Source organism: Durio zibethinus, chromosome 10 (assembly GCF_047325235.1).
Source record: "Durio zibethinus cultivar Kanyao isolate XHJ-2024 chromosome 10, ASM4732523v1, whole genome shotgun sequence".
Classification (NCBI taxonomy): Eukaryota; Viridiplantae; Streptophyta; class Magnoliopsida; order Malvales; family Malvaceae; genus Durio; species Durio zibethinus.
Genome location: NC_143171.1, coordinates 10,581,042 through 10,699,367, shown reverse-complemented (window position 1 = coordinate 10,699,367; position 118,326 = coordinate 10,581,042). Strand labels below are relative to the sequence as shown.

The window sequence follows — 118,326 nt, the reverse complement described above, 5'->3', positions numbered from 1 at the left end:
TGGAATACATTTTTGAGAAAGAATTCTGAGTTAAAGTTTAAAGTTGTTTGAATAATCATTATTCTTGATGTTAATATCCCATTTAAACAGACACAATGTTTTTACTTTTGTTAACCTTTGATTTATTTTTTACTAGACTTCCGTTTGATAATGAATATCCAATTTTATTGTTATTTACCAAATGTATATTCCCTGAATGAATTGAGAAAATGTATCATATTTATCATCAATTAAAATGATAATAAATAAGTGAATGATAACGTCCATAAAAAAATTTTCCATTCCTTTAAAGGCAATCTAGATGGCTGAAATAAAAAAAGCCTAAGAAAATGATTGGAAAAAGGTAAATGAGGTGACCCAATGATGAATACAGTGATGGATTGATCGATATAATGTGTGAGTTAGGACTAGATGGGGAAGATAACGTGGATCAATTAACAGAATTTGTTATGAGATTATTAGTATTAAGAAGCTAAGAAGGAATGGTGGAGTCTTAAGAATCTTGTTGTCGCAATTGAAACTTAATGGCATTAATTTAGTGACATCTACACATACATTACATTTATGTTGTACGTATATAATTTGATGAATATTTGAATCGTTTAGATTTGCATTTGCATTATAGTTAGGGCATGCATTTGTATCATGTAGAGAATATTTGAATCATAGTATAATATTTGCATTATTGTTTAAGACATGCATTTGTATCATTTAGTGAGATTTAGATTGTTGCATTTGCAACATTTAAAAGGCATTTGCATTATTATAATGACATTTGTCGCACACAAAAAAATTGAGTTTGATTAGGGAAAATTTTTTTACTTTTGATCCACGAATAAGGAAAATACTTCTTGATGAGATTTTTTTTTTTTTTACAAGGAAAACTTTCCAAACCTTTAAAGTTATAGAGAATTTATTTAAAAGAGCTTTTCAAAGGAGAATCTTTGAAATTTTGTATGCAACACCCTAAATATTTTTCGAATGAGAATTTTTAAAATTTTGAATTTGAAGCCATAAAGTTTTTAAAAAGAACTTTTGAAACTTTGGATGTAAATTTCTAAAATTTTTTTATTGTGAATCTTTGAAACTTTGGATGTGTAACCTTAAATTTTTTCAAATGAGAATCTTTGAAAATTTGGTTGTGAAATATTAAAATTTTTTAATGTGAATTTTTAAAACTTCGATATGAATCTCTAAGTTTTTCAAAGGAAAATCTTTAACTTTTTTTGTGTGAATCTCTAAAATTTTCAAGTGAGAATTTTTTAATTTTGGAGGTAAGTCTTGAAATTTTTTATGTAAATCTATAAAATTTTCAAATATAAAACTTTAAAGTTTGCATGTGAATCACTAATAAAATTTTTTTGAATGAATGCAAAATTTGAATCTTTTATGTGAACTATAGTTTACGAATCATTACAATGATGAATATGAAATTCTTGCAAATTTTTGAGTTCTTGTGAACCTAAAATTATGAGAATCTTGCATATTTGAAATTCTTGCATCCTTGTGAACTTGAAATTCTTGCAAATCTAAAAACTTTGCAAATCTTTTCATTTTTGTGAATATGAAAGTCTTGCAAAACTTTGAATCCTTGTAAATTTAAAAATCTTGCGAATCTTGTGAATCTTTGAATTCTTGTGAATCTGAATTCTTTACGATCTAAAATGTAGACACCCCATTTAGTCTGGGGTTAATTTATATTTTAAGATTAGGCTTTTTGAGTTTTTTAATTTATTTTTGGTATTGTATTTAGTTTAGAGTTATTATTATTATTATTAAAAAAAAGGGAAATAATTGTTTTACTAAAACTTGAATAGGGTTTAATTCTAATCGGGTCATTGAATTGAAAGTGTTTTAATTGAAAAAGGACTGTCAAAAGGAATTGGTTTGAGAAGTGGATTTGGATTAAAAATCCAAGGTTAAAGTTGATTAAAAGATACAAATCAAGAAAGCTCATTTTCGTATTGTAATTGAGATTAAAGACCTATAAAAAGACTCCAGTAGGATTAATTAGAAACAATTAAGAATCAATTAAAAAAATCAAGAGAAAAAGAGTTTAAAAAAAGGCAAAAAAATTAAAAGTTTTTTTTTTATAGTCTTTTATTGTGTTTTGGTTTAGATAATTAGGATTTTCTCTTGAGAGTTCTATGTTGGGGAAAAGAGTTTAAAAGAAACACAAAAAAAAGGCATTCAACAAAAAGTTTTTAGAACAAAATTTTTAAAGGTTTCGCGTATATATGTTTTACGTTTTTATTTAACTTTTGTTTAAACTAGAAAAAAAGGTAATCTCCATAAGTGAGGGGTGCTAGTAAAGCCATAGGATATTTTATAGAGAAATAAGAAAGAAGACAAGATAATTTCAATTTTTTTTCTTTTTTATTTGTATATCTATTTGTGTTAGTTATTTCTCATTCTTCTTTTATGCATATCTAAAATAAATTTTATAATAAATTCAAGATTCCAACCAAACTGTTGGAGGATTTTCATGGGTATAAAAATTTAAATTAAGTTCTACCAAACGATTGAAGAATTTCATAATAAAAATAAATTGTCTTTAATCCTACCAAATGATTGGAGGATTCAAATCTCAAATTAAGTTCTACCAAACGATTGAAACACTTAATAAATTTTTGAAAAAAATAATTTTTCAATCCTATGAAATGATTAGAGGATTCAAATTTTTGTTAAATCTTACTAAACTATCAAAGGATTTAATAACCTTTATTTTTAAAATTTTCATAAAAAGATTTTCAACAAAAATCCTACAAAATGATTGGGGGATATGCATTGATATAAAATCCTAACAAACAATTAAAGGATTTTATTGTTTGATTTTTAAAAAATGATTTCTTAGAAAATATGTTAATAAATCTGATGATAAAGCCTTTTCAGTGTAGGACACGAGTCTCAATGAATACTCTTGAGGTGAAGAAATTGTCTTAAATCATTAATAAATGATTGGAGTAATTTTAAGATTAATTTTCAATAACTAAATTTACTTGGTAAAAATTCAAAAAAAATTTAAGGCTTTAGATAACATGAAATCAAACTGGTACCGTCCTTTGGGTGGGTGATGTAGGGGTGCTATAACCTTTTTCACATGTAACTGTACTCTAAAACCTAGTTCTGGTTTCGTAGACAATAATCTACCTTTTAAAGATACTTAAGTCAAGCTTGGGACTTCTCTTTAAAATGAGACAGATTTAGTTAGGTGGACAATCGTACCTAAACAGAAAAATATTATTGGTGACTCATTTTTTAGCAATAAGTCTACAGATCTATACGTTATGATAATTAAATGACTATACTGGAGATTATCGAGAATTAAGCTAGTAAATGAATTTATGCTATCATAGCCAAATGTTTTCCCTAATTTTTTTATTTATTTTTCAAGCTTTTAATATTTATTTTTCAAACTTTTAATATTCTATCATCCATTTACATGTTCATAACATGAGTTCCATACCCGGGCTCCATCATTTAGAAGGGAGTAAAGTACCTATACTTTCGTAAGATTTTATGTCTCCGTATAGGCTAGTGAAATACTCTCACTCAAATTGAATGCTTTCCATTTATAGCCTATGATGGGTGAGGATTGAAGTATCTTACTAGTTTATGATAGACAATGATGTGAGAATAATTTGAGAACGTTTAGATTTAACCCAAACTACATGCAGTAAAACATAAAAAGTCAACTTTAGGTTAAAGCCATATCTACCCATCATAAGAATGTAACCCTAGTAAGGACATATAAGTGAACTTTTTTAGCTTTATTTTATCTCTTATTTATTGTTAAGTTATTGTATGTTGTGTTTTGTATTTTAATCTAGCATCATTAACATATTGTATTTTAATCATGCATCACTAACATATATATACGTCCATGTATCATAATATGACAAACATCCGTATATGCATTCATTTACCCATTTGTACATTATTGTTCATATAATCATGTGTTTATGTATCATAATTTATTATGTCAAGCATTTAATGCATTCATTCATTCATGCATATAGGATTATTAAACAAGTTAGGTTAATTTTGGAAACTTTGGCATAAACATTTAGTAATATGTGCATGCTAATTATGGTACATAAGTTTCAAATATAGCTCCACCGTCCAAGAATCCCACTCACCACCAATACAACAAAAGAGTTTGAGCTAGATAGATGGAGCTGAAAAACTCTAATCATTTTGACAAGATAAAGCAAGCTCAAGAAGAGCTCAGGGGGGAGTTGAATAAAATTTTAGAAGCTCTAAACAAATTGAACAAAAAAAAGGTCATGGAAGAAAATGCCAACCTGCAAGAACATCTATCATAAGATGTCATTGATCTTCTTAGTTATGGCTTATATCAGGCCCAGTCTGCAAAGGGTATTCCATCATAGTAGTTTACATTCCCTGCAGGGTATATATACCCAATAATGCCATATACATCAAATCAGGGGCATTACCAAAGTTTTGTGAATCTCATCTTTACTGAAAAGGCAATAGAGCCAATTTAAGTTCCCAACTTTAAAGATCCTAAAAAAAAAGAAAAACTGACACTGAAGGTGGTTGAGTCTCTGGATATTAGTAAAAACCTTTTGCCTGACCACATGGGGCATGGGGCATAACTTTAACAATGATAATGATAGTTAGAGTTGTCTAGAGCTACTTGTCATTTTAGGATTTCTTTTAGAATAATGCAAAGATTTCTTTTATGTATTAGGATTTTTTTTATCATTTTAATAAAATGGCAAACATGATGTATTTTCATGACATTTTCTTTTTTAGGTCAATATTATTATATGCTTTTATCTTTCTATATCTTCTCTTATAGCCATTCTCATATTTCAAATAGTGAATGTTCAAATAATAATGATTATAATATAAGATTTAATTTTGGAAACTCGTTCATATTGATAAATTTGATCTATGAAGATTATTTAAGCAAGTTATGTTAAGAGAGTTTAAAAGCAAGTTGTGAAGATTATTTGACAATTCATTGAAAAGCAAAATAGAAACGTTTCATAAGCATGTGGTCTTTTATGGTAATCTATCCACGAGACAAGTCTATGTTTAACAAATGGTTTTCAAAGAAAGTATTCATATTTGAGATGAGAAATGGCCATCTTTCTTTCACATTTCGTGAAAATGAAATTTGTCCATTTGCTACTTTTTTTGAGCCTATTATAATTTTTAAAAAAAAGAAAATGAGAAAAGAAATTTTGGAAAGATTTGTTTGCAAAAAAAAATGAGAAAAGAAAATATCAAAAAAGGTCTAAAAGATGCAGGTTGAAAAAAAAAACCCCTTCATTAAAAAAAAGTCGAATGCCATAAATAATCTAAGGGATAAAATAAAAAAAAAACTCTTTATGAATAAATTTTTATTGAAAAGAAATTAAGGAAGAATAAATAATGTGAAAAACAAAAGGATAGAAAAAAAATGAAAAGAAAAAAGAAATGTGAAGAAATGAGGCAACCAATGTGCTTCAAATGATAAAATAATCCATTAGTTCATAACCCTTCAAACACATGTTTTGAGCCTATTTAATCTTTTCTTTCATAACCCTTCACCTTAGCCTTCGTTACATCTCTTAAAAATCCATTTTAACAAGATATGATGCTTGAATTGAAGAATCAGATATTGAACTAAGGCATGCATGTGATAGGATAATAAGACCATGATTTGTTCTAGTATTTTAGGATTGGTTTGAAATTAGATGGGGATGTAAATAATGAATGAAGTGAAAAGAGATGAAAAGAAAAAAGAATATTGAGAAATTGAGAAAAAGAAATGAGAAATGAGAAATGGGAAAGACATGAAAAAAGAAAAATAAGAAAAAAGGAAGACTCAAATTGAAAACCTGAAAGGGCAATTTTAGTAGAAAATGTTTTAGTTACAAAGATCAATGTCATATAAAGATTCTACTGAATTAAGGCAAGGTTTGATAAGCTTAATGATTTGGGAATTCAATGGAATGAGTTTTTGAAAAAGAATTCTAAATTAGAATTCAAAATTGTCTAAATATTTATTATTTGGATGTTGCTATGTCACCCAAACAATTATAGTGATTTGCTTGTTTTCATTGTCATAATGTCTAGGTTGAGAGAATCTACTCATTAGACGCAAAAACTATAGAGTCACCACCAATCTTTTTGACCTAGGTGTGATTGGTCACCTATATGAATCTATCATTTCTAAGGTTGTCCTAAGTATAAACTAAAGATCCCTAAAATGAATAGATTTTAGTCTACATCATCAGAATTAAAGTTCAAGAGTCGGTTACATGCATGGATGGTATTAGCACCCTTTTACCCCCAAAATTGGTACCAAATTAATTATGTGTTATCTTACCTAAACCTTAATCAAGTATGGTTTTATCATGTAAACCAAAATCAATTCCAATCTTTTTATTTATTTACAAAACATAGCAATACAAAAATTGTATCAAAATCAAATCATGCGGTCATGCAAATATCATGCGAATATATTATAAATCATATCAAATATCATGTAATAATATAATGCCTAAATCATGCCAAAATATTTATGCAAGAATGTCATGCAAATATATTAATTATCATGCAATAATAATAATCATATAAATATATAATATTATGCAAATATATTAATTATTATGCAATAATATAAAATACCATGTAAATATATTAATAACCTTTCATGCAAATATATAATCATGAAATCAAATATAGTCACATAAATATATTAGTAATTATGTATAATCATGCAATTATGCACACAATAAATATAGAAACATGCAATTAAATATCATTCAAATATAATATTAATCATGCAATAACATATAATATCATATCATTCAATAAATATAAAATCATGCACTAATAATAAATAAATAAATAATTATGCAAATAAATATATTAATGATCATGCAATCACACAAATAAATAAATTAATAATCACACAATTAACAATATAAATCATGCAAATACACATACAATTAAATATATAATTATGTAAATAAAAATATATAAACCATGCAAATAATAATATATAAACCACACAAATAAACACTTAATTAAATATATAATCAAGCAAATAAAAATATATAAACTATGCAATCAAACATGCAATTAAATATATAATCATGCAAATAAAAATATATGAACTATGTAATCAAACAAATAATATATCATACTAATTATGATAGCATGCAAATATAATAGACATACAAAATAAATATGAATTACATTAATTAATATTAAAATTAATAGAAAAATCAAATCAAACAAAAAATCAAATCAAACAAAAAAATAAAATCTAACCAAACAGAAAATAAATCAAACCAAATAGAAAATAAAATTCAAATAAAAACCAAAATCAAAAAAGAAAAAAAAAACCTATGGTCCGGATTGGGTCAAAGCCAGGTCAGCACGTACATCTCAGAAAGTTGGAGCACGAGTCAGGGTTTGCTAAAATGACAACGTTTAATGTTGGTATAAAAGCAAAAAATTATCCTGTTTCCTTAGACCCACTGGCTTCTTCTCTTACAAGTTTAAGAACGCTCTACCTTTTCTCTAGGTTGTTCCCTAAAAAATTAAACCAATGCAAAATCCAGTAGAATCCCCAGAAACTGGCACCAGAAACTCAACTGGAGTTGGGAAATTCAAAGAAAACCCAGAACAACGATAAATTTTAGAATTTGAATGCCATGAAATCCCTTTGGCTGCAGTAAGTCCACTAGAAAATTTAAATTTCATCTAAAACTTCAAGCCTAAACCTAAAAAACCCAAAGATATTTTCAGAAAGAATGCCTTAAACCCAAAAATTTTAATTTAATTCCAGAAAACCAAGAATCTTAGAAATATAAGATTAAACCTAAGATTAAACTATAATTCCCAAATAATCAAATTAGAAATCTTAAAAACCAAAACCCAAAAACCTGAGCACGAATCCTAAAAAAACAAAAACGCATAAACTTTGATTACTTTGATTATTAGTGTTATTTCGTTCCTTCTACTTTTGTTTTTCTAATCACTCCCTGTTATCCCCTTTTAATTGCCTTTGTCCCTCCGATTCACAAATTGGGGCCACTTTTATAGAGATTTCACCATTTTTTGTTTAGAAACCAAGAAATCCACCTAAATCTAGGAAGATTTATTGGATTTAATTTATTGTAATCTTTACTTTTTCCATTCAATTGGGAATCAAATTTTCCTAAATTAATTAAGTTTCACAAAATTTAAATCCAAACAAATCATATGTTTTGATTTGATTTTTCAAAATTTTTTTAGGTAAATTTTGTTTCATTTCCAGAAATTAAAACTCAAAGTCAAAAATCAAATCTAAAATTAAAAATTAAAAATCAAAACCAATTTTTTTCTTTTTTTTTATTTTATTTCCCTTTTTTTTGTTTTGACTTTTTTTTTTACTAAAATTGGAATTAAAATTAAGAACAAAAACCAAAATTAAAGATTAAAATTAAAATTAAAATTAAAAGCCAAATCAAAATCAAAATCAAGATTAAAATCAGATTAAAAATTTTAGGCTTTTAATCATTGGATTAAAATTCACATTTTGTAATAAGGTCCAATTACACGTCGAACCCATTTTATTACTGAAAAATTTCTCAAACAAAATGGGGTGTCTACAGTTACCCCCTTTTTTTGCACTTTTTATGAAATAGGAATTGTACAAAGACAAAGAACATCCATTTTGTTCGGGTCAAGAATATATAAAAAAAAAAAAATTGCAAAGGCTCATCTTTGACAGAGGTTTGAAACTTTTTTTTTAAATAAAATGCTCCCCTATAACTGAGGCTTTGAAACTTTTGAACATAAAATGCCCCTACAACTAAGGCTTTGAAGCTTTTGAAAAATAAAATGTTTCACCATAACTGAGGCTTTGAAACTTTGAAAAAATAAAATGCTCCCCCACAACTGAGGCTTTGGAACTTTTGAAAATAAAATACTCCTTACTTTGGAACTTTAGAAAATAAAATGCTATCATTCTTGCCTTTGAAAAAGCTCTTCCCTGACAGAGGCATTGAAACATAAAAAAAACTCTTACCTTAAATTGAGTTTATATATCTCATCTGAACCATCATTGATTGCCTTCCAATGTCTCTTTCAAAACATTTCAACATTAGCTTCCCTTTCTACCTTCCAAATGTATGCAATGAATGTAAACAATGAATGAAAATATCTTTTAAGATTCACTTCAATTTCATGATTCATCCTTAATTATCTTGTCTTTTTGAAACATGCATGTTACATAGAATAAATGCAATGTTCTTAGTGTAATGCATGCGAAAAATGTAATCTATGCCATGCAATTCATTTATCTTTTCAATTGTGGTAAATTAGAAAGTTCTCAAAGCTTTTGATTTATCTTCTTACTTTTTTTAACTTTTTAACACTTGTGGCTTTCAACACGAATTATTATGCCTTATCAAATAATCTCATCCATTTCATCATCCAAATTCAAAGATTTCTTATCAACATGGGTTATCATGCACGATCCTCATGCACAAAAATAATCTCATCCATTTTATCCTTCAAATACAAGCAGGGTCTTTTAAGAATTTTATTTTGAATTATTGGGAATTGACATTTTTTTGGCCTTCTTGTTACCTTTACTATTCTCTTCCCTTTTCTAAAGCAATGTGGAGATCTTATACGTTTTTTTTTCATTTAATCATCATTATTACAATATCACCACAAACACAATGCAATCATGTATTTTTTTCAATCAAAATGGAGAGAATAACCTAATGTTAAAGGTCAAAAAGATATTTATTAAAGGATACGGATTAGGAAAACCAAAGACAATAATCAATAAATCAATAATTTAAGAAAAAAAAGGATAATGGTCAATCAATAATTGAATGGGTGATAAAATATCCAAACAATGAATGTTCCGACAATCCTAAGCAAATAATCCAAAATTTTTCTCCTAAAGCCTATTCCATCAAAGTTCTTAATCATAACGAGCTTTATCAAACCAAATTTACCCCTTTATGGTGAGATATTCATGATGTTGTTCCTTCCTTACATCTAAGCCGCCTTTTCAAATTTTCAACTTAGATACCCCCTTTGACTCAAACTACCTTTTTTGGGTTTTCATCTTGAGTCCTCTTTTTTTTTTTAGTTATTTTTTTTAGCAAAATATTTTTTCACAGCATGTTTGGCAATTCATCCCCATCCATTTTAATTAAAACTAATACACCACCAGAAAAAGCTTCTGCACCACATATGGCCCCTCCCAATTTGGTGTTCATTTTCCTTTATTATTAAGCTGGTTTAGGAGGATTTTTTTTAAAACCAATTTTCTTCTCGAAATTGTCGAAGGTGAACCTTTTGTTCATGTGCTTGCATTATCCTTTTTTGATACAATTGATCATGGCATAAGGCTGTCATTTTTTTTCTTTTCAATCAGGTTTAGTTGCTCATAACGATTCTTGATCCATTCTACTTCTTCTAATTTCATCTCTATTAGAACTCTTAAGGAAGGAATCTCTACTTCAATTGCAATACTACTTCCATACCATAAACCAGTGAGAATGGAATAGCTCCAGTGGACATTTGCACTGAGGTTCTATAAGCTTGTAAGGCAAAAGGTAGCTTATCATGTCAATCCTTGTAAGTATTAATCATCTTTTCTAGGATTCTTTTGATGTCTTATTAGCAACCTTTACTGCCCTATTCATCTTTGGTCGATAAGGTAAGAAATTATAATGCTTGATTTTGAATTAAACACACGCTTCTTTCATCATTTTGTTATTCAAATTCTTGGCATTGTCAAAGATAATCTTTTCTGAAAGCCTATATTGACATTTATCTCTTTTTTCAAGAACTTGCATACCACTACCTTTGTGATACTTGCGTATAAAGCTGTTTCCACCCACTTGGTGAAATAATATATCATCACAAAAATAAATCTATGTCTATTTGAAGCCTTTAGAGTAATAGATCCAATCATATCCATGCCTCACATTAAGAAAAGCCATGGTGGTGACAAAATATGCAAGGTTATTGGTAGGGCATTAATCTTATCTACATAGATCTAACATTTGTGGCACTTCTTCACATAACTGATGCAATCATCCTCCATCAATAGCTAATAATACCCTACCTTTATTATTTGTTTGACTATTATATGACCATTAGCATGGGCCCTATAAACTGTATCATATATTTCTTCAAGAACTCTTTTAGCTTCAATGGCATTTGCACATCTTAAGAGCACTTGGTCTCGACTTTTTTTATAAAGTACTTCTCCATCAAGAAAGAACCCTATTTCCATTCTTTAAATAATTTTTTTTATCATTTTTTGTTACATGTTTCAGATACTGTTAACATTTTAAATACTGTATGATGTCATGATACCAAGGTTACTCATCAACTTCTTTTTTAATGTTTGAATAATATACTGGTAAGTCTTTTACTTCTAGCTTGATAGGTTGGATTTCAAAACTCTCATTTACTTTTATCATAGTAGCCAGCATAGCTAGAGTATTAGCGATTTGATTTTTTTTCTCTAAACAAGGGTTCAAATTGGATACTCTCAAATTGCTTGATCAACTTAGAAATGTATTTTTGGTAGTGAACTAGCTTGACAACTTTTGTTTCCCATTCTTCTCATAACTGATAAATCACCAAGTAAAATACTCATATAATTCTATGACTTTAATTTTCTTTTCAATTGTTGCCTATAGCCTTATTACACATGCTATGTTATTAGTGCAACTAAAATTTAATCTAGTAGTGATTGAGTAATAATGGTCATCTAAAGATATCAAAATAACCCTAATCCCATGTTTAAAAGCATTTAAAGCCTAATCAAAGAACATCTTTCATGGCTTTTTTATGGATATCTCTTCTTTAATAACCATTTAGTCTTCATCAAAAAAATTAAGCTTCATAGGTTCATAATCATTAGAAACTTGGTCTGTCAAGAGCTCAACTAATGCACTTCTTTTTATCAATTTTTAAGTCATATAAACAATGCATATTTTGAAAGTCTAACTTGCTATCTAGCTAGTTTCCCAAATAGCGAAGGCTTCTAAAAAAAAATACTTTAAAGGATTTAATTTTGCAATAAGCTATGTTGTATGATATAACATATATTATCAGAGCCTTTAAGTCGTCCAGGCTAATGTATAACATATTTTTTCCAAAGGTGAGTATCTTGACTCATAATCAGTGAATTTCTCACTCAAATAGTAGATAGCTTGTTCTTTCTTGTGTGATTCATCATGTTGCCCCCAATACACTTCCCATAAAATTTTCATTCCTTGTTAGATATAACATTAAGAGTTTTCTAAGGACTAGTGGTACCAATACTAGTAGGCTTGATAAGAATTTTTTTACTCTTTCGAAAGCCATTTGACATACGTTATTCCACTCACTTGGATTGTTTTTGCAAACCAATTTGAAAATGAGATCACATTTCAAGGTAAGTTGAAAGATAAAATAAGCAATGTAACTTAATCTCTCAAAAAAGCCTTTCACTTACTTTTACATTTAAGGAAAAGATAGATTTTGAATAGCTTGTACTTTATCTAGATCCACATATATCCCTCTTTCACTGATTATGAATCTAAAAAAATTCTTAGATTTTACCTTAAATGTGCATTTAGCTGGATTGAGCTTGAGTTGAAACTTTTTTAATCCTTCAAATAATTTTTTAAGATTGGTAACATGATCCTCTTTTTCACGAGATTTGACAATCATATCATCGACTTATACTTCAATCTCTTTATACATCATGTCATGGAAGAAAGTTACCATTACCCTTTGATATAGGGCTCCAACATTCTTGAATCCAAAAAACATTACTTTGTAATAGAAAATTTCTCACATTGTTATGAACGTGGCTTTCTTTATATCCTCAAGGGCCATCTTAATCTAGTTATAGCCTGAGAAAACATTCATGAATGAGTACATAGAGTGCTTGACAGTGTTATTTACAAGTGTATCAATATGAGGTAGAAAAAAATTATTTTTGGGGCTTACTCAATTTAAATCTCGATAATCTATACATATTCTAACTTTATCATTTTTTTTTTAACTGAGACAATGTTAGCCACCCATTTAGGTTATTTGGCTACCTTAAGAAAACTAACATCATATTACTTTTTAACCTCTTCTTTAATTTTTAACAACATTTTTTACTTCATACGTCTTAGCTTGTACTATATTGCTTACATTTAGACTTCAAAGGCAGCTTGTGTTCTACTATATCAGTGTTAAACCCTGACATATCTTTATAGGGCTATGCAAACACGTCCATATACTCATAAAGTAGATCTATTAGCTCTTCTTATCATTTGATGACAAGATTGTGCCAATTTTAACTTTTTTCTTATTTTTTTCTTCCCTCAAATTAACCATTTTTAGAGCTTTTTGATATGGTTTAATTGGTTTATTCTCTTGTTCCATTAATCTTATTAATTCATAAGGCAAAGTATAATCATCTAAAGCTTCTTTATTATCAAGTTTATCAATATGAATAGAATTTTCAAAGTTAAATTTTGAATCATTGTCATGAATATCTTCACATTCATTATTTGAAAACCTAAAACATGGGTGCATTGGAAAAATATGGGTAAGTGTTTATGCAAAAGGATGAAAGAATTGAAAGATGAATTGTAATGATAATGCATTATGCAAATCATTTTATTGAAATAATAATGAGTAAATTAGCCCATACATAAAAGATACCCCTAATGCTTGGGCTTAAGCAGTTAAGGTTTGACTCACTACATTATTTTTTTAGATGTTTAAGGATAAGAGGTAACTTTGTCATATTCTAATTTTTCACATCATTGTCTAATAGGGTAAAATACACAAATGGCTTCTCTTCTTGATCCTTAGCAACTTCATCATTCAGCTTCATAATAGACAACTCAGAAAAGATCTTCTTTAGATTTTATGCTATATCCTCATCAATAGCTTAAGAGAACTCAGGATACATATATCCTTCAAAATGAAAGGTATCATAAAGGTAAGGAATAACTAACTTTTTATCTTAGGGTTCATATCCCTTGAGATCAGTTATTCTCTTTTCATTTTTAACATTTGCTATTTTTTTCTTGTCTGTTTTTGTTGGCTTATATCCCAGACCACTTCTATCCTTGTTATCTTATATTAATAGAGGTTATTTTATCCCTTGCAGATTATTCCCTAACCTTTGCTCAAGATGTCAACACTTTTCAATTACTTGTCTAATCATCATGCCAGTGCTTGCAAATAGTTGAAGGGTAAAAAGTTTAGGTCTTTTCCCCACATATATTGCATTGACTATTTCAAAGAATCTAAATGAGCACTTCAATGCTTCATCATCTGCTTCTATGTATGGAGTAGATGTAGATTATGTTACAAGAAAATCTTCTTCCCCATAAATACAAACCAAATATCTATAAACAATGAATTTAAATTTTGGATCCAGAAAAAAAAGGAACAGCACATGTCATGTGAATCTATGATCTTCCTAATAGGCAACTATAAACTGAAAAGATATCCATCACTTGGAATTTGATATTAAAGGTATAAAGACCAATCAATAATAGTATCTCAGTGTCTTCAAACACTTCTTTTCATGAACCATCTAAAGCCCTTACTACCACGTGGCTAGCTTTCATATAAGATGTGTCAATTGGGAGCTCGACCAAAGTATTAGTAAGCATTATATTTATTAAAGAGCCATTATCAATCAAGATCTTGGCAATGGTATGACTATTGCACTTTGTAATGATGTGAAGGGCCTTTATGCTTTCTCGTCTTTCAAGGAGTATTTCATCATCATTGAAAGCTATGTAATTTGAACACACCATATTTCCAGCAATGTTGCCAACTTCTTCCACAAATATGTTATGGGAAACATAAGCTTGGTTTAAAACTTTCGACAAAGCATTCCTATGAGATTCTAAGAAAAAAGTAATGAAAGAAACGAAATCCTTACAAGCATCTTGTTCAATTGTTCCACCATGTTATATTCACTATGCTTGATTAAATTTAGGAATTTGCAAGCTTCTTTTTCAATGATTGATTTTTGGCACCCCTATCAGGAATTTTAATAAAGTTATTTTGGTTACCTTTTTTATCTTTTTTAGCTTTCTCTTTTTTAATCTTATCCACTAATTTAGGTGAATAACATCATCTACTTCTAATCATGCCTCTTACTTCAATTATATTCGTAGAGTTAGTTATAGTTTGATTATCATTTGATTATTAAGTTACCATCTCACAATTGTATTTCTATGGGATTGCTTTGTTACTATGATATGGAAAAAGACTTGAAACCTTGATTATCAAAATCAACTTTAAAGTAGGTTGCTCTTGATTTTGAATCGACTTATAGTAGATTGTGAGAGGTTTGACCCAAGCTTTGTAAGGTCCTTCTTCCCCTACTATATTCATCATGTCTTCTTTAACTTTTTCATAGAACTTGATTTAAGAGAGGCATCTATCATCCTTTGTAGCTTTTGGCGGAAAGCATCATAATGCTAGATAAAGTACCCCAAAGTCCTTTTATGATATTTGCAAGATTGGTTCAAATCTATTTTGTCACAATAATTTTTGTGACTTAAGAGTTCTGGACAAACCATGTTTACCTTAATCAGAGCTTCAAAAACTTGTTCCAATAGAGTTTTGACACATTTCTCTTAACATAGCAAGTTTTATCACCATTTACAGCATTAATGGTTCCAGCATAGGTTGGTAGAGGTTTCTATTGATATTGGTCCTTCAGAGATATCGAATTTTAACACACCTTGATTAATGAGATGTTACACCTTATATTTCAAAACAGGGTAATTTTTAGTTGAATGACCTATGTTTTTAGCATGATAGTCACATCTGGCAGTAGCATCGTAACATTTAGGGTAAAGGGCTTCAATGGTGCTACATGGTGAGGTACTATAAGGTGACCTTCTACCAACTAAAAAAATAGTTCAGTATAGGTCATAAAAATGGGATCAATCTGAGTTTTTTCTTAGGTAGCTCGAGGCACCTTTAAATAACTGGCTTGTGCATTCGACTAGGCAGTGGGAAAAGAGGGAAGGCTACGTATGGAGGTTATGGGTTGGAAACTAGGTTGATAAGTAGGTGATGCTGGATGGTAAAGATAGGTGTTTGGTAAAATGTTATGGGTGGAATGGTAAGGGTCTTGGTATATAAGGTATAAAGGATATTAAGAGTACCATTAATGTCAGCCTTCTTTTTTTTAGGTGTAACTCTTTTCTTTGCATTAGATGTTTCACCCCCTTCTAGTTTTATATTTTGAATAGTATTTTCAATGATTTCCCTAGATATTATCATATCAGTAAACTTTTTGGTGGTGTTACCAATCATTCTCTCATAATAGGAAGCTTTGAGAATATTGATCAATATAATTATGGTTTCTTTTTCAATTAATGAGGGTTGAACTTGGGCAACCATATCCTTTCACTTTTGAAGATATTCTTTGAAACTCTTACTCACCCGATCTCCATGCTTTAGAAAGACATACAATCTAGTGCCATGTTTATAATATGCTTATATTATGCTACGAAAATCCTTGCAAGTTATCTTCATCCATAAACATAAGATCTATCCAGATGCATATATCACCTAGCTACTAAACTAGTAAGACTATCTTAAAAAACATGGATGAGTAATTTTTCATCATCGGCATAAGCAACTATTTTACGATAATACATCTTGATATATATATAATAGGGCATTTGGTCCCATCATAATTTTTAAACTCGAGCACTTTAAATTTTGGTGGAATCACCATATTAGAGACCAGGCAAAGTCTAGTAGCATCCATTAACTCATAAAAATTAGTCCCTTTGATAGCTCTAAGCCTTTCTCCAATAATATCCATCTTTTCAATTTCAATTTTTTTTTTAATTTCAACAGGGTCGATCTTTAACTTTTCTTGCTTTTTGGGATCATCAAAATTTGGAACTTGTGTAGAATCAAGTATCTTGATGTCAAGAGTATGGGTAAGGGGAGCAAAAGTAACCGTTATTGGCATGTCAGTTTGCACATAGGGATAATTTGCAGTGAATGGCATTTAATGTTGGGTCCTTTGAGATGCCTATGCTGAACATAGGTCAAAGTGAGAGGAATATAATGGATCAACCTCATTTTGTATCACCACCTTTTCTACTTTTTCCCCTTGTTCATATTTTTCAATAATTCAATAATAGTTTCCAACTACCCTTTTAATTCTTATTGTGACTTTTCTAGCTTCTAGAGGCGAAAAGTGTTTTCTTTTTCCATGATCTTTACTTGATATCTAGTATTGTAACACCTCAGATTGTTTAAAAATTAAGCTACCCTTGAACCTTGATTTACCACAATTTTTAAAGAAATTAGGATGACTTATTATCATGCACTTTGAAAAGATATTTATGTATGAATGCATGGACATATGAATGTAATAAAAAGGATTTACCACATAACAATTGTTAACAAATAAATTTTTTATTGAATTGAAAGTTATTCCCAACCAAATCCAATATTACATCCATGAAAAGTCTAAAATTTATTATGGAAAAAAATTCTTAATTTATCGATATTGACCTTGCACTTCATTAAGGAAAGCTAGCAGCTATTGGCCATGTGTTCCCACTGGTGGAAACTTTGTCTTCCATTCTTTAACTTTTTTTACCATGTCCTTGGCTTTAGATGTAGTTACAGTGATTTGATCAAGCAAGCATTCCAATTGGTTATGTTTTCTCATGTATGTTTCCTTGGCTTATTCATGTTCTTCATTCACAACACCCATTTGTGTTCCAATTTTGACCACTAGCCCATTGAGCATTTAGATGTGCTTTTGTGTTTAAGTGAGTGCTTCATTTTTTTCTTGCATCTTTGCTTGCAAATTATCCATTTTCTTTCAAAAGTCAAGCTAACTCATGATTGGTGGATAACTATATGATGTTGAGATCAGAAACAAGATTTTCCATTCATTTTTTTCTTGTCTGAGTGCTTAAATCTTTTGGCCCATTCTTCTTTTGAACTCTCTTTTTAGCCTTTTGTTTTCAAGCTCCAATTTATTTTTTTTCAATTTGGAGCTTTATTTTAGTGGTTTCTACTATCAATAGGGGATCAAGAGGTGATGATTTCATTGAGCCATTTAGAGTTATTTCTTTAGGGATTTTAATGTTTTTACCTCGCCTAATATGCCACACAAAGTACTAAAAGGTAACCCCATTTGAGCGTCTCCTCCTATCTTCCCTTTAAGGCAAATTCCAAGCTTGCAAGGCTTTGGCTATCTTTATATAAGTACCAATTTCAACATATGAGAACTCCATTTTATTAAGTCCAAAACTAGCTGGGATAAACTGTTCATAGCCATATTGTCTTTGCACCATGGTGGGAAAATAACTCATTAGACCCTAAAGGCCTAAGAAAGAAACCCAAGGCTCATCTTCATAGCCATATAACATTGGTTCATAAGGCATCTAAAGAGCTTTTCATATCACATCTTGGCTAGTGGGCTTACATAGAAATAAGATCCATGCTTCTTTGGATTTTTGTATAGGTCATTCATTATCATAGAATTCCTTAACGGGAATGCTTGTAATGAAATAGGGCTTGCTAAATTTACCACCATTATTTTTTATATAACTTTTCATCCAAATTGTTAACAATTGAGCATATCCAGTAAAACGACCCTCTCCATTTTGGCAATAATGATTTAAAGATCTAATGCTCTTAGCCAAAATTATAGGAATATGGTTGATTTAATAACCAAGTTGATCAAAGAAATTCAACACTACAACATCAATATAACCCATTACTTTTGGCAATACCATCATCCCATATAAAGCCAATGCCATCAAATCCATTCCTCTTTCAGTGCCCAAATATTTGTATATAAAGTTACAAACAATAGACTAAGGAATACCAATACTTTCACCTTTTCCTTTTACCCAATTATCAATAATTTGGACATCTACGGCCATTATTTGAGCAAGCTTTTTGTGGTAACTAGTCTTTTTAAGATAACACATAACTAACTAATGGCTTGACTCTCTAATATTTCTAGTGGAGTCCCCAAACTGTCATAATGTGTAGGTTGGGATAACCTACTCATTAGGCACAAAAACTATGGACTCACCACCAATATTTTTTACCTAGGTATGATTGGCCACCTATGTAAATCTAACCTTTCTAAGGCTATTCTAAGTGTAAACTAAGGTTCCTTAAAAGGAATAAGTTCTAGTTTACATCATCAGAACTAAGGTTCATGAGTTGGTTACATGTAGGGAAAGTATTAGTAACCCTTTATGCTCAAAATTGGTACCAAATTAATTATATGTTATCTTACATAAGCCTTAATCAAAGATGGTTTATCATGCAAACTAAAATCAATTCCAATCCTTTTATTTATTTACAAAACATAGTGATACAAAAATTCTATCAAAATTAAATCATGCAATCATGCAAATATCATGTCAAATATCATGTGAATATATTATAAATCATACCAAATATCATGTAATAATATCATGCCTAGCGCATGCTAAAATATTCATGCAAGAATGCCATGCAAATATATTAATCATCATACAATAATAATAATAATCATATAAATATATAATATTATGCAAATATATTAATTATCATGCAATAATATAAAACATCATGCAAATATTAATAACCATTCATGCAAATATATAATCATAAAATCAAATATAGTCACACAAATATATTAGTACAATTATGCAATTATGCACACAATAAATATGGAAACATGCAATTAAATATCAGTCAAATATAATATTAATTATGCAATAACATATAATATCATATCATGCAATAATAAATAACTATTCAAATAAATAAATTAATAATCATACAATCACACAAATAAATAAATTAATAATTATACAATTAAATACATAAACATGCAATTAACAATGTAAATCATGCAAATAAAAATATATAAACCATGCAAATAAATATGCAATTAAATATATAACCATGCAAATAATAATATATAAACCATGCAATCAAACATACAATTAAATATATAATCACACAAATAAAAATTTATAAGCCATGCAATCAAACAAATAATATATCATACTAATTATAATAGCATGCAAATATAATAGACATACAAAATAAATATGAATTACATTAATTAATATTAAAATTAATAGAAAAATAAAATCCAACAAAAAATCAAATCAAATAGAAAAATAAAATCAAAACAAAGAGAATAAATCAAACCAAATAGAAAATAAAATAAAATAAAATAGAAAATAAAAGTCAAATAAAAACCAAAACAAAATATAATAAAAAAGGAAAAACTTGCAATCCCGATCCAGTCAAAGTCGGGTCAGCACACAGATCTGAAAGGGTTGGTGCATAAGTCAAGGTTTGTTAAAACAATGTTGTTTAATGTTGGTATAAAAGCTAAAAATTATCATATTTCCTCAAACCCTCATGGCTTCTTCTCTCACTAGCCTTAGAACGCTTTGTCTTTTCTCTAGGCTATTCTTTAAAAAATTCAAACCAATCAAGATCCAGTAAAATCCCTAGAAATCGAAGTTGAAAAACTCAAATGGCATTGAGCAATTCAAAGAAAACCCAGAACAACCATAAATCCCAAAATTTGACTGCCATGAAATCCCTCCAGCTATCATAAGTCTATTAGAAAATTTAAATTTCACCTGAAACTTCAAGCCTGAATTTAGAAAACCTAGAGATTTTTCCAAAAAGAATGCCCTAAACCTAGAAATGTTAATTTAATTCCAGAAACCAAGAATCTTAGAAATCTAAGATTAAACACAAGATCAAACTATAATTCCCAAACAATCAAATTAGAAATCTTAAATACCAAAATTCAAAAACCTAAACACAAATCCTAGAAAAATAAAAACTCAGAAACTTTGATTGTTTTGATTATCAGTGTTCTTCCATTCCTTCTACTTCTATTTTTCTAATCACTCCCTATTATCCCCTTTTAATTGCCTCTATCCCCCCAATTCGTGGATTGAGACCATTTTTAAAAAAGAATTCATCTTTTTTTGTTTAGAAACCAAGAAATCCTTCTAAATCTAGGAAATTTCCTAGATTTAATTTATTGTAATCTTTCCTTTTTCCATTCAATTGGGAATTAAGTCTTCCTAAATTAATTAAGTTTCATAAAATCATAATACAAACAAATCACACGTTCTGATTTCATTTTTTTGAATTTTTTTTAGCGAATTTTGTTTCCTTTCCAAAAAATTAAAACTCAAAGTAAAAAATCAAAACTAAAATTAAAAATCAAAACTCAAAACCAATTTTATTCTTTCTTTTTTTTTCAAAATTTTTTTTGTTTTAACTCTTTTTTTTTACTAAAATTAGAATTAAAATTAAGAACAAAAACCATAATTAAAGATTAAAATTAAAATCAAAATCAAAATCAAGATTAAAATTAGATTAAAAATTTTAGGCTTTTAATCATTGGGTCAAAATTCACTTTTTGTATTAAAGTCCAATTACACGATCGAAGCCTATTTTATTATAAAAAAATTTATCAGATAAAATGAGGCATCAACATTCATCTTTGATTTGTTCTTAACTAGATTTTTTTTATTCCTTTCAATAATAAATACCCATTTTTTTCTAATTTTTCTTATTCTTTACCAACTTTTGCATCCCTAGAACAACTGAGATGTATAATTGCATTATATTTGTCATGAAATTGAAATGATGATAAATAAATGAATGATAATGTTCATAAAATATTCTTGCATTCATTTGAAAAGAAATCCAAGATGATAAAAAGATGAAGAAAATGAAATGAGAAACATGAAAAAAGCTTAAAAAAATGTTTTGTAAATATGGTGTCTAAATGATGAAAATAGGGATGGATCAATTAATGGAGTTTGTAAGTTTTGAGCAAATGATGGAAATGGTAATGGATCAATTGATGGAAATTCTGAGTTAATTCTGAAATCATTAGTATTAAAAAATTGAGAAGCAAATTATGAATGATGAGATTAAAAAGAGATCACGGGGTAGTTATGATCACCTAAGAGATTGAAAAAGAAAGAATTGTGAACTTGAAGAATGAAGACACTGGAATGATCTTAAAAACCTTTTTTGCCATAATAAGAGTTACATTCATGCATTGCATTCATAAACATTACATGCATGTAATTTGTTTGGTAAGAAGTTATGATCTTGGATCTTGAAATGGTGGGAATGTGAAATATTTTTACTTGATGATAAGTTTTTTCAAATATGAGATTAATCCTCAATGGAGGATAATTTTTGAATATAAGATTTTTATTCCTAATGAGAAGTTTTTGGAAAAATGAGTAAGGTAGTAATCCTCGATTAAGGAAATATTTTGCAAAGATGAAGCTTTTTTATGAGATTTTGATCCTTGTATGAAAAAAATTTTACGACGATAAAGTTTGAAACCTTTGATAAAGAAAATGATTTTGACAAAAATTAGTAAACCTTGATTAAGGAGCTTTTCCAGTCTTTAAAGTTTCATAGCTTCTATTTAGATAAGTTTTTTCATCACAAGATGAGAATCTCTGATACAAATTCTTGAGACATTGAATTCTAAATTTGAATTTTTCAAATGTGAACCTTTGAATCCTTGATGTGAATCTCAAAAAATTATGTAAATCTATTGAACCTTTCGATGAGAATCTTGAATCTTTGATTTGAATATTTGAATGAACCCTAAATCTCTTTCAAACAAGAATCCCTTTTTATATTTTTCAAAGTTGTTGAGTCTATGTTGAGATGAGTCATTTATATTTTTCAAGAGTTATTAAGCCTCTATTGAGATGAGTTTTTTATATTTATAAAAGTTGTTAAGCCTCTATTTAAAAAAGCATTTTATTTTTTAAAAGTTGTTGAACCTCTATTGAGATGAGTTTTTTTTATATTTTCAAAAGTTGTTGAGCCTTTGTTGAGATGAGCTTTTTATATTTTTTTTTCAAAGTTGTCGGTTCTCTAATAAGATGAGCTTCTTTTTCAAAGTTGTTAAGCCTTTGTCCATGGGGTTTTATTAGGATGAGATTTTAAAACTATAAAAAAAATCTTTTTAAATGCTAATATTTGACAATAACCTTTAACAAAAGTTTTTCGAATCTGAACCTTTGAATCTTAGATGTGAATCTCTAAGATTTTCGAATAAGAACCTTAATCTTGGATGTGAATCTCTAAGATTTTCAAATATGAATCTTTGAATCTTTGAAATCACTTGCGAATCTTGAATCACTTACAAATCTTTGAAATCTTTGTGAATCTTGAATCACTTGCGAATATTTGAAATCACTTACGAATTTTTGAAATCTTTACGAATCTTTAAATTTTTGTGAATTTTGAATTTTTGTGAATCTTTAAATCTTTTGTGAATCTTGAATTTTTAAGAATTTTGAATCTTTTGCTAACCATGAACTTTTGTGAATATTTGAATTCAGTTTATTTGTGAATCTTTGAACTTTTGGAAGAACCTTGAATGTTTTGCAAGCCTTTTAAATTCAAATTGAGAATCTTTGAATTTAATTACGAACTACTGAACTTTAAGTTGAGAATTCTTGAATTTCAAATTATGAATGTTTAAATTTTTAGTTGCAAACTTTTTAATTTCAGTTGCAAATTGTGAAACTTTACTGTAGATGAGAATTGCTAGATTTTTTCATTGTATCAAATCTAGATGTAATGGGTATCTATATCTTTGCACAATTCTTATTTCACAAAAAAATCGACGAAGAGGAGTAACCCCCATTTGGTTTGGGGTTAATTTATATTTTAAAATTAGGCTTTGAATTTTTTTATTTATTCTTGGTATTATATTTATTTTAGAGTTATTATTATTATTATTATTATTTTGAAAAAAAGGAAAGAATTGTTTTGTTGAAACTTGAAAAGGGTTTAATTCTAATCAAGTTATTGAATTGAAAGTATTTTAATTGAAAAAAAAAAACTGCAAAAGGGAATTGGTTTGAGACATAGATTTGGATTAAAAATCCAAAACTGAAGTTGATTAAGAGATTCAAACTAAGAAAACTCATTTTTTTTTATTGTAATTAGGATTAGAAGCCTATAAAAAGACCTCATTAGGATCAATTAGAAACAATTAAGAATCAATCAAAAAAAATCAAGTGAGAAAAAGAATAAAAAAAAGAAAAAAAATTAAGAGTTTTTTTTTTATATAGTCTTTTCTGGTGTTTTAGGTTTAGATAATTAGGATTTTCTCTTGGAAGTTCTATGTTGGGGAAAAGAGTTGAGAAAAAAATACAAAAGGGAGGCATTCAACAAAAAATTTTTACAACAAAATTTTTGAGGGTTTCGGGTATATATGTTTTAGGTTTCTGTTTGATTTTTGTTTAAACCAAAAAAAAAAAAGGTAATCACCACAGGCGAGGGGTGCTAGTAAAGCCATAGATTGTTTTGTAGAGAAACAAGAAAGAAGACAAGATAATTTTTTTTTCTTTATTAGTATATCTATTTATGTTACTTTGTTGTTTCTCTTTCTTCATTTATGCATATTTAAAATAAATTTTTATAATAAATTCATTATTCTTACCAATCTATTGGAGGATGTTCCTAGATTTAAAAAATTTAAATTAAGTTATACTAAATGATTGAAAATTTTCATAATGAAAATAAATTGTATTTAATCCTACTAAATGATTAGAGGATTCAAATCTCGAATTAAGTTTTACTAAACGATTGAAGCACTTAATAAATTTTTAATAAAATAATTTTTCATTCCTACCAAAAGATTGGAAATTCAAATTTCTGTTAAATCTTATCAAACTATTGAAAGATTTAATGACCTTTATTTTTAAAAGGTTCATAAAAAAATTTTCACCAAAAATCCCACCAAACAATTGAAGGATATGCATTGATATAAAATCCTACCAAACAATTGGTGGATTTTATTGCTTGATTTCCAAAAAATGATTTTTTAGAAAATATGTCAATGAATCTGACGACAGAGCCTTTTTAGAGTAGAACACGAGTCTCCACGAATACTCATGAGGTAAAAAAATTACCTTGCATCACTACCAAAGGGTTGGTGTAATTTTAAGATCAATTTCCAATAATTAAATCTACTTGATAAAAATTCAAAAATATTTTAAGGCTTTGGATAACACAAAATCAAACTGGTACCATCATTTGAGTGGGTGATGTTGGGGTGCTATAATCTTTCTCACACGTAACCGTACTCTCGAATCTAAACAAGAATCTACCTTTTAAAGATACCTACGTCAAGCTTGGAACTTCTTTTTAAAATAGGATAGATTTAGTTAGGTGGCAATTGCACCTAAACAAAAAAATATTGGTGGCGACTCCTTTTCTAGCGATAGGTCTATAAATCTATACGTTATGATATAGAGCCTCTGTGAAACTTAGAATCTTTACGAATCTAGAACCTTCATGAAACTTGAATCCTTTGCAAATTTTGAAACCTTTACAAATCTTGGAATCTTTGAGAATCTTGAATCATTTACAAACTTTTAGAGTCTAGGCAAAACTTGAAACTTTAGTGAATCTTGAGATTTAGCAAAATTTAGAACCTTTGTGAATATTGAATTTTTTTGAATTTTGAAATCTTTACAAATTTTTTTTTTACGAAACTTGGAGTCTTGGAATCTTTTAATTTCTATTATGGAACCTTGCGAATTTTGAAGTTTTAAAATGAACCCTTGAATTTTCAAATTGTGAATCTTTGGATGTCAAGCTAAAATTTTTGAATTTTTTATTTTTCTGAACCTAAGCAAAACGGACATGTTTTGACATTTCCTATTTAAAGTTTATAAAGTTGTTTAGCCTTTGTATAAAGGAGCCTATTTCTTAATTTAAAGTTGTTTAGCCTTCACATAGAGGAGCCCATTTCCTTATTCTTTTTTTTTAAGTTGCATGCCTCTGTTTAGAAGATCCTTGAGTTGAATTGGACACAATAGGTATTTATATCTTTGCGTAATTCCTATTTCATAGAAAATACACAAAAAGAAGCAACTGTAAACACCATATTTTGTCTAAGAGTTTCTCTAAAATTAAAATAGGTATTTGATAACAAATTGGGCCTAATTAAGAAACTTTGGACCCAATAGAAAATATTTTGATTTTATTGTATTTTTGGTTTAATTTTTTTTCAAAAAGTCAAAAAAAAAAGTCATAGTTAAAAAAAAAAAAAGGAAAGTTTGAACAAAAACGGGTGAAGATTATTTTGGGAGATTCTTGGGACTTAATCACAGAATCAATTCACAAGAAAATAAAATTAAATCAAATCAAATCACATTAAAATACAAATTTGGTTGAGTTTTTTTTTTTCTAGATTAAAAAAGGTTGAATCCTTATAAAGAGGCATACACAGAAAGTGAATAAAAGAAAAGGTAGAAAAAAAGTAAAACAATCAAAGGGTTCTGGGTTTTTGGTGTCTTGAAATCAATTTTGGAAGTTTAATTTCTTAGGGTTTGATTTTAGGTCTTGTTGGAATTTTTTTAGATTAATTTGTTTTTGGGTGTGGTTCTATTATGGAATTTGAGTTTTGAAGAACTTGGATCTTGATTTTCTAAATTTCGATTTGGTCGTTAAAGTGAAATTTTAAATTTGGGTCTTGGTTTAATTTTGGATTTTGAGGTGTTCTGGGTTTAGTTTGATTTTTTTGGTGGGTTTCACGATGATCAGAGAATTTTGACGATGGTTTCTAGGTTATTTCTTCATTGGTTTGAATATTTTGACTGCTGTTTGAAGTTTTCAATGCCGAAATTTAGAATTTAGTTGGCCGATTAAGTTTTTTGTTTGAAAGTCTAAAGAAAAGGTGGAGAGAATTCCTTTTAGAGCGAAAAAAGAGAAAAACCTTTTGAAAAAAAGACCAATTTTTTTGTTTTTATACACCAGTGAAATGACGCCATTTTGGATAAGCTCTAACCCACATGTGAACTCGACTACCCGTGTGTTGACCTGTATTCCAAACCCTATTCGATCCGATCCCAATTTTTTTTTTTTTTGTTTATTTTCTGCTATGAAATTTTTTTGTTTGACTTTTATTTTCTTATTTTATTTTTTTGTTTTGTTTTTTATATAATATTTTTATATTTGCATTTTAATATTTATTATGATTTTTTGAATTAATTTGGTAAGAAAAGAAAGAGAAAAAATAGTTTATTTTTGCATGATGTTTTTATGATTTTTTTTTTGTACTTATTTTTGTGTGAGTTTAATATATTTGCATGATTTTTTTGTTATATCTAATTGCATGTTTTCATATTTATTGTATGATCTATTAAATATATTTTACATAATTGCATGATTATATTTAATTTATGATAATTAATATTATTGCATAATAGTTTATTATTAGTGCATGATATATTATATTATTATTACATGATAATTTTTGTTTATTTTAATTGATTTTTTTCTTTCAAATTTAAAAAAAGGGTTTTCAAAAAAAAATATTTTTTAATCTTACCAAACTATTGGAAAATTTAAATATTGAATCAAGTCTTACCAAACTATTAGAGGACTTAATGAATTTTCTTGAAAAAATATTTTTTAAAATCCTACAAACATATTAGAGAATAATTTTTGACAAAAAATCTTATCAACATATTAGAAGATACTTCTAAAAATAAATTATTTTCATAAAAAAATAAAATTTCAATCCTACCAACATATTGGAGGATAATTTTCGACAAAAAATCTTACTAATATATTGAAAGATATTTTTAATAATAAAATTAAGTCTTACCAAACTATTAGAGGACTTAATGAATTTTCTTAAAAAAATATTTTTTAAAATCCTACAAACATATTAGAGAATAATTTTTGACAGAAAATCTTATCAACATATTAGAAGATACTTTTAAAAATAAATTATTTTCATAAACAAATAAAATTTCAATCCTACCAACATATTAGAGGATAATTTTCGACAAAAAATCTTACTAATATATTGAAAGATATTTCTGATAATAGACCATGTTTATAGAAATTCATAACCATAAGCAAAATTAAATGAATTCGATAATGGAACTTCTTCAATACGAAACACTAGTCTCCATAAATACTCATGAGATAAGAAAATTATCTTAAATTACTACCAAATTATTAGAGTAATTTTATAATCAATTTTCAATAATTAATTATTTGATAAAATTATAAAAATATTTTAAGATTTGATAACTTAAAATCAAACTACTACTACTACTATTATTATTATTATTATTATTATTATTGCTACTATAAAAGATGCAAAAGAAAATGAGTTTTTCTTAATTATTGCGTAAAAAGAGAAAATTTTTGCTTTATCACAAGTTGCCACAATGTTCAAAGAAAAGTTTTTAATTAATTAAAGAATTTTTAAATGATAAATTATTTATTATCATGTGAAATAATGATGTCAATAATTAATTTTATAATTCATTAAATATTTCATTTGACAATTAAAAAAAATACACTTGATCTAATCAATCAAAACTAAATATTCATAATGTGACTAATCAAAATTTATCTAAAGTCCCTTTAATTTATCTCTTAATGAAATTAAAATTTTTTATATAAATTTAAATTTTGACCAATCAAATTTCAAAGATTTATGAATCATTCAATCAAATTTCACTCATAATTCAATAGTCTTTATCTTTAATTAAACTGTAATTATTTAGAGATAAAATCAAAGATGTTGAATTCTTTTGAAACTCTCTCACCTAGCATCACCGATACTATAAATAGAGAGCTCATCATACCATTTGACAATTCTCTAGGGAAAGTTAAAAGTTTGCTGGTAAAGAGAATGCCAACGCTCTTATAGCTCTAAGAATGAAGATCTGAAGATTAAAAAGATAATTGTTGGAGAATGAACATCTAAAGATAAAAAAAATAATTCTTGAAGAATGAAGATCTAAAAAATCAAAGTCTTCAAAGCTCATACAAACTCAAGATGGAAGATTTAGAGAACAAAGTCTCTAAAATTTCAATAAACAAATCCAAGAAGAAAGATTTGAAGATCAAAACCCCAATATCCAAAAACTCTTAGATGGGAACGGAGTCCTTAGAAGGGAGCCAAATCTAAGAATTTTTAGATGGGAATTAAGTCCTTCGACAGGAACTAAGATCAAAGAATCTCTAAATGGGGATTAAATCCTTGACAAGGACTAAGATTAAAGAAGAACAAAATCTCTAGAATTTTGACGAACAAATTCAAAAAGGAAGATTTGAAGCTCAAAGCCTCAATATCCAAAAATCCTTAGATAGGAACCAAGTCCCTAGATGGGAGCCAAGATCCAAGAATCTTTAGATGGGAACCAAGTCTTTCAATGGGAACCAAGATCAAAGAATCTCTAAATAAGAATCAAGTCTCTCGATAAGAACTAAAAATGAAAGAATCTCTAGATGGGAACCAAAATCCAAGAATCCCTAGATGAGAACCAAGATTCAAGAATCACTCAACGGAAACCGAGATCCAAGAATGGGGAGCAAATTCAAAGATCTTAAGAAAATTGTAAAACTTGAGTCCATACTTCTTCAATTCAAGAATAAGTTTCAAAAACCCTTGAATAAAGTCCAAACTTCTTCGATTCAAGAACAAGTTTCAAATACCTTTAAATAAAGTCCAAAATTTCTTCAATTCAAGAATAAATTATAAAAAATCTTTAAAGTTTGTATTTCTTCAATTTAAGAACAAGTCATTAAAGATCCTTGAAGCGAAGTCCAAATCTCTCTAATTCAAAAACAAGTCATAAAGAAACTTAAAATGAAGTTCATATTCCTTCCGTTCAAGAGCAAGTCATCAAGATCCTTGAAGTGAATCATATTTATTCAATACAAGATCAAATCTTTCAAACCCTTAAAGTGAATTTCTATTGAAAAAAGGAATCAAATGATTTTATTTTTCTTTTTGGTTTTAAGAATATACAAAGATTGTACTTTACAAATCTAATAAATAAAATTATTATTTATTTCTAATTTTTTCTAATCTTATTTTTAATGCGAAATTTGTGTGTACAAGCTACAAGTGATATTATTTCATTGAACAATATATTGTTTTGCAAAGCAGGAAGCATGAAAGCAAAATCCTCTTACCTTAGTCTCCAATCTTGATAAAACAAAACAATGCTACTATTTTTTTTTTTTTGTTTCCAAAATAATTGAAGCGATGAATTCAAATATATGTATAGATTAGTAAAATGATGGATAGAAATAAAAGAAGTATAGAGTTGGGGATGAGAAGCTTTGGATAAATGAGAAAGGGAAGCAGGTGAGAGCTAAAACAAGTTGTTCAAGAAACAGAGAAATTGAAGACAACACTCCACCAACCCTCGGAAACTCTACCCTTTATTATTACCCAAATTGTCAAATCCAGTTGCCCTTCCTTCAACCCACATCTTCATCTTACATGTACATGCGCAATCGTCGTCCATGCTTCATTTATTCTTTCTTAACAAAGTATACAAGTAGTTTAATAAAAAAAAATAAAAATAAAAAACCCAATTATACAAGTAGTAGTTTGTAAACAAACAAATAAAGTAGCAAGTCTTTTAATAAGCTCATGTGTTTGTTTTTGGTACTTTTTTATATATACGATTAATTCTAAATACGATATAAAAAATTACGAAATTAATATGATTTATATGAATAATAATATAATAATTTTATATTTTATATAAAACAAAAAAAAAATGATAGGAACTGTCATATCTATTTATTAATGATATGGTAAGTACTTTTAGTAGTAGCAAAAATCAATTAGCAAAGCGAAGAAAGAGACGGTGAAACCGTAATTTAGTGGGAGTGTTTGTTGTAGGTTTAGAAAGGCCAATTTTGAATGTAAAAAAAGGCAAAAGAGAAAAAGGTTGGGTGGGGTGGGGAAGGCACAGCCGCTTCGTCGCATTGTTGTACTCAAAGCCACACAAATTAAGACGACTCTCTCTCTCTCTCTCTCTGCGCCTTCGCCCTTCCCCTGCCTTTTCTCCCCGAACTTAAGGTACTCAATCAAACCAACAAATCCTCTCCACCCCCCCCCCCCCCCCGCCTTCCCAAAAAAAAAAAATAGAAAAAGACAAATAAACTTCCGTTTTCTCATTAATTTTCTCAAAACAAACAGAGGTACCCCTCCCAAAAGAACAAAAAAGAAAAAAAAAAAAAAACAGTCTCCTTTGGAAAAGGGGCTTTGCAAGATTCAATGCAAAAACGTCATCGAAATCCAATCAAACAATAAACGACGAAAAGGGTGATCGAATCAGAGGTAAGAAGAGATGTCGCGTTCTTCATCATCAGGGTCGGAGAAAGATGACGAGGGAATCGACTCTTACAGGAAAGGAGGATATCATGCCGTCAGGATCGGCGATCCCTTTGCTGCTGGGCGTTACATCGCACAGAGGAAGCTGGGATGGGGTCAGTTCTCCACTGTATGGCTCGCTTACGATACTCAATCCTCTGTAAGTCCATTTGTTTCTCTGATTTCTTTACCATCATATTTATATACTAATATACATTCATACCCATCACTCATTGAATTGATGGGGTTTTCTTCAGCTTTGTGTATGATCTGGGTATTATTCATTTTGCACGATTTAATTTTGTTGATTCTGATTCTGACGCTTAATTGCTTAAGATCTTGGCTTTTTTATTCCATTTCGCCTTCTTTCGTATTCTTGTACTTATCACTTTTTCATACTTCCTCATGGATTCTTTCGGTTTAACCGTTACATATTCCGGGAACTATTCTGTTTTCGCTCTTTCCCTTTTAAGTAAGTTATATATATATATATATATATATATATATATATATATATATATAGTTATTCGTTTCACTTCTTTCTCTTTTCTGGGATCGGCGATTATATGAAATACTATAATCAGGGTGAATAAACCTTGAAATAAAAAAGAAAAAACTGATATGAATATAACATCATAATTTGTTTATACGTTGGCAAAACCTTTGCTCTTGATGAAATATTTACTTCCTTGACAATTGATCCTCATGTTTGAGGATACATTTGTTGCGTAATCATGGCACAACAACAATAACATTTAATATGAAAAAAAAATAAATATTTAAAAGGGCGTCCCTTTGTTCATGATAAAAGCCTTGTGGTTTCCAACTACTGAATTTTGTTATATTTGCAATTACTAAATCACCCAAAAAAGTAGTAATGCTTTTATTCTCTTATTTCTCCAGAATTGATTTTTCTGGAGTAGCATGCACGTTTGTAATATCTAACCTTTTTCTATATCAGAAATATGTTGCTCTAAAGATTCAGAAAAGTGCACAACAATTTGCTCAAGCTGCTCTTCATGAGATTGAAATTCTTTCATCTATTGCCGAATGTGAACACTCAAATTCCAAGTGTGTGGTGCGCCTGATTGATCACTTTAAGCACACTGGCCCCAACGGGCAACATATTTGCATGGTCCTTGAATTTCTTGGTGATAGCTTACTTCGATTAATCAGGTTTAACCGTTACAAAGGGATTGAATTGAATAAAGTTAGAGAGATATGCAAATGCATTTTGGTAGGTCTGGATTACTTGCATAGGGAACTTGGTATAGTCCACACTGACCTAAAACCTGAAAATATTCTTCTCTTTTCCACCATTGATCCTGCCAAGGATCCGGTTAGATCTGGTCTTACTCCAATTCTTGAAAGGCCTGAGGGAGGCACCCTAAATGGTGGATCTACCATGAACATCATTGAGAAAAAATTGAAAAGGAGGGCAAGAAGAGCAGTTGCGAATATATCTGTTAGAAGAGCTTCAATGGGAGGAGAAGCACCAAAATCTGCAAGATGTCTAGATGGGATTGATGTGAGGTGCAAGGTTGTGGACTTTGGAAATGCTTGTTGGGCTGACAAACAATTTGCAGAAGAAATTCAAACGAGGCAGTATAGAGCTCCTGAGGTCATACTTCGTTCTGGGTATTCCTTTTCCGTTGATATGTGGTCATTTGCTTGTACTGCCTTTGAGCTCGCTACTGGTGACATGATGTTTGCCCCTAAAAGTGGACAAGGATTTAGTGATGATGAGGTAGGCCTGTATATGCATCATGCTTTTGAAATGTTTTTAGAGCACATGCTGACTGCCTTATCCTTGTCCTATTTTTGCATGGTATGTGTTTAGAAATAGAGTAGAGAAAAGGCAAACAACAAAAAGAAGACATTCTTGACGTGTTATATTTTATTGACATAATGCCTGGTCAGGATCATTTTTGTTCTTCACCTATTTTATTTAGGCATTCTACATGCATTGCAGCAATGAGGGTAGAGTTTTTAACCTCCTTCCCCTCAGTTCCTTCCAGTGTCATTTGCTTTCTTTTCTCCTGGTTGTCATGCCAGAAAGGCAATAAAAAAGATGTGCTGAGTAGAACACAGGCCTGCATTATAATAATCCTGTTGTTATAAGGCAAATCAAATTAATTATTTATATGAAATGTTTTATGTTCTAAGAAAGTTGCTTCTTAATGAGATTTAATAATTGTCTTTGATTAGCATGAATATGCCAACTATTTTCTTTATTTATTTATGGGTTGTTATTCTAGGGACAATAACATGGTAAATCAAAAGAGAAAAGTACCACGGGGAATTAACTTTTTTTACTGGGTTGTTTCCAGGATCACCTTGCTCTTATGATGGAACTTCTTGGAAAGATGCCTCGAAAGGTAAAATTATTTCTGTATTATTGTCCTCTCTTATTTCTAAAATTATTTTGATGCACATTTCTTTTTTATGCTTCTGCGAGCAGATTGCCATTGGAGGAGCCCGATCAAAGGATTTTTTTGACAGGCATGGGGATCTGAAGAGGATTCGGAGGCTGAAGTTCTGGCCACTTGATCGATTGTTGGTGGATAAATACAAATTCTCCGAGAGTGATGCTCATGAATTTGCTGAGTTTCTTTGTCCTATTCTCGATTTTTCACCAGAGAAGCGACCAACTGCCCAGCAGTGTCTGCAGCACCCATGGCTCAGTCTCAGCAGCTCAGATCAGAATGAGATGCATGGTCAGCCTAACGTGGATGTTGGAATGAGCAACCTTCAGATCTAAGGTGGGCAAGTGAAGAAGGGATTAAAGATTGCGGCACAGCCGCACCATTTTCTTGCCCCTCCCTCCACCTGTACAAGTATTCATTATGTTGGTTATTTTTCTTTTTTTTTTATAATTGGTTTGTGACATTTTAAATAAGATTTATTTTTTGATTAATGATTAACGAAATGTAAAGTAATAACTATTGTGAGGAAATGACATGGGCAAAAGGAGTTCAACTGCGATGACAGAAGCAGGCGTTACTTGTCTTATATAGGGAATCTCTTCAAATTTTTTTCAGTTAATGCTTACAAATCATGACTGATAGTAACACCATAATCAAGTAACGGTGATCCTGCTATTCTGCAGGGAAGTTTGATTAGCTTTGAATCACGTGCAATAGTTGAATCCTTTTTCTACCATTTTATGTTGTCATCATGCCGTTTAGAAAGATATATCTGGCAGTGGCTGAATGCTTTGTGTTTTTGGCTAAGTGGTGATTCTTGTACTAGTCAAATATTACTTGCTACGTACTAGTCAAATATTACTTGCTACCTAATACAAATCAAGAGACTGAAATAAAAGTATCGGCCTCAGCCATTGGCTAGATATAGGTGCCAAGAGCTATAAGAATACTGGGCTGCTGGCTGCCTACTGTCGCCTATTAAACTTGTGAGTTGTGAGTGCTTTTCAACATCTCTTTTGCAGAGCTCCTGTTCCTCCATTGGTTTAGCTGTCACTGGCGTTGTATTTGAAATCAAGGTACAAATAAAATATTTCGATTACTGAATAGATTGGAGGCTGCCACTATCAATTTGTACGACAGTTGGACTAATGTATGCTGATGAGGGCTGCGGCTGCAACTAACTTCGGGGAATTCAAGCGAGGTATCATCACATTCATATTCCTCTGGACGGCTGCCAAGCTCCTTGGAGCATTGGGCCTGGTTTTTAAAACTTGATGCTCTCGCTTCTGTAATAAAGGTTTTTGTTTTAGGATGCATTATGCTTCGTTTAGGCTGCGATTATCCTCATCACGCATTTGATTTGGTCAAGTGGTAGGTGGGACTGGTCCCGCTCATTTAACATCAACCAATTAACGGATAACCAAGAAATCAAATGCCTTGCCTTCTTTTCTAACAATTTTGTGCTAAAACCATTCTTCTGCCATCTGTTCTGGCGGCTCTGGGTTAAAATTAAGATTAGATTTGGATTGCGAGTAAAAGTCACAAACAGCCCTTTTTCTTTTCGTTTTTGGGTCCCTCAGATTTGCAGTAAAGGTTCAAGAACAAGACAACCCTTTCCAGCAGGGCAATCTAGTTTCTTGCACCCTATAGTTAGTAACAATATCAACCGTTTCCTTGCTCTGAACTGCACATGATCACAGGTGGTTCCTAAATATGAAACGTGAATGACAGTTTTCAAGCTTGGGTTTTTGTCCGATTTACTTCATTTATTTATCAGTGAACGTGGATCCTGATGCTGCATGTTTAATCCTCTTTCACCAAAAAATTAAAATAAAAAACTTATGGCCATAAAAATATCTTCCATATCAGTCTATAGCACTTCAGAATAAGGGGAAGGGCATTGCTTTTAATGGAGTCCCTCTTGAATCTTCTCAATTGGTTGCCTTCTCTTATTAGTAACTACAGAATTTCGTGCCAAAGCCAAAATGAAAATTGTAGTTCAAATGATTTCAAAATTCAGTTTCTTGGTAGAAATTGATAATTTAAAGATGTTCTTCACTTTGGATCCAGAAAATTTGCAGAGAACCTCCTGAACGCTAATTGACACCATCACTGATCAAAATTTTTTTGCTGAAATAGTAAAAAAAATTTACTTGAATTTTATTTGTTGATATCATTTCTTTCCTGATTAGTGACAATCGACAAAAATTATGAAAATTATTCCTAGAAAATACAATACAATACAATACAAAAGTGACATTGCAAATCAACCAAATTGCTCCAGCTGGAAGCATGTGCATAGATGACATGTAAAATCTCGAAAATTTAGAATTTAGCCAGCCCCTTAAGTTTGATAACAAGGTGTATCTGCTCTTCTTGTATTGGGATGGAAAAGTGTACCAAGACGGAGGCAGAGTCTCCTCCCATGCAAACTCGCATATATCATGGAGTTTATGCAGCGTACTCGACTATTAACATACCTACACCGATAATTGAAGGGCTACTTCTTTTTCTCTACCTATAGAGAACTTTTAAGCAAATATCATTCTGCAACTTTGTTAAAACTTAAAACACTTGATAATCGCAGAATGGCCTGAAGCAGAGTATTATGAATGCCATTAACGACAAGGCACTTCTATCTCTGAATAAAACCAATCACAAAAAAGAAGCACGACATTGCTACAGTCCAGCAAGTGTTGAATAAAGGAGAATAAAATAATGAATCAACTGCTGAAAAAAAACAATACCAAAGGCATTAAAGTTTTAGTACATCTAGGATCACCCCAGAAAGCAGGATGAATATGCAAAAAATTAACAAGGAACCATCTAAATTTATTGCATTCCTTTTTATCTCAACTTCAAATATTGCTGTCATTTTATACAGCAAGCACTATTAGTAAAGTGTAGGGGCAAGCAATTGAACATTCAAATATACATTCTGTCAATTCAACTTCCTTACAAAACCAAAGATGTGCCAAAAGATAAATGAAATAAAGTCATTTCTGTAAAAAGAGAATTGCGAATCCTAACTCAGCTATTAGCTTCTATCATTGAAGCCACCTGCTATAAGAACAGAACTGAACATTATGATTGCATGACTTAGTTTTGTTTGATACATGCAGGGGCCTTGAAATCCTGGCATTTCCACATAGGCGTACCTTCAATTGAAATAGCATCATCAGCAGAGGACTCCAGAGAAAACAAGGGCTTAACAGCAGCCATTGGATTACCCATGTTCTTTTCCGTCAATGGAGAGCTCTTAGTAATCATCTCTTCCTTGGGATTCACTCGATCCCTATAGGAACAAATGCTTAAGGGCAACTTCTTTAGCTTCACTCTTCCCCTCTTTTTACCAGGAGAATACGCATCTTCACAAGCTTTTTCCTTTGAATTGCTTGAGTCCGCTCCACCACTATCCAATTCCGACTGCCCAGATTTTTTGTATTTGGCTCCCTTTGCCTCTGCTTTAACAGACTCCTTAATGGAATCATCAGAATCAATTTCGCCTTCTCTTGTACCTCCATTGCATATAGAAGAAGGGCTTCCTCCCAACACAATACCTGCGTTGGAAACCTTTGTTTTCTCAAGAGTTGCCAAGCTCTTAGGCCTTTTATGTTTATGACCTCTCCATTCAGATGTTGGTGAATTCTTTGAGATCCTTGGAGAACTGTTGATTGCCTGGTGCAATCTACGGGCTAACTCTTCATCCGTCCTAGAATTCTCAATCGGTTGGTGTTTTTTGTATAAAAGTTGAACTGGGACATGCTTCTTGAACTTATTCTTTTTTAGGTATCTATCCTTACTAACTGTGTCTTCAGAAAATGTTGCTACCATGTCCAAAGCACTCTTAGCTGCAGCAACAGCTTTAGCTGCAATTACAGCCTTCTCTTCTGCAGCAGCTCTGGCGGCCTCTGCAGCCTTAGCAGCAGCAATAGCCGCTACTCTCGAGCCCTCCAAAATCTCCTCAGGCGAAAGATTTGGGTTATTGTAATGGGAACTCAATAAATTATTAAGACGAGTATTAACATCACTTGAAGAAGTAGGAGGTGAGGTTGAAGGTGAAGGTGAAGGTGAAGGTGAAGGTGAAGGTGACGGAGGAGATGAGGAGGAAGAAACAACAGTTGGCTGATCTGAAGCACCATTTGCATTTGAAGCCTTTTTCTTAAATCCTGCTAGCAGGCGCTTCCGAGGAGGCAGAAGTACATCGGCATCCAAGTGATTGATGTCACAAATGTTAGCCTCCATTAAGTATTCCTTTTCCAATTTATTAAAATCTGAAACACCAATGCAGGAGTAATTCTCTACATGGATGGTGGCTGTAGATGAATAAGACACAACATTTATCTAAATGAAAAATTCTCTACATGGATAATCCAACCGCTCCAATTACATCCACTCTAAAACATCAATAATCATATATTCAGTGTTAAATGGTAAAAAAAAAAAAAAAAAAAAAAAACCAAAGGAAAGTCTAAATTCTAAGGCAAAATAATAAATAATAAAATCTCAGAAAACCAAGCAACTTCAGAAAAACGTATAGATTTGAGAAGTAGTATAAATTCAAGCGATTTTAATAGATGAATCGGAAATGAAAGATGTTTCATTCGTTGAAAATGAAAAAAAGAACGCAAATCTGGAAACCCTAACTACAGATTCTGTTGTATCATAATTTTCCGGTAAAACCAATGGATAGAAAGTCAAGAAAATGATGATCATGCAATGAAAATGAATACCCAAGTTGAAGAATTTGACGGAATAGATGGTATCATATCGGAAAACAATGAAAGCAACAAAGTTTAAGAGGAGAACGATGACAGCAATGGCAGAAAACATAAATTCGGGGATTGATAAGAGAGAATTATAGGAAAGCAAACGTAACGTGAAGCAATAATGCGAAGCAGAAGGTTTGATTGAATGAAAATATTTGATGTAATCTTGTAAATGAAAGCAGAGGGAATTAAAAAGGTTGGATTTTGATTCAATACCTGATCATTTATCCGGGCGTTGATTGGTGTGCCAGAGAAACAAAGAGTTTTCTTTTCCTTTTTTTGGATTGCAAAGGAAATTAGGGTTTTTTTTTTTTGGTTTTTTTTATATAGGTATATTTTTGTGTTGGTTTTGAAGATGTGAGAAAGAGAGAGATAAAGGGTGGGGTGGGGAAGAAATCCAGAGTTGTGGAAGGAAAAAGCGTAAATTTCACCTCCACCTCTGTGATTTGTAAATTTTTCACATGTTCTTTTGTAAATTTTTTTTTCCCATAGTTCACTTCTACTACTAAAAAATTTAACGAAATTAAAAAATAATTTTATAGTTTTATTAATTCTCTTTGATTTTTAATGTTGTTACTTCTATTAATAACAGAAATGAATCATAAAATTATAAGTGAAAAAAAATTTTCATAAAAAATATAAAGACAAAACTTATTCTTCTTATTGCTATTTTTGTATTTTGTCCTCTACTCAAATTATTTTCAAACAACCTCATAATATAAAAAATGATAAAAATCAAAATTAAAATTTTAAATTTATTAAATATTAATTTTTAAAATAATTATGTAAATTAATTAAATTAAATTTTTTATTTTATATTATTGCAAATCTGCTATCCTTAGACCTACTCATATTCCATGTTGATGCAGTGCTAACTACAGTGGACTTCATTATTCTTTAAACTCTTTTTCTTTTTTTTTTTTACCGCAGCAACTTAAAATTATTTATATATTCTCCAACAAATTAATTAGATTTATGAATGGATGGCATTGGCTGGCAAAACTTCAGATCTTCTATCCAAAGAAAAGATCATACCAATGTTGTAAAAAATGTCACGTAATTTGTTTCATGAATTTTTTTTTTTTATCATTGATTGCGACAAGTGAATTTTTTAGTATTATAAATTGCGTGTTACACGTGTAGCAGCCCACAACCAAAGTGAAAGCTCCGCATGACTGATCCGAGTCATTACCCGCTAACCAATTGCCACCTCAACCCCCACCCCGGTCCTTTGGCTTAACACTTAACAACTTCACACGTCCCCCGCACGTTAGCATTCTCCTGTTCTGTCCTGTCCCGTCCCACCTTTTCCCATGGCTGCCGAGGCTGAGAAAGATACCGGCGATTTCCTGAACCATAAACCCTAACGACTTTTTAATAACTTCTCAGCTCAGTTAAGTAATCAAAATCAAATTAATGTAGCTTCTCTATGTTTGTTTTTCTCCGCAATCAAACAGGTTTCTTTTTGTCTTTCGAAACCTTATTTTTCCTTTTAGGATTCCTGAGGCACTCTTCTTCTTCTTCTTGTTGAATTTAAAGCGGAAAATTTTATAAAAAGTAGTAGAAAAAATTTTTAGGATTGGATTTGATGCGTAAATTTGAGTAGTAATCTGTCACATAATTAGGTTAGGGTAGTAATGGGGAGCATAAAGCCCTTGCCAGAGACTGTTCGTAGTAGGGTGCGTTCTGCCATTATATTATTTGACCTCACTAGAGTTGTGGAGGAGCTCATTTTCAACAGCCTGGATGCTGCTGCTTCTAAGGTCTTCATTTTCCACAACTAACTACTCATAAACAATCCACAAGTCTTTTTTTTTTTTTTTTTTTTGCCCTAAAACAAGGACTCCGTGTTAAGAGTGCTGGTTTCTTTATTGTTTCAGGTATCAGTCTTTGTAAGCGTCGGGAGCAGCTATGTTAAAGTGGTGGATGATGGTAACACTATCATGCCTTTCTTTGCTAAAACTTTCAACCATATACCACATCCATCCACATTGCATGCCTTAATTTGCCTTGCTTATATGCTTTCAGGATCTGGTATATCTCGGGATGGATTGGTGTCACTGGGAGAAAGATATGGTCAGCTACATAATAGACTTGTTCATTCGTCCTTTTATTTCCCGTATTTTCCCTGATGGATCTGAATTTGCTATTTCAAAAACTCACAATGCTTGCTTCCATTCTCATTTTGCATTGCCAGTAACATCAAAGCTTTATCATCTGGATGATTTGGATTCTGCCAGCCGGAGCTTTGGCTTTCGGGGAGAAGCTCTAGCTTCTATATCTGATGTAGCTCTGGTGGAAATAGTAACAAAAGCTTATGGAAAGCCAAATGGATACCGCAAGGTCATTAAGGTATCTACAGTTACTATGTTGTGATAAAAAAATTTTTTTTCTTTTTCGCTATTCATTTTGAGTTGGACTGCAATTCCTTGGTTCTTTTCTTTGCAGGGATCCAAGTGTTTGTATCTTGGAATTGATGATGATCGGAAAGACGTGGGTACAACAGGTAGGACATTCTTCTGGCCTCTGCCTCTGTGCGTTGTTACTTTACTAGAAGATCTATTCATTCCTTTTAATGTTGAAATCCCTCTGCGTGATGCGTGATAGAGAGATGTCTTCACCTTACTTTCTAAAAGCATTTGGTGTTTAGCCTGAAAAGAGCAGAAACAATTCTAGCTTTGAAGTTACAAAACAAATTAAAGATCAGTTAGGTAATCATAAGTATTACTAGATGACTCTGATATCTGATGGCTGCAAAAGCACTCAAAATCTCACCTATTTGAATTTGGCAAAATAGAGAATGGTAAAGCTTCTTGTGATTTTCCCCTTTTTTAATTCCCCCCAAAGAAAATTAGAAGAAAAGGAAAAAAACAAGTCCTTTTTCTCCCTTCAAATTTTCTTTTCTTCATTGACTAATGACCTGATTCCATGCAGTTGTTGTGCGTGATTTATTTTACAACCAACCTGTTCGGAAGAAACATATGCAATCCAGGTTTGTCTTTTTAATGTCCATTTTATGGTTTCCTTCATAATTTTAGTATATTTTATGAAACTAGCTTTTGTTTGCACCTTGTGAAATGATTATTGTACACACATGTTCTACACTGAATTGATGTACCTTTGACTTGAATGCTGAATTTGAAGCCCTAAGAAGGTGTTACACTCTGTTAAAAAGTGTATATTCCGAATTGCCCTTGTGCACCCCATGGTTTACTTCAATGTTATTGATATTGAAAGGTATGTTCTTGTCAAATTTCTTAGTTGGAGCTCTATGATTCCTATTCCTTTTCTGTTTTTAATTTTATTCATTTGTTGAATTAAGTGAGGATGAGCTTCTCAGTACACATCCTTCCTCTTCTCCTTTGTCACTTTTGATGAGTGGTTTCGGGATTGAGGACTCTTCCTGTCTGCAAAAGCTGAATGCCAATGATGGTTCCATCGAGCTTTCAGGCCTCATATCTAGTCCCAGTGGCAGTTTTGCTTTTAAGGTAGAATACTTTATTTTGATTAACTAAATAAGTATCTTCATAATTTTTATCTTATAGATCCATTTTTATGATATTCTGTTCTTTTCTGTCAGGCCTTTCAATATGTCTGTATCCACTGAATATCTGAGATCAATGATAGGTTAGTCAATATGAAGATATTGTATATCATAAATGAGGTTTTGGACCTTTACTATGTCAGATATCAATTCAAGGTTTGTCTGCAAGAGTCCCATTCATAAGTTGCTGAACAGCTTGGCTACTAGTTTTGAGTCTTTAGATCCAGAGAAGGCTAATAACTGGACCAAGAAAGGAAAAAGGAGTAGATCTCAAGTGTTTCCATCCTACATAGTGAATGTTACTTGCCCTCCATCTTTCTATGATTTAACTTTTGAACCATCAAAGACATATGTTGAATTCAAGGTAATATTTAGTCTAACTACGAACTGTGATTTAGTTTGCATTTGTATTTGTTTGTGTTGTAATACTAAAGGCATTTTGTTTTAAGGAGGAACCTTGTATGTCATCCAGTTCAAAATCATGTTTATTACAAACATTTGAAATCTACTTTAAGCCTTTTTCATGACATCAGAAACTGGGGATTGCATGTTTCTAGTGCCTAGAAGTAGGGGCAGAATACCCATACTGCTTTGTGTAATAGACGACAGGGTGTATGGTGATGAACTCTGCACTTAAATTACACATACTTTACCTTCTCTTTGGGCATACTCTACGCTTTCAATTGTTGTAGGATTGAAACATTATTAATTTGTGTGGTTTCTTTTAAAAGCTCATCTGTGTAATGCCATAATTCAACTTTCACATATTTAATTCACAGTTATGATGAGTTTTAGTAATTTTTATGGTAATATTACATGTTGGAGTATTAGGAACTTCAGAAGGTTGTTAATTGAGCAGCAAGTGATCTAACACTTTGCTCCTTGTTGCTGTCTTGTCAGGATTGGGAGCCTATACTTACCTTAATTGAGAGGGCAATTCAACACCTCTGGAGGAAAAATATTAGTTATGGTAGACTCTCCTCCATACAAACTGCTTATTATGGGTGTATTTTATAATGACTTCTTAAACCATCAATTCTTAGTTTGTTTCTTATCAAATCCTTAACTCATGTAGCTGATGGACTAGGATAAGCTGAAACCTTGAAGGAAGATGACAGTATCTTATACATTGCAGAAGTTTTCCTTCCATATGTTATTTGCGAAACATTTTGACGTTGATGTGAATGAATTTATCCAATTATGCACTCACCAAAAGTCTTTCACAATGCTATCTCTCTGACATGCTTCATGTATATTTTAACATTTTCTTCTGCAGATTTTTTTGATGAAGCACCATCTGCAGACTTGGAATTTGCAATAAGGAACAGGACTAAAAAGTATCAGCCATCTTCTCCATTAGAGAAGCTAACCATAGATCCTTTATCTCTAATGGACCATGAAGATATTCCATTTGAGGAGTCCCATGAGAATAATGCACAATTTGAAGATCAACAAAATGATACGGAATTTGTTCATTGGACAGACTATTCTTTTCAAAGTTGGGACAACTCCGTTGCCAAAGGCACATCCTTGGTAAACCAAAGGAGTGATTGTCATCTTTGGACATCTGATAAAAATTTTTTAGCAGAAAATTACTTCTATGAAAATAGATTCACTGCTTCAGGAAGATCAAACTGTCATGTAAACGACAATAGTATAAGTTCAAAGTTAGGTAATGCATCCCTTAAGGTTGAGAGTGGTGTGACCAATGGAACAGCTAGGGGTGTTTTTCCTTTTGATTATCATGAACATTGCAATGACTCACAGTTTGGAAAGAATGTCAGCAAGCCTTTTATGCAAAGTTGCTGCTCCCAAAGAAACTGGTCACTTGACAGGGAGTTGGTTGAAATCGATGCAGGAATTGAATCACCAAATGATAGCTTTAAGACCAAAAAGACGCAGGTGTGCTCAAATGAAAGGTTCAATGCGCTGGATATTGATTTCAGTGACCGGATATTTGATCACCTTACAAGGACCATGTGGCAGGATGGAGAATCATGTGGTCAATTCTATCCCAAACTTGTAAGAAAATGTGGTATTCCTAGAGATTGGGATGTTCTAACAAGAGCTTCTGCAAAGTTGTTCTTGTCATCTGGAAGTGATCTTTCTGTTGAAGAGATTGACCTTCCATCTGATTTGGTCACAGTAGCGGAAAACTCTGGCTCTGATCATCAGTCCTTAAGTACTGAATGGTGGTCAGGAACCTCAAATCCCTTTGAGGAATTTGGTTATAAAAGTGCAACTGAAGGGAGCTTCAGATCTGAAGAAAGGGCTCAATTTGGGCATTTCTCTGATGGTGAAGACAAGGACTATCAATTTTGTTTTGATCTAATCTCAAGGAGCTCCAACCAAGAAAAATGCATCTGTGATTGCCCAAACAAAGGACTAGAAGTTGACTATACCAAATCTTATAGAGATTTTCGTAAATTCCTTCGACAATACAATCTAAATCATAAATTTTCTCCAGAACATTCAAATGTAGTAATTGAAGAGAGAGATCGGTTGTGTCCATACTCAAGTATTAATGAACATAAAAGACAAAGAGATTGGTTTCAATATCAAGATTTTGGACAAAATCCTATTCCCAAAGAAAGATCCAGAAGAAGCCAGTCAGCTCCTCCATTTTACAGCCACAAGAGGAGGTTTATCTCCTTACATCAGTGTTTGCTGACAGCATCAGGGGAATCCACTTCTAATGAAGTCCATGGTCTATGTACTTCTTTAGGTGGTCTTTGTGAAGTACATTTCAGTTCAAAGGACTGGTTGATAATGTAGTATAACTAATGTCTGTGAATTTTGCAGAGACTGGTGAGAAGAAGGCTCCACGGCAATCTTCTGGTGTGGACAATCAACGTTTAGAACCAAGTTTTGGAAAGAATGGGTACTGCAATTTTGATATCTCCTTAAAGAATTTAAGTTGATGTTGCAGCTGAAGCTTAATTTTTCTCATTTTCTTTATTGGGTGATCACTTTGGCTTGATACAGATCAAATATGAAAAACAAGCCAGATATGGTGTTTGGCACTATAGTTCAAAAATGTGAAGACATTGAACAACCTGATTGCCCAGAGGGTCCTGAACCTCTTCCAGTGCAAGGTAATTCTGTTCTTTCACTAGAACTTATGCTTGTATTCGAGTGTAAGGTCTTATAGCACAACTGATACTGATTTGGTTGTGTGGTTGAACTTGAAGAGGATGACAGCTTAGCAACATTGTAATAGATTAACAGACATGGAATGCACAATTCTTTTTTGGTGAAAACTTGCTTAATTGCCAAACAAGGGAAAACTGCACGTACTGCTCAACAGATTAACAGCCCTTGTTTTATTCTGCCATCTTTCAGTATTTACCTCAAAGGGAAATCAGGATCCCTCAAATTCTGGAACCAAATGGCGGAATGGTTTGGTACAGAGCACAGTTGGGTATTTTTGCAATTTTAATCAATTATATTTGCTGCTGATGAGTTTTCAGCTGCAGATATGTTCACTAGTGGTCAATAATATTTACTCTATAATTACTGCAGGGCAACTGCAAATTATGTGATATTGACAACAAAGATAATTTACTTGACATCACTTCTGGAGTCCTTTATCTTGCCACTGACTCATTGGTTCCTAAATCTATCAATAAAAAGTGTCTCAGAGATGCCAACATTCTGCAACAAATTGATAAAAAATTTATCCCAGTTGTAGCTGGTGGAACACTTGCTATTATTGATCAGGTCCATTACCTGCATTTTTTATATTCCTTGAACGATACTCTTTTCTTAGCATGCATTTTCTTTAATTATTGCAATGTAGGTTTCTTGCTGGAAAATGGTACCTTTAGTTCATGTATGTAGTACAAAATGACCTCATATAGGTTCTTGGATTTACCATTTATCAGATGGTGATGTTCAAAAGATATAGTGGTTCCTTAAGGAACATCTGACTAAATAGAGAGAAAGGGAAGTCAATTAATCATGATGAAGATCATTTGAATATACTGATCTTAGAAAGAGACGGATTAATCATGGCTAGAGTTAGATGAAATACTTTACTTGATTAGAACAACTTCGCTGCAATAATCATTCTTAAGTTTGTGAAAGATCGTAATAATACATACAGTAATCCATGTATTTGATGCCTATAGAACAAGTACAGGACATGTTATATGCTGATTTGGACATACATATAACAACATTAACATACAGACCCACATAAATGTTATTGAAATTTTGGCAGTGTGATTTTTCTCGTGTTATTGTTCTTTTCGCAGCATGCTGCAGATGAAAGAATTCGACTAGAAGAACTTCGTCAAAAGGTAAAAATATTCTCAACTTCAAATTTTGTGGAAGTAGTGATTTTGCTTCTAATTTGACAAGTTGAAAACTAGGTTTTATCTGGGGAAGGGAAGACAATCACCTATTTGGATACAGAGCAAGGGCTGGTATGTTTTGTTTGATGCTATATGAAGCTTTACTATGGTACCTTGGCAATGCTTGTGATTTTTCTGATTCCGTGGTTAACTTATTAGCTGTCAAATAACAGATCCTGCCAGAGATTGGGTATCAATTACTGCACAATTATTCTGAGCAAATAAGAAATTGGGGTTGGATCTGTAACATTCACACCCAAGATTCAAGGCCCTTCAAGAAGTACTTTCTGTTCCCCTTTCTCGAAAAATTGTGCTCACATATTTGTGTGTTGTAAATAATCCTAGATTTGGATTGGTGGCAAAAACATTGTTCAAAGATGCATGTGTGTTATGCTGTAACAATGTTTGACATGAGTTTCACCATTATGCGAATCATTCTTTAATGTTCATCTATTGTCTTATGATATTCATTGCTATTATTCTTATTAATTTTCCTGATTTTGCTTCATAAATTCAATTACCGTGCAGGAATTTGAACCTCGTTCATCGTGAGCCACCAGTTGTCATACTTCTTGCAGTTAAGCTCGATTACATTTCTAATTTATTTTCATGGAGGCAAACCAGCCCCCCACCATCACTTTTTTTTTTGCTTATGCCTTTTTGTAAGTTCGAGGATGTTGGGTCAAAATTATCTGTTTTGTCCTTTTTTGAAGGCAAAAGTCGGAAACTCATTCCTTGAAATATTTTCCTTATCTTTGTTTGCTTATGGTGCAATTTCAAGCTGCCTTTTCTGTTCTTGCCAACTTTGATGTTGATAAAATTTTATATGGATAACATGCAGGTACCCTGCATTTTAGGTGTCAGTTTATCTGATGTTGATCTCTTAGAATTTCTTCACCAGGTAATACATGGTTCATTACTTATTACAACTTTTCCATCCTACTTCCCTCTTCCATTTTACTTGGTGGCGAAGCTATTTAATTTCTAACTGTAGTTTGTATTTTATAATAAGTAGCTTGCTGAGACAGATGGATCATCAACAATGCCCCCATCAATTAGTCGAATTCTTAATTTCAAAGCGTGCAGAGGTATATGCCTAATCTCATATCCTAGTGGCATGTTTGGGAATCAAATTCGAAACTTATCCGTGTCAGAAGAAATGTAACACTTTATATAGTACATGGTTACAATGACTAGTGCAATAATTATCTAAGCAAATATGCACCAATGATAGGTCAATTGAGACTTCTCTAGTGTAGCTGTAGAGGTATCTATGAGTCTTTACAGTCTTACATCTATTTTAGAGTTCCATCTAGTTGTCTACTTGCATAGCCTTCATTAATATAGTTTATCATTAGAACTTGTGCATTGATATCTTGTCCTTCATTACAAGTTGTTTAACTTGAGTACCTTCATGTCGCGCTTTCATTGTTAAGGTGCAATTATGTTTGGAGACTCCTTGCTACCTTCAGAATGTTCCTTAATTGTGGAAGAGCTAAAGCAGACCTCCCTGTGCTTCCAAGTGAGTTAAAAATATAATGTAGCAAGATATTTTGCTGATTTGACTGCTGGCATTTTGTACGTGTGATGCATTTACACATATGAGAGAGAGAGAGAGAGAGAGAGAGAGAGAGGTACTCTTGCTGCCTTGCTGAATAACTGAAAACTTTGTCCTGCAGTGTGCTCATGGGCGACCAACTACTGTCCCGATTGTGAATTTGGAGGCATTGCATAGGCAGGTAGCCAAGATGCAAGTGAAGGATGATGATCCAAGGGAGTTGTGGCGTGGGCTATGTCGACATAGAGTCAGCCTTGAACGAGCCAACTTGCGCTTAAATGCAGCAGGAGGTTAGCTCATTGAACGAAGTTGTGGCAAGTGACAATCCACATTATAATAAACTTGTCTAAATGTGATTCGAGCGAGTGTTGGACTCTACTTCCCTGATTTCGTGCCTGCGAGAAGTTAGCATCGATGAGAAGCCAAATTGCTTTCACAGAAGCAGTGTCATTGGATTGTTGACCAATTCCTTGTATGATCATTCTTTTTCTTTTTTCCTTTTAATAAAAACAATGGGTGCAATGAATCATTTTTTTCTCTGATGTATTCTGACCTCATATGGTAGTATTAATCAATTGGCTATTGGTGCTGAACTATACTATTTGATAGGGGGTGTATATACTGAAAGCAGTAACTTTTCCATCCATTAAAAATTTCGAAATGAACCAGCAATCCGGCATTAAGGAAACTTTGGTCTTAACATCTGAGCATTTCCGTTCAGTTTCATTGTAATTGTAAACCATACCTTGGGGCGAAAATGATGCAAGATTCACTTCTATTATTTATGGACACAACTGTGCCAGAACCAACCCTTTTTAACTGAATCAGATATCTATAAATGACAAAATCCCAAGATAGTTCATTTAGGAAGTGTAGGCGAGGCCATACATGATACATAAACCACTTAAAAGGAGACTAGTCCACCTTCCATGCAAATTTAAAATAAGAACTATTAAGTCTGATTATACAGCAAGTATGGGCACATGGTTTCTTGTTGAATTGAGTTTGAAAGCTCATCAGCTATTTCCTTTTGCAACAGACAGAAAACTTGCCAATGATCTCTAATGGCCATCCTCTTCTACAATAATGGATTAGTTTCTTGAACTTTGACGACAATGCTTTTTCCACTATCTGTATAACGTGCAGCAATCCAGATCTCTTTCTGCTAATTGATGTGCATACATATAAAAATGTAATGGCCATGACATCAACCATCTTCCCTATATGTGACAGGACTTTCTTTGTTGTCAATGCTAGCACACAAGGCCTTCCATACGGGAAGCAACATCTTCGTTGGAGGGCGAAGTTCCTTCACAGAGAATCAAGTTTCACAACTCAATTAAAATCCAAAATTAATAATAATAAGTATATTTAGCAAAATAACTACATAAGTATATGACAATACCCACATACATACACACTCCCTAAACAATTCTCCTATTACTTGACATCTTTTAAGTGATAGACCACCCCACAGTGGTGGATCCAAGATTTTTTTTCCAGAGGTATCTATATATATCTATATATATACACCAATTTTGTCAATGAAAAGGGTGTCAAAGGGAAAATTTTCAGGTGTCCAAGGAAATATTTTCCTTCAAATTTTCTTAGTTTCCAATCTTTGTCGGTGTTCATGAACACCCTACTTCAACATGTACGCAGCATACCCCCTAAATTTTCTGAAGTAAAAAAGATTGACCTCAACAAGTTCTGCTGTTTTACCTTGAATACCAACATCAGCTCTTCCTTCCCACGCACAAGTAAAGAGAGGCTCCAATAACAAGTTACTGGGGTAACACATTCTAATAATACAGGTTTCAAAATCTCACCGGCAGGAATAAATCTGCGGATGATTCTTCCACTACAAGGAAATATACGAAAGGAGATTAAAAAAATAACATTGGCAATGGTGCTATCACTAGGTTCGTGACCACAAAAAAAAATCTGAAGGGAATATTAGTTAAGCTGCTTGCCAATAGCTAGCTTCTCTTCAACTAAGAGAGAAGAATGACCAAGTCTATTGAAATGAAAGCTAGAAATGCCTTTGAAACACTGTCAAGTCCCGGAGAGAGCAATGTCTGAATGCAAAAATTGGATAAAAGAACAACTGAAGCCTAATATTGAACAAAAAACTGAAACAGCAATTTGTGATACAGAGTAACTACCTACAACAAAAACCTTCATAGAGTAACAGTAGATGTTTCCTCTTCTTACATTACAGTCCTATTTGCCCATTAGAAAAGGAAGTTTTGAAATCAAGTCAGGAAAATTCTTCCACTCGTCAACTTCCAAACAGTAGTATATCTCTATTCTAATAGTGTAGAAAATAAAAATAAAATGCCTAAAGAGATATTTTCCTATATTGATAGTATACCATAAAACAAGTATCTAAAGATGTTTAATTCTAGTGAATTAGAACTTTTTAGAAGTTACCTAGAATAGTGAGTTTCAAGCTGAACTCCAAAGGCTGGCATTATGATGACAGACTCTGAAAGCTTAAAAAGACAACTTTAAGCAAAAAGATTAAAAGAATATCATCATAAATCCTAATGACAAGGATCAATCTCATAATACTTGTTTGAAATTGAGACAATAGCACATCAGATCAGATGACTAAAGCAACCGGCTGAAAAGGCTCTCACCTTTGTCAACAGGCTTCCAAAGCAATAATAATATGACAAGAAGTCCACTCAGCAGAAAGCTCCACAAAAGAAGAGTGGCTGAATTTTCCTGCTATTTCATTCAGTCATTGTATGAGAAGCTAAAAGCCTAAAACCAAATAGCAAGTTGATTTAGAGAATGTTACTCATCAAACAGAAAATCCCATTTTAACACTAGACTCGACAAATAGAAACATGTCTAGGTACCCAGAAATCATCTTACATCCCCAATAACTCCTAGTCATAGAATAAAAGAAAAGAGGGATCATTGGTTCTTAAACATATCACTATAAAGGAATTTCAGGAAGAAGAAAGAGACGAGTTTTGAGAATTAATTGATTCTCCAGAGTCCATACCTTGAAAGAGAAGAAATAGCTGGCAATTGGTAGAAGCAGAACAAAAACAAGAATGGGTACAAAGAAAGACTTCACAAAACTCTTCCGTACAATGATATTGTGAATATCAACTGACCCAGAAGGCCACTCACCCTCGTTTATGTAACTGTATCGAGAATTAGCTATTGAGATCTTTCCCATCTTAAAAAGATTCAGACTTTGAAACACAAGACCTAAGGGTTCGGATCTTCTAGCGACAAAATTAAAGGTTATAAAAAGTAATCAATTTCGTATTCGAAAGAGGTAGGATGATGTATCAGGTAGGAGCCCGCGGCAGCGATGGGTGGCGATGGTGGTGGGTAAGGAGGAGCCAAATTCGTAGAGCGCTAGCAGAGAGAGGATATTTAGTTTTCGGTTCCCTCTTCAAAAGGATTTTACAGCATTAAAAAAATTCAATTTAAATTTAAATCAATTTTTAAAATTTATAATACAATAAATTAATTGAAATAATTAAATCCAAGCGATATCGCTTTATTAGATATTCAAGTGCCAATATAATAAGAAGTAATTTGATTTTCAACCGAAGTAATTAAACACAATCATTAGTGGTGGGATCCCCAATAATCATTCTTTGTTGATGGTGGGTGAGTGTGTGTGTCTGTAATGGTAGTGAGGCTCAGATATTGGTCGACAAGCAGCAAACAGATTGTCATTCTACATCACAGGAAATCATGAATGCGCTGAAACGATCCAATTCCAACCATATTCAATACTTGAATCATTCTTCGCTTAATTGAAATTCAAGCATCATCGCTCCACCGGACTTGGTGTGGTGGTTGATAAGCTTTAACTGGTCACCACTTACCACTTGTTCCATGCCGGCGTTGGATCAACACGGCTTCATAACAGTTGTGATCCATACTACGTCTTATATGTCCACCGCAACGCTAATTGACATCACAATTTTCCCAATCAAAGAAAAAAAATGGCTTCTCATTTTCATGCTTCTCTCAAGTACAAGCTTGTGATTGCAATGACACCTGCATTCTTTGGACTTTGGAGACAATACATTACCCAACCAACATATGTCAAATGTCCAAAATCAAACCAAAGAGTCATCTACGCTAACAAAACCAAGCATGATCTAATTTCACGAAGAACTTGCCAAAACATTCATGGAGTTCCTTCTCTATTTAACAAATAACCAAAAAGAAAAAGTCAAAGCACAAAGGCAGACTAAAATTCAGAGTTACATAATAGCAAATCCATTTCCAACTTAACCGGCTCATTTCATGCTCAAACTAGGAGTATTAGCTTTACTATGTTAGGAATGCTATTGTTCCATAATTAGGCCGAATTCTTTTGTCTCGTCCCTAGTCCAACAACCAGAGTCTTCGACCGGCATGTGCTTCCTCCTTCCAGTAATAACAGGCACGAGGTGCACAAAGTGACTCCCAAGTCTCACCCTGCCATGCTGTAGTCTTCTGCCTCGTCATATATGTTGTAGCTCCCGGGCATTCCCATTTTTCCAGACAGATGGTCATCTCCTGCATCAATTAAATTGGGATGTCATAAGACCACTGCTATTTTGAATCTAAGAAACAATTTCAATCTAGCACTAGCAGACACAACCATACATAGACAAGATAATGAGATACGTTTCTCATGGAGGAATGATTTTAACTATCGAGTGTAAGGTAATCAAAAAGAAGCCTCAGGTAATAGACCTTCCTGAAAAGAAAATGCTACTGTGTACTGATCACAGACCATCATTGCAAGTGGGAAATGGAAATTTATAGAATCAAAACAACAGGTATAAAGGAAAACTGGTGAACCCTTCATTATCCATAAGTCAGACATCTCGGGATCCTTCTACTAGCAACAAAATGTTTTCAATTTTACATAGCAAGATAAGGAGAAGTCCAGATGCTAACCGTTGTATGAATTTGGATTGGATAGTACACCCAAGAAATGCAGCTCAGAGGTTATCTCTGTGTTCTGGAAGCACAGATCTTCAGCCCTTGGTGCAGGGTTCTGCTGGGAGAGAAGATTCTCTGGCTTTGTCTTCTTTTCATTTGGTGATTCAACTTCTGTCTCTACTTCTGATTCAGCATTGTTGGACGATGACACCAGTTGCTTCCTTTTAGATCGAGCCCGTCTATTTTGAAACCAGTTATAGACATTTGTTTCAGAAATTTGTCCGTGCTGGCTCAGTTCTGAGGTTATCTCTTTGATCTTCTGCTTGCTTGGAGTTCCAGTCCCCTGATCAAAGATACGTTCAAGAATTTGAAGCTGCAAAGGAGTTGGAGTCCACCGCTGCCTAGCAGTAATTTTGTGCCCAGCAGATGTCATCAAAGGGTCACAATAGAGATTTCCCAGCCTGCCACCTGCAAGAGAGATTATTTCTTTTTGTTTTTCAATAGCCAATATTGAGTCTTAACATTGTGAGAAATTGCTACCAAGTAATTATGAAGATAGGTTCTAATTAGAAATCAAATATTCAGTCACAATTATCGATTTCAGGCATCTGAGAGAGCTTAAATAACGTTATCAGTTTTCAGAAATTCAAAATGGTTAAAAAAGCTAAACAAATTCAACAAGATCAATGGAAACAGAAATCACAATATCCTAGTTCTGAATGCAACAATATATACATATAAAAAAAAAAGGATAACAACACTTGTAATGGTGCTATCAATTGTTAGGAAACATGAACAAAGAAGCTAGCCTAACAATCGCCACTAATCAACACTAAAAAAAGGTTCACCAGTGAAATAATGAGCCGAAAGAGCCAACAACCATGTGATCCATTGGTAGAGTATTCGACTCTTAGTTCTAGTGACCAGGATCAATCCTTGGCAACCTCATGTAGCCAAAATGAGCCAAACGAGTTTATAGGTATTTGCATTAATGGCTTCCACCTATATTCTTTGACAAATTATTGTTCTGATTTTGTCTCTATTCTCGTACAATGGCTCCTAAAGTTGGGTGAATTTCTCACAAAGAAAGAAAACAATGGGATTTAGATTACTATTGACAACTGGAAAACAGATGAGCAAAAAATGATCAGTTGGTCGGTATTTAACTTATTCAGCAATAAAAGGGAGGAAGTATAGGTTAAGCAATAACAAGATAGAAGAGACCTGAACGATCGGAAACAGCCAACCAAATCAGTACATGAAATTGACCCAAATGAACCGAACATTTAATAAAAGAAGCAGTTTTAATTTGTTTACAGTTGTTTGACAATTAAATATGACAAAGATTGTCCCTGAAAATAAAGCAACTAACTAAACAATTTCATCTCTTGAGAATTTGATGATCCGGGGTCAATCTTGGAGCAAGGATATTTAATTTAATAGTATAAAGAAATAGATATTCAACCACAAGCTGAAACAGAAGAAAATTCACAAGTCTCCTGCCATTCCATTTCCATGGAACAGCTGAGTATGAGGGTAGATCCAAGGAGCAGAACAGCCAGTAGATAGACTGACAGAGAGAAACTGGTAAGTAATCAAGGGAAGAATTAAGTAAGCCTTGTATAATTGAAAATCAGAAAAGCACACGACCCAGAAAGGGAAAAAGAAAAAGACCTTTGGAAACGAGCAATATCCATTTAGATAATGACAAAAAGAAAGAGAGACTGGCCTGCAAGATCTTGCTGGGCAGTGAGGTTCTTATGCATTTCAACAAGCTGCTCACAAATGGAGGCATAAACAGCAATTTGCTTCCTGAGAGTCTCCAACTGCTCATCGGTCATCACTTTGACATACATTACTCCACCATTATTCACATTTACATTCACACCATCTCTCTGGTTTTGATTCTCTTGATGATGATGATGATGATGTTCTTGATTCTCCCATTCCATTATCATGCTTTTAAATTTTCCCTCAGATCATACAAACTCTATCTTAATTTCTCTCTCTCTCTCTCTCACAGTCTTGTGTGGAAGAAAGGCAAGTCAGTGCTCACCAAAGCAAAAGAATTGAAAAGAAGAAAAGAAACGAAAAGAGAATAGGAAAAAGCAGAAAACTTTGAAAAGTAGTAATAAGAAATGGACAAACAAAACAGCAAAAGTGTTGGCGTGGATTAAACCGATCTGCTGCTACTGTTAATTGTTGCTGTTGCTGTTGCCGTCGCTGGTGCTTATTGCGCTTCGACGCGTATGTTAGCAACCCACGCGGCTCGTGCGCCTTTGAATTTGATGAGACATGAATGAATTTTTGTAGGTCTCCAGGGCATGTTTTTTCTTTCGACTTTTTTGTTTTTGGGGATTGGGGATTAGGGCACCTTTTATTACTATTAAAATTTTCATATCATTTTTCCTAGTCCTTTCTCAGAATTTTCTTTTTGTTATAATGCATTTCTCAGTTATTTTCCATTTATATCATTCATGTAATTATATTTATGGAAAAAAATCAAATATTATGACTAATATTATTAATAAATTTATTAAAATAAATATTTATTATTTAATTATCATAAATAATATGTAATAAATAATTAAATTTTATAAATATAACTACGTGATATGATTGAAATAAAAATGTTATATATTAACATAGACAAAAATGATATATGTTAACATAGAATAACTATTTCATTTAGTGACTTTCCATATTTTGAATTGATTTCTTTAACTCATTTATTTTTTTTAAATTACGCTTATAGTAAATATTTATTTATACAATAAATTATTATATTACTAAATAATCAACTAATAAACTATAATTTAACTAAACAATTAAAATCCATACTCCATGAAACTTGAATCTAAGACATTGCCTCTTCCTTTTTCACTAAGCCAAAGTCCTTGTTGGACTTTAACTCATTTGTTAATTTACTTTGTTTTGATATATATATATGAGTTTATATTTGAAGTGCTTTTAATAGATAGATTTTATGCAATATCAATTAATCAAATTATAATATTTTATTAATAAATAAATATCAATTCTTAAAATAAATATATATAAATTAATTTTTTTAAAAAAATTAATTTATTAACAAAATATTATCATTTTATTCATCTTATTAATAAAATATTATTATTTAATTCACTACCAGTATATAAAGTATATATATATATTAATAATGAATTAAATATAAATTTTATATATATACATATGTGAATAATAATAATAATAATAATTTTATGATTCCTTAACTTAGATAACATACTATTCTTACACTATAAATCCATGATTTTTATTGAATTATTTTAAAATTTATCTTTTTAATTATTTATTTGCTTTTTAATTAAAAAATTGATATATTATTGAAATTGATTTTAAAGATTGTGAATTCAAAAAATTTTGTGCACATAATTTTTTTTTTTTTTTACTAAATAAGTAACAAGATAAAAAAAAAAAAGTCTAAGAATAGATTAAAATTAAAAAAAAAAAAACAAACGTGTGATTTTCCTAACTAAATATATATGGCCTAATGTGAGATTGGATTTTGAATGATCAAAACGAACCGTAAAAATCTCAATAAATTATGTTCACTAAAAAAGATTTATAATCAAATATATTTGTTAATAGTCATGGATCGATATAATATTAAATTTTTAATTTTAATAAAAAAATAAAACAAAAAAGAAGAGTGTTCTTACTAGTTCTTTTTGAACTAGTATTCCTAGTTAGTACTTACAACTGACTACTGAAGCAGAGTGTCCTAATCTACATAGAAATACTATTAATACCAGTAGAAGTAGCAGTACAAAAGAGTTGGAGTTCTGAGTTCTGACACCTTAGAGCAGCTTAATGAGGCAGCCAGAAACACTAGAACTAAACTGTTCAACATTCTCAAATGTGTCAGATCGGATGATGAAGTGTGTCTTCTCTTCGCTGATCACTTGGGGCACCGTGAACCGTTTTCCCTGACACAAACTGCATTTCTGTCAGAAATTGTTCTATTATAACAAGTACTGCTTACCACTAACCTTTTATCTTATTCATTTTTATTCACGTAATTGCCACTTGTGACATCTTCAGTTTCAATTTCAGTTTCATGTATCCGCATTGCATTGCCATCTCCATCCTCCATAACTAAGAGTACTACAAAGTACAATTAATACTGTCAATAACTTTAATGTGTTGTGTTTAGAACTTATAATAATAATAACAATAATATAATAATATTGAACTGAAGTCAATAGATGCAAGTTGCTTAGCTCTTAAACTGAAACTGTTTTCAACTTTTTTTTATCTTTCATAGACAAATTTGAGGCATAGTCAATTTTTTTTCCTTTTCTTGTTTCTGTTGGATTTACTTAATGTGTTCTTTTATATGCAGAACTTACATGGAGATGAGGTAATTTTTAGTATGCGAGGGAGATGGGTGCTGTTAGAAAAATAACTGTGCACAAGATTATAAGAAATCAACTTGCGAATCTTTGGATATTGTGATCTTCTTGTAACCTCCTCGTTGTGTAGTTGGAGTAGTACAATATGAACCTTCAAACACGAATAAAATGATTTCAGGAGTGCTGCATATATTATTTTCCTTAAGATTTATTTTATTCTAACTAGTTATAATATGCAAAAGATGTAAATTAAATGTCTCTAAAATACAATAAAGTCATGTTTGTTCTTACTTTATATTAGTAAAACAAACCATTAAATACTTCTTAGTAAGAATAGAAATACCTTGTTTCCATCCAAGGTTTTTTATAACAAATAATACTAAAGAAACTTGCTTTTAATTGAGAAATAATTAAAAGAAAGAAAAGAGTTATTCTCAATTGAATTGTATATTTAAATGAACTCACATCAATCTCTATTTATAGAGATTAAATCTTAAAGTTATGATCTTTAATTGTATTGTTTCAATTAAAGATCATTTCATTTTTTATTATAAATAAGTTTATTTGAAAGATTACAAACAAATTTGTTCATTTGAATAATCAAATTTTTAAAATAAAGAGAAACCATTTTTCACATTTTTAAAATTTATAACTTTTAATGTAAAGCAATCGACTCCACCTAAAGGGCAGTCGACTATACTCTATATTTTCAATTTTTAGAATGCTTTTTGAAGCAGAGCAGTCAACTCTTTTATAGAGCAGTCAACTTCTTGTTTCTTTTAGAATGCACTCGACACATGAGCAGTCAACTATTTCATATCGCAGTTGACTCTTTTAATTTCAAGAACGGTTTCGATTCTAATCTTTTAAAGAGCAATCGATTCCTATGCAATGGCAATAGATTATTATGTCCTAGATTAATCTCCAAATGACTAGAAATATTGGTAGTCAATTCTATCAGGATTAGGAATCGATTCTACTCATTTTTTACCTATAAAAGTTGATTGCTCTAATCTAATAGTCTACTCCTACTTATACAAAATGTATATTTAGCTTATATTTGTCAAAGCAATCTATTCCATGCCTTTAACCTTTGACTCAGTGGCAAATTCAAGATTTTAAGTTAGGGGAAGCCAAGCTAAATTACAATTGTAATTTGAAAATTTTCACTTAGCATATAATATGTTGTTATTTTATCAAAAGTTATAAAAATTTTAGATAAAATATGGCATTCCATAATGTAACCATAAATAAAATATATACAAAATTCAAGTATTGAAATTAAAAATATATATAACTATTAAAAAGAGAAGAAACTTAAATAATTTTATTTAAAAGTGTGCACGATGATCTTTTATAAAAAGAAAATATTAGATTGGAAAGTTTTAACAAATTTTCTCTTAATGTAGAGAACAATATTAAGATTTTCTCTCGATAATTTTCTTAGATTTAAAATTAATAAAAAAATTATAATTTACTATTAATGAATTCAAAATCAAAAAATAAAGATACAATGGTCTTATCATGGAAGAAGTTTCAATAACCATTTATATTGTTATTGTAATTGGCTCTCTAAGAAGACAAGAATAGACTTTTTGCGATAACTATAACGACTTAGTGCTAGGTTCATGGTTTTTAGGGAATAAGACTTAATGTTAAGTTTAGGCTTTTAAGGAATAAGATTTGTGTCTTTTTTTTTTTTTTTTTTGGGTTCTATTAGTCTCACTTTTTTATTTTTTTGTTAAATTTCTTTGAATAGTTTTGAAATTTTAACATAGGTCATATTTAACTAATAAAGTTTTTAAATTTTTTTATGAGAACTAAATTATAAATATTAGTACTTTTTACAAATTAATTGGAATTTGAGATTTGAATTTTTCTTGTCTTACAAGGTTTTCTTTTTAAATTGCAAGTATAAATTATAATCATAATCATGTATTACATAATTGAATATTAAAACAAATAAATTAATCAACAAATTAAAGCATAACTAGACAAATCTAACATAAAATTGAAACAAATCCATATATAATAAAAACCTGAACCTATAATCTCAAGGTTTTAAACATTTATAATCATAAAAGAATAATTTTTTATTTTTTTAAGTGGCCATTTTTTTTTTAAATACTTATAAGTTATATATATTATAAAAATATGTGTTACAGGGTTTGAAAATCTATTAAAGGGCTTGAAAAATCTTAGGATGGCCATGGCACCCTTTGGTTCCAATGTGGCTCCACCTCTACTTTGACTGTTCTTATTGAAGCTTAAGATAGCCGACTCCTCTAAGCATGACAGCCAACTGCTTAAATGTACAGTCTTCTTAAAATGATTATTTTAAGCCTAGAATCATGTCTTAGATTTTTGAAACTTTACCTTAAGCCATTTATAGCTTAATTAGATTTCTCTTTGATTAAGTTATTACTTAATCATATTTTTATATTTTGAAAATAATTTCTAACATTTCCCACCTATTTTCAAAACAAGGCTAAATTTTGGTATTTTCAAAAATTTTATACGTAAGTACAGATATCATATAACATGATTTCAAAATCTTTATATTAGTCATAAAGTGTTGTTGAGTTAGTCAAACTGAATAATAGATCTTAGATCTTTGAACCAACCAATTTATGTGACTAGTCATGCACCAAAACCACACATAAAATTTCATATTCTACCAAAGTGTCATTTAGTCTTACTTTGACAAAATTTTAATGATCGTGTGTGTAGTATATTCATGAATGTTTTCAAAGTCAAGTCCGTACTCTTAGAAGTGGCATCATTTCCACTCATATAGTTGAACTCCAATAAGAATATAATCATATAAGCATTTCAACATTAAATTGACATGTTATAGATTCATTAAGAGTAATTTTCAACATTTCCACATATGGTTCCAGTGTTTACCTATTTTTGGATGGTTTTTAAATTTAAAGTACTTGCACTCACATACAAATAATGTACTTTACTCATTAAAACTCAAGACTTAATGTGCAATTAAGCATTGAGTTGATGTTTCATCATGTATCACTTAGTTTATAGACTTAAGTCACATCCCTATAAAAGTTTAGACACCATATCTTTTGTAAGACCTTTTATCATTGAATCAACCAAATTTCTAATTGACTTAAAAAAATTAATGGTGATTATCCTATCTTTTATAAAACTGTTTAATATGGCTATATCTTTGACCTATGTATTTTGATTTCTCATTATACATTGGACTATATGCTTTTACAAGTGTAGCTTGACTATCACAATGGATAGATATTGGTGACATCGATTTTGGCCATAAAAGTATTTCTAATAGTAAATTCCTTAGCCATTCTGTTTTCTTGCATGCTGAAGCTAATGCCATAAAATTAAAGGCAATAGTATAATCTATTATACAAGTTTGTTTCATAGAACCCCAAGAAACTGCATCACCAATCATAAAAATCCATCAGCTTATGGATGAATGATTCTCTCTATTAGTTATCCAACTTACATTAATGTATATTTTTAAAACCAAAGGTTTACTACAAAAACAAATATCATAATCCATAGTCTTCTTTAAGTATTTAAAGATTCTTGTAATATCATTCGAATGCAAATTACTTATGTTATTTGTATATCTATTAAGCTTACTAACTACATATTCGATTTTGTGCAAGTTATTGCATACATTATGTTAGCTTTTTAGATGAGATACTGACCTAAGAGAAGGGTGAATGGGATTTTTCTAAATTTTTTTCAAACAATGATTTCAAAATAATTGAATGAAAAATTAAAATCAATATCCCAATATAATGCAAATGACAACAAATTGATGAACTCAAGACAAATATAAATTATAATCAAAATAAGAGATAAAGATAAATAAATCAATCAGAAAGATTTATAGAGGTTCGATCCTTATCCATAAGACACCTACATCCTCTCTTTTGGTTGTTCACACCAAAGCTTCAATCCACTAATCTTAAATTGAAAATATAACCTTATTTTTTTTTTTTAATACTTAAGATAGAAACCTTATACTTTCATTTTTTAGGCTAAGTAGTAACCTTTTAATCTCACAAATTTAAGAGGATATCTCACCTTTTGATTACAAAATCACTTAATACAAATGCAAACTTAAAACACCTCTCAAAAGCTAAGTGTTTACCTAATGAAGTATAAAAAAATTTGATGAATGAATAACACAATATTGCTTGGATACAACAAATACAAAAGCTATCAACTTTAAACTCTAACAACTCTTGATTCTATGAAATATGAGAATATAACTTGTTTGCTCTTGTTTTCTTGCTTCATCAATCTTCTTAGTGTGTTAGAGTGGCCAATATATAAAAAAAATTAAAGAACTACCTATTGGGGAAGCTTAGAAGAAGAAAATGCCTATTGAAAGCATGAAGAATAGTCATTGGAGTGATTTTGCCTAGACCCGATTGATTCCTTCCATAAGGGGATCAATTAGTTTATGTTTTGGAATCAATTCACGGCTTGAAAAACTTACCTGATCGATCCCTTTCTTGAGGGGATCAATTGGTTCAAGGGAGTGATTAATCCCCTATATAGGATGATCAATCCCTTCTTTAACTAGGAGTATAACACTGCTTTTTGGGTAAAAATTCAATCGATCTCTTCTTAAGGGGATCGATCTTATCCATGGCTGGGTGGTTGTATCTTATTTTATACTCTACTCACTAATTTGATCATATCTTGAGTTATACAAATTCAAATCACAAACCGTTTAAAGATTTTGAAACTAAACTTAAAGGGCTTTTTATCCCAAAATTTTTCATCTAATTCATTGTGTACGAATTATAGAGAATTTTCAAAGCTATCCCTTGAGTAGTTTTTAGACAACTATAGAGTGTCTAGTAAAAATTTAAAATCTTTTCTTAAAAAATTTAGATTTTAATTGTGTTTAATCTATTAGAAAGTAGACCTACAGAACTTTTTCAACCATATAAAATTCAAATATTAAAGCTTTGTGAATTAATATAGAAAAATAAAATAAGTTCAATGTTGGAAAACTTTGTTCTTGTAAAACAACTTTCTTAAGTTAATCTATTTCTCAAAACCAATATTATTAAAATTGTATTGAGTCTAAAATAAATGAATTCACTTTAAAGACAACAATTGAACTTTCATTTAAACTCAAATAAAAAATGTTTAAAGATACGTTTGATTTGAAAAATAAGAAAACAAAGAAAGATTTGTTTACACTATGAAAAATATATTATTTATTTAGTATCAAAATATAAAACTTAAGAACATGTACTAAATATAACTTTTTCAAAATCTTGATTAAGCTTATTTAGCTTAATGTTTTGTCATTTTAAAATAATGATCAATTCAAGGCTAACACATTAGACAACTTGTAACTTTTTTATATTCATGTTGTACAACTAGCATCCTTTAATTTGGAATTAATTTCAAATTAGGATCAAAACATGTTGAAACTATTGTATTATCAAAATGATTATATCTCTTGAGAATCTTTTCAATGTAATGTGCTTGTGATAATGCTATATTAGAGTTTTCTCTAATTATCTTGCTTTCAATAATCACATTTTGAACACCCATATCTTTCATAGCCAAATTGCCAGACAAGAACTTTTTAGTACTTTCAACTTGTTCTAAGTTCATAACAAAAATTAGCATGTTATCCGTAAACAGACATATGATGACATATTTTCCTTTTGCAAACTTGCTATAGACATATTTATCAAATTCTTTAATTTTGAATCCATTAGCTAGCACAACATAATAAAACTTTTGATGTCATTGCTTAAGAGCTTGCTGAAATCCATATAAAGACTAAATTAATTTACACACTTTCTTTTCTTAAGCTGAAAGTACAAACCCTTTCAATTATTCTATATATACTTCCTCATTTAATTCACCATTTAAGAATACTAACTTAACATGCATTTGGTGAATCTCAAGTTTATATGTGAAAGCCAATGCTATAAGCATTCTTGTTGTAGCAATTTTTGCTACCAATGTATAGGTATTAAAATAATCAATACCATATATTTTTTATAAATTCCTTAGCAACAAGTCTAGACTTTCATTTTCTCTTTGAAAATTCATTTGCAACCAATAAGTTTGCAATTAGATGGTAAATCAACTAAGATCTATGCATTGTTTCTCATAATAGAATCCATTTCATCATTTATAACTTCTTTCCAAAAAATTTATATTTTGAAACTTCATTGTCTCTTTTAATATTCTAAGAACCAATTTCATATTAAAAATAATATTTAATATATTTGTTGATTATTTCTCTTGTTCCTTCTATTAGGAATATGTAAAATTCCGCGCAAAAATTTTAGCATTTCTTACTCTTTTATTTATTGTAGATACAAATTATCTTCTTTTTTTTTTTTAATGAAAGTTACCTTTCTTTATTCCTTTGAGTTAACCAAAGTAATTTCTTTAGGATTAGGTACAAGGTTATCTATTGCAGTCTCTCTCTGGTCTTCCGTCTTGATCTTTGAATAGATGATACAGTTGGATATGATTGAAATTTGAAGCGTGAGAAATGGGAATGTCGTTTTCTCCAACTAGCTATGTGCTTCATACATAATAAAATATATATTATATATTTCTTTTGGTGGGTAGGTTTGCTAATTTGGTAGAAGAACATGCTCCGATTCTACATCCATGTGATCCTTCAATCATGCATATGTCTTATGTGTATATCATCTATTAATTTGGGTTTTGTCTTTTTGCAGAAATCTATTGCCAACAGAAATTTGATTTTTCTTTAATCCGATAATCATCATTATCTCCTATGGTGCTTCGTGTTCTTATTCCTCTTATAATAATAGACTTGTGAACTTGGAATTTTTTATAATGATGATTTGGAGTATTAATGGGAATGGCATGTGCATCTTCCACTATTTCTGTCGACCCATCGGAGTCAAAAAGTCTATTAATTCCATTCAAAGTCCAATGTTACGTTCATATTCATACACTAGAATACTTTTTTTAGAGACTTTTTTGGCAGCCTGCCATTCTTGCCATATAAGAAAAGTAAGCACATCGGTTCACACTTAACACTCTTTTGCAATAATTAAGAACAGGAAACATGCATGCATGGCATTGCCATCCTTTATTTTTTACATTATTTCTTGATAAATAGTTAAGCAATGGAGACTCAAAGTTCAGTTGCTAACATCAACTTTGAGAAAATAGCGTTTTTTACAAAGCAACCCAGTTTAGGTTAAAGAAAAAAAATTATGAATGATAAATTTTAAATTTTAAATGTATTAAATATAACTTTTTAATAATAATTACATGAAACAAGTATTCAACTGAACTACACGAGAAGAAAACTTTAAAATATCAGTATCACCGACCATCATCGGTTGGCGTGGTTTGGTGCATAACTACTGTAACTCACCTAGCTATAAGCTGTGCCTAAATAAGAGAATGTGCGCCCAGTGAAATCAAATAGTTAACTAACAATTGTCCAATTAGTTGCTGCAGAGAAAGTCAAGAAGCAATAGGGGAAATACTTTGGCTTCTTCTTTTAGCTTCCAAAGCTGGCAGTGGCACTGGCAGTCATCTGTGGGACTGGTTTATGAAAGAAAAAAATTAGGAGCTTGTTTCCGCTTGGTTTGATTGGCTTTACTTGGCATTACACCTTTTGAATGACAGTGATAACAGGTTCTCTTGGATCTTCCATCTTTCTTTCGGTGTTTTTTTTTTTTTTTTTTCCTTGGATTCTCATTTGGACAGGACAATTTGGTGTACCTAACAAAGATTATGAAGCCCTCCCGACGAATCAAAATTTGATCAAACGTCAAGTTTCAAAGGACCATTCCAAGACTCTAAAGTGGGCCTCTCTAATTTTTTGCACAAAGAAATAAGATTGTAATCTAGTGGGAGATCTTCTGATGATGGTCTTTCCTCTTCCTTTCAATTGTTTTCTTACTCTTTCTCTAATTTGCGCTTTTACCTACTTTTGGTAGAGATTTGTCGTAAAAAAGGAACATATCCTATTGTTTCTTCCTACTTTCAAGCCTTGAATTCATTATTTGGTGAATCTTACTTTTCTAAGTTGGAAAAAATAGTAGTTTACATTATTGGCCTTCATCTTCAAGCGGGAACTGTTGTGGCGCTGCTCTGTTTTCAGCAGCACAGCAGCGGGCAGCGCCAGAAAGCCAAGCGAATTAGCAAATTTCCATTCTGGTTAGGCCACATCCGATTAAAGTTAGGCCAGCCCAATTTAAGAAATGTCAACACGATGATCCTGGGCCCCTGGCCAGGAGCAAATATTTTATTCATTCTAGAGCCCAGTGGCTTATCCCCCCACTTTAGGGGTTTGTTTTGCAGGGTCAGGGCCCAGTGTTAACTTCCTGGATCTTGCCTCAACAAGACAAAGACTTAAAAATGTAGTGGAGAAAATGGCGAAGTATTGCACAAAAAAAGGTATTGAATTATTGGTATATGTGAAGGCGCAGATTGAGAAGAAGCAGGTCTTCGGCGTCTCATGAATAAGTTTGCAGCTGACACTGACAGGCTTTAGTTGAGTGGAAGGAAGTCACTGATGGGTTTGGTTGAAAGTTGAAACCTCATTAGTCCATTGTCCCAACAACTGATGCGCTGATGGCCTGATTACGGGTAAATGGAACTCAATCGCCGATCAAATTGCAGCATGGAAAGAGTTCCCCCAACAATAGTGTGTGACTGAATACAAAGTAGACTGAAAATAAACTCTTCAATAAAATCTCCCAGCTTCCAAAATGAGACCAGATCTAATTTCGAAGGATTCATTTAAAACGGAAGAATCATTCAAGAAAGCGGAGACATTTACGCAGAGCCAGCCACCTTTCCCACAAAGGAGTCATATGTAACTAGCACCTTATGATTCACAGTTCTCAAAATTCCCCAGACTCATCACTTATCTCATCAACAGTTGTCACAGTTCGTTTTCACTGTTGATTTTCCAGCCTGCGGCCTTTTCTGTATATGTGTTGGTACTTTCAGGTTGCAACATTTTTTTTAATAAAAAAAAAGCCACTAACATGCTCTGATCGGATCAGTTTTCATGCCGAAACAGGAAAATAACTCACATGGACCAAAGTGGCCGAGTATTAGACAACTAGATCAAGAACCAAATAGTTACATTTTGCGCTCTCAAATATTAGACAACAAGATCAGAAAAGCTGCATCCAACAAATTGCCGGATAAATAACAAATATTTATAAAGAAACATCCAGTAATACAAGCAATCATGTACACTATGTATAAACCTGATCATCTTAACCTTTGTCGGCAAATAATATGTACATGGACAGGCAATCTCCCATCAATATTCACCTTTATCAAGCAAGCACGGCAATCCCACCCCAGGGTTTAACCATGTAATCACCTCCATGTATATGCTACTTCTAACAGACGACGTCACACTGTTTTCATACTTACATCTAACCTGCTGTCAAAACCTCATTAATGCATGCACCATCATGAATGCATGTCCTTCACAATTTCCTCAACCATATCTCCAATAATGTGACATTCCACCTCTCTTCCCAAAATATTAGTTTCATCATCCATCAAACCAGACCAAGGGGTGGATTCTAGATCCTGCGCCACCATGCTATCAAGTGAGTAGTAGCATCTATCATTTGGAGGATATAATTTGATATGGATATTCTCCCACACAGAATTCAACAACTTCCTTCCCCGAGGAGTTGGCAATATAGAGGAACCAAGAAGCTTTCTCCTGAACCTAGACATGGTTACCGGAGGCCCAAGTATGGTTGCAAGTGCTTCATTCAACAAATCAAGTAACACTTTGTGATCTGCCTTCTCATTCTGATAATTTCTAGCGCTATCATTCTCCTTGGCCAATTTTCTATAAGAATCTTCCACTTGTTCAAAGATTGATTTACTGATAAGCTTCGCTAATGGGTCCCATCTAGATAAGGATTTGTCACATGATCCATCATACAAACCAGAAGCAATAAGCAGATCTCTTACATATTCTTCGGCATGGTCCTCTAGATCCACCATTTCAGATTCAATAGGCTCCTGTTCAATTGTTATGTCGTCTGCCCCATCAGACTCAAGTTCATTCAGTTGCCTCCTCAGCTCTGATGATTAATAAATAAAAGGATTGTCATAGAAGAATTTGAAGAATTAGGCTGCAATAATATCAAGTACCAACAAATAGTTGCTCATTATGTGGACAATAGCAAAATTGGACTGGAATGATCAGGTGCCAGATCTAGACAAGGATTATGCTGCCTATAGCTATCCATTACGTGATACTATAATGTAACAGAAACAAACATGGTATGGGATAATAGTTGTTTCCAATTCAGGTAAAAGGGCTGTTACACAACTATTTACATCTTTGAACTGTTACACTTTCATGTGAAAAAAGAAGAGCAGATTAGGAATTTGTTAAGATGGTTCTTATTCAAGCCAAGTTACAACTTAGCACAAAGTATTAGAAAATTTTGACAATAATCCAAAGGATATGAGAGCAAAATGCTATTGACCCTTGAAACTGAGGATATGATAGTTGAGACAAAAGGAAGGGCAATAAAGAAAGCTAAAAATACCCTACACTGTAGTAAATGTCATTTTCAATATGAGTAATGTGGTCATACAATCAAGGAACAGGGAATACATTTTTGCCAATTTCTCATATAGCTGAGTTAAAAATTAACATGCTTACATGCTTTATGTATGAAAAGGGAAGTTCCATACCATTCAAATTAGAACTGATCTCTTTGAAAACCTGTGGTACAGCATTATCTTCAACCAAAGTCACATCCGGTGTTGATATTGGGCTGAGATAATCCACTTGCCTCCAAAATTCTTCATGTGTGCTGCTGCAAACAGACGCCGGGCTGGGAGGTACCTCAGTATAATTCTCCTAAGACCACAAAGATATATTGATTACAAAATAATCAGAAATGGAAAGCGTATCTAAACGGATTACAAAACAACCAAAATGGAAAGTGTATCTAAACGAGCTCTTAGTTTAAAACAAGAAACTGGATAAGTGCCCTTACATGCCTCTCACCGAAGTTCATAACAACTGTCGGTCCACTCAAGATATCTTTTGCAGGATCATTATCAGCATTGTATGATTCCACCATTGATTGAATCTTCTTGCCAAACAGCCTCCGTCTAAGCGTATTAGAAACTTTTTCTTTCAAATTGAACTTTTCTTTCTTCCCTTTTCTAACGTCTATTGACACATTTTCAATGCCTTCATGCTTCCTCCTGATCTGTGCACCAGTTACAATATGGCGATCCTCTAAGAGCAGCTTCCCAAATGATGTTCCTGAGACTGGGGCTGACAAAGACCTAATGAGATTTCTAGGGGACAGTTCCCTGTTTAGCAGCCCAACATCATCTCCACGCCTGAAAGATCGGTTTTGCATTTCTTGTTCATCTTTAACAATTTCCCAGTAGTTCTGCTCATTTCCAGACTTTGACATATCTTGTATTTGTTTCAGCCTATCCCTTCCATTATCAAACACAGATGATGCAGAGCCGCCAGTGGAAACTATTGGTACATCCAACTGTGTTTCTTGCTTTAGAACATTCCTTAGTCTCTCTGACAAGAATCTTCTTGTATCTTTGTTAATGAACTCCGGGGAGCCTAGTCCATTGAACTGAATTTCACCTCTATATGATCTGGTTGATTCTGATCGGACTAAACTCATTCCAAGATCCCTAGTAACATTTTCTCTGACCTGTTTTGCTATATGCTTAGCAATTTGTCTTGGATCAGATGGCTTTTCACTGTAAGGGGTCTCAATTCCACTTCCTCTGACCACAGAACTCTTTTTAAGAGTTTTACCTTGCAGTTCCAATTTTAGTCGTTCCCTTACCTCCTCAAGAAAATCTTCTATACTACCTCTGTCTCCAAAAGTGCCAGAGGAACTGGTCCATGATTCTACATGATCACAAATCCTATCAGGACCAGGCTTCAAAATCACTATTCTTGTAGGAGCAGCATCTACTTTCTCGTTATAATCTATCATGGAAGGTAGCTGAAAATCCTTATTCATGCTTCGTCTTCTTGATTCTTCTTGCTCAGCTGTAAAGAGTTCTAATTTATGCCTGTGATGATGCAAACACCTTTCACGCAAATTTTCTTTTACTGTAAACCTCTTGGATTCCACAGGCTTCTCATGCACTGCTCTTATAGAATCTGCATAAAGTGCCATCTTTTCCTTTTTCAGTTTCTCTTGAGCAAGTTGATGTGTAGAAATGCTTCCAACATCAACAACCTTTGAACATTCCCTAAGCCTGGCTGCTTGCCATGCCTCAAATTCTTTCTTAAACTTTTGCAGTTCTTCCTCCTGAGGATGTTCACGATGCCTAGGCTTTCCGAACTTCTGGCTGGTATTCCATCTCTCAGCATCACTGTCTCTACTACCGTAGATAGAGTCAACTTCCATTTGCTTTGCGTAGTTTGAGTTAGAAGCCAAATGGACAGCTGAGCCCTTGGCATTTTTTTCCCTTTTAGAAAACTTGACTGGCTGGTTATCATTCTTTTTCTCAACTGGTTGAACTGCAGATTTTGTATCCAATGGCAACGCATCCATCCCCATCAATCGGGCAACAATACTAGGTGAATTCTGTCTGGTGTTAGATTTTTTGGACATCTCCTCACTAATCAATTTCTTCATTGAAGCCTCAGTTTGATAACAGTTCTTTGCTGCCCAGTCTTCTTCTACTTGATAAGAGTACTGAATTCATATAAATTGCATTTAGTATAGAGGGAGAGTTGCGTAAGAAATATTTACATGATAATTTTATTTCACTAAATTTTGTTAGAGTTAAAAGTCATTGTAGAATTACTTTGGCCCCAACTAAGAAGGGAAATTAATGAAGGATGACAGCTTTAATACAAGATACTGATTTCAGGTATAACACGACAAAGTTAAAGAGACAAAACAACAAAAAAACTGTAAAATGGAGCTATGTGGCTCATCAGAAATAGATGCATATGTCTCATCTTGAGATGATCAAAGATTTTAACCAAAATAAAAGGTTCAAAATATCAAAAGCAAAGAAAAATTAAAAAAAAAAAAAAAAAGACTCAACCTAAAACATACATCTAGCCAAAAAGACCCAGCACCACTTAAAAGGTGAACTCCTTGACAATCCACTCGTAAGACAACCCAATTAGACAGTATCAGTAAACCACATCATGCAACAAAAAGAACACGGTCTCAAATGTTTAAAAAAAATAAGCTTTACTCTATAATTCTAAATCTATAATAAGGAATCTGATGGAAAAATTACCGGCAGATCCCCTGCAGCACAGTAGCTCTGAGAAGTTTCTAATTGCAGCTCCAAGCTATTTCGTGGAGCTTCCAGGCCTGCAAAGTGGCAGAATCAAAAGCATTACTGTATAGCCCTATAGAAATTAAAACTAGAAAGAAATAAAAGTTATCATGTCATTCCCTTTTAGGAGGAATGACATTCTCGTTCTATATCCTCTTAACAATTAAAAGATGATAATCTACAAAATGACCCCAGAAATACTGTAAAAATTAGTAGAGTAGCTCAACCATGAAGAAAAACATTGCCCTGATAAAAAAACACATGTTTTTCCTGCATTACTTCCTTGGTTTGACCTTAATCAGAAATAGCAACTTCTGGAAATTTCTACTTCACTGATAAGAAATAAACTTTATTTTCACCTAACAACATTATTACTATGAGAATCAGTCAAGATATTACCCACAATGTTGAAACTTGACTATGAAGTTAGTAAATTTAGAATGGAGGTATAGCGAATAGATTGAAGTGCATCTTCAGTCAGGAGAAGGACAAAAACAAGATATCTAACTTCTGAATCTGAAGAGTTCTAGTTCTACCAACGAGACTTTTCCCAATGCATAAAAAGAATAATAACACTTACCACCAACAAGTTTCTTCTGTGCAAGAATTTTCCTGGCCATGCTGCCTTGATGGAAGTCAAAAAGACGAAATAAGCCTCCCATGCAGCCAATGGATCTACCAAATCATTTTGTCACTTCTTATCACTCCAAAAATCAGTCTTCCCCTACATTGAAGAAAATCACGCACTTGGCTAATATCCTGTAAAGCCACAAATGAAACAAGACATTGATTATCTTACCTCATCAGATAAAAAGCATATCACCTATAAGAACTGACTGCAGGCCGCTGCATGACCTTCTTTTTTTTTCTGTTTAATGGTTATTGAGAGGTTTTCACTGAACTTAGTCTAGTTTAATCCAACATAATCTCATAAGACTTTAATATCTGGATATCTTTATATAAAGATATTAGACACCAATTTTGCAGAACAAATGAAAATAAGCACCAACAAACAAATAGAGCTGTATGTTATAGGTGAATAGATGCAATCAGCATCGATGGACCTCATAAATTGAATTAGTTATTATGGTGATCAGCTTCTATCTGAATTATATAATTGAACAAAAAACAACCAACATTAGCGGCTTATAATTGCTTCAAGGTGCAAAAGTTCAACTAGGAAAACTTTTGGCTCCTAAGCTGCATGTCAAGGTTGCTACAGTAATTTCATTCTAATCAAACTTTGCAAGCAGCCAAGCAAATGTGCATATTCAAGAACAACATTTACTTTATCGGGTAGATCACTGTTGATGTGCTCCCTAAAACCTTATGTAAACACCAAGAAGTATTGAGCTTCCTCGATTATGTGTAAAACAAATTCCTCAAGCTGAAAACATAATCTAAAAGCCAATTTTATACCCTTTGAAAATATCATCCAACTTCTTGATTATCGTAATTTCACAAACATGCAAAATGAAGAAGGGGGGTACTGAGTGAATGAATTGCAAAACAATTATGCAGGCATCAAATTATAGGCAATTCTCAAATCCATGCAAGAAAGTATATCAAAAAATTTGAAACAAAAAGATGAAAATAAAGGAAGATTTCTTTCTAACCAATACTAATGATATAAAGGAATTTAAGAGGAAAAAACTTAGAAATCAAAAGACAAAGGGGAAAGAGGAGGAAGTACAATTCATCTAAAGTTGTGCTGACAGCTAAGCACAAAAACACATGGAAATTTTCTCGAATTTTCAAGTTTTAAATAAAATTCCAAGTTTCAACCCAATCAACAATTCAACATCCATCTTGTCTTTTAATAAAGCTTAGACTAACATAAATGATTATGATGATCTAAGCAACAGCTCCTCCTAAATTTAAAAGAGATTTTTTTTTCTCTTAGTTTGAAAATATAGCAACATGATCATTTTAGAAATAATGCTCATTCAAAAGAATAGTTAACATCAAGGAAACACCTTAAACAAGAACAATTTGAAGACCTTAAATTTCACGCTTTTCGCATTGTTTAAGACCCCAGGAAGCTAAAAGTGGAACTGGGTTTTCAATTCATTCTCCAGGAAACCCGAAACAATACAAAGCTTCCATTTTGATCCTTTTTTTTTTTTTTTTTTGAAATGAGAAGCATCCGAAGCCAAGCAAACGTAATTGAAAAAAACGTACCCTTTGTTTTTCAAAAAGCGAGCAAAAGACATTGCTGAATGCTACGGAGGAAGTCGAGAAAAATGAAGAGACATATCGTGGAAATGGTGTCGGTTTGAAGATGCAGATAGCAATGAACAGGAAAAAGGTGGACAGACAGAGAGACAGTTGAACAAAAGTGGGAATTCAAAGCTAAGATTTGTATGATGAGAGGCGGAGGACTAAATAATAAATAATTAATTATCAAACGTTATGATGGTGATCGTTTAATAAAAGTTGTGCCTTTTAGTGGGGAAGTCTTCTAACCCCCAAAAAATAGATACTTTTTTTCTTTAGTCCTTAATTTTTCCTTTCAGTTTTATTTTTTATATGGAATTTATAATATGAAAATAAAAGAAAGAATCTTAAATTAAATTAAATTTTGTATTTTTATTTTTATTTTTATTTTTATTTTTATTTTTAATAAATAAAAATACGGAATATTGGTACATTTTCCATATAATTTCAAACTTTTAAAGTATGGTACGTTGATGGGCGAGGGGCCAACACCCCCACCCCCACCCCCACATCTCAACACCGATTCCCTTCATAAATCGTAATCATTCCCACAAACCGATGCCTAAATCTCGTCAAACTGAAGCATTTCCTTTTCCTCCTTAAACGATATTCCGTTCTGATTCCTTTTATTCAGAAAATAAATTTAAGTAACTAACAAAATAAAAACTGTTTTTTTAATAGAATTGACAATTACATCTTATTTTTAGAAATTAAAAATTTAAATTTAATATTTATAATTTTTTATTTTAAATTAAAATCTATTTATAGAAAAATTTGAACTGGAAAAGGTCTGGCATAATGCAATATAATATTTAATAAATCTGATCGATAGAATATATTAAATGAAAAAAGTTGGAGTCCCATGTAACAAACAGCTCATAAACAGTTACTGATGTTATGCCTACCACTCCTCCAATTGGCGCCATATTAAAAGGGACTGCAGATTTTTATAGTATTTATTTGTTGTTGCCTTTGCCCCTTCCAATTCCAATGCTCAGAGTGTGTCAGTGTATTTTTTTTCCATATATCATATACATATTCCTGAAGCTAAATAACAGGGAATGTGTCTGTCACTCTTCTTTCAGGCTTTGACCGTTGCGTCTGCTCTTCCACTCTTTTGTCTTTACCCATTTTTCTAACCACCTTCACGAATCGGTAGCCGATAATAAACCCCGCTTACGAAATTGAAAGCTGCTAACTAAACAAATCGGACCATGATTACCTTTAGCTAGCTTGCTTGCTGCCTTTAATGTCTTATGTATGTTCATTCAATTTCCAAGAATCTTAAATTCTCTATGCAACAGCTGGGATAGTCGAAAGCATCCAGGAAAAAGTGGTTTGTCGCATTGTTTCATGCACATTTAAATATCAAATGTCCATGCAATTAGTCATATAGATGGATTTTTCTTAATCAAATTCTAAGAAGAATAGTACTCAATGTCCAACTTAGACATGTATATGCCTTTCGGCTACCTAAATCAACAACCTTTACCCATAGCTTTATTTCTCACAATAATTAATGACTCATCGTTGAGAAATACGCTGTACTTGCATTACTGCAAAAGTTGTCAGCACATTTCCTTTCCTTAATCAACAATATTAAATAAATTTAATAAGGGAAGGGTCTTTGAATTAAAGAAGAAAAGCGTCCATTAAAGAAGAATAAAAGGAGAAAAGCACAAGGCTTACAACTCAGGAAGATGATCAGATGAAGTTGTCTGTGGGGGCAATTCGGCCCTTTTTGTATGTAAAAAAGCAACTCCTTATCTAATGATGTAGGGAGCGTCCTTCATGTGCTTGAAAAGCCCCCTATGCTATGCCATGATGCTCAAATGAGATGAATGTGCCTCTCTATTATAGCTTTGATGACTTGCAACTTGTGGGTTGGGGGACCAAAGACTTTTGGCAAACGCTGCTGATTGTGAACGTGGCCGCTAATTCACAAGGACAAGTGGTTTTCGTTGGGAAAATGGTAAAGTCTGTCATCATTTTGTTGGGGTTGGGGCGGCTTTCTCTGCTATTGGGGGAGCTTGTGAATTGTGATTTTGTAATATTACGTGGACCACGTGTCTGCTCCTCAGGATCAGCTTGGACTTGGGCTTTGACACTTGAATCTCGACGCTTTGTTGCACCTTTCAAGACCCAACATTAGAATCAACCAGGCACTACCCTTAATCTTTGACTCGGCCGATGAGGAGGCCCAAAGAGGGGCGATATCGCTACCTCCATTAGGCCTCACTTCTTGAGGCGGACTATGAAGCCTGTATGATCAAGCCAACAACAAAAGTTAATACTAGCAGTTCGGAATAATAGAAATTCAGCCATTAACAGGGTGACAAATTTGGCAAGGATTTTTTTTGGTCGAAGTATTTAACAAAAAGAGATCTTAAGAGTTGTTTTTGAGCAACAAGATGATTTGTCAACATTCTTTGATCTACCTTCCTGATTTGTAACTTCCCAGTATATTGGGTGTGCAAGTGTTTTCATCAAAAACCGTATACTAATCTGTTAAGGATATATCATTATATTTATAGATTGACAGTTACATGCATTGTGGTAGGAATTTGATCCTTCAAAAAGATCTTCACATCTTTATTTTCTTTATTTGGTGGATGAAAATGACATGCATGTCATATCCTTTGGATAGGGTGAAATTAAAAGACCAAATTGGAACAACAAGAACGGATTTGATGAAGGAAAAAAATATAAAAAAATATTGAAAAAGCAAGGAAGAAATTACTTTCGGTAGTGCCACGTTTAACAGAACGAGGAAGACGGACCCACATTAAATCGTGTCATACCAAGTGTAGTAGGTAGGTGGTCCAAGGAGTTTTGTCGGTTTTGGCCAGGAGTGAGCCATTGGAAAGTCAAATCGTCAAGGCAACGTTATCCTTGTCAACAAAATGAAAACATCAACCTCCACGTGTACACATCAGGTGATCCAAACCATTGATTTGTTTATGTTTGTGACTCGCTGACTGACTACGTTAAAAAAAAGGAAGAAACCGCTCGACTCAAGGTGTCCGCGTCGAAGAAACTGTAATAAGCCGTCCCTCGCACACTCACTTTAACATTAACAAAGAGAAGTGTTTTGTGTTTGTCTCTTTTGTGTCTTTGGTCGGTTATCTCAAAGCAGAATTTGGATTTACATTAATCTGCGGTTGGATCATTGGACAGTGGAATAGTAGGATTTGGAAGATTGATTTACAGGTCACATAGAATCCATGTTTGTTAACGTGAAGAAGCTGGTGGAGAAGGCTTCTAATTCCAAGAAGGTAAGTCACTGAATTCCTTCGATCCATCTGCTCTGTTCCTCTTTGTTTCTTTCTTTCTTCTACAAAGCGGAAAGCAGTTGGATTTCTTTGCTTCTATGTCGTACAATGCTTATTTCTGAATATTTACTTTATCAACATTATGCTATGCTGTGCTGTTCTGTGTTTTCAATGTTATTTTCTCTGATTTCACTTCACCATCAAAAGATCTGCTAGGTTTTTAGTAAATTATAATTAGTAGTTATAATACTGGTTGAAAGCTGAAGAAACAGTTAAGACTTGTGATCCCCCTTTATTCCTCTCCAAGAGTCTGATAAAGTTCCCTTACCGTCTTAGATCAGACTCAATGTCAAATCCACAATTAACGATCGTTACAAAAATTTCTCTTGTCCTAAAACTTTTGGTTTTATGGTTGGGATGATGAAGACTTTCTGGCTTTCTGCGGGCCTGGCCCTGGGGATTGGGATGTATGCTTTCTATTTTCTATCCCAACGGATACTTAGTTTTTAACAAAATTTATGTTCATCTTTGATTTGGTGGGTGGAATTCAGCAGTCAAACCTGTCCATGTGAAGGGCGGTGGTATTTTTATTGCAAGAAAGATTGGATGGACATGGGACCCAATCCAATGCATTTTTAATGTCAATAAACTGTGTTTTGTCAGCGAGGGACCCACTTGAAAGCATCTTTATTATTATATTTTTAAAATAAATTGGATGAGATTGGTGGCAGAAATTTCATCCATACTCTGCCTATTCTTGTTAGTTACCTTTTTGCCGTTCAAGCTTGATGAGGTTGTCTTAATATTCCACCATTACAGGACTACTGAATTATCTGATTTCTGAACAGCAAAGGAGTGTCTAACCCCTAATGTGGCTTCTTTATTAACATAGGCTATAGAAAAATGTCAGTGTAAACATTGATTACAATATTCAATATATGATACTAACTCTTTCAATAGTAACTTTCTAGGCATACATTGTTAGAGCTAGCAAGAAAAATTGCATCTGGGATATAACAAGCTGTTGACTCTATGACTGTTTCTATTGCAGCCTGGAGGAAATTCTGATGGTTTAAAACCTAGTGATGTGGACCCACATATGGTATTTCATTATGGGATCCCATTGGGTTGTTGCATGTTTGCTTATGATTCCATTCAAAAGATACTTGCAGTATCTACTATGTAAGCTCCTTTTTCCATCTCTTGAATGAAGTCATGTTTCACTTCTTCATTGGCACATAAAATTTACAGAATGGTAATGCATGGATATCCTTTTTCATAGAGCAATGGATGGATACATCTGAAATCTGTATGTATGATGATATCCTACAAACTGTTCTTCATTTTCTATTTTAAATAAATTTTCTTTCTTCAGGGATGGAAGGATTAAACTCTTAGGAAAAGATAACTCTCAAGCTCTACTTGAATCTGATGATATGGTCCCAAGCAAGTTTTTGGAGGTCTTTCATTACCTTCAACTGTTCTGCTTATACATACCAAATTATCATGCATAATTCTATATCTGTATTCCTTGTTGCCATGTAAACTTATTTTCATTTTTCATCAAGCTGTTTTGAGTTACTAATATGAATCATGATTTCTCTTCAGTTTGTCCAGAACCAAGGAATCCTAGTAAATGTAAATTTCAAGAACCATATTGAGGCAAGTTACACCCTTGGTTTAATTGCTGAGTTTGTCGGGTCAGATATGAGAGTAGTTAGCTATGTTTTCTTCTTTTGCTTTATTTCCCCTACAAATATGTTTTCTTCTTCTTTTTCTTTCTTTCCCCTACGGGAATTTATTTTTCAATGGATATTTTTACGTAGGTTTGGGACTTGGACAAGAATCTCTTGTCTCATGTACACGTCTTTAAAGAAGAAATTACTTCTTTCACAATAATGCAAAATGGCCCCTACATGTAAGTCTATCTTAGGTTTGTAGCTCTATTGTGGTTGTTTCAACTTTCAAGATATGCAAACGCAGCATTTTCAGTTTATTTATGGATTTAATTTCTGAATTTGCAGGTATGTTGGGGATTCTGTTGGCAACATTAAGGTTTTGAAGATTGACCAAGAAGTATATCATGTTGTACAAATGAATTACATTATACCTTTCTCAGCTTCTCATGGTAAGGAGTACTATGAATCAACATAAGAGTTGAGTGACAATGATATCTTTATGCTTTTTCTAGTGAAAAGCACTCTGAAAAGAAATAAGACAAGCTAGTTGATGCACTTGGAATTAACTAATGTCTCATTTCCCAACTACTTACAAAGCCAAACTTCAAAACTATTTGAAAAATAAAGCTCCACAATATGAATATTGGCTCTTTCTGATTACTGGACATGCTTTTCATATGTGTTGATTCTGTTGCTGTTGACCATCACTTACCAGCTATTTTGAGAATTCTTGAAGTTTACTTCCTGCTACCATGTCTACCATTACTGGTATATCTAACTTTATTAATCATCTTGTTTAGGAAATCCAACGGAAGTTTCAGCTGATAGAGCTGTTATCTCCATAATGCCTCAACCAACAGCTGAAAGCAAAAGGTAGTCTTACATTCTGTTAAGTTTTTGTTTACAATTCAAGTTCCCGGGAGATAACATTTTTCAAGTACCCTCGACTTCTGGCCAAAAAAAGAAATAAGTACCCTTGACTCTTATAGTGAGGATTTCTGGCCTCTAAACAAGTTTGTGTTTCTTTACTTCTATTCTTTCCCTTTTATTCAAACTGTGATGTGTTATCCCCGCTGTGAACGTTTTCTTATGTGTTACCCAATTGAATGCAGAATTCTGATAATATTTAAAGATGGGTTTATCACTTTGTGGGAAATTCGAGAAAACAAAGCGATTTTGGTTACCGGTGGAAGTATGTTCCAATCAGTACATAATGAAGCAAAACATGTGACTTCTGCATGCTGGGTATGCCCTTTTGGTAGTAAAGTTGCTGTTGGTTACAATAATGGAGAGATTCTCATATGGAGCGTTCCTACTTCAAAGCTAAAAAATGAAGCAGCATCTGACATTAGCATTCAAAATGGTCCTATTTGTAAACTCATTCTTGGATTTAGATCAGAAAAGATTCCAATAGCGTCTTTAAAATGGGCCTATGCTGATGCAAAAGCCACTCGACTATATGTCATGGGTGCTTCTGATGTAGCCTCCACAAGCCTGATGCAGGTACTTAGATGTTTGTTATCATTATCTATGGATGCCGCCAGCGTAGCTTATATATTTTAATATTATGCTTTCAACTTTTAGCCAATTAGGAAAGACCAGTGAAAAACCATAATCACATCATTGGATGTAATTTTTGACTAGTGAGGTTGTGATGAGGCAGGTGATCTTATTGAATGAGCATACTGAATCTCGCACAATTAAGCTTGGGCTTCATTTGTCTGAGCCTTGTGTCGACATGGTGATCACTTCAAGCACCACTGAGCAAAGCAAACTTAAACAAGATGTTCTCCTTCTGATTGGAAAATCCGGAAGCATTTATATGTATGATGATTGCTCAATTGAGAAGTATCTTCTGCAATGCCAATCAAGGTCCCCACCCTCCCTCCCAAAGGAGGTAATGGTGAAGATGCCATTTACAGATTCAAACATCACAGTGGCAAAACTCATCACTGACAACCCTAACGCATTAAGTTTGGATGAGGTAAGTTAATTGGAGTATTTGTTTACTGTCTATGCTGCCGCTGCCATTTCTTTCTTTGGAAAAGTAACTAGTCTTAGGTTTTGTTGCTGCTGATGATTCATTTTCTCTGGTCTTGCAGGATTACATTCTGCTTGCCAAGAATATTCCATCACTCGTTCCCTTGGAGACAAAGTCAAAAGATGGAGGTCACTCAAACTCATATCAATTTAGTGGATTCGGAAAGGTCAAAAACCTGTACATCACTGGACACTGTGATGGAGCCATTAATTTTTGGGATTTATCGTGCCCCTTTCCTATACCAATTTTATCATTAAAGCAACAGGTAACATTTTTATGAAGCTTTTAATTTCCGTGTTGCATTAGGTCTGTAAGAAAGCAAGCAACAGAAGGGTTGGAGAAGGATTATTTCAATTCAAAATATTGGTTTTCTAGATTATTGCAAATTGGAGGAATGGTGCTTTTGCATATTATTCTTATAATGGATTTTTTCTTAATTCAGAGTGAAGATGATTTTTCTTTAAGTGGTATAGCACTGACTGCACTATATTTTGATGGAAACTCTCGGATTCTCATTTCTGGTGACCAGAGTGGAACGGTAAAAGTCTACTGGGAATAGGTTTTGTTGAATGAAATGATTTCTTCTGTTATCTAACTAATTTTTTCTTCTATCATGAATACCGAAGGTTCGCATCTTTAAGTTTAAGCCAGAGCCATATACAGCGGAAAACAGTTTCATCTCTTTCCAAGGTATAGTTAATCATATCATTAGACTAGCAGGTTTTTAAGTTAGGTCTAGCTGTTGTTGCTGGATGTATGTGATAGGTCCTCTTCCTGCTCTTTTATTAGTTGTATGAGCAATAAAATAATCTTTAGCAATGGCCTTTTTTTCCTAAGAACTTGACACTCAAGTAAGTATGAAAAGTAGTTTAGCCATTTATAGGAAATGTAGTTCAGATTTTCTATCAAATTTTAGCTCTCAATTGCATACTTACATTCTGCAATCAATATCCTAGAAATGATCACCATGAGACGTATCTTCAACTTTTAGCATTTTGTTTAATCACCATGAGAAGTATCTTCACTTTTTAGCTTTTTGTTTAATCTTTTTTGGTCCAGGAAGCACAAAGAAAGGGAACAATCACATTATCCACAGTGTTAAGGCCCTTAAGGTTAATGGTTCTATACTCTCTCTAAACGTAAGCCACAGCACAAGACATCTTGCCATTGGGTCTGACCAAGGAGATGTAAGCTTCTTTTCTTTCCATTTCTTTCCTTGCGCGTGAAATTCACAAGCTTTTCTGAAATTCTTCGATGTGGGCTGATATTGGAGGAAGTAACAAGGGCTTGTTAGTGTAATGACTTTTAACTTTTATAACAGGTTTCACTAGTTGACACAGAAGGTCCCAATATCATATTTCAAAGTCATATTGCTAGCGATATCTGTCTTGGCATCATTTCAACGCACTTTAAAACCTGTAGTCTGCAAAATTTTGAAAAGAATGTTTTGGTGGTCGCAACAAAGGATTCATCAGTTTTGGCCTTTGATAGTGATACCGGAAACATGCTGAGTACTAGCATAGTTCGTCCAAAGAAACCCTCGAGAGCACTATTTATGCAGGTTTTGGGTATGTGCTGCTGTCAACATGCTTCCTAAACTAACTACTAGTTAGCATAATCAATTTATTGAACATATAAACCCGATAACCAAAAGTACTAGCTTGTAGGAAAAAGTAATCCTTATATATTCTACAGATTGGCAGGATATATCAGTTAGAGTAGCAAATATATCAAACAGTCCAGGGAGTACTATTGAGGAAGGCATACCAAAGCAATCTTTCATACTGATCTGTTCTGAGAAGGCGGCATATGTCTATTCCTTGGTTCATGCCATTCAGGTAATCAGCACATTATCAATGTAGGCACTAATCATTCATTTCATGCCCACGTCGCCCCTCAGAACAAATATGGGGCCTCACTTCACCTTTGTCTTTGACTCAGGGAGTCAAAAAAGTGCACTACAAGAAGAAGTTTCATTCCACTTCTTGCTGCTGGGCATCAACATTTTACACTGCCTCTGATGTTGGCCTCACGCTTCTCTTCACTAATGGAAAAGCTGAAATAAGGTGATGGTTATATATTTGTCTGTGGTTTATCATTTGTGAATTGAATTATACGAAAAACGAAAAAGGCCTTTACTGAATGAATGTCACAAAAATCATTGCAATGCTTTGATATTGGAACTGGCTTATTTGAAAATTATTTCTGGCATTGATCTCATGGGTATCAACTAAACCTTTTGTGTTTGTAATCTAAGGTCCTTGCCAGAGTTGACGTTGTTGAAGGAAACTTCAATCAGAGGTTTCAGATATTCTACACCAAAGCCAAATTCATTATCTGACAGCTCAATGTGCTCCTCAAACTGTGGAGATTTTGTTATGGTACAAACATATTTAATAACTTTACTATTTCATATATCATTTTCAGGAGATAGTTTTGGTTTACTCTTTTACTTCCTCTTTTTAACAGGTGAATGGTGATCAGGAATTCTTTATTGTCTCTGTTTTGCACCAGAAGGAAAGTTTTAGGTATATGCATGCTCTAGAAAGTAGTCTGTTGAACTGTTGGGTTATCTTTATCACTTATCTGTGTAACTAAGTATCATCTTACCAAGTTTTTCTGCCAAGTCCTGACAAATCGACATCCCAACATGGAAGGAGAACCTCCTTCGTAGCTTACATAGAAAACTTAAAGCAAATAGATAGCCACTGCAATCATTTTATTTTCTATGAAGAGAGAAGAAAATCATCATTTCCTTCCTGGTCTGCTTTCTGCTTTTCTACATGTTTAGGAAACTGATATTGAACTTCAAAAAAACTACTATTAATTTCCCCTTTTTTCTTTTGTCTGGGTAGTGGTAGGTCTGGGAAACCTTGTAGAAGATTGCATCTCCTTTTTTTTTTATCTGTTTAAACATTTTGGTGCAGACATTATTATCCATTAATTCTTGTTCTAGGATTGTGGACTCTATCAGCCGCATCTACAGGAAAGATCTAATGCTTTCACAGGAAGTGCTTGCCTCTGGAACCACAGTTCAGAAGGAGAAGAAAAAGGTAGATAATAGACTGCACTGCTTGGTCTGTACATACAAGATACACCTTCTGAAACTGATGGTTATCCTGAAAATGTTACTTATTTGGCATGTTAGGGAATTTTTGGCTCTGTCCTCAAAGACATAAAAGGCAGTAAAAAGCATGTGCCTGAAGTGGAGACAGAAGATACTAGAGAAAGCATTGAGGAACTTTCAACCATCTTTTCAACTGCTAACTTTCCATGCGAGGTTGAAAATAGAGATAATCAGGCTATGGATGAGCATGAAATAAATTTAGACATAGGTAAGTATGTCATAGGAATCTTAAAATTGTACATTGTGGGAGGTACTTAATGTCTTCAATTTTTTACTTCAGATAGGCTTTATTTCCACATGCTGATGCTTGTGAGGACTTGGCAATACATATGGTGATTGTCAACTTCATGCATCAGCTTAATCAATTTTTTTTTACTTTTTTTTCTTTGAAGATGACATTGATCTCGATGATCCTGGAGAGAAACCTAAAGAACAGAATATCTTAGCGGCTCTTAATAAGCATAAACTTAAATTTCAGGCTTTCACAGCAGGTCAGTGTCTTTTGTCTGTTTATAAACCTACAGACTCACTTGGGGTAAATACTGACCATAAATGATTATATATTTTCAGGGAAACTGAAACAGATGGTCAAAAATGAGAAAACTATCACCAAAGAAGAGCAGCAAGATGAGAAATCCAGTGCTGTTGATCAAATCAAGAAAAAATACGGGTTTTCTTTGCAAGGTGTAAGTATTTGCTTCAAGCAAGCATCCTAAATGTGTGTGCTAGTTGCCACAGTGAGTGTGTGTTAGTTGCCACAGTGAGTATGGGTTAGCTTGCAATTGCCTTGAGTTCATGAATTGGCATTTACTTTCATTAAGAACGGTAGTGATGAGTAAAGATTAATGAAGGCATTCAAAAAAGTTAGTCACGCCAAAGATCTTGGTTATACGATGAACACCGCAAAATGTGCTTTCCAGTTTATCTTCCTAGAATTGTAGGTGACTTGAGATAATATTGTTTTAGAACATATTCTTCTTCAACTCATTTATTTTCATAGACAGAACGAATACCAGGTTAGGAGACCTTAGTTGTTGTATCTTGTGTGAAGAGCAGGATAACTATGGTCCTTTTTCCTTTGGCTGCAGGAATCAAGTGCAGCTAAAATGGCAGAAAGCAAGCTTCACGAAAACTTGAGAAAGTTGCAGGTACTGATTTTGTATGCTCCTGGTTCTTTCAGATAAGGCGGAGATTTTTCTGTATTTATGAAAGATCGTTTATTCATCACTTGGATGGGCAGCAGAGAAATGCCACTTCGTAGGCATCTTCTTTTTGCAATGGAGATTGTTTATCCAGGATTCTGTATGACATTCAACTGAAATTGCAACTTCATCTTCACTAACAAACGTAATGTTGAATTGTGCAGGGAATCAGCTTGAAAACTACAGAGATGCAAGATAGTGCTAAATCATTCTCTTCTATGGCAAGAGAATTGCTACGCACTACAGAACAAGAGAAACGAATCCAATAAGCCATACCACGCACTGTTTTGCCGTGAAATGATTGTTTTCCCATTTACTCCCCTATTTTCTGTGTACTGTATGTCCATCTCCGTATTTTGTATAGCAGTGAAAAATGAGTGTACTTTAACTGAAATATAATTTTTTTTTTAAGGTATTCTTTTCGTTCATACATACAATTAACACTTCGCAGGAATGTATTTCTACTCTGTTTCCTTTCACGGGTAGACAACAACTAAAGAAAAAAGTGTTGAAATGCACTATAACCCTTTCTCTGACTACAATATCAGTGTCAGATTTGTTGGATAACAGTTAATTGGTTGACAAACATTCCAGTACAGTGAGATGGTCTCCCCTGTAATTTGCTTTTTTTTAAGAAATGAAAAGAACCTGGAGTTTAAATCAATTGGTTCATGAAATCACTTTTAAATCTGGTTCAAATCTCAACAGTTAATCTCTTTCCTTATCCACGGCTAAGATCTCTTTTGTAACAAAAATTTTTGAAACGAAGCCCAATTTGTATCTGTAACTTGTATAACTAGTTAAAACCTTGTATTTTAGGTTCAAGGTCTGTAAATCATATGTTCAAACTTCAGAGATCGCTAGGCTCTTAACTTCTCGTTTACCAAAAAAAAACCCAGAAGACTCTCCTCTTGGCTGTCACCCCAAAACACTAGGGCTTTACTTGGTAAGAAGAATGGAAAGAGATGAGAATAGAAAGCCTGGTAATCTAATGGTCAAACTATAAAGTAAGAAAAAGAATGAAACATTTATTAATCTAATGCCTTAACTATAAAATAAGAAAATAATTATGAATTTTAACCATTAAATTAACAAGTCTTTTATTCTCATCTTTTTCCATTCTTCTTATCAAGCAGAGGCTAAATCAACTTTTTGTATCCTTCTACCAAGGAAAGACTAAGTCACCTTGCTGAGAGAAGGTTGAAAATAACCATACTACGTATTCTCTAATGGATCCCGCAGAAAAACACAAAATAAAGAGCTGAAGAAATCATTGGGTAAGAGAGAAAATAAAATAAAATAAAACAAAATAAAAGATCTTAAGCCGCAAGAAGCATATACAAGGTGTGCAAAAAAAGATAAAAGCAGAAGGAATTCAATACATGACATACTTTCCATTACTCAGAGGGTGAACCAGATACATTAGAAAAGTTTAAATCACTAACCTAGTCCAGAGGTTTAGGAAGCATATCTACCAACTGAGAGTAGATCTGCTCTTTCATAGCATCCCTGTTGCTTTGATCCAACGTGAAAATGGTTGCACCTGGATGGTTCTTCAACCTCACAACTGCACAAATTTACACATCATAGCCATACAAATTTAGCTAGCAAGGCAAAAGGGATCCAGCAGCAAAGACTAGGAGATATTTTAAATAATAAAATCCTACTCTGAAAAGCCTGTAATAATAGTCCTAGTCTTTCATGGTTCATATCAAATTAACATCATCTCAAGTAGGTACGGGGATTAAAAGAAAGTTGGAGACAATCACTATATTCTCTTAACAAATAAATATGAATGCCTTCAGAAAATTTACCTGCAGGTATATCTTTGCCAAATTTTGGTATAGGGACAGTGGCGAGAAGAGGAATATTGGATTGAAGAATATTTAGAATGGCTGGAAAGAAGTATGAACTATACAACTCCATTTTACCAACTTCATCGATGATGAAGAGATCTGTATCTTCTCTGACCTGATAACAGAATGTAAATCTTTAGCCTCTAATAATTTCTTTATACACAAATTGAATGAGCATGCATAACTTGAAACAGTTAATGCAAAGTTTATAACCCAACAGATTAGACCGTTTAACTAGTATGGTACATTATTAATTTGGTTTAAAAAAGATTATAATCTTCGGTAAGTGATTTTAGGGACAATGGGGAGGGGAAGAAGGAACTAAGGAGCATAAAGCCCTCAAAGCTAGACCGGTAATTTAAAACACCAACACACACAAGAAAACAATATAAAAAAGAGATACAAAGGTGACAAAGTTTGATATTTAGCAAAAACCATTCATGTTTTTCTTGTCTATACAAATTGTGAAAGACAATTTTCATGCAAAATAATACAAATAAAACGAATTGCCAATTTTTTACAGGATTCGAATACATGACAAGTAGAGTTTATACTAGATCAACCCACCTTCAATTCAGGCAATGCCACTGCTTCAAATGATGCTATATCCACTTTGTATTTCCCAACAGCAGGCCACTGTCGAGCTTCAGGACTGTCAATACGATAGATACTTTAGCTGGACTTGTAAAGAAAAAGGAAATAAGTTAAGGAAATAAGTTAAGGAAACAAGTAAAGAGAAAAAAGAACCTGGGAAGAATGGAGCAGGCGAGCCGACCTCTGCGACCATCCAAGGTAACCACTTCAAACCCAACCCTCTCACCTCCCTGTCTAATCTCTTGAGAGTAGAAACCCTGAAGCTTGAGGTTGGGGTTCGAGAGCTTCAGAGTCTCATATATTCTCATAATCAGAGTGGTTTTACCCACACCCTGTACATTTAAAAATCCAATTTCAAATTTCTCAAGATTGCAAAATGGAAAGTCATTCGTCATTTCATATTAACAGTAACAGCAATAGCAATACTTACAGGAGGGCCTGTAACGAGGAAGCATTTTCCGACACCTGCCATCGTCCCGCTCTTTGTCTCTTTCTCCACGGAACTGCGAGCGGCGGACACAGAACCCAACTCCATTGGCATTGGTATATACTGGAGTAGATAGTTCTGGTTCAAGTAATGGACCTCTTCTCAAATTTGGAGCAATTTTTTGGGCCACGATCCAGTTGTCAAATGCCCATGCCACGACTGTTGTTTGCTTCCACAACTCTAAAGTTTGGTCCTTTGCATTCCTTCCGTTTGTTAATTGAATTGAAATACATTCTTTTGTTTTTGGACTTCTAGCAGTCCAATTCAATCATTTGTCCAACTATACCTACCACCTCAAAAACCACTTAAAATCTAACATAGGCTAAAATGTTCCCTCAGCAGCATTAAAGATTCAGTTGCTTAGTGTTTTACTTTAGATATTCCATTCATATGGAAATAAAGAAGTGTTGGTGTTTTCTCTAAATTGTAAGGTCAAAAGTAGGATAAATGTTAAAAAGACGCATATGCATTTTACTCGAAAATTTTACGTATTAGAAGTCAGAAGAACAACCATAATGCAAACCCAACCACACGAGGGCTGAGCAAATTTTCTTTAGATTGAGTTGTTCAATTTGCAAAATCCAGAAATCCTTGAAAAAGACAAAAGAGTCCGGAGCCGGTGGTGGCACGGGAGAGCAAAGGAATTGATGGAACTCCAAGTCCCAAACAAGAAAACAGAAGCTCCTTTACGATACTTGAACGTTTAAAACTACTGAAGCAGCACCGTTAGGTCGAAAGCCAAGTACAAGAAAGTATCCGTCTGATTTTCAAGCTAACAGAATTGGGAAATTTTCCTTCCATTGTATCTACAGCTTTTCAGTTTTCCGATCCATGGGCGGTCCACTGCTCACTTTAACTCCACCATTCCAATCTCAATGCAAAGCATTTTACTGGGAAGCCTGAGATATCGAAAGTGACTTTTTTCCCTATGAATTTTCTAGTTGATGCCAGCGCAAAGATCAAACAAAAAGACTAAGAAAGCTAAAATCAGATTTTTTAATTTTAAACATGATAAAATTACAAAAATTATCAAATATATTAATAATGTAATTTTAATTTAACAAATAAAATTAATAGATGAAACATATTTATTAAAGTATATTTAAAAAATTAAAAAATTAATTAAAATAGTAGAATATATATTACTATATTAAATCTATTTGTACAATTAAAACACTTCATTAATAATATATTAAATAATTTTTCCATAAAAAAATAAAAATAATATAATTTAAAAATGTAATTAAAAATTAAATAAAACTGTGATAAAATAAAATATATATTTTATATTAAACTATCGAGATGAATTACAATATAATAATTTTATATTTATTAAATACGTAATAAATAAATATAAATAAAATAATTGCTGGCGGTAAACAAACAAATTCACGTTCGTTAAGTCCACCACACGAATTGTCAACCTTATGTCTAACCAGTTCCCACTTCCCACCGCTACCAGGTCCACTGCCAAAGGAAGCTAAACTATAAAACAGTCACAATCAACACCAACAACAAACAAAATATGGAATACACAAGGAAATGTTTCAAAACTCTGCAATGCCAACATAAAAAAGACAAAAACAGGATGTAATCAAGCTTCCATCCCAACAACCAAAATGCCACATCGGTCAACGGCACACTGTGCTAGCCCTTCAATTCACTGGAACAAAAAAATCTAAAATCCCCAATGCCTTTTTTCTTTATATGAAAAAAATAGGGGAAAGCAACCTCTCAATATCCTATGAAAACACGAATTATTTATAGCCTGACAATCTATCCAACCCAAAAAAAATCAAAAGACCACATCAGATGACTCAGTCAACATGGCCAAAAATATCCTACTCCAAGTAAAAACAAAATCACACAAAAATTCAACTTCAGCAGCAAGCTATAATCTCAAACCTAATAATTCATTGCTAAGCAAATAAACCAGATTAATCTTAAGCTTAATCTTTGATTTCCAAGAAAATTTAAGTACAAATCCATATAAGCTCCAGGAAGAAGCTGCAACTAATCCATTTATGTCCCTTATCTAATCTAAAATAAGATTCTAGGAGATTAATTCCAAGTCAACTATTCCTCTAAGAAGGAAAGAATTCCTGAATCTAACCGAATCTAATCTAATTTGTGCATCCCTGCATCAAGCTCGTCTACTCATCATCTTCATCCTACAAAAAAGACAACAAACAAACAAATGAAAATCCAATCCTAGAAACGGTAAATCATTGAAATTTTCTTCTTTTTTCTTCAGATCCTGTTTTAGTATTGAATTGGAACCAACCTCTCCACTCCCATCCTCTTCATCCTCATCGTTGACTTCAGACTTCGACTTGTCAGATTCATCATCGTTTGCTCCACCGGCCTACGTATTCAAAACCAATACAATTAAATCCATGCCATAAAATTACAAAGTTAATAACAAGGAATAATACAAATTAAAAGAGCGAAATGTTATAGTTTTACCAGTTTCAAGTTATATGCCTGCATCTTCTTATTGTATTCACTCTTTCGCTTTTCTGCCTTCTGAACATAAGGAGCTTTCTCCTGAAGTTCCAAATGAGAATGAGAATTTTTCTGGCCAATATAAGTCAACCAAACAACAAATATGTAAAAATACTCACAGTTTCGGTCATACTCTTCCATTTTTCTCCGCCAGCTTTGCCAACCTGAATATCAAATTTAATAACGAACAAGATATTCAAAGTACAAAAACTAACCATTAGAAAAAACTAAAAGAGACTTTATCGATTTGTATTGACAATTATGACTCACGGCAGAGACGGATTTGTTGTCAGGATGCTCCTCTTTGTACTGCTTCCTGAACTCCTCCCTTTGTTTGACCATTCATCCACAAAATGAATAATAAGAATAAGAATCTGAATCGCAGTAAAATAAATCCGCAAGAGTTTTCTAGAGAAAATATATCATACATGAAAACGAAGAAAGCACTGGCAGGCCTCTTTGGCTTGTTTGGATCCTTGGCTGCCTTCTTCGCTCGCTTTCCTGCGCCTGCACCTTTGCTCTTCAGCCTGTCAACGAATCCGGAAACAAAACATCAATTCGGTGACGAACCCAACATATCTTATTTTCTTTATGGTTGCTATATCAATAATTACGGAAGCAAAATACACAAGAACCGAATAGAATAGAGCAAAACTCACTTGCTGCCAGTTTGCTTCGATTCGGCCTTGGTTTGACCACCTTTCATGGTGAATCCTGCAAGAAAAACGGCAAAAACGAGTAAGAATCCCCCGGAATCGGTCAAAGCCAGGGCGGTTCCGGCTGAGTCTGCGCCGCGAGTTACCTCAAGCGATAGGGCTTTGCTTTGGGAGATAAGGAGTCGCAAAGAACTAGAAGAGAACGATTCTTGGAATGTTTACTTGGTGTGGTATGAAGCGTGCGAAAGTGGGCTTTGGTGTGATATGGACTCAGGAAGGGTTTTTTAGGGACAATAAAAAATATGAAATTAAAAATCGAATCGCGAAAAGAATTGAAGTCCGCGTTTGGGCGGGATTTCAAAAAGGCCAATCTTCTCTGCCACGTCATTGATCCGTGTGTCTTGGATATATTGCCGTACAGCCTTTTTTCGAATATTACTTTGTTCATTTGTATAATAAATTATTTGATATATTATCAATCGAGTGCTTTAATTTTATAAACGGGATTATAAAATTTATACATAATTTTATTTTTTAAAAAAATAAAAAATCTCTAATAATATTCAAATTTGTTGATTCAATCCTAATATTCAAAATAATGTCCATAAATTTAGAGTTTGGATTAAAGTTTTTATGATAAAATTTGGTTTAGGGATTGAAGAATTTAAGGAGTGTGAATGGAGAAAGGGGAAGAGAAAAAAAAAAAAGGGAAATATGTGCAAAGAGTGCGTAAGGAAAAGAACAAAATGAGAAAATGGGTATTATGAGTAAAACTATATGTTTAAGTTTTGAATTTAGGGTGTAAATAAAATTTGAGTGAAAGGGTCAAACAAATGTATTTTTTTTATAGCATTAATATATAGATTTCAAAAATATATTGAAAAATTATTTATATATGTGCATAAATATAATCATGTATATGTTAATAAGTATATATGATTAAAGCGAGAAATATAAGGTTTGTTTACATATATTTAAATATAATTATTTTAATTAATGTCTATTAATTTGAGCGACAATAAACTCAATTTTTTAAAAATAAGATTTTGATTTCAAGTTTTGTAAATAAAAAAAATAAATATTAAAAGAACTTATTCTTTTTATGGGATCCAACCTGACTCAACTCTAAAATAATCGGGACTTAAAGTGATTATCGGACACTAAAAATCTCAAATCAAAAAAAATATAATTATTTTATATATAAGTAAATTTATATATTTTATTGTTCCAAAAAAATTAATTTTTGAGTTGGATTTATTAAAAAATATTTGTCTAATTTTGTATATAAATTTTTTTTGTAAAACGTATAAAAAATTAACAAAAATAGCTATAAAGCGATCTCCAATTTATAAATTTAAGGATATCATCCGAGTGTGGTAATAATATTGTATTGAAGTAAATTCGTTTCTTTTAATATTTTGAAACTACTAAAGTCAAAGCAAAATTTGTTTTAATAATACAACTAGAAAAATGACACTGTTAGGCTCGGGTTGCAAATTTTTTTATTTTTATGAAATATATTTTTCTAATTTTTTAATTTAATAATAAATTAAAAATTAAATATATTTTAGTATTTTGTTGGCTTTTTATTTTTTATTTTTGAAAAATATAATCTCTTAAAAAAAAAAACTAATACTCTAATTGTATCACTCAAATGCAATTTGTGTATGTTTTGGCTTTTATTTTAAATAAAGGAGATTACTTTAAAAAAAATTTTGTATAGATTAAATCCAAACTCAATAATACAAACATGACAATCTAATTTAACGATGCAATATTTACTTGTTATAAATATTGATCAATTAAAAAATTTAAACTCATTTACCAATGAAATTAAAGGTCATTAATATCGTCACCCATTCAACTTAATTTAAAAAAAAAACCAATAATTTTACTAAGATAAGAGTGGCAATATAGTAAATTTAACTAGTGATAATAAAGGGTATTTTTATAATTATAGCTAAAGAGATATTATAATAACTTTGACCAATTACGATGGAAAGGTATTTTAGTAACTATGATAAAAAGACATTATAGCAATTTTAGTTGATTATAGAAGGAGGGGCATTGCAGTCAATTTGGATATGTGTCATTCAATTATCAAGTAACTAGAAAGGCATTATGGTCATTTTGTAAGGTGTCATAACGTATAGATCCATGGACCTACCGCTAAACATAAACTAATAGAGTTATTACTAATCTTTTTTATTAAAGTATGATTGGCCACTTGACATAATTTATCACATTTAAAGAGAAGTCTCAATATTAATTTAGGTATCTTTAAATAGTATATTCTAGTTCACGAAATCTGATTTTATGTTTCGAAGTGCAGTTATACCTGAAAAAGGTTATAACACCCTTTTAGCGCTCATCCAAATGATAGTGTCAATTTGATTTCAAATTATCTAAGCTTAATCATATTTATGATTTATCAAAATATTTAATATTGAAAATTGATCTTAAAATTACTCCAATAATTTGGTAGTAATTTAAGATAACTTTCTCACTTCATGAATATTCATAAAGACTAGTGTTCCATTCTAAAGAAACTCCGTCGCAGGATTCATTAATATATTTTATTCAAAAAAATAATTAGTAAAATCCTCCATCAGCTTGGTAAGATTCACTTTGATGTAGATCTTATAATAGTTTGATGAAATTTTCTTATAAATTTATTGTTAGAAAATATATTAAATATTCAAATAGTTTAATAAGATTTAATTTAAGATACAAATCCTTTGATAGTTTGGTAGAATCAAAACAAAAGTTTTTATTTATAATAATTTTTTATAAAAATTAATTTATGAAATTCTCTTATAATTTGGTAGAATTCATAAAAATTTAAATTCATAAAAAAATCATCTAATAATTTGGTAAGATTCATGAATTTATTTTAGAAATATTTTTTTGGTTATTAATTTTTAATAAATAAATAAACTAAAATTCATAAAGACATTAAAAAAATTTTCAATTTAAAGTAATGAGTAAAATTATAATTAAAGATAAAATATTAATAATAAGTAAAAATAAAAAATCTAAAAATAAAATCAAAACAGAAAATATGATGAAAAAAGGAAAGCAAATACATGTGATCGGGTCAGGTTAGAACCAGGTCAACATACGAGTTGGAGAGGGGTTCACGTGGGTCAGAGGTTCCTCTCCAAAAGGGCGTCGTTTGCCCTTAAATATAAAAGGTCAAGTTTCATCATTTTCTTCAATTCGTCTCAGCTCTTCTATCTCTCTAAAAATTTTTCTCCACCTCCTTTCTAGCTCCCCAAGTTGAAAACTTCAAACAGTTTCAAAAATCGACTAAAAACCCAGATTCCAACGTCAGAATCTTCAAACGACCATTGAAATCTTCAAGTTTTTTTAGAAACACTGATGAATGCTGAAAGCGACCATCGTAGTTTCCTCTGGTCATTGTGAATCTCGCTGACATCTTCAAAGTTCCATAAAAAAATTCAAAAGAAAACCTAGAAAACCCCTAAGCCCAAAATTTTAAAAATTCTAGTAAATTAATTTTAGTAAAATCAAATCAAAACTCCATACAAATTTCCATAATTTTCCAGAGACTTCAAAGATTAGAACCTTAAAAACCCAGAACCAAAATCTGGAACTTAATCCAAAAATCCTTAAATAGTGTTCCCAATAACTAAAAACCAACCCAGAACAAAAAAAACTTCTCATTAGAAAATCTTCCCTCTTTGTGTGTGTTTTGTGTTTGCCTCTTTATAGGGATTCAATATTTTTTAATCTAGAAAAAAAAATCCATTGAATTTGTAATTTGATTTTATTTTATTTTACTATGAATTGATTTGGAATTAAATCCCAAAAATTTTTCAAAATCATATTCATCGAATTTTGTTGAAACTTTTTTTTTTTGACTTTTTTTGGGGACCTTATGACTTTTTTTTTTAAGAAAAAAGTAAAATTAAACAAAAAAATTAAACTAAACCAAATTAAAATTAAAATTTTTCTATTGGGCCCAAAGCTTCCCAAACTAGCCCAATTTATGATCGAAGCCCACATTTGGTTCCAAAAATTTTTTTGGATAAAATTGGATGTCTACAGCTGACCCTCTTTGTGTATTTTCTATAAAATAAAAATTGCGCAAAGATATAAATAACCATTGTGTCCGATTTAACTCAAAGATCTTTTAAACAGAGGCATGTAATTTAAAAAAATAAATAAATCAAGAAATGGATTCCTCTAAATAAAGGTTCAACAATTTTTTTAAAAAAACTTAAAATAGGAAATGTGAAAAAACATCAAGATTTTTAGCTTTAAATCCAAAGATTCACAATTTAAAAATTCAAAGGTTCACAAAACTGCAATGATTCACAAGGTTCCATAACAAATATTGAAAGATTTCAAACTCCAAGATTCATTAAAAAATCGTAATGATTTTCAAATTTTGTAAAGATTCAAATTTTGCAAAGATTCAAGATTTACAAGAATTTAAAGTTTCGCAAAGATTCCAAAAGTTTTGTAAATGACTTAAGATTCTTAGAGGTTCCATGTTCACAAAAATTCTAAATTTGCAAGATTTCAAGTTTTGCAAAGGTTCTAAATTCGCAAAGTTTCTAAATTTCACAAAATTCCAAGTTTGCAAAAACTTTCAAATTCACAAGAATGTTTGATTTGCAAGAATTGAAGATTCGCAAGAATTGAAGATTCGCAAGAATTTAGATTCGTAAGAATTTTAGGTTCACAATAACTCAAAGATTCGTAAGCATTTGTAAGAGTTTCAAATTTGCAATAAGTGGAATATTCTTAAAACTTTCAAATTCATAAGAACTTTAGATAAAAGACTATCAAAAACTTCAGATTTGCAAGAACTATAGATTCGCAAGAGTTTCACAAACTATAATTCACATACAAGCTTCAAAATTTGACATTCAAATGATTTTTGTTAGTGATTCACACCCAACATTTAAAGTTTTATATTTGAAAAATTCAAGGATTCACATCAAAAATTTTAAGGTTCATAGCCAAAATTCAAATATTCTCATTTGAAAATTTTCAAGGTTTTACATCTAAAATTTCAAAAATTCTCATTTAAAAAATTTTGATATTCTCATCCAAAGTTTTAAAGATTTATATTCATGAAATTTTAATATTTTAGAACCAAAACTTCAAAGAATTTCATCCAAAAAGTTTTTGGGTTTCACACCAAATTTTCAAATATTCACATTTGAAAAATTTTGATATTTCATAACCAAAGTTCAAAGATTCTCATCCAAAAATTTATGGGTTTCACATCCAAAATTTTAAAGATTCACATTTGAAAAGCTCTTTTAAACAAAGGCTCTAAAAATTCAAAAGTTTGAAAGTTTTCCTTGTAAAAAAAAATCTCATCATGAAAGATCTTCCTCATTTGAGAAATCAAAAGTAAAACATTTGTTCCCATCAAAGTCAAATTTTGTAGGCAATAAATGTTAATCCAAATATCTTCTACATATTACAAATGTAACAGTCCAGATTCTTACTAAATAATGCAAATGCATGTTTTAAACAATAATCCAAATGTCATACTATGATTTAAATGTTCTTTACATTATGCAAATGCACGCCCCAACCATGATGCAAATACAATTGTAAAGGATTTAAATACAATGTAAACACAACATATGTAATACAGATTTCACTAAATCAATGCTATGAAATTTCAATTGTAGTAGCAAGGTTCTCAAGACTCCACCATCTCATATCTTCCTTTTTAGTTTATTAGTATTAATGATTTCAAAATAAATTTTATCAATTGATCTATGTTGTTTTCCTCATCTGGTCATAACTCATAGGTTATGTTGACCAATCCATCATTGTATTCACCCTCGGGCCACCTTATTTGTCATTTTCAAATCATTTTCTCATACTTCTTTCACTTTTGTCATCTTGAATTTTTTTCAAAAAAATGAAAAAAAATCTTTTATAGACATTATCATTCACTTATTTATCATTATTCCAATTTATGACACACATGATACATTTTCTCAGTTCATTCATAGGATGCAAACAAGAAAAATGGGTATTTATTATCAAAATAAAGTCGGCCAACAGCAAATTAAAGGTGTAAAGGTGAACAAAAGTAAAATATTGTAGAAATTGGCTATTAATATCTAAAATAATGATTGTTTAGACAGTTTTGAACTCTAATTCATAATTCTTTCTAAGAAACACATTCCATCGATATTTTCAATTATCCATATTCCTAAATTCCTTAAATGAAACTATTTTCTTTAATATCCATTTTTACTTAAACTACCATTTCAGGTTTTCAATTTAAGTCTTTTTTTTCTCTTGTTTCTCTTTTTGCTTTTTTTTATTTTTTCATTTTTTTGCACACCCCTTTTCTCATTTTTTTTTCTTATTTTTTCCTCCTTTGATCCGTCAGTGATACTTTAATCAAAATCTTAAATAATCCAATGGTAGATCTACCATAATTCAATTCATGATTCTCCAAATTAAGTATTCACATTCAATTAAAATAGACTTTTAAGGGATGTAACATAAGCTAGGGTAAAGGGTTATGAAAGAAATTGATAAAATAGGCTCAAACGATATTTGAAGGGTAATCAAGCTAATGATTTTTTTTTTTCATATAAAGCACTTTGATATTTTACCCCATCAATTTCTTTTTCATTTTCTTTCTTTTTTTCATTTTTTTCATTTTTTCATCATTTTTAAGAAAAATTTGAGCACAAAAAGACTTTGCTCCTGAAATCACTAAGAATGAACAAGCTTATCAAACTTTACCCTCAATGTAAGGTGATCATTGGCTAAGGTTCTTCAAAAGAAAATTTTAATAAGCTCAAATTGGATAACAAAGGATAATTTTACTTCTTTTGTGAAATGTAGAAGAAAAATAATCATTTATCATTTTAAACATGAATACTTTCAATGGAGAACATTGATTGACCAAAAATAAACTTGTGAATGAATTATTGCAATGATCGTGTATTGCATCACTTTCTTTTTTCAATAAGTAAAATTCTTCACTAAATTTATTTTTTTTTATTTAGCAGTTCCAATCAATCAACAATTTCAATTTATCAATCATATCATCATTAACGATGTTTTCAAAATCAAATCCTAAATTATTGTCATGACTGTCTGAACATTCCTTATTTAGAACCAAAGAATGGATATAAGAAAAAGATGTGAAAAGGTAAAAGTATATAGTTGTAATTCTAATAAAAAAAAATATCATGAAAATGCATCATATATGCCATTTTTATTGAAATGATAAAAAATAAGATAAAATTTAAGTTCATAAAAAAATTATTATTATGAAAAAACCCTAAGATAATAACTAGTTTCAATTTCTTAAAATTATACTCCTGTATGATCAAGTAAAGGGCCTTTATGGACATTTAGCTTCCTTGATTTTTTAAAGCTCACAAAGCCTACTAAGATCAAATTTTGTACTTTATACTTGAAAGTAGGATAGTTTTCTATAGAGTGACCCATTTTCCCATTATGATAGTCATATGTGGCATTAACATTATACCATTTTGAGATAGATTTCTTCAATGGTTTCAAAAAGTTGGGGATACAAGTCATTTTTTACTAATTCTAAGAATAGTTTAGTATAAGTTATAGGGATAAGATCAATACGAGCTCTCTTTTAATTACCCCTAGATTCTCTTTTAATTTACCCTAGATATTCTCAAATCACTTGCTTGATTGTTAGGCCTTGAAACTGGTGTAATAACAGGATTAGGCCCATATGTAGGTGCTTGAAAGGTTAGTTGATAAGGACTTGGATAGATTTTATTTATGGTTGGATAATGAGGCTGGTAAAAAAGTTACTCAATATTATTAACTGTTAGATAGTAAGCAAGATGAACATATGATGGATATGGAGCATAACCTTTAAACTGTTGCCTTTCACAACTCATAATTGGGTTTTAGTTATTTTCTTTATAGGCATCCCACCTTTTTTGGTACTACTAGTTTTTTCTTCTTAAAATTTATCACTCTTAATGGCATTTTTAATAATCTCCTTTAAGAACATCATATCAGTAAACTTCTTTGTTGTATTCCTTATTATCTTTTCATAATATGAGGCCTTCAATATACTTACGAACACGACGGTTATTTTTTTTTCAATAAAAAGAAGTTAAACTTGAGTAATCATATCCTTTCATCGTTAGGCATATTTTTTAAAGATTTTTGTTACCTTTTTTTTCATGCTTCGTAAAGAAAGATGATCAGAGACCAAGTCATTGATGTGGCAGTATTGATTTATGAAAGAGTGAGTCAAGTTCTTACATGATCGGGTACGAGTTCTATCTAACTGAATTTACCACCTTGTAGTAAAAATTAGTCAAACTATCATGAAATACATGCATGAGTAGTTTTTCATTACTGGCATAAGTTACCATTTTACAACAGTACATTATAACATACGTGATGAGACATTTCATACAATCATATTTTTAAAATTTTGGTACCTTAAATTTTGAAGATATAACCATATTTAGAACTAGATAAAGCCCAAAGACATTCATGGAACTATAAAAGTCTATACCTTTAATAACTTATAGTATCACATCCAGTAAGGTCATCTTATATTTAAACTTTAAGTCTTCTAAACTTTTAATCGCCTTTAATTTTAGCATTTTATTCTCCTCAATGTCTTTTAAGTTAGGGATTCGGATAAGTTTTACTACCTTTTCGATAAAATTTTGAAATTGCCCTTGAGTTAGTGTAAATAGCATTCCTGTGTAAATATATCCTACCAAGAATATGAATTGTTATGATGAAATACCTTGAGTGGACTGGACCTGATGTATGCCATAACTAAAAGGATATAGAGTGTTAACAACATCTTGTAACAAATGGTCTTAAGGGTTGGCTTCTTCCATAACATTTCTTTTGTTCAACTTATTCAATGCTTCTAGGATCTTGTTTAGCTTCCTCTTAATCTCTTTTTAGGTTTTTTTTAACTTTTTAATGTAGCTCGCATTATCTAGCTTCATTTTTTTGGCTTGGGCTCGAGTGTTATACTTGTAGTGAGCTATCTTTAAACCTTGATTTCTCATAATTAAGGTACAAATTTAGAATGATATTTATGGAACCATCAGATTATGCATGAGAATTGATGCAAAAAATACATGAATGCAATAAGAAGAATTTAATAATGTGAATGCATGGATATTTAATAACAAAAAGGTTAGTAAACATAATATATACAAAGAACAATATAATATATACAAAAAAATAGCATAAAGGGTTAGTATACAAATAATATATACAAAGAAAAATATATAAATTTACAAGTAAAATAAATGTCCCATCATATGTCCTATTTAGAGTTTTCTAACGTAAGGGAAGGCATGACTCTAACCTAAGTTCAAATCCTTAAAGTTTATTTACATGCTAGGTTCAAAGATTTGACAATCTATGGGTTTCTAAATTATTTTTTACATCATTATCTATTATAAATAATAGATATATTGAAGTTAGTCCCTTCATGTCTTAGATGGCTTGAACCTTTTCAAGATTTGCCTCTATCCATTTTTGGTTTATCATGTAACCGAAAAACTTACCTAATGTGACACTAAAGGCATATTTTCTTGGATTGAGCCTTATATTGTACTTTTTAAGTGTATTAAAGGCTTTTTCCTGATCTTTCATGTACACTGCCAAGCTCTAGCTTTTAACAATCATGCTGTCAATGTGTACCTCAATGTTACAGCCAATCTGTTTATTAAATACTTTGTTGACTAACCTTTGATAGGTCACTCCAGCATTCTTTAGGCCAATGAGTATCACCTTGTAACATTATAGGTCTTTTTCGATTACAAATGCGATCTTTTCTTCATCTTCTTTCAACATTTTGATTTGATTATAGCCTGTGTAGGTGTATATAAAATTATGTGGGTTGTGCTTAAAACTCCTTTTCTTTTAATAAAATAGTTTCATGTTCAGGTAAATGTGTAACCTGTGGATCATCACTATAAAGTTTATCCATCTTGGACATGTCAGATAGAGTCTATACAAATAGATCAGTATTATTTCTTAAGAGTTGGATTATTTACTCTTTGTGGCTGAGTTTAACCCTGATTTGTATACATTTATTAGCATTATTTTCATAAAACGACATAAAAATGAGGTCTTTTACCAATTATAGTAGGCTAACATTGACTACAAGTTTTTGATCAATGATTTTTTTTGTTCAATTAGGTCGCGAACACTTCTTACAAAAAAGATGAATTTTGACATAGATATTAAGGGACTTATTAGTAGAATAACACATTTTAGAAAAATGAACTGACCAAAATATAACTTATGTATTCATGTAACCGACTTATGAATGTTTTTCAGTTGACATATATATATATATATGTATTAGCTTCAAAGAATTTTTTAAAAATTTTTTCAAAAATATGTACAAGTATAAAGCTTTAGAGCTTAAAGTAGCTTGTAAGAATTGTTTCTTTTCTTTCTTCAATTTCTTTTTGCTTCTTACTTGAACTATTTTCCTTTGTTACCCCAACTTTTTTAACATTCACCCCACTTAATCATTATTCTAAGACTTCTTGGCTTTGGTTGAACTGTCAGTTTGTTTTTTAGTTTTACCTTTCATCATTATTACATAACATTGTTATGTTGTAATTGTTCTCTTATGGCTTTTCCAACACTGTTAGGTGTCAAAAACTTAATATTCAAATGAGAAGCTGGCATAATAATTCTTATAATAAACTCGTTAAGTTGACCTAATATCATGTTATAAGTTAATGGGACATCTACCATTATAAATTTGATGATCGAGGTAACACTCCTCAATTCTGTACCTAATGAGATTGAAAATCTAATAGTTCTCTTAACTGGCACCTATTCATTTTTAAATTCGATTAGAGTAATGGTGAATGATTTTAACATTTTCTCGATCAGCATCATGATATAGTACAAGATGTTGATTGAGCTCTCATTATCAAATAGGATTTTTCTTACCACATGATTGTAGACCACAGGTTGGATCATAATAACATCATCATGTAAAAATTAGATCCCTTTTAAATCTTTCAAAGTGAAAGATATCGACTCGTCTTTCTAACTTTTTTATTTCTTTATTGAAGATTCAATGGCCATTATTGTCCCTTATCAAATTTTTTTTTACAGATATTGAAGTTCTCTTAGTGATCATATTTATTACCCTTGTGATGGGCCTATTGTATACATTATCCCCTTTATCTTCTTCTTGTTTAGCCCTTTAGTTACCTCTACCTTGGTTTTTTTCCTTTCCTCTGTTCTCCTGATTTATTCTTATCTTGTCATCTTGGTCTCTTCTTCTAAAATCTCCTATACCCTATCCTTACTTTCTTCGATCCATAAACTTACCCAACTAACCTCTTCTAATTAGATTCTCAATTTCATTCTTTAAGTCAATATAATCTTTGGTGTTATAACCGTAGTTTTTATGGAAAGCATATCTTTTAGTTGGATCTTTCCTAAAGTTTTATCTCAATGGCTTTGGTCATTTTAGCTTGGGTCCTTTTCAATATACGACAGAATGCTCTCTCAAAAGGAATTTAGTGTAGTGTAGTTACAATGTCATCGGCTTGAGCTCTTGGCCCTAGGGTACTCTATTTTTTTCTTTTATAGGGAATTGTAGATTTTTTTTTCCTTTTTACGAGCAGATGAGATGGGATAAGTCTTTCTTAATTTTGACTTTTTCTCATCATAGCTTTAGCGTTGATATACTTTTTGATAATGAGTAGAACATCAACCAAAGTTTTTTGTGGTTCTAAGACAAGGGTGAGCTTGAAGTGGTACTCTCTGTTGCTTAGTCCATTAGTCAGAACGACGACTATTACAACCTACTCCAAATCTTTGACATAAAAAGCCTTAGCATTAAAACACATGACTTACTTTTTCAAGAATTCATTTCGACCTTGGTAGATAGACACTAAGCTCAGTGTAGTTTTTTTATTTGTCCACTACTGACGAATCTGGATAAGAAAAAATGGCTAAGATGTTTGAAGGTAATGATAAACCTCAGTTCCAAATTACAATATCATGATCAAGCTACCCTTTTAAGTGTGTAAATAGTCATTTGCACATTAGAGCTTTATCGACTCCCTACATCATCATATTAGTTTGATAAAGCTCTAAATGATAAAAAAGGTTAGATATATCATCATACGTCTTATATGTCAACATTTTGAACCTCTTTGGTGGTAAAGCTTATTCGATCTTTTTGGTAAAAGAAGAAGTTTATAAGAACTTTAGCTCGTCATCAAAGGCAGTGGCTTTGTTCTTGAATTTTTTTTTCATGTTTTGCATTTAAGCTTCTAGGTCTTTACTTGATTAAGGCTCTGAAGTAGTTTGTTTAGATTTATGGGTAATGCCTTATGTAAAAGTATATGTGGGATAATAGGTCATTAGGGTGGTTCTTCCTCATCATTTGATGTCGATAAGTCTATGATGTCATTGTAGCTCAAATTTTTAAACATGTGGGTTTCTTGGAATGGTCGAGTCATGTGCCTTTGAAGTTTGAAGCACAATAAGGTTTTGAATAATTTTTTTTAAAGATTGAAGTTGTTGGTTCAGGGCTTAAAATTACTTCATAATAGGGCTTATTGTTATATGTTGGCCTGGGTTAGGTTGGTTGAGCTAGGTGTCTATCCCAATAGCAACTATTTATCCTTCTTCAATGACTTTATTTTTAGATGGCATCTTTAGCTTGACTTATATGAAAAATTCCTTACCTAGCAACCCAAATGTTTGTCCCAAGTTGATTACAAGGGGCAAATTTCTAAAATCACAAGAAAAAAAGAAAAGTAGTGGTTACCAACAAAGGCTGTGAGTGATCCCAGCTTTTATACTTCGATTTTTAAGTCGGTGGTTGGTCTAAGAAATGAATGAGAAGGAGAAAGTGAAAAAATATTGGGAAAGATGGTTGAAAGGTACCTGAATTGTGCTATTTATATCTATGAGGCACGAGTTACAGACAGTCTAGATTGTCGGAGGTTAGGCCTAAGAGCTAGGGATGATTGGGTAAGCCCGAGCTAACTTAGCAGTTGATTCTCCACTCAAGGAAAATGTGCCAAATAAGCACATTGAGGTATTATATATAGACTTGATGAGGTGACAAAGCCGATGTGGACTTGTGAATTTTGGTTGGCCCAATACGTCAACTTTATTAAAAAGTTCAAAATGCCCCTAGCTATCTTCTAACTTATACTAATGAGAGAAAAAGTCCATTTTACGTCTTGAACATAAAAATATCCCTAACAACAGTCATGAATAAAAAGAGTAAAGTAAATAAATATAACAAAGAAAAATTAATATTAGAAGACATTTTTAATAAAAGTAAATATACATTAATGATGCAAAAAGCATTTAATAATATACAATATATAAAGACAACAAAAATATTCATACACATATAACACAAAATGATAATCAACCATTAAGTTTAATTTAATAGATTAATATGTATTTTTATTTCATTATTATGTAAAATCTTTTTTGCTAGTTTTCACACTTGAATTTTCTCAAATCCCATTGGTCCTTATTTGTCAAATGGGTTGTCAATAGGCCAAGCCATTTAACCCATTATTTAATAGATTAAAAAACTAAACCTATTATATCCAATAACCCAAATAATTAATTTTTGTGTTGAAATTAGTAGAACCTTATTTCATATTCTTGATTACTTTAATTTTAATAAGTTAGAGAAATTCGTTTATCTCTTATAATCATGTAAGCCTTAAAACATTTCTTCCAAATACAAACCCAAATATTAGCTCATGGCTTTGACCAAAGCTAATACATTTCTCCAATATTTATGATAACATCTGCCCAGCCAAGTTGAAGCAAATTGGCATTGTATATAAAGTGTTTGATAAAAATCTTGAACCAAACATGGTTTGAATGATTGACAAAAAGATTAATGCTTAATCCATGTAATCCCATCTCAAGTGATTGTAACCAATCTAATTTTAGCGATGGTGAAATGAGCCAATGAGAAAGCCAATTTGCCATCTTCAACTACTATCTCTATTTTCTTTTCTTCCTTTCATCGCCAACCACCACCTTTCTCTTTTCCATTTTCCCTTTTCACTAGTTACTATCCCTGAACCATTTCTTTCTCATCTTTTTCCTCTCTTTTTTTTTTGTTTATTTTTGTTTATTTCTTTTCATCCCAAATATTTCTCTTGATTATCTTTTTCTATTTTTTTTATCCTTTTAATTTTTTAAAAGAAATCTAATATTAGTGCAGAGATCAAACAAAGGAAGATAGATTGAAGAAAGGAAAATAGAAGGGGATGAGAGCAAAAAATAAAATTATTCATCAAATTATTTTTAATATCAAAACTGATTTGACTTTAAATTGAAAGAAAGGGATAGCTTTAATCATAAATAATATTAAATTACAGCATACATAGAATCTAATAAAATTTGCTTGCGTTGATGTCTAGGTGGATAATTTCTTTATATGACACATAGGATAATAGTAATAATTATATTATATATTATATATTATCAAAATAATCAAATATAAAAAATTTTTAAACTAAATCATTAAATAAAATAAATATTCAAATATTAATTTAAAATTAGATAGAAGGATATATGATTATTTACTTTATTTAGTATTATTCAAAATCATTTAAAATATTCAAATTTGTTGAAATTGATAAAAGTATACATAAATTACTATTTAAAAATTTTGGTTTAAGGATTTAAAAATTTTGGTTTAAGGACTTAAAAATATTCATCCTAATTAATTTTTTAAATCTAAAATAAGCAAATAGAAACATTTATTTAAATAAATAGATAAAAACATGTCAACTATTTATATTTAAAATGTGTGATGTAGAATTGAAAACATAATAGTTTTCAATATTCTATTTTGTCCAAAACTCATTTCTTTACTTCTTCCTTTTAAGATTTTTTCAAAATTTTCATCTAAAAGTATTTTTTATTTGTATTTCTTTTTCAAAACTCTATTTCCTCTTTTAAATTTTCTATTGTTATTTTCTTTTTCTTTTTACATTGATTTATAAGATCAATAAGAATAAATAATAGATCTTTTCAAAAAAAAATTTTTTTTGTTTCTTTTAGGAGTGTGATTTATTTTTAAAAAGGGTTTTATTTCTTTATTTTCATGTAATCTTGGTTTACATATTTTAGTTCTATTACTTCTACTCTAAACTCTATTCTATTATAGTGAGAAAATTTTTAAATTGGAGTTTTCTGTTCTTTTTTTTTTTTGTTTTTTTTGGCAATGAATAGAATTTTCTGATCATGAGTGTATATATACATAAAAAAGATAAATCTTTAGGGGATTAAGGAATGGTTTAGAATTATAAACTTTTCTCGATTCGACTTTTTAAATCACATTTTTGTCTTAAATTTCAGTTGTACTTAATCTTAATTATTAGTTTTTTTTTTTTTGTAATTTCTTTGGATTTATAAGTACTTATTACATTTGGATTTTATGTAAACATTATATATATATATAATTTCTCTATTTTACCAATTAAACAATCAAATTTGTGAAATGAATTTAATTAAAAATTTCAATGTCTTAAATATTTACTAATATATTTTTCTAAATTAAGATGGAGGTTAAAAAGTTATTTAAAAAATTTATTGATAAATTATATTTTTATTTTGAAATTTTTATACTTTCATTTTATGAAATTAAAAATAAAATCAAAGATTTTAATATTAAATATATAAATTTAATAAAAAATAAAAAAGAGAGAATATATAAATATTTAGTGATAAAAACAAAATTTTGAATCTACAAAAATTTTATGTAGATTTTTAATGAATTAAATTAAATATTATTATAAATATAAAAATCCTATGTATTTTCATAGGTAAAAAACTAGTTGTATGTATAAATTTGAATTCCATTAATTTTTTGTTAGAATAATCAACAATTTTGAAAGTAATGATAATATATTTTTATAAAATAACAAAACTCTTTAAATATTTTTTTAAAATAACCAATAAAATTGAAAGTACAATGATGTAGCTTGTACGATAACAAAATTCAATATAAACTCATTAACTAATAGTATAGTGATAAATTTTATTTTTATTTTTTTCATTGTTTTTCGTTTTCTTATATATAATACAATTAGAATATCATTAGATATTTAAAAGTTCTTGTATCAGTTTGTTCATTCATAATTTTACTCTCGAAATGTTTTTTTGCAGTGATTAAATTTTGGTTTACAATAGCAAAAGTTTTACTCATAACTAATCATCGTGAGTATATATTGTTTTACTAATAATTTCTTTAAAACTTTAAGATTACTAAATACATGAATTTAAAAGTTTCAATCATTAACTTCACATACATGTCAATAAAAAAACTTTATTATTAAGTTTTGCTTTGTGCAATGAGGTTTTGGCTTAATGACAATAAAGAAATTCTAAAATTTTACGTTATGTTTGGATATATATAAATAAAGGAAAGGATAGAAAAGGAAAAGAAATGAGAGAAAAGTTTTTCAAAAGAAATAAAATGATACAGGTATTTTTTGTTTGGATAGTTAAAATTAATAAAAAAAAAAAAGAAAATGAATTCTAACAAACATTATTTAGATAAATAGTGAAAATAAAAGAAAATAATTTATTATAATATTTATTTCCAATTATTACCTTTTTTTATTTATAAAATAACATATAATATACAAATATATTTTTATATTATCTAGCTTGTATAAACAAATCTTTTTAAACAAGATTGAACATCTTTAATAGTAAGATATATTAGCTAGTTAATTATTTACTCTTAATTTTGTGTTTAATTCAGCTTTTTTAATTTATTTTAACAATAATTTGACTTATTTTGTTGTTAAGACTTGAAAATTTATAAAATATTTATAAATTGTGATGTTATATAAAATACTCTTAAATTTTTTTTTTGTAGAAAGTATCAATTATATAATCAAATATAACGTTATAATAAAAATATGAATATAATAATCTTTTTATAAAAATAAAAATTTTTCAACTTTCCTTTTCATAGCTTTTCCCTCAAATTAAGGTATTAAAAAAAAAATGAAGATTAGAAGGAAAACTAAAGATTATTGAGTTTTCATTTCTTTTTTTTTAATTAAAAATTTATCCAAACAAAAGAATGATTTTTCTGTTTTATTACTTTCCTTTATTTTCCTTTTCTTCCTTTCCTTTCACCTCAATCCAAGCATAGGGTTTTATTTTCTTTTTTTCAATACATTATAGACTTATAACCTACTTATTATAGAGGGAAATTATTTGATATATTAATAGCAAAATTTTTTAATTTTACAAATAAAATTAAGATGGTGGCACATATATTATTTTTTTAATTAATTTTTTTTATTTTTTTAATATACACAAAGAGATATATTATCATTTTAATCCCACTTAGTTTATTTGATAATTTTTTCATTTAAAAAAAAATTTTCTTGCACAAACATACATATATATATTTTATGAGGAAATGAAAGGTCAATAAAAAGCAAATACAACGGAGAGGAAGAAACCTAGCAACTTCTTTTGATTTTAAGAGAAAAGGTTGGAGTTGCTTGACTTTAGAATTCAAGATTTTGTTTTTTTAAATAAACTTAGAAAGAGGGCGAAAATTACATTAAATTTATTAAGTGAAACAAAGAAAATCCGGGAAACGGAATAAACCAACCAAATCGTACTACTGGTTTTTTTTTAATAAATTACATTGCACTGCATAAAATACGGAAAATTGAAAGCAAAAGAAGGCTTATAATAATAGTAGGACCACGTAATAATACACATCTACATACATAAAAAAAAATTAATAATCAGAATATGCTTAAAGAAAAGAATATTCCTAAAACGGACTTATAATGGTGGTCAGGTCGGGGCTTCGGTCACTCAAGGAACCATGTAGATTGTAGGCCACCTAGCATTTCGATTCCCAACCACGAACCCCAACCCAGATTGTAGGCCACCTAGCATTTCGATTCCCAACCCCGATTTGGAGACAATTGTAAATGCAAAATCGTTTAACCAAGAAAAGTTTATTCTTGATAAAAATGAGAAATAAATCCTTTGGCTTTATTTTCGGAAGGAAAATATATATAATATGAGATAAAATTTCGGAAAACCATTTTCTCTTACTTTTTCCCAAAAAACAAAAAAACCTTAAAAAAAGGAAAGTCAGGAAAACAAGGAAAAAATGTTTCGTCTTCTCTGAACTTGCCGACGAGATCCATTTCCATCTCTTCCTATTCGTTCCTTCATCATCGTCTTCAAATCTCTACCCTCGACGCCGCGGCCGCCTTTGTTTCCTTCGCGACTTCTGCATCTTCAACGCTCTTTTTGTTTTCATTGACGGTGAGGCATCGGTTTTTTTGTCGAATGATTTTGAGCACTCTGATTTTGAAGGGGATGAAACAAGCCACCTATTGATGTTGAATGGAAATGAGATAATTTCAATATTTTGCAATGAAAAAAGCCTTTAGTTTTCATGTGGCTTCTCTTTAATTTCAATAAATTTCATTTTTTGATTGATTCCCGATTCCAGAGGCATATTCGTGAATGAGTAATTTTCCTTTGGGTTGTCTTTAATCTCAATATTTTCACTTTTGACTGATTCCTAATTCCATAGCCATGGTCTTTGCAGTGCTTTGGTTGGAACTGATGTCTGGTTTTTGAATTTAGGTGTTTTAATCTCCTAGTCCTATTCATAGGTTTTGCAATATCCCATAAGTTATTATTGGTGGTTTTTCTGTTTCTCCTTTCATGTGGAACTAATGGCTTTGAGTTAAGGGTCTAATTTTCGGGTTTGTATGGGGAATTAGAAGGAAAATTTTTTCTACATTGAGTTGCCTTGGGGAAACAATGTTGACACAGTAGTAAAACACTGCTTATATAAATAGGAAGAACAAAGGGTCAATTTGACAACTGAACAAAAAATTGTAGTAGGACTTGAATAATGTAAAATGTAAGTGAGGCCAAAGAAAAGAAAGGAGGAATTTTCTTTCTTATTTTCTTTGTCCTCCAGGCAAGATGAAGAGGTTTATTTTCCTTCATATTTGTTCTTTCCCTTAAAATTTCCATGAACCATACAGAGCTTAAGAGAAATATGGGAGAAGGAGAAATCCTAGAACAAAGAAGATCCCTGGCAGCTCCTCTCATCTTTTTCATTTTCATCATCTTCCAATTTGCCACCAAATGGCTCCATGATTTAAAGAAGGTACCTAATTCTGGCTTGATATTGTCATGTCTGGTTGCTCAATTTGAAGATTGTAAATTCTATTGCGATTTTTCACAATGTTGATTAGCTTTTCCTTTTTCATGATCAGGGAGCATCCAAGACTGACAAAGAAATCCAGCTTCGCGGAGAGATTAAGCAGCTTTTGAAAGAGGCTGCCTCCTTTTCACAGTAGGTGATCCAAATAGCGTTTAAGTCCATTTAATCAGCTTAGCAATCGCAATTGCTTGATAAGCAACATCTTTTTGGCTTCATAGGCCGTCTACATTTGCACAAGCCGCTAAGCTTAGGAGGTTGGCTGCTGCCAAGGAGAAGGAACTTGCAAATTGTAAGGCCACTTTCCTTTTTTAGCCATTGGTTAATAACTTGATTTTTTTCATTACATAAGCTTAAATGAATTTGATTCAACTTTTGTGCCAGTTAAATTATTGATAATTTGATATGGAGATCTGATTAGGAGTATGGAAAAAGGTTTCGTGTTCTAATTTTCTGGACTGTCAAGTTGTTAAGGTGTGTTAGGGGAAGCCTACTGTCTATTTACTGGTAAGTTTAACTAGTAAGGAGAGCAAGGATTAATTTAATCTTGAGAGAGGAATGAGATCGATTTCATTTGCTGTACAGAGTACATGTGCTTTAAGTCAGGGAAGCGCTGGTTTCAATTACTTTTAACTTTTATTATATAATCTTTCTCATTCTTCATTTATGGTTCCTATTTTTGTTTTTCTTTTTCAAGAAAGAGAGCTTTATCTCATAAACAGCAATCTCTTGTTTGCTATGGTCTAGTTATTTCCTTTTTTTTAACCCCCTTTAAGTTGTTAAGCTATATCACCTATGCTAATAGAAGAAACACTTGATGTCCAGATCAGGTGCAACAGAACAAAGAGGTGAAGCTGTCTTATGATTTGTATCTAAAAGTTTTGTTCATCTTAAAGGTGATTCTGTTTTTAATAAAACTGTCTAGAAGTTTGTATGTGCTTGTTTGCTTAATTAATGTTCCAAGAGATTGGTTGTCTGCATGTACAGGTCATAACTCATGCTTTGCTAATCTTCTGGTTTTGGAGGTCTCCTGTTGCTTCTGTATCTCAGCAACTTGTACAACCCTTTGGTAATGCACCATTATAATTGTGGCTATTTTTGTGTTACGTTTTTAGGTCTTTTTCTTGTTTGTCTGCGCCACTACAATTTTTTCTTAATATGCTTGCCCTGATCATACTGCCAATCAAATTCGGTATACATGTTTCTTAACGACAGGCTACCAAAATTAGATAAAAGTTGGTTCATAGGGCCAGAAAAGAATTGAATTGCACAAGAACGTAAAGAGTTGACAAGAAGCAATTGGACGACAAAATATGATTTACCCAAATCTGAGAAAATGGGTTGTTTATTGATTGAATATGACCGCCTTTCTTGCAGGGAAGGTGTTATCCTGGAAGACTGGGGGTTCTTTAAACAACAATGTCATGGTAAATTTCTTGGAATCTTCCCAATTTAGCACCTCTAATCATAATTTTAACTTCTTCCTTCTGTGATAGAATTAGGATTTGAATTCCATCTCTGGTTTTCTCTTGCTTATCCTAATTATTTATATCACTTATCTGCAAGACTACGACTCAGATGGAGGTGAGTCAAACTTGCCTGTTCCATACATGGCAAGATGGATTTTGATTGGTGTTCTGATTTATCTTGTAAATTGCAGGTTGGGATCATACCCTGGTTGATATTGTGTACAAGGGTTACCAAGTTTGTTTGTCGAGTCGTGGAGCAGAACAAAGGGCTTAACTAACGATATGCTTTTGGATGCTATGCTTCTTGGATTCGTGAACAACGTCCTGTGGGATGTAGTTTTGATTTTGAAGTTGTGAATTAACATGATTTGTAAAATTTATTCATTCATTTTATTTATCAAGAAACAAAAGTGCGAAATTTTGATGAGCTTTCTGGTCATTTCCTTTCCTCTCTTTTACTTTTTGTTTTTTTTTTTCCTTATTAATTTAAATTTTAACAAATGAATATAATTTTGATGGTTCAAAGTTGAAAAGTATGAAATAAATGTAAATAAGGTTTTCTTTGTTTTATGAAAAATAATTTTCATTTTTTCAAGTATTTGTTTGGTAAAAATTTGATTGTTCAACAAAAAATAATTTATTGATTAATAAAAAATAATGTTATTTCTTTTAAAAAATTATCTTATCGATTTGGAAAAAAAAACTCTTTTGGAAAAAAATATTGTTTAAGAGTAAAATTATGTATCAATATTATTGAACATAATTTTACTTATAAATAATATTATATTAATAAATATTAATAAATTAATTAATAAATATTATAATAATATATTATTAAATAATATATTATTAATATAATATATTAACAATTAATATTATAATATATTAATAAATAATATAAAGAATAGTAAATTATTTTATTTTAAATATTTTTATTTTAATATTAAAATTTTTATTAAAATATAATTATTTTTAAATATTAATAATTTTAATAATAAATAATTTCAATATACTTTAATAATAGATAATTTTTAATATTTTAATAATTATATTAATATTATTTAAAATTTTGTTTAAACAATCAAATAACAAAAAATATTTTTTTATTAATTTATTCTAATAACAAAAAATTGTTTTCAATTTAAAATATATAAATATTTTTCAAAAATTATTTTTCAAATATATAAATATATCGCTTTTTACATCTATTATTCAATTTATTTATATTTTCCTTTTCTAAATTATTTGAAAGAGGTTCCCTTTCGTCATTAACTTGCTACTCTTTAATCTGCTAGCATTTCTTCTTCAACATGGAGGACCTCCCACCCTACCCCCCAATTGATCCTACCACCTTCGACCTCATCGTCATAGGCACCGGCCTACCAGAATCCATTATAGCTGCCGCCACCTCTACCGCCTCTAAATCCGTCCTCCATCTCGATCCTAATCCCTTCTATGGCTCCCACTTCTCCTCTCTCCCTCTCGCCGATCTCCAGGCCTTCCTCTCCTCCCATCCGACCTCACCCTCTTCTGGCTACCATCACGATTTCTCCGTCTTCGATTTCGCCACTCGTCCTCTCTACTCCTCCCTCGACATCTCCAGTTTTTCCCCTGACCTCCTCCATCAACACTCTAGAAAGTTCAACCTCGATGTGGCTGGACCTAGAGTCTTCTTTTGCGCCGACAAATCTATTGACTTGATACTAAAATCTGGAGCCAACCAGTACATGGAGTTCAAGAGTATTGACGCCACTTTCGTAGGGGACGACAAGGGAAAGCTCTGGAGTGTGCCAGACTCCAGAGCTGCCATATTCAAAGACAAGAGCCTGGGACTCTTGGAGAAGAATCAGTTAATGAGGTTCTTCAAGCTGGTGCAGGGACACTTGGCTGGCGAACAAGGCATCCAGATTTTCGAAGAGGATTTGCAGAGTCCGTTTGTTGACTTCTTGAATAAAATGGGATTGCCTCCCAAGATTAAATCGTCTGTTAGACACAACTTTTCGTTTTTATTTTCCCATCTCTAGTTGCCTCCTCATTGCTTTAATAATTGCCGTGATTCTCAACTGCATTTGAATTTTTTTTTCTTGTCTTTGTAGCTTTATACTTTATGCAATAGCGATGGCGGATTATGATCAAGAAGATATTGGAGTTTGTAGAGATTTGCTCACGACAAAAGATGGGATCGATCAATTGGCTCTGTATAATGCATCTATTGGCAGGTTAATCTTTTCTGTTCATTCTTCAAGCCTTCAACTAAAGTTAAAAATTTTTAAATTCCATGTTGATATTTGAATAGAAACTTATTATAGCACAAACCATCTAACTTTTTTTTTGTTAAATGCAATTATTTTTATCTCTAGGTTTCCAAATGCACTTGGGGCTTTGTTATATCCTGTCTATGGGCAAGGGGAACTATCCCAAGCCTTTTGCCGTCGTGCTGCTGTCAAAGGTTGCCTTTATGTAAGTTCTGATGAGGAGAATTCTTTTCATTGATAACTTTTATTGCAGTTATCGATGCATTTCCTGCCATTGTAGGTTTACCTTTTTCATCATGTTAACCTGATTTTTTGTTTACATTTCTTTTTCTTGATATGGTAGCTTTTACCTATTGTTTTTTATGTGAATTGAGTGGATTCAGTTGCTTGATATTTAAAAAGCTTGGTTGTCTACAACTTTCTGCTAATGGAAGCCATAATCAAACTAATTAATGTAAATCTGTAGAAAAACTCCAGAAGAAAGTAGCAATTTTTTTTGTGCTAAAAAGGTATCAGAATGGTGCTTTCACTTACCAATGATTTCACAGTACCAGCAACTACAAATCATCAAAATATCCTCTTATGTCCTAATTGGAGATGTAAAAATAGTTTATCTGATTTAGTTCTCTTCAGCAATATGCATCTCCTCTATGAGTTGGTTGAATGCATTTCATATCTTTGAGCATGCCCTATACCTTGTAGCAATAGGGTGGCTCATAAAATTCAACCGTGCGACCAACAACCTGATTTTGTGTGAAATTATTATGTTTTAGCTGTAAAATTAAGATACTAAACTGTTTGAATAAACGTTACACAGGTATTGCGTATGTCAGTTACTGCATTGCTTGTAGACAAGGTACGGAAGCATATGCCTAATTAAATTATGTTAAATATTTTGCCATCTGAAGCAGACTGTTTGGACAAGTTAGGGTAAATGATCTTAATGTCTTTTCTTTGAAAACTTTGCAGGATACTGGGTGTTATAAGGGTGTTAGATTAGCTTCAGGTCAGGATATATTCAGCCAGAAACTGATCCTTGATCCATCCTTTATGGTACCATTGCCAGCAGGCTCATCCCTACCACATCCACTTCAAGATAAGCTTCCAGTTTTCAGTCTTAGGGATGATAGAGGAAAGGTAGCAAGGGGAATATGCATCACAAAAACTTCTTTGAAACCCAATATATCAAACTTTTTGGTTGTATATCCTCCAAGATGTAAGATCAGTTTCTTTTGCGATTGTTGAAGATAAGAAACTAACATAAAAAAGCTATAACTTTTTGTTTCCGTATTTCTCCTAGCATTGTTTCCTGAGCAGGTTACTTCAATCAGACTTCTGCAGATAGGTAGCAATTTGTCTGTTTGCCCACCAGACATGTAAGTTTGGTTTAGTTTCTGAAGAGGATAGGTTTTCTCTTCTGTCTGTTTTACATTGATGAATTTTATAAACTGTTATCTTTTTGCTTCCTTGTTGAAATTCTTTCCCCATGGTTGTTACCATTGAATATGTCATTTGAGATCAATTCTGTAAGAACTATTTACCTAGCATTTAGTAATATTGTCTTTCGGACATGAAAAGCTTAATTCTATGTTTTTATTGATAATGACTCTCTGGTGAATAGTGAAAATTTAAAATACCCAAATATGTCCTCGAACTTTACTCAAAAGTGGAGTTTAGTCTATGACCTTTTATTGCATGAAATTAGGGTTATGAACTTTTATTTTGTTGTAATTAGAACCTTGACGGTATAAGTTATTCGTTTTTCTGTTAAAATTTTTTTAGTTGGATGATTTAATTTGTACAAAATGCTTACTTAGATTTATTTGGATGCGTTGAATTACAATTATTTGATGAAATGTTATTTAAAAAATTCAATCAATTGTGCATTCTTCATCCATTTTTAAGATTTAATAGATATAATTATAATGAAATAAAAGTTTTTAATCTTAATTTCATGCAATAAAAGATTGATGGCTTATTTGCATTTTTGAGTAAAGTTTGAGGGTTTATTTGGGTATTAAGCCTTATTATTATTACCCTGGTTAATGTTTTTCAGTATCTTTTGCATAACTAGAATGGAGTGATTGAAGTCTATGCGCATAATGCAAGAATGTAAATATTTCTACCTGTTCTATTCAGGTTTGTGTTATATATTTCAGCATTATGTAAGGACGACGATCAAGGAAAGAAGTTACTTCATGCAGTCATGAATACCCTTCTTACAGTACCTGTTTCTATAAATTCTGAAAGTAATGCTGCAGTTCAAAGTGAGACTGCAGAAAGTGGTTGTGCAGTTCTAGATGAGACTGCAGAAAGTAGTTTTAGAGGTCGAAGTGACCCTGGAGAAGGAAAACCTACTCTACTTTGGAGTGCATCGTATATTCAGGAGCTTACTTTGGTATGTTGCTTATGGTGGCTTTTTCTTGTGTAGATCTTCTTAGTTTCTAATATTTTGGTATTGTTACTATGGGCCTGCGTTTTATTGTTCTGCTTTCTTTTTTTAGAATAATCATTACTCCTTCCAGAAATGTTTAACACTTGGGACAAGGCTTTAGAGGGATGACACATTCTGCCCTCACAGAACTAGGACTTGGACTTTTGTTAATGTCAATATATGGTTGACTGTAATGCCCTTTTCAACGGATTTATGTTTTGTTTTCAGGGTCAAGTTGATTTTATCTGTTCAACTCCCATGCCAGATGGAAAATTGAACTACAATGATCTCATAGATGTGACTTGTAAGGTACATCATTTGCTAATGTTCACGAAATTTAAAATTCTATTTTACATGAGTGAGCTACTTTTTAGTTGATGTGATTATTGTTCTGTCACAATTTGCTACTGATACAATTAGCATGTTTTTGGGGTTTCTTTGTTTGATCTTTGAAGTAGTTTCTTTGTTCATTGGGATGAATTTTACAATTCATTCAAAGCTAAATGAACATTAACTGTACTAAAATTACAATGTTTGACATTTCTAATTGCTGATTGGAATGTATTGCTGGTTGTGGAATTTGACAGTTATTTCGGGAGATGTACCCCGAGGAAGAATTCTTTCCAGAAACATCCTCGGAGAATTCTGAGGGTGATGGTGATGTTGCTCTGGAGACATAGAGATTTGCTGAATGCAATATTCTCTATACTTAATGGAGCATCAAACAATCAGAATCCTTTTCGAAGATTGTGCTCAAGTGATGGGAGGATGCTGCTATCTAATGATCTATTTAAAGTGGTGAAGAGAAAGGGAGAACTACATACAATTCCAAAACATGGTGAGGAAACCTAACAAATTTTCAGTCTTTTGCGGATAATTAGACAACTGTAGGCTTGGTTTCCCTTGTATAAACTTGTGTTGTATCCATCTCTTGCTAGTTTTGTATTTGGCCGGATCTCTTGCTAGTTTGATAGTTCTGATGTAACGGTAAAAAAAATAAACATTTTTTATCTGTTCCCAAAGTATGAAAAACAGTTGCAGTGGCAGTTATGAAGAGTATTTGGTCGTTGCATTAGTTGAATGTTTCCATTCACATTCTTCTCAGTTAAATAAAATGCCATACCAATATACCATAAATAATCAAGGCTTTGATCTGTCATTTGCTATGATATGGGCTTATCTCTGTTTCCTTTATTATACTCTTTTGATAGGGAATAAGGAATTAAGGATCCTTTTGGTAAGACTCCAAAGAATCATTTCACCTATAATTTTTTTTTATATTATTGTCTTTCAATAATTTAATTATAATAAAAAATTATGTTAAAATCTAATATTTAAAGTGTGATTTTCATATAAAATTTGATTGTATCGCATAATATTATTTGTTATTGATAGGCGATATCTTTTGCCGGTGTCTAATGTCTGATGTCTGAACTAAAGAGTCAGTTTGTATTGTTATTAAGGATTTTTTTTTTTCATTGGAAGCTTGTTAAAGTTAAGAAAATGCAGCCTCAATTCTAATTCCTTATGCCACTTCTCAGACATGCGGCCAAGGTCTCAACTCTCAAGGTAGTAGTTGAAGCGGCTTTCGTGAGCAAAGTCGGTTTAATTATTGGTGCTTTCTAATTGACATAAACACCCCTCATTCCTCTCCACTTTGTCAAACAAACGGTCAATCTCTACCCAAATTTTAGTTTTGGGGGAAGGGTGATAATGGCATCACAGTAATTTTTAGAGAAGATAACAATCATCAAAAGCAAGGAAATATGACCAACTTTATGCATGTATTTACTATTATACGACAAAAATTAAAACGTCGGATTCTTTGTTTGTGACACAGACACAGGGCTTCCAATCCACAGTAACCCTCTTCTTTTCAATTTCATAAAGTCGCACTTTATAAGCAGCAAGTGCAAGTTGATTTTCAATCTCGATTTTTTTTTTAATTTTTTATTTAAGAATGCAAGAATATGAACGTTAATCATTAAAATAAAATTTTTATATTTTATATAAAAAAATTACGCAATTGTTGATATAATATAAAGTTGGAGGGAAAATCTCAACATTTCAACAATACTAGATTACACTTTGAGACTGATTAAATTACTTACAAGGCATCAAAATGATTTCTCTATCCATACTTTCAACTTTGATTTAGAAAATAAAATCAAAACACGAGAAGAGTTCATCAGTAGTATTTAGGGATGTTGATTATTGGGCAACGCAACCGTCACAACAGAGTATTCAGGGAACAAACCCAAAATTGCTTTTGCACGATTTTCATTTTTTTTTTTTTTTTATAAAGTCACATAAATGAATGATAGAACAATATAAAATTGAGGGTACGAGAAAATGAAAAAGATTGAAAAACCATGGTCCCTGGCTGGAGCCGGGATGTAGAATCATGCAAACTTGTCCTTCTTGACCGGTAGACCTTCATTTCTATCTTCTGTCCTTATCCTATTCTTGTACTTCATATCACATTAGATTGATGATCTCTTCTTCTTCTTCTTCTTCTTCTTCTTCTTCTTCATGGAGTTGTCTCATACCCCTTCACTGAAAAATCTCTTGGTCTTCGAAAATACCATCAACAATGGTAGTTAATCCCCTCGTAAAAGGAAACCAATGCTGCTTTATCATAAAAAAATAAAAAAAAAAGATTTTTTTTGTTAGATTTTCTTTTTTGGGCTTAGTTAAAATGTTGTTTCCCATCCTTGGCTTCTCTGTTTGTGTTCTTTGCAGAGTTGATCAGAAGCTTGCATGTATACCGATTGGAGAATGGAGAGG

At 31.6% G+C, this 118,326-nt stretch overlaps 12 protein-coding genes across 31 annotated transcripts in view; 6 read left to right on the top strand and 6 right to left on the bottom strand.

Annotated features, from left to right (window-relative positions):
• The first annotated feature begins 30,648 nt into the window (after positions 1 to 30,648).
• On the top strand, positions 30,649 to 34,234 carry LOC111293476 (Protein kinase superfamily protein). The gene is made up of 4 exons (XM_022886210.2): positions 30,649 to 31,382; positions 32,184 to 32,969; positions 33,553 to 33,600; positions 33,684 to 34,234. Exons 1-4 carry the CDS (start codon positions 31,200 to 31,202, stop codon positions 33,981 to 33,983), a joined length of 1,317 nt encoding a protein of 438 aa, XP_022741945.2. The 5' UTR covers positions 30,649 to 31,199; the 3' UTR covers positions 33,984 to 34,234.
• A 2,576-nt stretch (positions 34,235 to 36,810) lies between these two features.
• On the bottom strand, positions 36,811 to 38,772 carry LOC111293478 (PHD finger-like protein). Its single transcript, XM_022886213.2, is given in 3 exon segments — positions 36,811 to 36,999; positions 37,002 to 37,964; positions 38,634 to 38,772. Coding segments are annotated over 2 exon segments (948 nt in total). The 5' UTR covers positions 37,894 to 37,964; positions 38,634 to 38,772; the 3' UTR covers positions 36,811 to 36,943.
• A 912-nt stretch (positions 38,773 to 39,684) lies between these two features.
• Positions 39,685 to 48,467, top strand: MLH3 (MUTL protein homolog 3). Of its 10 annotated transcripts, none has more exons than XM_089766778.1 (25): positions 39,685 to 39,810; positions 40,043 to 40,180; positions 40,298 to 40,349; positions 40,446 to 40,493; positions 40,615 to 40,769; positions 40,866 to 40,923; positions 41,352 to 41,409; positions 41,562 to 41,654; positions 41,740 to 41,905; positions 41,998 to 42,013; positions 42,105 to 42,325; positions 42,862 to 42,931; positions 43,238 to 44,686; positions 44,764 to 44,842; positions 44,947 to 45,056; positions 45,304 to 45,377; positions 45,484 to 45,681; positions 46,218 to 46,262; positions 46,335 to 46,388; positions 46,490 to 46,596; positions 46,845 to 46,893; positions 47,158 to 47,217; positions 47,332 to 47,404; positions 47,753 to 47,838; positions 47,996 to 48,467. In XM_089766778.1, exons 2-25 carry the CDS (start codon positions 40,055 to 40,057, stop codon positions 48,167 to 48,169), a joined length of 3,621 nt encoding a protein of 1,206 aa, XP_089622904.1. In that variant the 5' UTR covers positions 39,685 to 39,810; positions 40,043 to 40,054; the 3' UTR covers positions 48,170 to 48,467. The 10 variants fall into 10 exon arrangements, 8 of the variants coding, with proteins under 8 accessions (XP_089622904.1, XP_089622905.1, XP_089622910.1 ...); XM_089766779.1 differs by having other exon boundaries at positions 39,685 to 39,874; XR_016345759.1 differs by having other exon boundaries at positions 39,685 to 40,180; positions 46,476 to 46,596.
• A 204-nt stretch (positions 48,468 to 48,671) lies between these two features.
• LOC111292741 (phosphatidylinositolglycan-like protein) lies at positions 48,672 to 51,299 on the bottom strand. The gene is made up of 5 exons (XM_022885271.2): positions 50,891 to 51,299; positions 50,517 to 50,604; positions 50,308 to 50,362; positions 49,597 to 49,735; positions 48,672 to 49,183 (listed from the first exon to the last, which is right to left on the bottom strand). The coding sequence occupies exons 1-5, from the start codon at positions 51,068 to 51,070 to the stop codon at positions 49,082 to 49,084; spliced, it is 564 nt and encodes a 187-aa protein (XP_022741006.1). The 5' UTR covers positions 51,071 to 51,299; the 3' UTR covers positions 48,672 to 49,081.
• Positions 51,300 to 51,994: 695 nt separating this feature from the next.
• On the bottom strand, positions 51,995 to 55,155 carry WOX13 (WUSCHEL related homeobox 13). Of its 2 annotated transcripts, none has more exons than XM_022885268.2 (3): positions 54,518 to 55,155; positions 52,804 to 53,256; positions 51,995 to 52,416 (listed from the first exon to the last, which is right to left on the bottom strand). In XM_022885268.2, exons 1-3 carry the CDS (start codon positions 54,744 to 54,746, stop codon positions 52,331 to 52,333), a joined length of 768 nt encoding a protein of 255 aa, XP_022741003.2. In that variant the 5' UTR covers positions 54,747 to 55,155; the 3' UTR covers positions 51,995 to 52,330. The 2 variants fall into 2 exon arrangements, with proteins under 2 accessions (XP_022741003.2, XP_022741004.1); XM_022885269.2 differs by having other exon boundaries at positions 54,463 to 54,757.
• Positions 55,156 to 66,283: 11,128 nt separating this feature from the next.
• Positions 66,284 to 72,997, bottom strand: TRM26 (RB1-inducible coiled-coil protein). 3 transcript variants are annotated; one of them, XM_022885130.2, is made up of 6 exons: positions 72,678 to 72,997; positions 71,077 to 71,255; positions 70,455 to 70,531; positions 68,204 to 69,895; positions 67,896 to 68,064; positions 66,284 to 67,273 (listed from the first exon to the last, which is right to left on the bottom strand). In XM_022885130.2, the coding sequence occupies exons 2-6, from the start codon at positions 71,156 to 71,158 to the stop codon at positions 66,642 to 66,644; spliced, it is 2,652 nt and encodes an 883-aa protein (XP_022740865.2). In that variant the 5' UTR covers positions 71,159 to 71,255; positions 72,678 to 72,997; the 3' UTR covers positions 66,284 to 66,641. The 3 variants fall into 3 exon arrangements, with proteins under 3 accessions (XP_022740865.2, XP_089622902.1, XP_089622901.1); XM_089766776.1 differs by having other exon boundaries at positions 72,473 to 72,826; XM_089766775.1 differs by lacking the exon at positions 72,678 to 72,997 and adding an exon at positions 72,497 to 72,628.
• A 2,737-nt stretch (positions 72,998 to 75,734) lies between these two features.
• On the top strand, positions 75,735 to 84,449 carry DAW1 (Transducin/WD40 repeat-like superfamily protein). 2 transcript variants are annotated; one of them, XM_022885126.2, is made up of 24 exons: positions 75,735 to 75,988; positions 77,037 to 77,167; positions 77,361 to 77,445; positions 77,594 to 77,647; positions 77,812 to 77,903; positions 78,010 to 78,113; positions 78,465 to 78,537; positions 78,777 to 79,167; positions 79,328 to 79,648; positions 79,767 to 79,970; positions 80,148 to 80,243; positions 80,332 to 80,395; positions 80,765 to 80,892; positions 81,027 to 81,273; positions 81,401 to 81,543; positions 81,647 to 81,771; positions 81,963 to 82,086; positions 82,175 to 82,233; positions 82,662 to 82,758; positions 82,854 to 83,040; positions 83,225 to 83,323; positions 83,403 to 83,518; positions 83,921 to 83,980; positions 84,199 to 84,449. In XM_022885126.2, the coding sequence occupies exons 1-24, from the start codon at positions 75,938 to 75,940 to the stop codon at positions 84,301 to 84,303; spliced, it is 3,156 nt and encodes a 1,051-aa protein (XP_022740861.1). In that variant the 5' UTR covers positions 75,735 to 75,937; the 3' UTR covers positions 84,304 to 84,449. The 2 variants fall into 2 exon arrangements, with proteins under 2 accessions (XP_022740861.1, XP_022740862.1); XM_022885127.2 differs by lacking the exons at positions 77,037 to 77,167; positions 77,361 to 77,445.
• LOC111292649 (uncharacterized) lies at positions 83,919 to 87,155 on the bottom strand. The gene is made up of 7 exons (XM_022885132.2): positions 86,915 to 87,155; positions 86,638 to 86,816; positions 86,458 to 86,542; positions 85,849 to 86,005; positions 85,502 to 85,601; positions 84,560 to 84,566; positions 83,919 to 83,996 (listed from the first exon to the last, which is right to left on the bottom strand). Exons 1-7 carry the CDS (start codon positions 87,023 to 87,025, stop codon positions 83,934 to 83,936), a joined length of 702 nt encoding a protein of 233 aa, XP_022740867.2. The 5' UTR covers positions 87,026 to 87,155; the 3' UTR covers positions 83,919 to 83,933.
• A 1,753-nt stretch (positions 87,156 to 88,908) lies between these two features.
• Positions 88,909 to 90,418, bottom strand: HMGB5 (high mobility group B5). 2 transcript variants are annotated; one of them, XM_022884275.2, is made up of 8 exons: positions 90,279 to 90,418; positions 90,136 to 90,190; positions 89,905 to 90,003; positions 89,747 to 89,804; positions 89,596 to 89,640; positions 89,438 to 89,518; positions 89,256 to 89,336; positions 88,909 to 89,142 (listed from the first exon to the last, which is right to left on the bottom strand). In XM_022884275.2, the coding sequence occupies exons 2-8, from the start codon at positions 90,180 to 90,182 to the stop codon at positions 89,125 to 89,127; spliced, it is 429 nt and encodes a 142-aa protein (XP_022740010.1). In that variant the 5' UTR covers positions 90,183 to 90,190; positions 90,279 to 90,418; the 3' UTR covers positions 88,909 to 89,124. The 2 variants fall into 2 exon arrangements, with proteins under 2 accessions (XP_022740010.1, XP_089622900.1); XM_089766774.1 differs by having other exon boundaries at positions 90,136 to 90,335.
• Positions 90,419 to 107,945: 17,527 nt separating this feature from the next.
• LOC111292783 (protein GET1) lies at positions 107,946 to 111,277 on the top strand. Of its 4 annotated transcripts, none has more exons than XM_089766771.1 (8): positions 107,946 to 108,465; positions 109,203 to 109,327; positions 109,437 to 109,516; positions 109,603 to 109,673; positions 110,212 to 110,229; positions 110,369 to 110,450; positions 110,759 to 110,808; positions 111,042 to 111,277. In XM_089766771.1, exons 2-8 carry the CDS (start codon positions 109,217 to 109,219, stop codon positions 111,122 to 111,124), a joined length of 495 nt encoding a protein of 164 aa, XP_089622897.1. In that variant the 5' UTR covers positions 107,946 to 108,465; positions 109,203 to 109,216; the 3' UTR covers positions 111,125 to 111,277. The 4 variants fall into 4 exon arrangements, with proteins under 4 accessions (XP_089622897.1, XP_089622896.1, XP_089622898.1 ...); XM_089766770.1 differs by having other exon boundaries at positions 107,950 to 108,465; positions 110,207 to 110,229; XM_022885354.2 differs by having other exon boundaries at positions 108,000 to 108,465; positions 110,207 to 110,277.
• An 824-nt stretch (positions 111,278 to 112,101) lies between these two features.
• Positions 112,102 to 116,614, top strand: REP (Rab escort protein). Its single transcript, XM_022884961.2, has 9 exons — positions 112,102 to 112,831; positions 112,947 to 113,069; positions 113,211 to 113,310; positions 113,923 to 113,961; positions 114,075 to 114,321; positions 114,406 to 114,481; positions 115,245 to 115,503; positions 115,768 to 115,848; positions 116,127 to 116,614. Exons 1-9 carry the CDS (start codon positions 112,161 to 112,163, stop codon positions 116,217 to 116,219), a joined length of 1,689 nt encoding a protein of 562 aa, XP_022740696.2. The 5' UTR covers positions 112,102 to 112,160; the 3' UTR covers positions 116,220 to 116,614.
• Positions 116,615 to 117,877: 1,263 nt separating this feature from the next.
• Positions 117,878 to 118,326, top strand: part of RKD5 (RWP-RK domain-containing protein) — a 3,879-nt gene continuing 3,430 nt past the window's right edge. For 2 of the 3 annotated variants that reach the window (XM_089766767.1, XM_089766768.1), the window contains exons 1-2: positions 117,878 to 118,135; positions 118,282 to 118,326. The exon at positions 118,282 to 118,326 is cut by the window's right edge and continues 205 nt beyond it. In XM_089766767.1, the coding sequence (XP_089622893.1) occupies positions 118,072 to 118,135; positions 118,282 to 118,326 (109 nt within the window). In that variant the 5' untranslated portion in view covers positions 117,878 to 118,071. The remainder of the gene's footprint in view (positions 118,136 to 118,281) is intronic. The other variant, XM_089766769.1, reaches the window with a different exon arrangement.

What these genes read in the sequence shown, in the direction of transcription:
- LOC111293476 (XM_022886210.2), top strand. Translation starts at nt 31,200, where the DNA reads ATGTCGCGTTCTTCATCATCAGGGTCGGAGAAAGATGACGAGGGAATC. An exon ending in CTTACGATACTCAATCCTCT is followed by an intron (nt 31,383 to 32,183) that starts GTAAGTCCATTT and finishes TTTCTATATCAG; the next exon opens with AAATATGTTGCTCTAAAGAT. An exon ending in AAGGATTTAGTGATGATGAG is followed by an intron (nt 32,970 to 33,552) that starts GTAGGCCTGTAT and finishes GGTTGTTTCCAG; the next exon opens with GATCACCTTGCTCTTATGAT.
- MLH3 (XM_089766778.1), top strand. Translation starts at nt 40,055, where the DNA reads ATGGGGAGCATAAAGCCCTTGCCAGAGACTGTTCGTAGTAGGGTGCGT. An exon ending in TGTTAAAGTGGTGGATGATG is followed by an intron (nt 40,350 to 40,445) that starts GTAACACTATCA and finishes ATATGCTTTCAG; the next exon opens with GATCTGGTATATCTCGGGAT. An exon ending in ATGGTTTGGTACAGAGCACA is followed by an intron (nt 45,378 to 45,483) that starts GTTGGGTATTTT and finishes TAATTACTGCAG; the next exon opens with GGCAACTGCAAATTATGTGA.
- LOC111292741 (XM_022885271.2), bottom strand. Translation starts at nt 51,070, where the DNA reads ATGGGAAAGATCTCAATAGCTAATTCTCGATACAGTTACATAAACGAG. An exon ending in GCTATTTCTTCTCTTTCAAG is followed by an intron (nt 50,605 to 50,890) that starts GTATGGACTCTG and finishes ATGAAATAGCAG; the next exon opens with GAAAATTCAGCCACTCTTCT. An exon ending in CTTGAAACTCACTATTCTAG is followed by an intron (nt 49,736 to 50,307) that starts GTAACTTCTAAA and finishes ATTTCCTTGTAG; the next exon opens with TGGAAGAATCATCCGCAGAT.
- WOX13 (XM_022885268.2), bottom strand. Translation starts at nt 54,746, where the DNA reads ATGATAATGGAATGGGAGAATCAAGAACATCATCATCATCATCATCAA. An exon ending in TGCCCAGCAAGATCTTGCAG is followed by an intron (nt 53,257 to 54,517) that starts GCCAGTCTCTCT and finishes TCTCTCTTGCAG; the next exon opens with GTGGCAGGCTGGGAAATCTC. An exon ending in CAATCCAAATTCATACAACG is followed by an intron (nt 52,417 to 52,803) that starts GTTAGCATCTGG and finishes TAATTGATGCAG; the next exon opens with GAGATGACCATCTGTCTGGA.
- TRM26 (XM_022885130.2), bottom strand. Translation starts at nt 71,158, where the DNA reads ATGGGAGGCTTATTTCGTCTTTTTGACTTCCATCAAGGCAGCATGGCC. An exon ending in TGAACTTCGGTGAGAGGCAT is followed by an intron (nt 68,065 to 68,203) that starts GTAAGGGCACTT and finishes TTGTGGTCTTAG; the next exon opens with GAGAATTATACTGAGGTACC. An exon ending in GATCAGTTCTAATTTGAATG is followed by an intron (nt 67,274 to 67,895) that starts GTATGGAACTTC and finishes ATTAATCATCAG; the next exon opens with AGCTGAGGAGGCAACTGAAT.
- DAW1 (XM_022885126.2), top strand. Translation starts at nt 75,938, where the DNA reads ATGTTTGTTAACGTGAAGAAGCTGGTGGAGAAGGCTTCTAATTCCAAG. An exon ending in TGAAATAAATTTAGACATAG is followed by an intron (nt 83,041 to 83,224) that starts GTAAGTATGTCA and finishes TTTTCTTTGAAG; the next exon opens with ATGACATTGATCTCGATGAT. An exon ending in AAAACTTGAGAAAGTTGCAG is followed by an intron (nt 83,981 to 84,198) that starts GTACTGATTTTG and finishes TGAATTGTGCAG; the next exon opens with GGAATCAGCTTGAAAACTAC.
- LOC111292649 (XM_022885132.2), bottom strand. Translation starts at nt 87,025, where the DNA reads ATGCCAATGGAGTTGGGTTCTGTGTCCGCCGCTCGCAGTTCCGTGGAG. An exon ending in GCCTGCTCCATTCTTCCCAG is followed by an intron (nt 86,543 to 86,637) that starts GTTCTTTTTTCT and finishes TCGTATTGACAG; the next exon opens with TCCTGAAGCTCGACAGTGGC. An exon ending in TGGCATTGCCTGAATTGAAG is followed by an intron (nt 86,006 to 86,457) that starts GTGGGTTGATCT and finishes TTCTGTTATCAG; the next exon opens with GTCAGAGAAGATACAGATCT.
- HMGB5 (XM_022884275.2), bottom strand. Translation starts at nt 90,182, where the DNA reads ATGAAAGGTGGTCAAACCAAGGCCGAATCGAAGCAAACTGGCAGCAA. An exon ending in AGTGCTTTCTTCGTTTTCAT is followed by an intron (nt 89,805 to 89,904) that starts GTATGATATATT and finishes GGTCAAACAAAG; the next exon opens with GGAGGAGTTCAGGAAGCAGT. An exon ending in GGAAGAGTATGACCGAAACT is followed by an intron (nt 89,519 to 89,595) that starts GTGAGTATTTTT and finishes TTGGAACTTCAG; the next exon opens with GAGAAAGCTCCTTATGTTCA.
- LOC111292783 (XM_022885354.2), top strand. Translation starts at nt 109,217, where the DNA reads ATGGGAGAAGGAGAAATCCTAGAACAAAGAAGATCCCTGGCAGCTCCT. An exon ending in GGAGAAGGAACTTGCAAATT is followed by an intron (nt 109,674 to 110,206) that starts GTAAGGCCACTT and finishes CTTGATGTCCAG; the next exon opens with ATCAGGTGCAACAGAACAAA. An exon ending in CTTTAAACAACAATGTCATG is followed by an intron (nt 110,809 to 111,041) that starts GTAAATTTCTTG and finishes TGTAAATTGCAG; the next exon opens with GTTGGGATCATACCCTGGTT.
- REP (XM_022884961.2), top strand. Translation starts at nt 112,161, where the DNA reads ATGGAGGACCTCCCACCCTACCCCCCAATTGATCCTACCACCTTCGAC. An exon ending in TTGCCTCCCAAGATTAAATC is followed by an intron (nt 112,832 to 112,946) that starts GTCTGTTAGACA and finishes TTGTCTTTGTAG; the next exon opens with CTTTATACTTTATGCAATAG. An exon ending in ATATTCAGGAGCTTACTTTG is followed by an intron (nt 115,504 to 115,767) that starts GTATGTTGCTTA and finishes TTTTGTTTTCAG; the next exon opens with GGTCAAGTTGATTTTATCTG.